Genomic DNA, 114439 nt, shown 5'->3' with positions numbered 1-114439 from the left:
GTTGTTACTCTCCGTTTCTGTCCCGTTTAGCTTCTTGTAGGGCTTTCACCCAGTTAACTTACCAAAAAAAAAACGCTACCATATTGGATATTTACACATAACACGTCAGCAGTCAGCAATTTGTTTTTGTCATTAAGAAATCTAAAACATAAATAGTTTGTAATTAATTGAAAAAAAGTCATTTTTAGTCCCCGACCTCTAATTACTTTTTCATTTTTCGTCTTAAACTTCTTCTTTTTTCAATCTTACCCTTAATGTTACATAAAATATTCACTTTAGTCTTGCCATCAATTTTTTTTTGTATGTACCCCGGTATTCAGAAGTCCAACGGATTCTAACTAATCAGTTCGATCCACATCAACCTACTAAGATGTAAAGCTCTCACAATAAATGATTTTCTCAATTCACAATACTCGAACTCGAGATCTTACTTAAAAGGAATAAGCGCCAAACCGTTTGATCGAACCCCTATTGATAGTCCTTCCATCAATTATCCCGTCAGAAACTTTATGTTTCATCCAAAATATTTTTAAAACATAGTTTTATTAAAAATAAATTTCATAAATAAAAAGAGTTAAAATTAAGAGAAAAAAAAGGATAATCAAGATATCTCAGTCGGCCGGAATCTCTCTCGATTTCGAGGGAAGAGGACTCTGCCGGTGGCCACCCTCTCCCTCCAAGGTTGCATGTAGCCTATGGAGAACCTCGGAGTGGGTGCCATGGCCACCAACAGGGCCCTCTCTCGTCATAATAGAGAGATGCCAATTCAATTGTGACCGTCGAAATTGAGAGATCTCAGTTCGGCTTGGATCTCTCAATCTGGAGGAGGTGGCTCACCGACAACTACCCTTCCCCCTTCGAGGTTGCTTGTTGCCTACGAAACCACCAAACAACCTTGGAGGCAGAGGGGTGCCTACCTGTGAGGTCCCTTCCCTCAGAATCGAGAGATGCTAGTTAGTTTGTGGCCATCGAAATCAAGAGATCCTAATTCAGCTTGGATCTCTCGATTTCGAAAAAGGGTTCCTCACTGACAGTTATCCCTCTCCCTCTAAGGTTGTTTGTGGCCTATGGAACCGCCGATAACCTTGGAGAAGGAGGGGTCGTCGTAGGCCTATTGCCACCCTTCCCTATTCAAGGTCGCTTATGAATCCAAAAGCCATAGATGACCTGAGAGGGGAGGGTTGACTATTGGCAGGGTCCTCCTTTCCCCAAAATCGAGAGATCCCAATCGATTGGGATCCCTCGGTTCCTATTCTATTTTTTTTAATTTAAATTTTCTTTTATTTTTGGAATTTATTTTTAATAAGATAATATATTGTAAAAATAATTTAGGCGAAAAACTAAATTTTTTGACGAAATAATTGATGGTCAGATTGAAGTGAACATTTTATGTAATGTTAAGATAAGATTGAAAAAAGTTTAGGGGAAAAAAATTCAGGATGAAAGTGAAAAAATAGCTAAAGATTGAGGATAAAATATGATTTTTTTCCTAATTAATTAATTCGAGATGAGAGTGGAAGTTGTTTGCGTGGTTTTTATGATAACTAGCTGATACATGCCCGTTGAGTAATAATATTTATTCATTATTTGTATAACTGAATATAAATAACCAACACATATGCCACTAATAAAGATAGTACAAAAAAACATTTGTACAATTGTGAGTGAAATTAAACAAAGTGCATTTTATGACAACAAATAAATACTACTCTAATCGCATAAAAATTGCGAATAAAACCATATACATATATATGTATCGAGAGAGAGAATTCAACTTGTAATATGTATTGAGAATCATTTATGATTTAATAGAGTAAGAAAATTGAAACTAATAGAAAGAATGCACAAAATGAATTTTCAAGTCATCCATTTATAAGATTTTCATGCATTGAACTTGAAAGATATATAATATTTTAAGGAGTTTTTGTAAATTATCAATTTTTTTTTTATTTTTCAAGAATAATCATAATTATATATAAATACGTACAAATACTATGCACAAATATAAAATGTTCATTGAATATAGTACAAATAAAACAAAATAAAAATTCATTCAACTAAAAATGAAATGTCCATTAATGTGGAATTTGGAGTTTTACGATTTGGCTTACATGATGTAACTACGTCTTGCGCCTTGACTTTTATATATTATAATTGATTGATATTAAGTACGCGACATAGGCGGCATTGAATTATAAGTATTTTCTCGGTTGAATCTTGCCATGGCCAATTGAGTGTAGGTGTTAGAGGTTGAGACTGATTCGGATATGGCTAAGAGGCCAATTGAGTGTAGGTGTAGGTGTTAGGTGTTAGAGTTTTGTGCTCTAGGGTTATGGCCTCTTGTTGGTGTTTTTTACGTTCTCTCAAGTTTCTAACGACTTTCGTTATCTACATCTACATTAATATATAAAGCCAGGTTCAGGATTTCCCTCTCACTTTTCATTTCCGATATTAACCATCCATTATATTATTCGAGTAATAACAACCATTAAAGTTGGGACAAAATTATAAAATTACAAGAAGTAACTAACCACTACTCATATATCTCTTTTTTTCTCTCATCTCCTCTTATTTTCTCTATTAACTTCCTTCCTTTCTTCTCACTTGGCTAGATTATGCCTAGAGTGAACTGAATGTGGGCTTGGGTGAGTAACTCCTCCTAATTTTTTAAATATTTTTAATAGAGATAAAAAAATAAAATATCAAAACTAACAAAAAAAAACAAAAAGAAATTCCTTTAACCCAAAATTTTAACACCTCCATTAATGACCATTAGAAATATACCTAAATGTCAACTATTAAGTTACACATATAATACAAGAGTGTACTTTTGATAGTTTCTTCTTCTTTCTATAGTTTACTTTGTCGTATTTCGTATATTCTAATTATTCTTTCAAGATACTTATATTTCATCTCTTTGTTTTTTAGTAAAGCTGCACGTAGCACGGGCGCGTCGTTCTCTAGTTAAAAGATAATCTTGAGGTTTCTCTATCCCGACTTTGTATTGCTTGATATTGTTCAAGTTTCTCTCTTATTCCTACTAGATTCTTTTGCCCGTGCGTTGCAATGGACTTTTGCGAAAAATATATTTTTATTTACATAATTCAAACTTAATTGTTTTAGTTAAATTTCAAAAATTTCATGAAAAGAAATATTTTTTATAGTATATAATAGTAAGATTATCAAAACATCTTTAGGAATTTTATGTTAGAGAAGCAAAAGAAAAATAGTGGTTTAACGTTTTCAAAATTATCATTTTTTTAATCCGATAAAATATGTAACTATAACTTTTTTTCATTGCACTTGCTTTCCTATTATCTTTTCTTATCATGAGTAATCTCTTCAAATCTTAATCTCTTTGATGTACTCTACAATATTCTTTTAATTGAGATTTCTATTGAGTTATTAAAAAAAAGGTTTTGAGGATAATTTTATTTTTTATATAAATCAAATTTCACTATATGTTGTGCTATTCTGAGTCAAACCTCATACATTAAATTTCATGAATTTGAATAATGTTAGCTAAAATGAATTAATTATTTTCATTTGGGATTTACTTAATTGAATTTTTATAAGATTTGCAATAGTTTTAAAACATTATACAATAAAATTTGAATTCATATAATTGTGAATTTTCTTTATTTTTCTAAGATTACGAATATTTATTTACTATTAAAATAACAATAATGATTCAAATTAATGTATTCTTCATTTTCATATTTACTACTATTATTTTATAATAATATGTCTTATCAATAAATTTTTATTTAACATATTAATCTATGAATTACAAAATATTTACTATTATACCCCATTCATTATGCAACATTGGTAGTAAGAAAAATTTACATTGAATTGGCATTGGTATTAATGGTAAAAAAACATTATGAGACCTTTTAATGCAAACAATCAATAGACTTTATCTTTTATAGTCGATTTATTAGTGTTGGGAGGTGGAAATTAATTTTTTTATTATTATATTTAACAATCTAAATTATTGACCGTAAGGTATTTCTCTCCATATATATATATATATATATATATGAAATATTTCTTCACTGAGACATATTAACCGTAAGGCGTAAAAACACTATAATTCATTAATTGTAGTCAAGTTTATAAATCTATATATATAAAGTTAGCTGAAATTTGTATAATTTCAACTAAAATAACTTAATTATTTTCATGAGGGATCAAAGTATATATTTATTTTAATAAAATCTCATAATTATATATGTTTTGAAGATAATTTTTAAAATATATTTTTCTATTTTCGGATATATATGTATTAATTGTATATATATTTACAATTACGTCACTCTTTATTTACATTTCTTTCATGTAAATATATAATTAATATAGTATTTATTTTTTTATAGTATCTTTTAATACTGCTATTAACATATTTACCTTTCTAATTCAATTTAATGTGTGGTGCAACTTTATATATATATATATATATATATATATATATATATTTTTTTTTTTCTGAATACAACTTTATACATATATATATATATATATATATATACACAGATAGATGAGATTAATTAAGTTACAATTAATTAGTTATTAATTAATTACTTAATTAGAAGCTTCATTTCAAGCTTGGACGAGCTACCGAAGCGCAGTCCTCAGCTCTCGAGCTGCTGCAATGGCGGAAATCTCAGAATCTTCCAACTCCTCCAAAATCTCCAGCCCCAAGGCCGAACAGGAAGAAGATGATTTCGATTCAAATACCATGCGAAGAACCAAGCCTGGACTGAAGCGCCTCGCTCTTGCCTTCTCCGTCCTCTTCTCCTTCTTGCTAGGTCTCTCTCGACCATCCTCCCAAGTCTCTGAGCTTATTTGACGCTTTCATGTATGGCTTGTGCTTCAACGTTTTCGATTATCATGTAGGCAGTCCCCTCTTTCTGCTGTTTTGAGTACATGTTCGAGTAATTCAATCTGAGCGGTATGCGGCTTGCAGGTTTTCCTTTACTGTGGAAATCGATCGAAATATATCGCGCGCCACTTTCGTTCAAAGATGTCGATTTGCTTTTCGAACGGATCAAGTCGAATCCTTTGCAGTTCCCCTGCAACTTCCGAGCAATCTTCGTCGGATTCGATTCCAAGACCTCCGAGGAGCTCAGCCGATTAGGGTACTCAATTTCTAACCGCATGACTGGGTTGGCCTCCAAAACACCGCAATGTGGCACCTGCAGCGGCAATTTCTCGGTCTCGGTGATGATTGATTCCAATTCCGGTTGTGTCGAGAGCAGGCATACTCCAAATGCATGTTCGCATCAGTGTGGTGAAATTAGGAGTGTTGATTTCGGCGCCAATGATGACACCGTGGATGATAAGTTGGAGTCTGCGCTGGGAGATTGTTCTGGGAAGTCGTACACTGTTGTGGTAGTGAATGGAGACACCGGGTATAAAGCTGTAATTGGAAAGTATAGGCATGCATGGATTGTTGGTCGGTTTTCAGAGGAGGAAGCTGTTCTGAAAATCTCCGAAATATTTGTTGAAGTGTTCATGAAGGGTGGTAATGAGGAAGGCGCGATTCATGGGGAGTTTATGCCTGTTGGAGCTGATGGAAGGATTGTTCTTTCATATAATTTGCTCAATGCTAATCCTCAGGATTGGATCTATGACTGGTATGGAGCTTAAAACTCGCATTTCCAATTCGTAATTTTACATCCGGGCATTTACTTTTTGGTTGAATTGCATTAGTATAGAATCCCTCATCTGAGATTATAAGATATCGATACTCTCATCAAATCAATCATGTCACTTGATTGTGTTCACCATGTTTCCCAGCGAAGAGGGCTGAGAGGAGAACCTTTTAATTGTCTGCCGAAAGCTTTACTGCAGCATATGCTCAAACATTATTTTGTCATTGCTCATATGTTCTTTTTTTCCTTCTCATTAAGATATTGTTAAAACACTGATTTGATGGATCCCTGTTCACCTCTTTGAACTTTCAGTAGTATCATATTGTTGAATTCTTCATTGTGTCGGTTGTTACTATACTTTGCCTGCAGGGATTTTGATAGGATAGATGAAGATATGTTGTCCCCTGTAGTTGAGGCTTTGCGGAATGTAGCTAATATATCAGTGGAAAGCCAGGTATGAGAACTCTTGTTTGTGCTTGTTGCCTTTGTATCAGGATATGATTCCTATTCTCATTAACTGTACCTTGGCTTATATTTTCCTTCATTCCATCAACTGTTGCACATCTAGGTTCTATATCATACACCAAAGTCCTCATATTCTCATTGGGATGACGAAAGGGGAGCCCATATCTTCAGCGTTGGTGATCTCCCATTCTTTGTAAGCTCCTTCGCTTTCAAAATCCTTCATGCAATTGAATGTTGATATTCTTGCATGGTAGTTTGCCGAATATATAAGGTGGCATCCGCATACTTCAATGATGTTAATCTCATTATCCAAGTTTTACAGGTGAATTCTAATGAGTGGCATTTGGATACTTCAATTGCAGCTGGTGGGAGGTCGAAGATCTTGCATTTTGTAGTGTAAATTCTCCAACTTACAATCTTTTGCGTGTTTAAGTTAATTACGAGATGACAGGAACATATCAATTATGTAATTGGGCATTGCTTCATGGCTTTGCTCTTGCATGTCATTAACATAAGATCCTTAAAATACTCTCTCAGGTAGATAATGGCAAGTAGTTTTTTGATTTGTTGCAGTTATATACCATCAGCAAAGGAGTGCCCACTTCTCTTGCAGCTTCCGGATGGGGAGATCTCCAAGACTAATGGATTTATATCCCCTGTTAGTTTTCATGCCTTCAACTTGTTATCCTTTCCCCTTTTTCTGTCCGTGTAATTGCTTGACGATCTAAACTCTGTTCATCCTGCAGATGTGGGGAGGTGTTATTGTCTGGAATCCTCCCAAATGTTTGAGGGAGCCGGAAAGTGGTCATCCTGCCAAGCACAAAATTTCTTCTCATGTAAGTTGGCTATTTGAAAGGTATTTATCTGTGGATAATTAAATCAGAAGGGTGGAGGAAAATGTGTTTATGAGTACCTCAGAGTAGACTTTAGTTTACGTAGTTTTTCAATTTCATCGCCACCAAACTGTAGGTAAATAACATCGAATGATGGGGAAACTCCCCTCCCCCGCCGAGATACACCTTGCAATGAGTAGCGAGTCGTCTCTCAGGAGTCACTTGATTGTGTTTTACAACCCCTGAGTGCTATTTGTATGTATTTCAATACAGGACCTTCAGATGATAAATGAGGTTTTTATGGGTCAGCTACGCCAACTTTTTGGTTTGACATCTGATAGTCTTTTCCTTGGAAGATTAGGCAAAGCAATCCAGTTGACCAGTGATAAAGGCTTCACAGAATGGTAAGCACGCGATTACACTCAATCTAGTGAAGAATCGAAGGCAAAGACAACATTAGATTTTTGGATTTCTTTTAAGTGACTTGTTATTCATTTCCTTCACCTCCAGGGAGTTGGATGTCTTATCACGGCAGCATGCGTGTTTTAATCTTCATTCATGCGCGACAACGCTTGGCTCTCTTTCCAGATTGGTATGTCCTCACATAATAAAGTCATTATATCCTTAGATTTAGAACTGAAAACACTGAATCATGGAGTTAGTATATCGTGAGCCATTCAAGAGATGTTAACATTGTCATTGCAGGTTCAATCTCTACCACGAATGATCATTATGGATGAGATTGGGAAACAGGTTAGTTATGGTACAAATTTTGCCCGATGTTCTTTGCATATAGAATTCACGGTCTGAAGAGGATCTCTTTTCATGTAATTTCCATTGGATTTGCTCGACAAAGAATTAAACTCGTTGATTATTCTTTTGTACAAATCTTTATGGGCAGGTGGACTTTTCTTTGGAGGCTGCAAAGCAGGCAGAAAATGATGCATCTCTTGGGATTTTTGACTCTTCAGCTGGTATGTTACTCACCATCCAAAACACCAAAGACAATACCAAATGGGGCTTAATGACATTGTTTATTTTTGGGTCTCACAATATTCTTTGCTCTTACCACATACAGATTCCTCTAGGCAAGCGAGATCTTTAGCTGAGGATGCCTTTTTCCATCCTTCAATCATGTCTGTCAGCTACTACTCGTTTGAGCATTGCTTCGCTGTCTACTCGGTTTGTTACTCTACTCTCTGAAGTTCATGTTTTGAAACAGTGTGTCAGGGAAACAGTTTTAAATCCTTAAAAATTATCATTAGTAAGATGCACAAAAACCAATCAAGAGTGAACAATTTATGGCAAAATAAATCGAAAAAGTTTTGAAATCTTAAAATGCTAAACTAAATGCAACTTGTTTAATATGGAAAGTTTATGGTTGATCTTGATCTCATTTCCTGCTGTTTCTCTTTTTGTGCTTGCAGCCTTTCTTTCTGCCAGTTTCCTTGCACGTCATACTCGCGGCATTAAAAGAATGGAAAAGATATAAACAAGAAAAGACCAAGTATCTAACGTGGAAGGCCAAAGTAGACACAGCAGCATCTTAAATCGGTTTCTTCATGCTGTCCGAGAGTGAGATTTTGCATGCTTCATCATTAGAGGACTGTTTTAACATTACGAATGAAGCTCAGCACGCTGATAATTGAAGAGCGTATATTGAACCATGATGAGAAAATCTGAAGCTCCACTATCCAGATTCGTCATCTTTCAGCAACCATCGGCCCTAGCAGTGCAAGTTCTACGACTTTAGGGGTTGAGGAAGAAGATTTTGCCAAGGAATTGCAGTACTTGTCGTTAGTTTATACATCACATGTGGATCCCAGAAAGAAATTTCAGGCAGTTGATCATCGGCAAGCTGTTTTCAGCTTCCAATTTTATTTTATAGGCATGTCTGAAACTTAATTGACTTGATTCTTAGGTTGTTGCTTACCTCTGTATCTATAAAGGATAAGGAGGGTAGTTCGTCTCCCTTTCCATTTCCAATTTTACCCATATAGCAGTATTTATTATTTATCATTAGATAGAGGACAACATTATAAATTTCACCGAGTATTCATCAACTGCCCATTTTTTCTCCTTATCCATTTTCTCTCTCTCCAAAAAGCAACGGCACAATCTCTCCATTTTTTTGGCTTAAAAAGAAAATTCTCATTTTTTTGCGGATCTATTAATTTTTTCATTAGCTTCCCCATTTTAAATTTAACTAGTCGTGAAGCCCATGCATTACACGGGATAGAACTTGAACTTGTGCTCTCTCCATATAGGTTCGTATTGAATACTATACAACTATCATTAAAAGTTTAGGAGAGGGAAAGTGTCATATTATAGAGAAAAATATGATAGACATCGAGACTATTAGAAAATGTCATGTTAAAGAGAGAAAGTTGAATAGAGAGTATAATTACCATTTAAAGCTTATGAGAGAGCGGAACTACCATTTATTGTTTAGGAGAGAAAGTTAAATGAGCGCAACTACCATTTACTGCTTGGGAGAAAAGTTAGTATCATGTAGGAGAGAGAAAGTGGAACTACCATTTAGGGATTATGAGAGAAAGTATTATGTTAGGGAGAGAATGTAGAATAATCAGCGGAACTACCATTTACGATTAAGGAAAATAAAAGTGTCATGTTAGAGAGAAAGTGAAATAGAGAACGCAACTATCATTTAAGGTTTACGAGAAAGAAAATGTCGTGTAAGATTATAGAGCAAAACTACCATTCAATGTTTAAGAGAGAGAAACTATCATCTTAGAGAGAGAAAATGGAATAAAGAGTGCAATTATCATCTAGTGTTTAAGAGAGAAAGTGTCATGTTAGAGAGAGAAAGTAAAATAGAGAGCGCAACTATCATTTAGGGTTTAAGAGATAGAAAGTATAATATAAGAGAGAGAGAACGAAACTACTATTTCGTGTTTATGAGAGAAAGTGTCATGTTAGAGAAAAAGTGAAATAGAAAGCGTCAACTACCACTTAGAGTTTATGAGAGAGACAAGTAAGACAGAGAGCAGAACTACCATTTAGAGTTTAGGATAGAGAAAGTATCATGTTAGCGATAATGTAAAATAGACAGTGAAACTGCCATTTCGGGTTAATGAGAGATAGAGTGACATGTCAAAGAGAAAAAGTGGAATAGATAACACAACTACCATTTGGGGTTTAGAAAAAAGAAAATGTCATGTTAGAGATAGAGCGAAACTACCATTCAACATTTAGAAGAGAGAGTGTCATAATAGAGAGAGAAAGCGAAATAAAGAGCGGAATTACTATTTAAATTTTAGAAAAGAAAAGGTGTCTATGATAAAAAGAAAATGAAATAGTGAGTGCTACTATCATTTAAGGTTTATGAGATGGAAAGTATCATGTAAGAGATAGAACGGAACTATCATTTATGCTTTATGAGGGAGAAAATGTCATGTTAGAGAGAGAAAGTTGAATAAAGAGCATAACTATCATTTAGGGTTTAAGGGGAGAATCATGTAAGAGAGAGAATAAAACTATCATTTAAGGTTTAGGAAGGAGAAAACGTTGTGTTAGAGAGAATATAAAATAGATAGCGGAACTAACATAATAATTTCTCTCTTCTAAACCCTAAATGGTAGTCGCGCGCTGTCTATTCCACTATCTTTAACATGACATTTACCCTGTTATAAACCGTTAATGGTGGTTTCGCTCTCTATTATACTTTTTTTCTCTCTAACATGATATTTTCTCTCTCCTAAATCCTAAAAGCTAAGTGTTAGTTGTGCTCTCAATTTAACTTTTTCTTCCTAACATGATACTTTCTTTCTCTTAAACCTAATAGTAATTCGCTATCTCTCTTACTTAACACTCTTGAAAGCTAAGTAATAATTGTGCTTTCTATTCATTTTTCTTTCTCTAAATGATATTTTTTCTCTCTTAAACCCTAAATAGTAATTTCATTCTCTATTCCACTTTCTCTTTCTAACATAACATGTTTTCTCTTTTGAACCCTGAATGGTTCTTCCATTCTCTTGCATGACACACTCTCTCTCCTAAATCCTAAATGACAGTTGCACCATCTATTCCACTTTCTCTCTCATGAACCCAAAGTGCTAGTTCTGTTATATATTTAACTCTCTCTCTAACATAACACGTTTTCTCTCTCCTGAACTCAAAATGGTAGTTACTTTTTCTATTATATTTTTTTCCTCTAGCATGACACTTTCTCTATATATGAAACGACATCTAAAATTTTTATATATATTGCTATGATATATTATATGCTGTAATATAGAGAATGTGCCTTTCATGTGCATCTTTTTTTAAGATGCTTACAATATCCACTACATATTTACTATACTAGTCATGATGCCAATGCATTATACGTGTTAAAATGTGATGTCCTTTTTCTTTTTATCAATTGTGTTATATATCATATTTATGCTTATTTCAAACAATAAAGTAAAAAATATTAGTTATTCATATCGATTTGATTAGATATTAATTTGATCCTAAATAAAAGATTCAAGATTATCAAATACGATGTAGATGGTAAAATCTTTTAAAAATTTTCAAAAATATTTTGTTATATCAATCGTTATTAAATTTTTGTCTTAAACAAAAAGTTCAAGATTATCAAATATTATATAGATAATAACATATTATAAATTTTAAAAATACTATGTTATGTTGATATCTTATAAAAAAATTTCTTTTATTTTTAAAATTCAAATATCCACTATTTATTAAATTAAATATTGTATAATCAACAATATCTTATTTGAAAATATTCTGTTTTACTCTAATGGTCAAAAAATCTTTAAATTTTTAAAAATATTTTTACTAAAAAATTATCATAAAAAATTTAAAACTCAAAAAATGGAGAAAATGATATATTATCATGCCATATCTTTTAAAAAAATTTAAAAAAATTATTGAAAGATTAATACAAAAAAATAAGAAAACTCAAAATATTGAGAAAATTCCGTTCAGCAATCCGAGTGTTCTGAGACAATCTGGTCGAACTCACTACAACTTCGCTTTATATTATATATAGATATAGATATAGATTTTTAAAATCGAGTTGTGGCACGAGTTCTCCATTTTTATAGCTTAAAAAAATTATCCTTGTAAAATGTATTCATTTCTTTCCCATTTTATATATTTATTTTTTTAATGTTGATACAGTTATGGATTTTGTAATTTAAGTTCGGAGGAATAGGTACGAAATTTCATTCAGGGAGATTTTTTCTCCTAGGATCTACCGGACGACGAGTTTTCTATGAATTGATTTTGAATTATAAGCACGGTACGCGTGGGTAGTCATGTCTTAATATCATTAATTAATTAATAAGATACACCATCGATATATTGTGATCGATTTGACTATCGAAAGAGAGTTATCCGTCAGGCCTGGCCCATATATCAGGCCCAGTCCAGTAAGGGCCCAGTTCGTCTGTTGACTGTACCGTACAGTCTTGTTCCTCTGTCCCGCTGTTAAAACCAACTCCCTCCCTCCATTGGCATCTCTGCGTCTCAAGTCAGTTAGTTAAAGCTTCTCCATTGCCAGCTCTTTCCCTCCTCTATCATCCCATTCGAGTTTTCCAGCTCCGCCGAAGCGCGAAAAAATGGGCTGCATCAAGTCTTCTCAGGCCAAACAAGACGGTGAGTCGACTCGCCGTTGCATCCCCTCCCCTCTCTAATATCCGCGGCTCAGCTTTTTCTGCTTCTCCTGTTCGTATGAACTGATCAGCCGCAGCCTTCAAGATTTCAACTGCAACTGAACGGCCTCATCCTTCTCCGTTTTGTGTTTGATCGCTGATTTGTCGTAACCAGTCTCGTTTGATTAGAATGAATTTATACTTGTGTTATGATCAGTGACATTCAGATACATCTATACTTGAAGATGCTCTCGGGTATCTTGCAGCTCGAATAGTATTATATCTTTCATGATTGATGCTTTTATGGTCATGCCATCGATAGCTACCAACCCCTCGAGGTCCTCTGTGTCAAGATTCGTCGTCTCTCTCACGGCTCGATACTGTTAATGTGGTTTCTTGTGGTTCAAGATTATTCAGTTGTCGTTCAGTTGTTTCGTTGTGAATGCGTGAATGGAACTCTCTGGTTAAAGCTTTTTTCCCGCAGCGTTTCCTGACTCATTCCTGACATGACGATGATCTCAAATCACTCTTCTGACAGGAGGAGGAAGGAGGATCCGCAAACCGAAACCCTGGAATCATACCGAGCCAATAACGAGGACTCAGCTTGACCAGATGCGTGAAGAATTTTGGGATACTGCTCCTTACTATGGTGGCAGCAGAGGTATTCCTTCAGTGCCTTCGAAAGTTTTCTGCCATGTTCATTTACCGGTGCAAATCGAAACTTGAATTTAGTGTCTTTTGCTGGAAACATTAAGAAAAAAATGTTCTGAAACTCCGTGATGAGTTCCCGATGGTAAAACTCCGGAAGTGCAATATTCCACCTCCGACGAGTCCTTAGGAACCCTGCAGAGGAAATTTCATTCAAAGAACCTGCAGATTGCATGGTATCATATCGTTTTGATAATGCTGGTCATCATTTTTCCGGGATGATAGAGATCTGGGATGCGCTCCGAGCCGCTGCAGAAGCTGATGATCTCCGCCATGCACGAGCGATTATTGACGGTGCTGGAATCATAGTTGAAAGTGCTGATCTGACAACCTGCTACGATGAAAGAGGTGATCCACTTCTAACTCATTAGGAATATCTCCTTCCATATTTCATCTACTTGATTTTCAATCTTCCCTGTGCCATTCATTCATGGCTTACACATAAGTTCTTGCAGGTGCAAAATACGAACTACCAAACTATGTTCTGAGCGAGCCCGCGAACTTGATCAGAGAGAGTTAGAACCGAGAGGAATGGACCCATCAGCAAGATTGACCGTAAATCGCGTACAGAGTAATTCCCCAACGCAGCTGATTGTTCATGAAGTCGCACAATCAACTTTTGATTTCATATACTGGTAGCCTATGATTCGCCCTTTGCTTCTCATCCAACCTCGACGACGGAGAGAAAGCATCGGCCTGAATTTTACTAGATCCAGACTTGGGTTTCAGGGTGACCTGATGATTCATTGATTGATACAAATTCTGAGCAAGTCTCTCTTTTTTCTCTCTAGCTCATTTCAGCGCCTTATGCATCTGTACGATCTTGCCGTTACTTCGGTTGAATCTTTATGATCTTGCTGTTACTTTCGCTTGAATCGGGAGATAACCTTTGCAGCTCATGGAACTGTTCAATGAGTATGTCTCACAGATCCGATGAGTTCCAGGAATTCAGGGACAGTTCAATGTCAGCTCGAATTTGTGAGGTACAGTTCAATGAGTACGTCTCACAGATCGAATTTATGATGCTAACAACCTTCGTCAATGATCGTCTTGTTTCAAGCTAGACACGACAATGTTACTGACATGTGCAAGTCGATCTTCCCGTCACTGCTAATTCAAACTCAAGTGCATTGAGCACTGATCGTTTGCATCCAAAATTTTATCCGATACAGGAAACAGTAGCTGGCCATACGATAAGACTTTTTCAGTGACCTGCTGGCTCAACAGGCCATCTAATATCAGCGGACCTGAATAAATATGCAGAGCAAATCCGGCTGCCTGCCGGCTCAGATTCAGCTTGACCCAGTCAGAAAGTATCACTCAGCGATTTCTTGGTAAAGATCGATGCGGCAAATTGTCAAATTCCTCATGAAAATAAGAAAATCTCAGGGACTCCAAACACCATATGGTGCTTTGTCCCTCAGATCCCACTTAAGCGTTACAGACGAACAATCGACGGTATGTTATGAGAAATTGAACCACTCAATCTCAAGTCGAAGTCTGCTCCCTACATCCATATATCAGGCAACTATAGACTATATAGCAAGAGCAAAACAGAGGGCATTAGAATCAGAGAAGTATCAGAGAACTGCTAAAATAGAGGTTTGTTACGCTATACTAACAAGAAACGTAATGTAAAGAACAATAAGACTGCAAGGAAAAATAACCAACGATCCAATGATCCTATGGCAAGAACTCGCCATATGCGACGTCGTGAACATTAGGTAACATAATGGCATTTTCATGTCTACGTTATAGCATCAAACAGAACCAGAGGCCCGGCAGGAAACTGCTAATGGCTCACTCTTGAGATATTCTATGGTCGAAAAACATAAATGCAACACTACGACTAATCTTATATTAAATTAAAATCCTCTAAAGCAAATACTTAATTTGTCGAGTCGGCTACTGAGAGCAATGGTTGTCAGATTACAGCACCTACAAAAGAATTCCCAAGCAAGGCCAAAGAAAGCAGGAAGAAAGACAAACCGAAAGGATTGCATATGGGCTAACCCAGTTAAAAAGAAAGAGCCTGCTAGTATGAGAGCTATATCGACATAGACATCATGTAAACAAGAAACTACTTCCTTACTCCTTGCCCTCCCAAAATGTCAATCTCTGGACTCTAATGCGAGGAGTATCTTCTTCCTTGGACCCTGGTTGGTAATATCCATGACAGAGGTTAGGAAAAATTCAAGGGCTGCTAAGCATCTTACAAAAATAACAGAACATGCCAATAAACTGGCTAAAAACCATGCATAATTCAAGGATCTATGGAAATTCTTTTTCTTTATTTATTCCCCCTTCTGAGCGGCTTTGTTTGGTTTTTAAATGAAAAATTTCCCATGGACTCAAGCTAATGCTCAGCTAGAGTTCTTTAAACTCATGCAAACCCAAAACTGAAATTTTCATGGCAAATAAGAAGTTGGTAGTGGTTTTAGGTCAATTTGAAAAACTGTAGCGATGACACTTCATCTAATACAAAAGTAGAATCACACGGGAGGAAACCATTAAACATCAGGACGAAGGTGATAACATATACACTGACCATCTATAGTCAGGGTTAGCAGATATTAGTATATAACTACTGCATGAAGGTCGAAAAGATCTGCAGCAAATGTGGCCGTTTCTAGAACTTTTCTTTTTGCAGAGATTAATTTTGCTTTCGTTCTGCAGCCCTAGGAAAAGTGAGAGTATTGAATCACTCAATTCACATGCAACATAAAAACTATCCGTAGACAAATTTGTTAAGAGATTAACCTATTTGAAGGTGTATTTTAGGTAGGCAACACTACATCTCATCCAAATATGACAAGAGATGATCAGTGTCACTGGATAGCCAAGTAATTCAAGAAATGTTCTCAATTACTAGATCTCCGTGAAAAATCTACATAGCATAGACTATTCCAAACTGGAATAATTGTTACCTAAATAGGCAACTAAAAATCATTTTACCGAATACTTACTTACTACATACTGTTAAAACCAAAAATGAGCCTTTGATTTAAGCAATGTAGATATACTTGCTATATGCAAATAAATGGGCCGAAAATGTTTTTCCAGCTCAAGTTTTATGCTGCGTACCATTGGTATTCCCATAGCTTTGAGATCCTCATCGGTCATGTGGGCAAGTGCAGTCATATCCACCTTCAGAGGCATTGTGGGTAAAAATATAAGTTAATTAGATAAACAAGGAAGACAATCAGCAACATGTAAACACAGAAGGAAGGCATACTTCCTCAGCTTGGAAGGTAATAGTATACTTCTCAAGACCCAAGGACTCAAGAAAGCTCTCCATATTGTCCTGTCAATCAAGGAAGGAATATGTTATGATACAGAACACAATATAACATAGCTGGACAGCTTTACTAAACAAGGGACCATAATGCAATTATTTTCTTGATTCTAATCAAAATTGGGATAGCTGAATACGACCATTAACTGAATATCTTTTTCGTCATCGTATTGAGAGTAATTGAGTTACCTCAATTATTGAGTCCATTTATTGAGAGTTTTGCACTTCTGATCTCATAACTTAGAAAAAAAGTAAAACTCTAATTCCGTAATTTCAAATGCAACATTAACCTTCCACTTCATCGAAAGCTTTACCGCATCTCACACATGATATTATCTTACACTATTATTAAACTTCCCTTTTGCTGAATATCTAGTCAAATGCACCTACCAATTTTCAGAAGTGTGTACAGAGTGCTTCATGCTTTTCAACTAATATAATACATGAAGGAAATGTACATGGTCTGACTCTTGTTCATTTTTCTATTTGTGATCATGAGGACCTATAGCAGTACTTGCAGCAAAACAAACAGCAATGGTTTTCAAAGAGAAACGGAATATATTGCCTTCTGCTGATTTTTCTTCTTGTGAGCTGGGTTGGCGGATTTGGTCTCTGTAGAAGCTTCAACCACAGCGCTTTTCCTCGTAGTTCTAGGTGCCTCTGAAGCTGATTTTGGTTTAGATGCACCACTGTTTGCAGGTGGTGAACTTACAATACCAGATAGTTTTTCACGTAAATCCCGCACATTGGAGGCAGGTGCTCCACTTTGAGTCGCAGATTGGAGTCCTTTCTTTTGGAGTTTCAATCTCAAATCACGAGCACCAACTTTGTGATCTTCACTGGCCAAAAAAACATAATCAGAAGGCACAGAAAATGGTATATAACAAGGGATATAAAAATCTGCAGCTGCAAGCGACATAATTCTAAAAAGATTCATACTTGAAAGTTGAGGTTCATCATTCTCAAAAAGATCATGTTCCCATTTATCATCTTCCCTCTGCCTGCAGGAAAAAACCACTGAGCTTAAGGATGGCTGAACTAGGTAATAAGGAGGAATGCAGAAGTCCATACAGTAGAACTTAAAAAGGCAGGTCAAATCAACAAGATACTAGTCGAGGGGTCATCAGATAATTTCAGATGTGAGGCCCTAAAAGTTCATTATCTACTGACATCCTAAGCATATCAGAAAGAAATCATTAACAATTTCCATTTCCCGGGATTCAAAATCTGTCCCTCGTTGCTGCTCATAATGCTGTCGAGCAGACAGCATCGCGGAAAGTCATATGCCACTCATCGCCATATATCTAAATAAACATCAACAAGAAAGAGATTTAAAAGGAAAAATAATACATGCTAAATAACTCCAACTAGCGATGGCAGTCTAATTCCGAAAATTTAGGATAGAAGTGCATTCAAGTGTTTCATTTATCTAAGAGATTCCTAAATTGAATGGAGACTATGAGCATTCTGCAATTACCAGAACCAGAGATATACAACGTATGGAATGGAACCAATAAAAGAAAAAGTTGCACGAACTTCAACTGAGCAAAAGCAGAAGCAATGCCATCCAATTCACAAACAGCAATGAAGGGAAGAACACAAGCTAAACTGCAAAAAGTTCATGCTGAAGAACCCATCATCCTCAAGCTAAAGAAATCAACAAAACCACCCAAAGGAACAACTTTTCCATCAATAATCAAACTATACAGCTACGGCCTCAACAATTTCAGTATTCACATCGGTTGAAGAAACTGATACAGAAAAGCCAGACAAAGAAGAGACGAAGGGGGGAAGAACCTCTTCCCGGTGACGGGGCGACGCCGCGAAGGGGCGTCGAGGGAGCTGCCGTTGAGCCGCTCCTTTACCGACCTCTTGGCCTCAGCCTCGACCCGATCAGCGTACATTCTGGATTCTGCGCTGGGGGCAGAAATTCCACTCAACCCCTTAAAGCCCTAACCCTAGACCGCCTCCGGCCAAAAGGGTTCTGAGCTGCAAGTCCGGTTCTAGGGCAAATTGGATTTCGTCCCTCCCGAGAGCTTCTCACAGAGGAAGAAGGCAAAGGGAAGCGAGACACTGATCTCTACGTGCTCGCAGTCGCAGGGACAGAGAGAGAGAGGGAGATAGAGGGAAGAGCCTTTTTTATTTATTAATTTCTTTTTCTTTTTTTTATCCGGAAAAACTACAAAGAACAAATATTTGAGGAAGGCATGGAGGGGAGTTTGGGCTTCGATTTGAATTAAGGATGAGGATTAATATTTAAAAAAAAACATGTATTATCTTTTTTTTCTCCTAAATATGATCAAACTTAAGAGTTGTCGTAAATTTAAGCATATCAAAATAATTTTGTTTATAGCAAATACTAATTCTGTTAACTTTTCCATCCATAATTTTTTGGGTAAATCAATACAAATATATATATATTGATATTAGAAAAAAAATTAATTAAAAGAAGAATATAATGAGAAATAGAAACGATGAGGTAGGAGTCCAGTTACTGCTATCATGTAACGTTCCACCAACTCCTAAAAACATATCAGGGCCACGTGTCGATCACTTTTCGACCACGTCGGTTTTGCTTGACGGTGTCAATGGTGAGATAACGGTTTGTACTATCATATTACACTTTTGAAACATTTTGTATCATCAAGTAGCAAAAAAAACTTTTTGGACCAACTTGATATATTAGTGAAACTTTTTGTACCACCAGTGCAATTACCCATTTTCCTTTCCACTCTGTCACATTTACTTAGCTGTGAAATAAGTTTTGCTTAAGGACAAAATTGAATTATAAAATTATGGTAGAAAATTTGATCAAATTTTCATCTATAGAAAACTTTAAAAATGGAGTGTAAATTCCAAATGAGTGACAAATAAAGGAAATACAATGGCCATGTCATAATGCTTCGCGCACAACTTTGTTTACTTTTCTTCCATGATCCGTGCATACACTACTCACCCACTAATAACTAAATTGTAAGATACACAGTTAATGAAGATAGTTCTAAAGGCCCGACCGGGCTCGATCCGTTTAAGCCGAGTAGGTTCTTGGATGATGCGTGGATGAGCCGAACCTTTTACGGGCTGTATCGGGTTTTACTTTCACTGGGATTCATTTGGTCCAAGTATGCGACAGGTCATACATTGTCGCGTTTAGTATGCAAAAGGTATCGATGAGAAAGAAGTAAGTGTGAAAAGCGAATTCAAGCAGAAGAACTTGGTATGTTTTCATTAATTCGATGTATATGTATACAGCCAAGTCCAATCAATAAATGGAAAGTATAAAATATGGCTAAACTAGTGACACCTAAATATGGAAAACTAGGATATGTATACAAATTATAGTGAGGAATAAATCATTCCATAATACTCCCCCTCAAGTTGGAGAATGAGGATTTCGAATCCCCAACTTGCTGAGAAGAAAATGGAACTGATCACGCCCAAGTGCCTTAGTAAAGATGTCTGCTAGTTGAAAGCGTGTAGACACATGGGATGTGGCGACAGCTCCAGAGCGCAAATGTTGCCGAACAAAGTGGCAATCTATTTCAATGTGCTTGGTGCGCTCGTGAAAAACTGGATTAGAGGCGATGTGGAGAGCTGCTTGATTATCACAAAAAAGATGCATTGGACCGGCATGATAAACACCAAGAGAGCTGAGGAGAGAACGAAGCCATAAAAGTTCACTGACAGTTGCAGCCATGGCTCGGTATTCTGCCTCGGCAGAAGACTTGGAGACTGTTGTTTGCTTCTTGGTCTTCCAAGAGATGGGACTCCCGCCTAAAGTGACGAAATATCCAGTCAATGACCGCCGAGTCATGGGACAACTAGCCCAATCTGCATCACAGTAAGCCGTTAAAGATAGAGATGTTGGACAGAGAAAAATCCCTTGTCCAGGAGATTGTTTGAGATATCGAAGCACTCGTAGAGCAGCATCCCAATGTCCTTGACGAGGATCATGCAAGAACTGAGATAGAATGTGTATAGGGTAGCTGAGCTCCGGCCTAGTGATGGTGAGATACAAGAGACGACCAATCAGACGGCGATATTGGCCCGGATCTGAAATGGGGTCACCACTGTCTTGAGATAATTGGTGTTGTTGCTCCATGGGGAAATAAGCAGGCCGTGAACCTAGCATACCGGCTTCAGTAAGAATATCCAGAGTGTACTTTCGCTGATTGAGAAATAAGCCAGAGCCACTCCGAATGATCTCTATCCCCAAGAAATAGGACAAAGGACCAAGATCCTTAATGTGAAAACATTGGCAAAGATAAGTCTTAAAATTAGAACACGAGGCAGAATCATTGGCCACGAGAATCATATCATCAACATAAACCAGAACCGCAAGAAATGTGTCACCATGGGAGAAGGTGAACAGAGAGTGATCAGCGCCGGATTGTTGAAAACCATATTGAGAAAGAGCAGTGGCGAACTTAGAATACCAATTTCGAGATGCCTGACGAAGGCTATATAGGGACTTTTGCAGACGGCATACCTGATTAGATTCGGTGGAGCGAAAACCAGGAGGAAGAGACATGTAAACCTCCTCATCCAAGTCCCCATGAAGGAAGGCGTTATTAACATCAAGTTGGTGCATCTCCCATTTTTTAGCAACAGCAACAGTTAATAAGCAGCGAACTGTTACCAATTTGGCCACCGGTGCAAATGTCTCATGAAAATCGACTCCTTCAACCTGAGTGAAGCCCTTGGCCACGAGTCGAGCCTTGTAACGTTCCACAGTGCCATCAGCTCGTCTTTTAATCTTAAAGACCCATTTGCAGCCAATAGGTTTCTTTCCGGGAGGTAATGATTGCAGAGTCCATGTGCCGGTATCCTCGAGGGCACGAATTTCATCGGCCATGGCTAGGCGCCATTGTGGAATCTTTGCAGCCTCTGAATAAGTCCTTGGCTCTAAGTCAGAGTCAAGTGCAGCAAGGAACGATAATTGGGTGGCATCAATATCAGAATAATGAAGATAATGCTCGAGGGGATGAGACGTACCTGGAGAGTTTGATGGAGCGGGTGATATGATTGGGGGGTAGAAGAAGAGTCTAAGCAACGGGCAGTGTGGGAGACAAAATCACTGAGCCAGCTTGGCTTTCGGATATTCCGCGGAGCCTTGGAACAAGCTATGGTGTCTGCCATACAGTCTGTGTCAGAGGAAGGTCCCGGGTCGGCAGAAGAGGCAGGGCCTGACATGCGAGCAGGCGATGTGGGTTCAAGGGATTGGTGTTGGTCCAAAAGAAGACCAGTATCGACGTTAGTCCCAACCGACCTGGAAGAAGGTGGGCTGGATAAGGGATGAGCCGTACTATTCTCAGAGGTTGTGGACTCCCCCTGAGCTCCCCCTGGGCCTGAAGTGTCCAAAAACCGAATTCCTGAATTTTCCGAACCGGATTGTGTCGGACTGCTGAAAGGAAAAACTTCCTCATCGAATTTAACATCCCGAGAAACAAAAAATTCTCGATTCTCCAAATCAAAAACTTTCCAACCCTTCTTGCCAAATGGGTACCCAACAAAAACGCATCGTCTTGAACGTGATCCGAACTTATCTTTGACACGTGAATTATAGTGTGCATAGCAAAGACATCCAAAAATACGAATGTGTCTATAATCCGGCTTCTGTCGAAAAAGGAGTTCAAATGGGTATCTTACCTGACAAGATATTTGAAGGTGTAAGATTAATGAGGTGTGCTGCGGCGGAAACACATTCTCCCCAAAAATCTATTGGAAGAGAGGCTTGAAACATCAGGGCCCGGGCTACATTGAGAATGTGCCGATGTTTGCGCTCAACCCGTCCATTTTGTTGAGGGGTATCAATGCACGAGGTTTGATGAATGATGCCGTTGTCAGAGAAATAATCTTGGACAAGCCGACTCATGAATTCTGACCCATTATCACTTCTCACGGTTTTCACTGTTCGATGAAATTGATTCCTGACCAACTTGCAGAAACTAATCAGGAATCCTTGCGCTTCCGACTTATTTCGTAAAAGATAAACCCATACAGCCCGGCTATAGTCATCCACAATTGACAGAAAATATTGAGCACCAGAAATAGATGATATTTTATAAGGTCCCCAAATGTCACAATGAACCAACTGAAAAGGAAATGAGGCTTTATTCGAACTAATGGGAAAATTGGAACGCGTCTGTTTTGCACGGCAACATACGTCACAGAGCGAATTATTGACTGAACGATGCATAGTAATAGAATTGTTCTCAAACCGAAGACTGGAAGAAGGGTGTCCCAACCGCTTATGCCAAATATCTTCATCATCTGCTCTCATTGCCCGTAGTTTCTGAAGAGATGAGGATACTCGTCGTAAAATCCACACCCCCCGTGAAGTTCACCCACTCCAATCATACTCCCCGAGATGCGGTCCTGGATCAAGCATAAATCAGAAATGTAGTGTACACTACAATTATGTTCCCAAGATAATTGAGCCACAGACAATAAGTTACAATTGAAATCCGGCACATAAAGAACATTTTGAAGTATCAAATTGGCTCCAAAAGAAACTTTGCCTATAAAAGTAGCTTTTGTTGTTCCATTTGGAACATGAATAAGTGGACCATTATTGACGGGAGTAATATCAAAAAGATTATCCAGGCTGCCAGTCATATGTCGTGAAGCTCCCGAATCAATAATCCAGTCAAGATTTGAGGTAATAGGTTCAAAAGTCTCACCACTTAGACGATTAACCTCACCATCATCGCGAGGAATCATTGACATAAGTTGTTGTAGTTGGGCCTCAGAAAGATGGGCCAATTTACTAAGGTCCGCAGGTGTTTCGGCATGGGCCTGTGCCGCAGTATAGTTTCCTGCGCCTATAAAGGAATGTTGGGCTGGCTGATGATAGAAACCCTGTTGGGCCGACGGACCGGGTCTCCATTGCCCACGATTCAGTTGGGCTTGGCGCTGATGAGATGGGCCACCCGAATAGGAGTTACCCGGGTCTCCTAAAAACGAAAACCCGACTCCTCCTCCTCCTCCTTGTTTGTTCTGCAGAGCCGAGGGAGAAGATGCCGAGTTCCTCACGCCCAGCCGAGCGCCACCAGCGCCGGATCCCTTCGGATTTCTCTGGTCGGAACCCGGATGCCCATTCAGCCGATAGCAAGTGGCCCGAACATGGCCATTCCGGCCGCAGTAGTCGCAGAACGGGCGGCTTCGAGGTTTGTTTTCTCCTCTGGTGAAATTGCTAAAATTAGGGTTAGGGTTTGATCCTCCCCCGAAATCGTGACTAATTTTTGCTGCAAAACCGAGCGATTCAGAAATTGTTTCTCTGCCGTGTGTGATTAATCGTTGTGCCTCGTCGTTTGCTGCAATCGAATGTGCCCTATTCGCATTTGGCAGTGGCTCCATGCTCAAAATTTGAGAGCGGATGGTCTGGAACTCGGGATTGAGTCCTATTAGGAACTGATGCAATTTCTCCTTTTCCTTGTAAGCCATTAGTCGAGCTCCAGCATCACATGAACATACGGGTAAATCGAGATACATATCTAATTCATCCCAGAGACTCTTTAACTTTGAATAATACTCTGAAACTGATCTTTTCTCTTGTCTGAGCAAACAAATATCAGTCTTAAGCTGATGAATTTTTGCTTCATTACCTTGGGAAAATCGTTCTTTAAGATCGTCCCAGAGAGTTTTTGCATTTCTCGCTCCTGCCACTGAGTTCTGTAACCCTTCGTCCAGGTGATTGAAAATCCATGAGAGGAGCATCGAATTACAAGTCACCCACTGCTCACGGTGAGGTTCTCCTTCTGCTGGTTGTAATACTTTTCCTTCGATAAAACTGAGCTTGTTCTTGGCCTGAAGCGCTGTTTGCATTGCTAGAGACCAAGTGTTGTAATTCCTGCCATTTAATTTGCAGGAAATGAGTTGTGTGCCGGGACCATCAGAGGGGGTGAAGAGATAAACAGGTGGTATGTTTCCACTCGTTTCACTGTTATTTGCTGATTTCGTCATGGTGACGATAAACAGGAAGACAAGAGATGACGCTCAGTGAGCCACACTGGCAAGAGAAGCTCGGCTATTCTGGCCGGCAAAGATAACGAGACGGCTGGCCTCAGGACCACCGCTCTGATACCATGTGAAATACCCACTTGGGCCTACACGGACTTGAGCCCATCTGCAACCCAAAAGCTTAAGCTGATAGGTTACTGGACCCAAGCCTCATATAAGCTTGTGGTTTCTTTCTCAATTTTTCGATGTGGGACAACATATCTCAACACCCGCCCTCACGTGGCAACGTGTGGTCCAACACGTGCCACGTGCCTTAAACACCCGCCCTTAACAACTGACCCGAGCCGAGCATCCTCTTCCGTGCTCGGGTAAGGGGGGACAAATACCAAATTAACCTCGAGCTCCACACTCGGGCCTAACTAGAGGTGCACCTTTAGCTACCTCGGAACTGGACCGGACCACTCTTGGGCCTGATTAACATGAGGCGCACTCTTGGCTACCTCGAAATCGAATCTGGCGTGGTGTGAGCCCACATGAGCGCGCGGAAGCATAACCCGCTCTGATACCATGTAAAAAGCGAATTCAAGCAGAAGAACTTGGTATGTTTTCATTAATTCGATGTATATGTATACAGCCAAGTCCAATCAAAAAATGGAAAGTATAAAATATGGCTAAACTAGTGACACCTAAATATGGAAAACTAGGATATGTATACAAATTATAGTGAGGAATAAATCATTCCATAATAGTAAGTTTATCTAATCTTTGAACCGACGATCAGTTCGAAGTCTTCATTTTCGAAGATGACATCGATAACGAACAGAAATAGTCTCTATAAGATAAGATTTACAGGTTCACATACTTTTTCCGGTCATAGAAGTCCAAAGTAAGGATTTGTAAGTGCCGACTTCAGTTGTGACCCAGCTGAATGCAGCACTCCCATGTCCACCTTGTCCCGGGGAAGGAATAGGAACTCGAGCCCTTCGGTTTTCCTGAACCCGCAGAGCTCGAGAAACTCGACTCCTCCTTCCAGTGCCCCCACTCTCTCCTGTCATGACAAGTTCGTATGGATCACCTGACGACTCATGACATGGACACGATTATGTTAGGTAGTCGGAGAAAAACCGGACCTGGAACACGGGATTACTGAGTCGGATCCTCCTGAACTTTTCTACCTCAGGATTCCTCGCGACGTTTCCTATGTAGGTCAGTAGAGTCTGGAATGCCCTCCTTACTCTGGCATCATCGCCCTGAAACCGGAAACGTTCAATTGTGCTTTGGCCGATCAGAAGAATGACTAAGCATACAAATAGAACAAACCAGTCTTGATTCAAACCTGCACTTTGGTAACATGTGAAATTACATCGAACAAGAATCCCGAGCAAGTTCCTCATTCATCTACTATATGCCAATGAAGAACAATGGACATATTACCTTGTGATTACGCCTTATAGACCTTAAACACTCTCTCATCTGCTCTGCCTTTGCAGCCGAATAAACGTGTGCATTCTGCAACAGCAAGAAAGCAAATGAACATAAACCCAAGCTTCTTCCATCGCAACTAGAGAAAAAAAAATACATTTTTTTCTGCTTTCATCTCAATACCATTTTAGTCTCTCCGAGAGGCAGCGTATGTTTTGAAGACATGAGGCTGTCCGATGACACTTCGAGCTTCTGCCTCCTTTCTAACTGTTGCAGAAAGCAAGAATGTGAAACCCGAATCTCCATGATAACTTAGAAAAGAAACTGTAAGAGATAAATGAATGGACTCGATCAAGAAGCACCTTATCGTTCCTCAGTTTCTGAAGGACTCTTTCTCTCGCCCTCTTTTCCTCCTCTTTCTCTGCTTTCCGTGACGCCAAGAAGCTGATAGCAGATGAGGCGAAAGAAATTATATCTACTAAGGAAATGAGAAAGGGTAAAAGAAAGAGTAACGACATTCAGATCGGAGAAAAACCGTCTTCTTTCAATTTCTTCGGCAATCCTTTCTGCTTCTAAGAGTTCTTTCCCTGCCCGTATCCTCTCCTGCAGTGAACATGTTCTCGCTTATATTTAGCATGTAAATCGATGTTAAATTATCTTTTCTACTTACCCGAAGAATTAAGCTAATAGTAATGATCAAAACTAAGCACCTTCTCTCTTTCTCGTGGCGAGTTCTTCTCTTCGGGTCTATTATTCCGCGCGCAGTCCCTGAAACCTCAATTGTTATGAAAGGTCTCGAGAACAGCAAGGAAGGAAGTAACAGTGGAAGGGACACTAACCTTAATTGCCGTGCTTTTTTTTTCATCTCCTCCGTGACAAAACACGGCTCTGGTGACCTGACATCGAGATCGATCGATACCTAAGCAAACAAGCAGACAGATGCGTAACTACAAAAGTTTGTACATTAGCATACAAATAGCACTAAAATGAGGAACTATTCTTTATGTTGCATGATTTACATGCTCCACGAAGAATTTCAGACTCGGAAATATGCAAGTTTTGAAGAGATCTTATGCCATGAAAAAGTACGATAAAGACGGCATTTTGAGTCGCACCCTTGGCATTTCATCAACATCCGGGTCATTTCCGTGATCGATGATCCAATCTATAGCAGCCTCAATGCTAGCATTACCTAAAGAAGTAAGAACAAGGATTTTACTGACTGCTATCAGAATGATAGTCCTTCAAGTTTCCTAGTATGGCCGAAATGCAATGGAAGATATCAGTCATCACCTGAACCTTGAAGTGCTCTAGTTGCTCGCGCTGAAGGAAACCCCATGGCTTCAAGTTCTCTAAGCAATTTCTCATTTACTTCTGGGACAGCCATTTTCTACCTGAAGATATCAAAGATACACATAGTGCAAGTAAATCAATATCAATCGCAAAACCGGGAAGATTCTTATGTGAACCAGAGGTAGAAGATGTTTTCTAACCGAGCTAATCAAACTTATATTGGTTGTGTTTGATGCAATCATGAACTTTTCATAATTAAAAACAACAAAGTGCAGCCTCTTGCAATACCAGAAATCAGATGACATGTAAGAATAACACACGGAACAAATTATCGCAGATATAGAAACACAGAATTACGGTTGCTTCAGATCAGGAATTCGTTGCAAATATTTGAAGATTTGATATCCGCCGGACAGGAGAAGGCGTATAAATGGTGATGATGCTGTGCAGGCTAAGAGAAGCCCTGCAGAAGAAGCATTTCCTCAGAAAGGGTTGAGACATTTCCAGATACTTAACAGATTCTACTATTGGGGAAGGGACAGATGCTTTGCCTCTCATTTATACCTTGTGGTCTCCCACAAGCAAAGAATCTGAACTTTTCCCTCTGGTGGATCAATCATGCCGTAACTGCCTCCCGTACCCGAAGTCTGAGCGATCGGAATGTTCAAGTAATCGAGGATTCTGTTGCTTCCCTTGTAAGGGTCGAGTTACTAACATATATTTCGAAATTCTACAATGACACCTGCTGTAGAGAACTCCAAGTTGGGTAAGTTCCGCATTTGGGCAAATTCGTCATGGGATAGCCTGCTGGTTTGGGCAGTCCATTGCCAAGCTCGACCCACAAGTACTGAATTCGTGGAGATGTCGGACATTTCCAAATCAAATGCTAATTCGACAGTGATCATTTTGTGATGATGAATTAATTGATGCAGATTGCTTTGCAGTGAACTGAAATAAAATCTCAAAGGCAAGGGCCAGGCACATAAAATATGATACTCGCTGCATCTTATCCCTGCACGCCTTTGTTCGTTACCAGAATGTCGATATGATATGCTGCATTTCATCTCAGCGGATTAAACTGCCCTTTCTTTAGTTTGATCTGATCCAATACGCATCTCTATTCGTTTATAGGATTGCTTATTGGCTGCGATTCAAGATTCAACTAGTCTCTCCGAGTGGCAATGGGCTTACCATGCGACTGAAACCGTGAATGGTAATCAGATTTCCGAACATGCACTTACTGAGACTCGCATGTATCTATCGACTTGTTGAAAGGGAATGAGAGGGCACAGCAGCTCTGTAAGTTAACATCTGCATGCCGCGATCAGCAATCAGTGGAACTACCTCCATTGCATTCTTGCTCAATGGGCATGGACTCCCGTGAGAGCAGACAAAATACTTGGTAAAACTTTCATCTTGAACATGTTTGCGTATTATTTATCGGAATTCCTCTCAAATTGAGATTCTAATTATGTAGCTCTCAAATGAGGTTCTTCTAGTAAGTCTATGGAGGACCTCAATTTCTGACATAAAAGAAGAGGATTATTATATATCAAACAAATTGAACAAAAAAATTCTATTGCCCAGCTCTGAAATATTTTTCCATTGATTTCTCTACCCTTACTAATGGCAGGGTAGGCTAGATAATGGGACACTCTCTCATGACAAAATCAAGGTAGCTCATCTTGAACCTCTATACTAAAAAACAGTTGATACCAACACTGCCCAACCATTTTGTAATTCTCTAGGAAAAGAATCAGCATTCCTCTCATAAATCGCGTAAAGTAACTAACCATTACACAGACATCCTCCCCCAGCTGGAGTTATATGAAAAAGAAAGGCATGGACTCAAGCAGGCAACTCGAGCTTCTTGTTGTTCTTCCAACTGCCAAAGGATTGCAAGTTTGAAAAAGGTCCGAGCAAATGATCTTAAGTATGTAGAATTTATGGGAATATCTAAAAAGTAAGGCCATTTACCTGTGGAAATAATAATAGAAGAAGTCTGCGTATAGCAATGTTTGAATGAGCCCAGAAATCCAAGCTGTAATTGCCATGGAACAAGAACAACTTAGCAAAGAATAAAGAAAAACATGTAATTATATGAAACAAGGAAACTGATAGAGGAAAAGCAAGTAAAGCATTCTTTGGATAAACAGATTCATTACGCTCGCAAAAGTGGGGAACGATGTGCCTTATGGATACTGAATGTTACTATAATGGCTTATGCAGTGCAATATCTCCAGGCAGATAGCTAAAGGTCATTCTGACAAAGCCGAGAGAGAGAGAGAGAGAGAGAGAGAGAGAGAGAGAGAGAGAGAGAGAGAGAGAGAGACATACGTATCCAATGAACATAGTGAGGCTCAGTGAAGTAGCGATAAATCCAGTTCAAGATGTAGAATGCCCGGTAAGCACTGCATCAAAATAAGAATGAGTTCTCAGCACATGAAATAACAGAAAAGCAACCTATGAACAGGATATATATACATACATATATATGATATTAGCGCCAAATCCAGGCATAAAGCAATTCATAGAAGACATTTTTAGCATAAGATAATACTTCTTGATCGAGTATTTTATGCTTTCACTTGACCATAGATACTATATATTCAGCCTAAAACAGAAATGGACCAGGTAACTCCTAAAACCCACAATAACAGAACACTACTAATTAAGAGCTCATATGAGGCTGCATAAACAAACCAAATCATAAGAGAGCTGAGTCTAGAGTGAGTTCATCAATACGGGCATGTGCAGAGATTTGTTAAGTAAAGAATTTTAGACCAGTAACAAAGATGCAAGCAATAGCACGTTCTAAATCTCAGTGACTAGTAATAACAGAATCATACCCCAGCAGAAATACATATTGTCCTGTAAGGTTGTCAATGTTTCTAGTTCTCTGCAACAATACAAGCTGAGGAAGTATTGCCACTGCTTCTAAATATAAGGAGAATGTCCACATGACCTGTGCATAGAACCCAGAGAGTACAGAAGGATAAAGCCATCTTTAGCACAGGGAGATAATATAGTTATAAATGAAAGTACTTATTGAACAAATTAGTTATTCCTACCTCCTTAAAACTGAATTTCTCATTGATAAGGAGAGCCAACAGAAGGCAAGGCAACACGAGGAAATAGTGACGGAATGTATCCTGGTCCCTGTCATAGGACCTACGGACAATCTTGTGGTGCCTCATGTACCACACAATGGAAAAGGAGCTCCCCAAGAATATAATCTTCATGATGGAGTTATAGAAAGAGATATAATCCGTGAAAAGATCCAAGTAGCGCGTAGCGAAAATAATTACATACAGTTCTTGTGTCTTTAAGGAAACACCTGCATCAAATCAGAACATCAAAAAGCGAGATATTTGTAAGATGTAATAATTGTCGGAAGCAAAGGCATGCTTATTCTAAGAATGATATTCAAAGAAGAAATATGATATTCTCCAACAAGCAACCTCAGACTCTTCATTGATATCCAGTATCTTTCCCATTTCTTCTCATAAATAATAGACATAGCATTGAATTATAATACTTGTCCTGTGGTCTTGCTCCTGAGCAATCGAATGTTGGATAATGTTACTACGTGTCAATTGACGTAGACAAAATTCTATGGAAGGAAAAATCTTAAGCTGATATTCCCACTGAGCTACTCAATGGAAGCTGATATTCACAAAGAACTCATCAATACCGAATCCCTTGGCAGCTGATGTTTCAATGGAAGATTTCATGTCCCAAAAGCTCCTTTGAGCACCACCAGTTTCAATCTCTTTACTCATTAATGTGAACCTGAAATCAAACAGGGTAAAATGTTGTCTCCAATCTCATTCCTTCATTTGACTAACGGCTTATCTACTCTACTCTCTAGCACATTCAATTCACTACGAAACGCACTTATCGAACAATCATTTCTTCACCTTACCATCACAGGCAGACCGTGGCAATTTTTCCTGAAGCTAAAAAAGGATGATGCAAATAAGCACAATCCACCAACTTGTGTACTGTAAATGCCCAAATTTCCGAATTAACACACGAAAATGGACAGTGCATCACGTCAATGTCGGGAGGAAGTGACGTACCAGCGCAGGACTTGATGGTGTGGATCTTGAGGAGCAGAACGAGGACGCTGAACACGTGCGTCATGTCCCCCGCGAACCTGAAGATATTCATCTTCGCCTCCTCAAAACTTCAGACCCCAAAATCTCAGACGCAATCCGCAGGGTAGAGAGAATGCAAGCTTCCCAGATCTGTGGCACTTCCTTCAGACGTTTCTGGTCATTAATGCCGAAACTCTGCTCCGACGGATTCGGCTGACGCTCGTGCCGAAGCCCAGATCGGCGGATCGGAGCTACGCAAAGCTCAGAACGGAATCGGAAACTGCAGAAATCCCTCTCTCTTTCTCTCTCTGGCTCGGAGATCCAATGAGCAGAGTAAGCTGTCGGGCGGGTGTTATTTACCAATTTGCCATGTCTGGTCCTCTTCTTAGAATTGCAAGAACGGTGATTCATGTTGTAGTTTTAATATAATTTTAATTATTTCTTTAAAATCTTTACGAATGTATAATTATTATTCAAACATATATAAATTACGACAAAACTCACTTTTTGGTCCCTGAACTTTACAGCACTATACAAATTAGTCCTTCAAAGAATTCCGTTAGATAAATCAAGATTTGCAAATGAAACGTTAGAACACGTTAGTCCCTCCATTACCTTTCACAACTCGTTCATGATAAAAAATGCTGACATGACCCGTTAAGTGGTGACTTGGAACGTTAAGTTCAACATTGGCAATTTTCTCTCCAAAAATGACGTCGTTTTCTTCTTAATTTCTTCCCAAAAAAAATTAAAAAAAAGTAAATGTGCTCATTCTCTCGGGGTAGATCTGCTCCCACTAATAGAGAGAGGGAGGAGGATCAGAGCCCCCATTTCCGGCGACCTCCCTCCCTTAGATCTGGCCCCCTTTCCGGCGACCCTCTCTCCCCCCTCAACCGTCTCTCTCCTATGTTTCCCCGTCCTGCATTGTCGAAGTTCTGCAATGTCTGCTCTGCTGCAAAGAAGAATTAGGGATCCTCATTGGTTTCCATCCTTTGTTCTTAGCAAGACTTGCTCTGGGGTCGAGTTCTTTGGGCTTGATCATCACATGACACAATTTCTCGCTTGATACCCAGCACTATCAAAGGTTCTTCATTTCGCTGCTTGCGGGGAGACACTTCGATCATATATGTCGTCTAGGTCTAATCTGATCATTGGAGCTCCGAAGAAGCTTTGCCTCTCTATCTCTCTCAAACACAAGATCTTCTCCTTCTCCATCTCCATCTTCATCTTCATATTCATCTTCTGGTGCATGCAGTGCTGGCCTCTGCTCAAGGCCGAGGAGCAAAGCATCTCCTCCCATCCTCCATGCAATTAAGATCGCATCGGTAAGTGGGTCTTCCAAGACAATTCTGGTTTTTTTATTCTTGATGATTAGTTCTTTTTTTTTTCCCCTTTCTCCTGCTTGCTTCCATGGCTGTGGTTTGAGACGAGATGAGGGTTTTAGATGGGTTTTAGGGTTTGCTTGAAAACCGAGGATCCTCATTAGTTTCTATCCTTTGTTCTTGGCAGGACTTGCTCCGAGGTCGAGTTCTTTGGGCCTGATCATCACAAGACACAATTTCTCGCTTCAATCTTGGGTCTTAGGTCTATCTTGATACCCAGCACTGTCAAAGGTTCTTCATTTCGCTGCTTGCTCGACCAACACACACACACATATATATACATATATAGACGTATATATTAGTATATTCTTGTCCTCCCCATTCCGATCCAGAGCAACGGAAATGCCTGGGCTTGAGACTGATAAGGTTCCTATAAGGTCGTCGAGGTCGAGCCTTAGTTCTGGGGAGGGATTCGCGAAAAAGAAATTGAACAGAGAATAGAATCTCAAAATAATGAGGAGAGTTCGTGTGATATACAGTGACCCTAATACAACCAAGTCTTTGAGAAATGAAGATGACGCGTATTACGACTCGAGGATAGTACGTATAGGTCGTAAACGCGTTGTTAGGGAAATTGTAGTTCTCGTTCCTAATCAGGTAGGGCGAGGGAGACCAGTAGCAAGAGGCCTAAGCGCATTAGCATAAACGAGAAGTTTTATGACGGGAAGAGAAATCGGCCTTCTTCTTCTAATTCTATGTACAAGGGAGTTCGGAGGAGGCCATGGTGGGAGTACGCAGACGAGATTCGAGACCCAATTTATGGCATCAGGGTGTGGCTCGGGACATATGGCACAGCAGAAGAGGTTGATCTTGCATATCAGAAGAAGAAGCTCAAGTTTGATCGTGCAGTCATATCTAGCAAAAACAAGATTTTGCTTATCCATTCAAACTCCGAGGAGACAACTACCTCATTCTACGTCCCATCACCGTCTTCAGTGCTCGACGCCCAGATCTCTGCTTCCTTCTACAGCAGGCCCAAGCCACTAACTACACGAGATGAGAAAATGGTAGGGAGCCACATCGAGGAAGCTTTTGAAGAACAGGAGCTGTTATTCGACCCAATTACCATATCGTCGCCAAAGATGAGTCAAGATTTGGATCTGGATCTCTCAGGGGAAAATAACTTTCAAGAAACGGATTTTATTGACTCCAAGAAATTGTTTTTTTTCTCCAAAAAAAAGAGCCAAAATAACATAGTTTTGAGTCCAACGTGGGACTTAACGTGCCAAATCAGCATATAACAAGTTACATCAGCGTTTTTTGTCAGGGACTAGATGGAAACTTGGACAGAAGGATGAACATGTCTAAACGTTGTACACACCGTGTTCAATTAGTATAAGATATATCTTTTAGGGACGTCTTTTCAAAAAGTGTATCTTTCAGGGATCAAATTGTGAGTTTTGTCTATAAATTACTAATAATATCAAATAATAAAATTTTAAAAAAAATGGTGAGGGATAGAAGATAGAGAGGAAACGTGGGGAAGAAATGAAAGAGAGAGGACAGGGACGAGGGAGAACGAAAGTCTAGAGAGAAGTAGAGAAGTTGTTGCTTACTAATTATGTGAATTCATAAAATAACCCTCTAACTTTTCTGAATTTAGTTGTCATCAATTAATCATAATTTTTTTATAGGGGCATGTTAGGGAAAAAAGAAAGTTAAGCAAAATACTTTCCTCGTCCCATTTGTAATAATAATATAGATTATAACCTTTGGGATAAATAAATAAGGGGAAATGACATTTTTGCTCAACATTTGACTTTTTGCCATTTCAATCCTAAATCTTTATTTTTTGCCATTCTCGTCCTCAATCTTTCTATTTTTGTCAATTTAGTCCCGCTGTCCATTTTTTTGTTAAAAACACACTCTTCGTCCAAAAATAAAATTTTCAACTATTTTCATTTCTAAAATAAAAAAAATAAAAAATAAAAACTAAAAACTAAAAACTAAGAAAAACACTTGGATAGAGAAAGGGCAATTCCGGCGATAACGATGACTTCCCCTTTGACAATTGCCCCTCCATGGGAGGTCACCAGAGATGTTGGAAACCTCCAACGATGACCTCTGGGGGTGTAGTTGTCAGCATCACCAAATTTGTCCTCCCCTCTCTCTATTGTAGGGGGGCAAATCCCATGGTGGGGGCTCCCTCGCCGGACACTGCCCCCACATGGGACATTGTCGGGAGCCTTCATTGCCAGAATTGCCCTAAGTTTTTTTTTTCTTTTTTAACTTTCATATTTTTTAAAAAAAATTTAATATTCCAAAAAATATATTATTTTGAATAAAAACGTGTCTTTTAATGAGAAAAATAGACGGCAGCACTAAAATGGCAAAAAAGAGAAGGGTTGAGGATGAAAATGCCAAAATATAAAGGTTTATGACTAAAATGGCAATAACGCTAAAAGTTGAGGATTGAAAGTGTCTTTTTTCCAAAAATAAAGGGTTAAAGACATGGGTAGGCATGTGCTTTTCTCATTTTCTCATATATACGTTATTTATATAATCAACAAACAAGCATAGCCTATTCGTCAAATTCCATTAAAAGTCTCTGGTAAATGCTTGTATGGAACGCTTGCCAGCCCACCCTTGTCCACGTGGACATCAGTTGGCGCTATGTGGGCTCCAGCAACGCCAACAACCCATTTCAGTTCAATAAAATGCTAACACGTGTAATCTAGACTCCACTCGCTATCTTACATGTGTAACCCATTTCTCTCCTCCTCTTTAACTCATAGCCGCTCCTCTGACACAGGCTGTTGTCCGACGACCTCGACTCCCTCCAACCTCACAGTAGATGCCTTCTACCCCGGTAGATGAGAGTGGGGTTCGGATTACACGTGTCTGCGTTTTTGGATGGAGAAGTGTTTTTGGTGTTGCTGGAGCCCACATAGCGCCAACTGATGTCCATGTGTACAATGATTGGCCAGCAAACGTTCTATACAAGTATTTAGTAAAGATTTTTGACAGAATTGATGAATATTCTAGAGTTGGGACGATATTCATAACCTATGCATGTTTGTCGAATTATATAGGTAGCGTTTGGTAACGGAATAGAATATGATTCTATGTAACTTCAAGGTTGAAGAGAAAAAGTAACATGGAGCATTTATTATTAAAAAATTAGATATAATAATAATTAAAAAAAGTATGTGAATGAATTTATTATTAAATTGAAAAATGATTATACGTAACTCCAAGGTTGAAGACAAAAGTAACATAAGGTTGAAGACAAAGGATAATTTATTATTAAAAGGTTATAATAATGATTAAAAAAATTTCGTGAGAGAATTTATTATTAAATTGAGAAAGAAAATAAAAATTTAATGATCGTGTTGTTGAATTAAGAAAAAAATGAAGTGAAGTTAAATGGAGTATGATTTATTCCATAAACGTGCTAGATGTGAGAAAATGAGAAAATCACATAATATACATATATGTACATATAAGTTTTAATTTTTTTGGTTTAACTTAATTAATTAATAATTGAGATGGTATTTGTTTTTGTCCACCAGGTATCTGGAATTGCAGCAACCCCACTAATTCAATACGAACGAGGTCATCCTTAAAACTTAAAAGGTAATTTTCTCCATTCATAATTCTCAAATTTGAAACCCTTTCTTTTTTTTGATAAATAGCTCGAGACCTTACTTAAAACTAAATCATGAATTGGAATGGAAGTTCAATGATAGTCAAGTTCGACTAGCTGAATACGGCTGGATAGGCCGAAACAATTGCAACAACATATATGACAGCGTGATTTGTATAACTTGCAAAATTTATATGATAGAACACCATATATGAATCTAATTGCATTTTAGTGAATGGCATACATACTATGGTTTGTAAATCGCAAAATTGAGCATACGATAGAAACTTGTTACCATCGCATATCGTCTCGGCCAGTTCTAGCGAAAAAGAAAAACAAAGAAAAATGAGGGAGAGAAACATCCCGTTACAAATAGTGTTTTCCCGCTTCAAGGACCTCCGAGACACAATTGTGTCGTAAGCTATCTAACCGGAGCACGCACGTCTAACATGCGATGTGGCGGTTCGAGAAATCCGATAGGATTGGCAAGAAAAACATGTCTAGTGAATTAAAAGACGGTGAGGATCTCTTGAATGAAGTCGTTGCAGAGAGGGCAGTTGCCCCGGCTGACGTACATCTCCTTGGTGCATAGCTTGCAGTAGGCGTGGCCGCAGGGGACCAACGGTTGCCCCTTGTGCTTCACCATGCAGACGCAGCAGCTGCACTCGTAGCTGCCGTCCTCTGCCTCATCATCGTCCTCGTCGTACTCATCATAGTCCTCGTCCTCGTCGTCCCCGACCATGTATTTCGACCCCTCCCACCCCATCTGCTTGTCAGTCTCCTCGAGAAGGTCCATCAACGACATCCTCACCGGCTGCTCCTCGTCCTTGTCCGACCCCTCGCTTCCGCTCCCACTCCCGTTGTCCCTATCCTCCTCCTCGGCTGCCGCAGCTGCTGCGGCCGCCGCCTCCGCCGCCTCCTGGGCTGCCGCGGCCTCCCTGGCTGACATCTGCCTCTCCTCTGCCATTGCGAGCCGCGCCAGGCGCTCCTCCGCCTCCATGCTCAGCTCATCCTTAGGAGCGAGTGAGCTCTCGCAATGGTTCAGGAACCGGGCTGACTCTGATCGGGATGATCCAAGCCGGGTCGAGTTGTGGCGGGAGAACTGTGGGCGTAGAGTTGCAGGACCTGGGGGGTCGTCGGAGTCACCCAACTCTCCTGACCCGATCCTGGTTGAGCCCCTGCGAACCATCACCGGCCGGGAGTTCTGACTCGGGAAGTCACGGAATTGCACACGGCGAACACCTTCTTCACCGTCCATGGCGTTTCCGTCCGAGCTATAAGGGTGCAACCGAGCCGATGAGTTGTGCCGTGAGTTCTGGTTGCGGAAGTTCCTGATGGGGCCGTCGGAGGACGGAGTGGGGATAGAGGGGGTCCAGGCGTTGCCGGCACGGCCGCGGCTCTTTAGGCGGTCTTTGAAGTTCCTCCAAGCCTTCCGGTCTTGGTGGTCTACAAGGCTCTTGTAGGAGGACGAGTCGGGCTCCTCGTCACGGATGATGTCGAGAAGGGTCCGGGTAATCTGAGACGGCGACGGGTAGAGTTGCGGCGGGGGCTTGGGCTTGGGAGTCTCTGTGCCGAGGACGGCGTCAAGGGTCAGGCCTGCGAGGTCACGGCGGCCGCTGCCGGCGGCAGGGTGTTCCTTAGATCTGAAGGAGAAGGAGCTGAGGAGGCTTGGTGGCCCGTCGGTTGCTGACATTGGCCGTTCCACAGACGGTCAATGTCAAAATAACTAAAAATATAAAATAAACAAATAAATACACGAATAAAAGTAAAATTGTGAAACAAAAAACAAATAAGTAAGAAAAAATTCCACCTCTTCTAATAACATGTAAAATTATGCTCTATATTTTCAAAAGGTACTGATTAGTCGGGAAAAAAAAACTTTCTGGGCTTATTTTATCGGATTAAGTTACATCTTTTTTTTTTCTGTAACCGAAAAAAATGTTATGTCCTTTTCACAAATTCAGATATATTTATTGTACTCGAGATTTTTACAAAGCGATAGTTTTTCCCATTTAATAAATATTATGAATTGTTATTTGTCCGGTGAATTCTAAAGTTTTATTTAAATATCACAAACACTCACAACGGAAAACTATTGATCCCAAGTTAGACCGTTAAACTCTTTTGCCATTTTCCTTATGCAAAATTTTCAGATGAAAGTCATGATTTTTGTTAAAGAAATCAAAACTCAGAGATTGAAAGAAGAATCACACAAGCAATTGAAAAGACAAAGAACATGGAACCCATGGAAAAAATACCGAGCACCATTTCTATCTTATGTTGGCCATGACGAACATTGCCAATGCTGATATAAATAATGTTACCTTGATTGCGGGAGCTGAGATTATCGAAGGACCCAAATCTGATATTCAGCTGAAGAAGATAAAGTGCGGATTTGTTAGCGATTGATAAGCGAAAGATATCCGAAGGACACCAACACAAAGAATTGCAATCTTACATGGGTCATAAGTTGAGAAAGCAAGGGGATGTTCCACCCTCTCCTTTGAAACTCTCTTCTTCTGGTTTTTTTCTTTTTTCCCCCTTGGCTCTCTCCCTCTATCTCTTTGAATTCTTTGTGCTTTTGTTTGAGAAAGGAAAAAAAGAGGAGAAATTCTTTTTTTAATGGGTAATTTTTTTTTAAAAAAAAAAGCGAAATTTTGAAAGGGAGAAATTTAGAGTAGAGCGAGTCTTATGGGCCTCCTTCAATCTTCAATTCATTAATTTGCGGTAGGATTTATTTTCTATTTCTTTTTAATCCTTCCACGCTTCGAAAATGCAATATGACTACAAAAAAAAAAAAAAAAAAAATATATATATATATATATATATATATATACAGTCGGAATTTTCTGCAGCTGGTGCAATTGCCTCTATGTTATGGACAACAGACAACTACATATTATTGGTAACGACTTCATGTGAATAACAAAAGATTATTATTCGTAACACAGACAAGACTGCACTAATTGCGCCTTTAATTGTAGGGTTTCATATCTCGTTTTGCACTATGAATTTCAACATTGTGCCAGCTATTACACCCAAAATCTTATACCATTGCCAAAATATACCAAGATATTACAGCTTTTAACCCAACTCTACACAGTCTGTAATACGAGATAAAAAGATAACAAGAAGTGCCAATCCAACAACTGAGGCATCTAGCAAAGAATCGACTTTGTGTGCTTATGTGTAACCTTTTATAATTGTTCAAGTATCATGAAATTTATCCCTTTAAATTGGTGGATGCATGGTGCGAAAAGTGTTCGATTGGTTGCAGAAGTATTGGCATTCATACTACTAAAATTCAATAATATCATTCAACGTAGATGTGTTTACTAGTCATGCCAAATTGCGAAGGTTAGGAGGATTGTCAGCAAAACTTAGCAACATTTAATTTAAAATTATATTAATTGATTGATGTGAAAATTGTACTACTCATATGTTTTTATATTAAGCAATGGAAAGGAGGGGAGGAAGTGAGAGGGAAGGGAAATGGAAGAAAACAATTTTTCACTATTTGAATAGAAATAATAATAGAGAAAAGCAAAGGGAAGGAAAAATTATTTTATTAAAAAGAATATATTGCAGTAACACATATTTTAACCCGATAAACAAGATGATTCAGGTTCAAGGACCTTTCCCTATGGGGTAGGAAAATCTCTCATCAACTAGTGCCTTTCCGATGTAATTCTTTAGGAGTAATTAATCAAATTGGTTAGGACTAAAATAATAACATTCACTTTATATGATCTCCCATAGATATCTACATCCATATAGATACATTGACTTGACATTTCGTATATCCGCCTCGATTCCGATCTATTTGAATATAGCCATAACTCATTTAACCATATCATATTATTACGCATACATAATAGCTCCCTCATTTGTGTTGGAAGAAGCTATATGTTACGCCATATTTTATTAAATAGATATATGTGTTATCTATATCTAAGTCTGAAAAATAAAAAAGATGAGATTTGTTGTGAGATTATCGGTGTCCATTTATTAGCTATTTAAAATTTTAATTTATTGTACTACATTCAAGCATCTCTCTTGTAAAAAAAATATTTTAGTTCATTGACTATTCATTATGGATTAAGTAATAACTAAATGAATTATGAAGGTAGTTTTTTTTTGGTATACCTTAGTATACGAAAGCCCATTGGCCTCGATTAATACAATTTGAACCCGGTCGACCCACTAAAGAGTAAAACTCTCATAGCCTTGATTTTCTCTATCCACAAGACTTGAAAATAAAACATTACTTAAGGGAAACAAACGCTAAACCGCTTGAACTAACTCACGTTGGTTGAAGATAATTTTTTTAGATTCTTGATTAAAACTGAGCATTTTCCCTATAAATTCTTCCAACATGGGAGAATCGAAAATTTGATAAAGAAGATGAAGGAGTTTTGGTATAGTAACACTAGACGCTCATCTAGAATCAAGAGGTTCTTGATCAATTCTACTAATGGAACTTATATGATCCTTTATTTCGTTTTATTTTTATTTTTATATTAGACTCATAAGTCTCCCTGATGACCAAAAAAATTTAATAAGGTAAGAAAAATGAAAGGGATTTTGTTTCCGTCTTATTTCCTTTTTCCTTAAAATTGACCAATTCAAACAAGGGAATAGGGACTAGGGATGTGCATAAATACAAGGTATTCTCGAAATCGATTGGAATCTACCCATTAGAATATGGTCCGGGTAGCTTGTATTGAAAATAGGGTATGGTCTAGGTATTAAAATATGGAATCGGTAAAAATCGGTTCCGGTTCTTAAATATAGGGTACCTAGAATCGAAACCGAAACCGATACCCCAGACTCGGATAATAATTTCCTCATTCTATATATATAGTTATATTATGATATTCCTATATTTTAAAAAATATAACTATTAATTTAAAATAAAAATCTAAATCTATGTCGACATTCTATTTTTACATGATTACTGATTATGAATGAGACATTTTATGTTTTATTTGGAGAAATAAAAAAATTTACAGGTTTCAACATGGTACCCAGAACATGTGGCATAATCCAGGTTCCGAATAGATTCCAGTTCCATAATTCAACAAGGTAGGGTCCGAATACCATGAAAACAACAGGGTACCTCGACCCGCACACCCCTAATAGAGACCTCTCTTCTCTTCTCCCTTGCCTTTCCCTCTTCTTTTTTTTTCCATTCTGAATTCCCTTTCTCTTCTTTTATACAAACCAAAACCAAATGGAGTGTAAATCTTTGATTAATCGGACAACTCCTATTTTCCCCGTACAACATTAAAAATAAAAAATATCGCTAACTAAACTATACAATCTAACCTTATATTTGTCAAAAAAAACTTATATATTAACTAACTGTTTGCCCACGCTTTGCACAGTTTGATTAAAAAAATTATCTTACAGGATCAGCATTGAAATTTAATTTATTCTTTTGCACTTTTCATATAAATGCATGGAGAAATCTGAAGATATGCCCTTCAGAATATATATTTAGTTAAATAAAGTTAAAAGTTAAGTATTATATAACATTATCTAGATTTTACTACTCGATATATCTTTATTATAATGTTGGTACATGATATAGATTGGAGGGATACGTGTGTGTATATATATAAATATATATATATATATATATATTTAAGACTTATCTAGAATGCAATTGCATAATTATAAAATAAAAAAAGACAATTAAATCATGATTTATCCAGATTTTACTGCTCGATTTATTTTTATTAAAATTCTTAATAAATTAATATGTTATATAGAAATTGAATAATACTCCTTATTATTGAACGTAAAGAAAATATATCTATAGGAAACCTCAGAGAAGAATTCTAATCACTTATGATTATTTTATGAGCAATTGCTATTTTATTAATAAATGAATATATATAACTTTAATGATCATTATTAGTCTCATAAAAATTAAATTAAGTTAATCTCTCATTGAAATGATTCGTCATTTATCTAAAATTATTCAAATATATAAAAAATTAATATATGAAATGAGTGAGAAAAAGACAATGGCAAATACTTAATATAAAATTTTTATAGGCTCTATGATTATTAATTTTTCTTTCAAAACTTATGAATTTTATATTTTTTGGATTTTATGATTATATTTTTATAAATTGAATTGATAATTGAGATCATGTATATAATATATTTTACATGAACAATTTGTTCATGAGCTCTTAAATTAATTTTATCTTGTATGGTTATGAGATTTATCGTATTCAAATTTTTATAGAATAAAAAAAATTATATATTAATCTAAATTATCAATCAATTTAATAATTTTTTAATATCTATTATTTCATAATTTTTTTTCTTTATAGATCCCGAGCGATGCATGGGTTCAATAGCCTAATGTTTGAATATATATATATATATATATATATATGAATGTTCCAGGATGTAACTGATTATAGCAATTAATTTGATTATAAACCAATTTATTGCAAATTAATTTAAAAACCGTTACTATTATTATCCTTAAATGAATATAAATTAAATGCTTTAAAGATTAGACATCGTGCTATATACTAAATTGTTATAAATTTTTAACAGGCCAAATTTTACGTATTATATCCACCGAAAAAAAGTTTACGCATTATAGATTTTAATTTTGTTTATAGTAGATTCATTTTCTTTTATAAAAACCACTACAATATAAAGTCAAAAGATTCAAGTAAAAATTCATCTTTTAATTTTCTTAGATTTAATAGATTACATGTATATTATTCTTTATTTTTTATAAAATTATTTTTCTATGTAAAGTATATTATGATTGTATCCGTCGAATTGATCATATTAATTATAGAGTGACCGTTAATAACATCCAAAAATTACATAGTATAGACTTTAATTTGGTTAATACCATATTCTTTTCAAAAAAATTCATGATAAAAATAAAGAAAATTAATGCAAGTAAGTTTCTTTTCTAACTATGTTATTTTTAAGCTAAATTTTACATACCTTAAATTTCAATTTTGCTTGTAGCATATTCGTTTTGAAAGATTTACTATAAAATTAATGGAGATTCTACAGCGGTTGGCTAGTAAAAATTATATGAACAATGCTGCGACGATTAGGCACTGTTGCTTAATTAGGAATAAAAATTATATTCATTCTTATCCAAGTAAATCAATAACAGTCGGTCCGGACCAAATGTGCCGAGAATTGCAGCACCAACATAGTATTGGCACCTCTCTTTCACATAGAATGGATATGTAATATAAATTTTTATAAAAAGGTACAAGTACTCTGGAGATCAACACGCCGAAAGGAGATTTATTTCTCGAGATAAAATGTAAAGATACTAATGGGAGCAATCTGGACTAGTAATATGATTTATCGATCAGGGGCACTTGGGCTTCCCTTCCTGGGTCTTCCAGTTGTTGTAGCACGGGCACTCCTCCTTGTGGCCATACGTTCCCGACGGGACGCAGAGGCACTTCTGGCAGCACTTGTTGCAGAAGAACAAGCATGGCTTCCTGTGCGATGTCGCAGAGCATCTAAAAGCACACGCCCCCGGACATTCTAAAACCAGAAAAAAAAAGGTCAAGAAAATAATGGAATTCTTCTAAATCTATCATAAATTGTAACTAATGAGAGGGAAAATTCGGGAGGTATATACGTACGTGCGGCTGTAAGAGATCCTTCTCCACCGGCCTAAAGCGAATGAAATTCAACAGTGGTTAACCAAAGCAAGTTAGATATTCGTATATATATACACACACATATATAGTGAGAACAAAGGAAAGAGAATAAATCAATTTTAATTAATCCGTTCAAGTATGATCTGGTGAACGAACTGATAGGATGGCGTTTATTTGTTCCATGAATGCATGTGAATCGAATATATGGTGTGGTGTGCGGGGCGTGAAAAATATGATATAAATCGATGAGTTGGTCGGACGGTAACTGTAATCTTACGTTTGAAAGTTGAATGAAGCACATTGAAGCAATGAAGAGGAAGAAGAAGAAGAAAGAGGACTGAAATGAAAGGCTAGCCATTGTTTTTCCTCCCCTCTCTTTGACTCTCTACTTCTCCTCTTTTTTTTTTTTTTTCTTTTCCTTTTGGTGTGTTTGTGTATAAATCCGAATGGCTTTCTTTCTTATCTATAATGGTGAGGTGTGTATTAAATTCGTATTTATTTATCAATCCCATGTATGGCATCTTGGGCTAAAATATGTCTTATTTCCTTTTAGGATTTTCTTGTCATCCTTTCCCTGTACCAATCATTTGCTAAGCATCTTAAATAAATTTTTGGAATACTCGCCAAAGTAGTTTCAAATTTTCTGTGTGTACGGAAATGGCGAGGTGTATTAAATTGCTATTTATTTATCAATCCCATGTATGGCATCTTGGGCTAAGATATGTCTTATTGCCTTTTAGGATTTCCCGGTTATCCTTTCCATGTACCAATCATTTGTTAAGCATCTTAAGTAATTTTTTTGTAATACTTGCCGAAGTAGTTTCAAATTTTCCGTGTACAGCTCAGTCCGAGAAAAAAACAGATGGATAGAGGCTTTGTTTGGCAAATAAATAATTTTTAAAATTTCACTCCACTTTAACTTTACTTATTTTCAATTCAATAACATAATTATTTCTTTTTCCCTTTTTTTCAATTTTTTTTATCTTAATTACCATTCAATTCAATTTTTAATACTAAATTTTATAAATTATTCATTACTTTTTCCACAATTCAACAACATAATCATTACTTTATCTCAACTATTTATTATTTTTTCTCACTTTTTCCAATAATTTAACAACACATCATTACAACCCCAAATAAATATAACTATTTATAGTTGGAACTCAAACAAAGCTAATTCTAACAATTAAAAAGTTCTATCATCTCTTCATGATGTTCGATTCGAATTCTGCCGAGCAGTCATGGATAATAATTCATTATGATGCAACAAAGATGTTGTGATCGTTTGATCTCAAACTGTAGTGTTATTGTTATATACTAGTGAAATGCCCAGCGTTGTCACGGGTCAAAACTTTGAAAAAAATGAATATATATTTAATTAGTAAAATTTTTACAAAATATACAATAAAATTTGAAAAAGAATATTACATGCATCATTTTAGTATATCTAGTAATTCTTTCTAGTATGAAAATTTTTCTAATTTTTCTAAACAAAAGTCGAGGTAAAAGTATTTTTTGAAAATAATCTGACTATAACAATCAAATCATTTTGGCATAATTCATCAACCGAAATATGTGGTAACTAGTTCAGGTCTGATTTGAAAACACTAAAAATACGTGACATTTCGACTTAACAATCGAATCATTTGACGTAACGCGTCAATTGAATTACATGGATCTTATTGCAGTCGGATTTGAAAATGCTACAAAACATAACGAGTCGACTGTACGATCAAATCTTTTGGCATGGCGCGTGCTCATATGAAATGGTACGTGATGTGAATATGATTTGAAAAATGCCAAAAAAGGGCAAAAGTTTTTTTAAAAAAATAAAATTACAAAAAAACAAAAAAAATGGATTACAATGGGATCATTTGACATATCACGTCAATCAGATTAAAATATATTGTAACTATATTTAATATATTTGCATCAAATATGGAAAATAATTGAATATATATATATTCACTCTAGCCTACCCAACAATGTATATTTGATTCTATCAAAATATCATGCACTTCTTTTTATGTCTAGATAATATGTAGGATTTGAAAAATAAATGTCAAGTTTATATAGGGTCACAAATGTAAATGTCTAAATAAAATTTAGATTTAAAGTATCATTTATAGGAAAAATAAGTAAAATACTTGCATTAAATGCATTCAATAGTAGGACAATTAGAAACTATTTATTAATTACGTTTTGCCATTGTCATCAAAGAACTATCATATATTTATTTATAATAATGGATTTATAGAAGTTAATTTTTATTTACAACCAAAATATCATACACTTTTTTCTATGTTTAGATAATATTTAGGATTACAAATTAATGTAATTATATTTAATATATTTACTCAAAATTGTGAAAATAATTGAATATATATATTCACTCCAACCTACATATAATCACTCCAAATTAAAGGTAAATATTTTCTGATATAGGATTAGAAATGTCAATACCTAAATAAAATTTACCTCAATATCTAATTTAGATTAAACTTAGTTTATAAAAATTAAAATTAGAAAAGAAATTTTACTCCAATTAAATTACTTTGTTTTTATGGGTGATGCTACCTCGGTTTGTAGTGAAAACAACCACCATGGTTGTTTTTTCCTGATCGCCTCTTGCGTAAGATCTTAGTCGTACATATGTCTTAGATTTTGAAATTTTAAGATTGACCCCTCATCGTTTGAATATCGATATTTTTACCACGTATCTTTTCGTCAACGCTCGGTGTCACCCGTGAATGAGCCAGATCACTTTGATATTAAACCGAATCGAAATGTACCATTCAACTAAATGAAAATTAATTTAATTACTTAAAAAAGGAAATAATAAAGTAACACTAAACAGACACTATCTTAGGGGGTCAAGAAATGAATAATCGACCATCTCAGCTATTACAGCATCACTTATGGGGTCATCTCCATGTCCAGCGTATGTTCTTGCATCCTTTGGCAAAAGGGCAAAAACGTTTACTGGAAAGAACGAATTTTCATAACATGGAACAAAATAAGTTTAACTCGGATTCGATGTCCTGATTGGTGCTCTCTGCCTTCGTTCATCACTCAAGAAACAGTGTAATTGAGCAATTTTGCAAGCAATTGGAAAAGAAAAAGTGTAATTGGAAAAGTCGAGTTTTCATTTCTTGAGTGATGGAGTTTTTAGTCGTTTTTCACTGCAAAACCGCTAAAAAATCCACCTTTTTTTTTCCCCCTAAATTTACAGGCAATTAACGAGAAACGGTGTAATTGAGCAAGAGGGAGAAGAACGACACCCCGCCAGAGGTTGTAGACGCGGAGGTCTGATCCGACGGCGACGGTGACTGATTGCTGAGAAGGGTGGAGTCGGTGGACGGCAATCAGGGCAGGTGCCACCTCGATTGCTCAGTAAGAAACTTACCGAACTGTGAGGCCGGGAGGGAAGGGAGAGGTAGGGGTGGAGTCGAGCTCAGAGCATGAGGCAGAGTGAGGGAAGGCCGGGCAGTCTACGGGCGGTGCCCAGTGTAGACGAGATCGAATTTTTCATAGGCGATTTTAGGGAATTCTTCGAGATTGTATGTTTGCTTCAATTGGTTCTTGTTCAATTGGAGAAGAAGAACAAAATATAACATTTGTTTAGTGTTTCCTTATTATTTCTATTTTTATTTGAAGTAACTAAATTGTTTTTTATGTGGTTGAACTGGTGCATTGCGGTTCGGTTTAATGTTGAAGCGGATTTGGCTAGTTCGCGGGTGAGACCGAGTATCAACGTAAAGATGCATGGCCGAAAATATCGATAGTCAAACTATGAATGGTGAATTTCAAACTTAAAAAATCTAAGATGGGTGTATGACCATAATCTTACTTAAAAGGATGTAACAACAAGAAAAAAAAAATGTGATGATTATTTTTGCTAGCCAACCACCGTAGAATCTCCATTAAATATATACATTCCATGCTATCGGTGGCAACTGAGAAATAGTTTAACATGACCAACTATACAAAATAGTTGTAATTTTTTGTGGGATTGATTCTATTCTAGTTATATACATTCATGTCTACAAAACATTTTCTGAAAACCTAGGGTTCTGTTCATTAGTGTGGTGGAATAGGATTAATGAAACATTTGAACCCTTAGAATAGCATATTGTAAATACGTCAAACTTTTGAATTATATTCCATTATATTTACAAGATCTAGATAAAAAACCACCATGTTTCTTTTAATCTAATTGCTATCATTCTATCCAACTGATCAATCTTTTTTTTTTCTTTTATTCATTTACCAATCATGTTGTAAGGGATTTGAATTCTCTGAAGAAAATCCAATCAAAAGAGGCCCAATTTTTTTAAGGCTGTGAAATAAAAAATCTGCATTTCATGATGAAACCATTATTAAGCCATTTTTTTTCTTGATATAATCATCACATTTCACTCTATCAAAAAAAAAAATTTGTTGACTATCAAACTCATCCCTTTCTATTGACAGATTATTCGGTGATTCTATCTCGTCACGTGACGCGAAAAAATACCAATTAAATTGTAATAACTAAATAATAAGTACTAATCACTCAATTAATTGTGATAAATTTTCTTAATTAAAGTAATTTTATTAGTTTTTTTCTCACCATATCATTATGAAATAAGATCATTTACAATTTCCTCCATTCTTATTTGTTCCTACCATATGTGATGTAAGGGATTTGGATTATTTTCAGAAAAAATCCAATCGAAATATGGCTTCTCTTTTTAGGACAATTAATTATTGGGCTGACAGCCTCAAATACAATCATTTCAAATCCCTAATTTTCTTAGCCGTTAAAGGGGGTGCCATTGGCGTTCGACTCTTTGGTAATCAGATGGGCTAGCTGTCATACTACATCTAAGAAATCGTTATTTAATTACCCTACTGTAATACGAGTCCCATTCGTGCGTTGCTCGATTTGCTCTTCGTCATATCATATAATTAATTGAGAACTAAGTAATTCCATCAATCATTTATTAAAAATAAAAGCAATTAGTTTTAAAAAATTTAGAATTCATATAGTCAAAGATGAAATTGGTTAATAAATTATTGTAGGATTAAAAAGAATAAGAATATCATGACATATTTAAATACAACAATCTGACAATGAATTGAAAACAGAGATAGATAGGGTAGCGAAGCAAAGCTTTATTTATATTTGTTTTATATTTATATAACAAAACTTTAAATGATTGTTTGAATTGCGGGTTATGGAGAGGTGGGTTATGGAGGATTATGGATACGATGATCGAAGAATTTCTCAACTGAAGTGGTCGATGAGATTATATAGTAAATTCAAAATTAATTGGAAGTGTGAGTAAAAATTACTGAAAAATATTCAATGAATATTTGCATATGGACCTCTGTGATTAGCCTCATTTCGGAAGACTTGGGCGTGTTTTAGGCCAAACCAGCCTTGTTTTCGGCTGTCTAGACCTAGATTGCCTGCAATCTGGGCTCCTCCGGTCTAGAATGGCCAAGATCCACCTGCATCGATCAGCCTTACCTCGACAAGGTATCGTCATTCACTGCCCATCTGATGAGGTGCGTCAAAATCCGAGGTTCCTCTTTGTCTTATTTTCTCTTGAACCTGTGGCGACCCCATTAGTGCCGAGGTACACTCAAAGCCCCTGTGAAAATTCCTCGAAAATTTGAGCAGATTCCGAAGGCCAAAGAAGGATTTATGGATCAATCGGAGGACCCTTTCCAATCTTCATTGCGGATCCTTATGGCCGACAACAGGTTTAGGTCGATACTCTAGAGGGCTTAACTACATCTTTGAGTATATTTGTTTGGTGTTTTTATCATCATGAATTGTCATTATGATCAATTTAGAGGTTCCATTTGTTATCCTTATCTTATAATTTTCTTGAGCATTTTTTCCTCGTACCTTTCGGAATGAATAATGAATGAAATTCTCACTACTACCAAGAGGGAAAAAAAAAAAAGAAAGAAGAAGAAGATATGGGCCTCTATAAATTATACAATCTTAGTTGCTTTCCCTCACAGAAAGCATCTTTTCCAAAATAAGAAAATGAAAGTCATCAAATGCAGTGATAAAGTACTTAGAAAGGCGGGTTACCCAATTAGTGGCATTAAACTTTTAACCTAAAATTTTCATAAATGTAATTGATAAAGATATGTCAACACAATAATAGATCAATATAAGTAAGAGAATCTTGGGAGCTTCTAAACACAAATCAGAAAAAGAAAGAGAGAAATAGGCCAAAAAAATTGGATTTCAATCCAAGGTTGCTGCGGCTTTTAAGAACATCGACGACCTTGAAAGGGAGAGTGGTGGCATCAATCACTCCCTTAAACAAGTGGAGGGGGACTTACAGCCAGTCATCTGCTCCTCCTTTGAGGTCTCCAGTTACCACGGAAGGAATCGAGGAATCCCAGCCTAAACTGGGATCCCTCAAATCTGAAGGAGGGAGGCCTCACCAGTTGTCAACCCTCCCCCTCCGACGTTGTTGGTGAGCCTAGAGGCAGCCGATAACCTTAGAGGGAAGAGGATGGCCGCCGGCGAGACTCCAGTCGGCCCCCTCCTCCTCTCCCTTCCATTTGTCAATCAAGTTCCACTTTTTTTTTCTAGCTTTTGAATTTTTGTCAATAATATTATTTTTATAACAAGCTAAAACCAGAGTTATTGGATAACCCTAAGGGGATTCGAACCTGAGACATAGTTGATATTTATGCTCCTTCTTACCACTAAATCAATCCCCTTGAGGTTGATGGTAAAGTGATTTCTTAACAGAAAGGTAAACGATAGGATTGAAGAGAACAAAATGTGTAACGTTAAGGTTAAAAGTTCAAATCAGACATTCCATGGCAGGATTTGGACCCATATGGTTATCCCCTATGCGAGTTGATAACTTGGTGAAAGTCGAGTTAAATAACCACATTTTGGGCTATATTTGTATGCTAGGACTTTGAGTTAGTCTTGTCTTAGGCTAATTTTTAGTAGTTTTAGTGTTAGTTTGGATTTAATAGGATTGAGTGCTTTTTTATCGTCTCTCATTAGTTCTTTAGAATTTTATGCCAATATTTGCTATTGATGTCAAATTTTGTATTTGAGGTATGAGTATGGAGCTATGAGGAATTTGAGAATTAAGTTCGAGTTTCGAAATGAAAGGAGAGTGCATGGAGTCATCTCAGATAAGATTGTTGTGACAAAGTTCTAAAATTGTCGTAGTAATTTTGTTCAACGAAATCAAATGAAATTGTCTTGGTAATATTGATGTTTTGCCGCGAAAACTGGGGCTACTCCGCGAATTTTCGACTTTCTCGATTTGTTGGGGAAATCTTGGGTTAGATGACATCATATCGGATATAATTGTATTAGGGTACCTTGAGGGCTAAATTTAGGGAACAATATATTTTTAAGATATATTTTGCATTATTTTAGGAAACTATTTTAAAAATCTTTTGGGAATTTCTTAGCAAGATTTTTTAGGGATATTTAAGAAGCCTTTTCACTGAACTTGAAAGGTGAGTCGACACCAAGGAAGAGCTAGGGATACGTGGAGAGCGTTGGGAGACAAAGGAGAAAATAGAGATGACTCGAGCCCGAGACGGTCATGTTTTCTTTCAATTCTTCTTTATTCTTGCGTTCTATTATATTTTCTTCGAATTCTTGGTGGTTGAACTCCATTACTATAAGCTAAATCTATTTTACCTAGGGTTTTAATAGAACCTAGGATTTACTCTTAATTCATTATCTTGCTTCTTTGCTTATTGATTGATTGATCGTGTTTATTCTTTTCCGTTCTTAATGCTCTATGATTGATTGGCCACCAATTAGATTGTTCTAGCAATTTAGATGAACTTGGGAGATGGATTCTAAGTTTAGGTTAAGGACAGAATAGCCTAAGATTAATTCAAGTTGGAAAACAAGATTAATTTGCGAGAGGATTAGGAATAATCTATCACCTTAGATAGCTACTTAAGATTCGATCTTAATGGGTCCTCACTAGTTGATTGCCTAATAATAGAGTAGTCGATTTGATACATGGGGATACGTTCTTGTAGCTCTCGAAAGACGTGTAAGAAGATTAAGGCCCTGTTAGGATTCATGAACAAAAAAATTTAACTTTAACTCAACACACTACACAATAAAAACACACGTTTTCCAAGTCAAATTTATAATCACATCTCATTTGTCCTTTTCTACAATCAAAATAAAAGTTATTTTAACTCTAAATTCAAACGCACCCTAAAAACCCTTTGTTAACAAGAGAATGGATCATTCAATAGTAAGTGAAGTAGGTGATCTAATTAGGAATAGTCTTATGGAAAGTTGTATGCTCTAGGTATCTTATCACTATTGATTTATCGTTTTTATTAATTTTATACTTAATTTAGTTTTAGCTAAAATCTCTTAAAAATCGATTATCTGAATAAAAGCCGACCGTTATAATCTTAGTACTTAGTAAAAGTCTAAATCAATTCTCGTGGGAACGAAACTCTACTCACTCTTTATTACTTGTTCGATAGGTGTATTTGCGTGAATCGATTATATTTATTGCAATAGGGATTGCTATGCAAGTCGCCTCTCGATCCCTTTTTATCCATAAGAAAGGTGGAGGAAAAAGAGAAAAAAAAAATGAACGTAAACGAAAAGTAACAGAGGCTGGGGACCAAGATGGCTTTCTCCCTCATATTTTTCCATTTTTGGCGCCAACAAATTCTAGGCAATGAACGGAATAGGTAACTTAATTTACCACTTTTTACGGAAAATTCAATAATTTAATAAAATAAAAATAACCGAGAGAGAAAGGAGAAAAAAAGGAATCTCCGCGGCTTCTGGAGACTTCCATAGCTCCACTGGTTGGTTGGCTTTGGCTCTCTCTCCCCTCTTCTCCTTCGCCTTCATTAACGGCCGTCGAACGCTTGCCGTATCCCACCATCACACGAAACTCCATTCTTCCTTCTCTCGCCTCTCTCTCTCTCTCTCTCTACAATCAGGTGAGTTCCCCTCTCTTTCTCTCTCTGCTGCTTTCGAGTTTCATCATCCATTGACGGGGTCTCTCCAGGGTCCTGATTGTGTGTGGGATTTGATACCATTCAGTTTCGGGGGCGCTTCAGTCCAGGTCTCCATTGACCTGTCCGACCACTCCTCGGCGATCGGTCCAGAATGACTCATATCCTTGGATATGTTTCCTTCTTCTCGTTACACAACCAAAGGATTGCTTTCTTGCCTAATCTTTTGCTTTCTGTTTTGTTGCAAAAAAAATCAACGATCTTTCAATTCGATGAAGCTTCTCTGTTGGAGTTTTTCTTCGTAATTTTTGCGTAAAGCAACCGGAGAGATGGACGGGGATGTGGGGATTGTTGTTGAATTTGATGAGTTTTTGTTGTTGTTTTGCCTTAACTGAAGCGAACGCGGGAACCAAAGAGAGCGGGACCGGGAAAGGGCTCAGGCTCGGACCGGCCACAAGGCCAAGAACCCGAAAGGTGACGGCTTGACTCCCGAGCAACGCAGGGAAAGGTAAATCGAATCCATAGCTTCGAGTTGATTCTTTGCTTTCTAGGAAGAACAAAGTTCAATTATTTCTTGTTTTAGGATTGGGTTATGCCACTTATGATCCTCTGTCATATGCTATAGACTCTAATTAGTGAGTAGTGCATCACTGATATCTTGTTTCGGTAATTCCCGACGTGATTGCCCTTTCTGGATTCTGTTTCGTGATTTGATTCCGCATGAGGTGAATTGAGGTGATTTAATTTTAGACCGATCTGGTTAATAGCATAGTGTGAATCGATAATTTTCCAGCTTGTCTACGAGTTGGAAAGGTCCCAGACAAGTAGGCTAAGAATAGATCGCTCTACAACTGGTAGATCACTTGTATCAGGAGAGACTGGCTAGTTTAGGTAATCCACATACTGATAAATACATCGGTAGAGCTCTTTTATGAAACCCCACAAGCTGTAAAGCCATTGTCAAGCTTTAAGCCTGTGGTAGCATTTTATCCATCTGTGTAGATAGATTCTTGATGTCGACTGCAATATGAGCTGGAGCCACACTAGACTGTGATTAGATTACAGCTCCAATATTACTGAATATTCAGTTAGACGCAGCAACGAACATGGGGCTATAAGCCCGGTTCATTACAGTGTTGAATTCTAGTAGCGATGGATCTGATGGTTGGGTACTAAAGATTATCCTTTGATGGCTTTCTTGATTTACCCCAAGTCACCTGGATAATAATCTTCGATCTGGAGCGCTGACTCAGAGATTAGATGGCACGCTTGATCCGAGTCAAAGTTTTGGAATTATGTTTATTACTTGGCTGAGGTAAACTTGATGGATCTGCACTTCTTCAATTCCTGAAATTGGATCTTGGTGATTCGTCTCAATGGACAGGGACGCGAAGGCTCTGCAAGAGAAGGCGGCCAGAAAAGCAGCACAGGCTGCAGCGGGAGGGAACAATGCCGGTGGTGGAGGTAAAAAGAAATGACATCAGGGGTCAGCATTGCATCCGCTAGAACGGTTGGGAATACTCATCAGGTGTTGGTTTCTGGTTACGTGGTCATCATCTTCATGTCGTCGAGAGTTTGGAGTCTTTGGACTGATGTATATTTCAATTGATCGATCTGAGGGCATTAATGTTGGCTTTCGTGGACCGTTTTGTGATCATCTGATTTGGAGTAAAGTTAGTTCCTTCTTTGTGTGGTGTTTCTCTGATCTGTCAATGCCGTTCCTTTCCTTTCTACATCTTGTTTTGAAGCATTATGCTGTGACCCGTAACTGAGATCGACACTTAAAAAACTTACTTTCGGAGACATTGTCTGGTCCAGCAACCTTAATCAATTTAACTGTTGTTTCGGTACAAGGATCAATGACAATCATCTAACCGTTGCTTTGGTACTAGGAAGAATGACAGCAGTGCCGACCAGTTGAGTTGATGACCTTCCTAATGCAATTCTTATGGCCTTAGTATCGCAGAATTACGATGATGCTGACCGGTAGAGTTGATGAGCTTCCTAATGTAATTAGCATGGCTTGTTTGGATGAAGAGATTCGGAGAATGAAACTGGTATGTGCAAATTATTTAGTCGGAGGGCCTTTGATTACTCGAAGGCTTTCAAATCCATCAGTTACGAATTGAATCGTTATACCGCAATGGCGAACCATAATAACTCGGCAACTCCTGGTCGAAATGAACGTGCCTGTAAGATTGCTAGAGAAGTACTAGTTAAAAAATGTGATTAAAGTTGAGTTAAGTTCAATTCTATTATAATGATATATATGTATTTAATTAGATTGTAATGATTATGTTGTTAAATTATGAAAAAAAAGTGTGAAAAAATAATGAATAATTGAGAAAATTTAGTATTAAAAATTGAATTGAATGGTTAAAAAATTGAAGAAAAATGAAAAAGTAATGATTGTGTCGTTGAATTAAAAATAAGTGAAGTTAAGTGGAATATAGCGTGGTAGGGTTAAGAAATAACTCTAAATCCGAACATGAGTCGGTGGGACAGTACGACCACGTTTCGGTCTGTTAAGTCATATCCTATTCCTTTGTCTTCTCTCCACCGCGAGCGACCACTGCCATCGCCATTGGCAATCCATGGCGTCCCTCTCTAGTCCCGGCTGCTCCGCCTCCTACCCTCTTGCGTACAGTCACCCACGTCCCGGGAGATACGTACGGACGAAACCCATCTACCCATTTAAATATGAGCTCACGACCAATAGCGGCGCCGACGTCTCTCTCGCGGCGTCTTCATCTACAGCAGGCAGAGACGGAGGGCGGAAGCTGAGGAGAACTGAATTGGCAGAGGAGACAAGAGGCGGAATCGTAGACTTGGAGAAGCTCAAGGAGAGGGAGGAGAAGGAGAGGAAGGAGGAGATTAACAGGAAGATAGCGTCCCAGAAGGCATTGTCGATAATCCTAAGAAGAGAGGCCACGAAGGCTGTCATTGAGAAGAAGAAGGGACCCAACAACTCGAAGAAGCTGCTACCGAGGACGGTCCTTGAAGCCCTCCATGACAGGATCACTGCTCTCCGCTGGGAGTCTGCTCTCACGGTCAGTCCCTCAAAAAGCATCAGCCTTTGGCTTCAATGATAATCTCATCCAATTCAATTCTAATCTGCGGTGTTTTCCATTGGGATTGTTTAGAATTTGGGTTCATTTGGGCGATGGGAAATGCGCCAAAGGGCTTGCGATTTCCGCTGCAATTTCGAAGTGCTCTTATGCTCATTGCCTTTCTTCCCTTTTGAGAGAGATTTTTACTTGAATTAAGCTCTGCCGTGATTAATTGGAATTCCATTCAATTTAGGAACTTTAATGTGTAAAGTAGTTTTATGTTTCTTCATTTGAAATCTGCTTCGTTGCAATTGATCAAGATCTTGAAGTACAACAATGATAATGGTTCAATTCTTGGTTTTATCAGCTGGGTTTTTGCCGATGAAGATGTTTATATTTCTGTACCTTTTCATGGAACAAATGCATTCATAATGGTTTCATTGTTATCTTGGGGATTGTGATATCAATGAGTAGGTGTTTGAGCTTTTACGGGAGCAGCTCTGGTACAGGCCCAATCCGGCAACATACGTGGAGCTAGTAGTCATGCTTGGGAAATGTAAGCAACCTGAGAAGGCCCACGAGCTCTTCCAGGCCATGATCGAGGAAGGCTGTGAACCGAACAGTGAGTCCTATACTGCCCTGCTCTCGGCTTACAGTCGCAGCGGTCTCTTTGACAGGGCCTTCTCCCTTCTCGAGCAGATGAAGAGCACCAGAGGTTGTGAACCCGATGTTCACACTTACTCGATCCTCATAAAATCGTGTGTGCAGGTCTTCGATTTCAACAGGGTGCAGGGCTTGCTCTTCGATATGGAAGCTCAGGGAGTCAAACCCAACACAGTCACTTATAATATCCTCATTGATGCCTATGGGAAAGCGAAAATGTGAGCAATTCCTTTTCAACCTCAAAGGCTCTATCGAGTCACTTAAAAGTTTATAGCGCAAGTATGTCTAGAACTTGTTATTGTCTGTGAATTCCTCTACTTCTGCTGTCTGGGGCAGAGTCTCTTGTCCACTTTATGTTCTCCAATGAGAATATCATTTCACTTTCAATGATTAGGAAAAATACAGATAGATCACAAAGAATATAGCAGGAGGACTTATTCTATCATTTGTCCTTAAAGGTTTGCTGAGATGGAATCTACGATAGCTGAAATGCTACGGGAACCCAATTGTGAGCCTGATGTCTGGACCATGAACTCCACACTGAGGGCCTTCGGAAGCAGCGGGCAAATATCAACAATGGAGACGTGTTACGAGAAGTTTCAGGGCGCAGGTAATACAAACAGAAATAATAGCTAGGATAATTATTGAGGGAAAATAATTTTATGGATGGCAAGAAGAATTTGGATAAAGGAAAAATGTTTTATTAAATTTGTCCAGTCTGTTTAACAACACATTATTAGCTCCTCTATAAGCACTATAGAGTCGTGGCATTGGGTAGATAAACCCAATTCTCGTGCACTCTGAATCATATGTATGTACTGATCATTGCTTGGTTCTTCGTCGACAGGGATACAACCGAACATCAGGACCTTCAACATCCTCCTAGACTCCTATGCGAAGGCCGGTAACTATGATAAGATGAGCTCTGTGATGCAATACATGCAGAAGTACCACTACTCCTGGACGATTGTCACATACAACATCTTGATAGATGCATTTGGTAGGGCAGGGGATTTTAAGCAGATGGAGCATCTGTTTAGGCTTATGCAGTCGGAGAGGATAAAGCCTAACTGTGTAACCTTCTGTTCTCTTGTGAGAGCCTATGGGCAAGCTATGAAGCCTGAGAAAGTGAAGAGCGTTTTAAGGCTGATTGAGAACTCGGATGTAATGCTGGACACTGTCTTCTTCAACTGCCTGGTGGATGCTTTTGGGAGGATGGGGTGCTTCGCAGAGATGAAGGATGTGCTCAGCATGATGAAGGAGAGAGGATGTAAGCCTGATAAGATTACATACCGGACAATGGTGAAGGCCTATTCCGTTAGTGGGCTGAGTAGCCATTTGAAGGAGCTCCAGGACGAATTACGAGAAGGAAACATATGACCTGGAGACGAGAAATTAACAGGTACAGCAAAACTGTAATTATCTCGTCAGCGTTTGTTTTTGAAATTTCACGTCATAGGTTGATTTGAATACCCAATCATTGCCCCTCTCTTCATGGTTAGTGTTCTTTATTGTTGCATAAGGTAGGGAAGTAATTTTTCTACTTTTCACCTTCAAACTTAATGTTTCTACTTTCTAAGAATCCTCTTTGTCCTACGGAACATGTTTTCCATTTTCAGTTAGTCCACCTTATAAGTGGAGGCATGACACCGGATCGGTAACACTATGCAGGATTTGATCAGGACCGATGAAGTTCGGAAGAGGACCTATAGCTATGCAAAGTCGAGATGTTCCTACTCCTGATGGTTCAGAATGCTGAAAGAGATTTGAGACTCATGGGAGTTAGCAAATTACAGTGTTTAACGATCGAAGGTTCTGAGACAAAGTACAAATCTGCTGCTAACATGAGAAATCTCTGTCTACGGAATCTCAGCTTGCAATGATGGAAGAGGAAAGACTACGGTCGGGTCTCGTAAAGAAGTGTCACAATTCTTCCTAGCTTAATTTTTGCACAACTAAACTGAAAATGGCTTGTGGTTCAGGATTGCATTGGGCAGCTGGTGAATCGGGTCAGTTCAGGTGTATTCGCACAACGTAACACAGGATGGGCGGCATCGAAGCTGGAGCTGCTGATATGGGAACTGTATGTATTGAATTACAGTTACATAATGATCTGTCACCGTTTTTGTAGCTTGAATCTCTCAGTTTTATTAGGCGCCAGATGAATCACATGAAGCATTAGACTTTAACAAGTTGAGAAATACACACGAGCAGCTGAAATTGAATTTTTACGAATCACATGAACCTCGTACTGTAAACGAGTCTTCGTCGTCTTCAGATGAACATCGAACTTACCACCTGAGAGTCTAAGACCTTGTTAGCAATGGCTATACCATATCTACAGGATAACTACATCTACAACATCAGACTAAACATCAACAATGGCTGGTCGAGCTGATTGATCTGTAACCTATACCTACTGTGGACCATTTACCCTTTCCCTTTCACGATTCCTGATCAATCTTGGCTGCGCCCTTCTGGGGCCTGTCCAATGCCTTGGCAATGGCCTCCACAATCTTCCTCTGCGAATCGAGGATCATCTCCATCCTCTTGCTCTCCATCTCAAGCCTACTTCGCTCAGCATCCCTTATCATCTCCATCTTCGCATTCTCCATCCCGACATAGGTCTCCGCAAACGCCCGTATCTCCCCAGCCATCTCCGCGACAGCAACCCTCCTCATCCGCTCCTTCTCTGCTTGCGCCTCCTTCTGCTCGCCCTGCTCTTCAACGTCCTCCCTCATCTTCTTTGGTACCGGCGCCAGGTGCCTCGGCATAAAACCCGGGACGGAACTGCTGGAGAAACTCTGGTCACTCGGGAACCGGTTAACCACAGTGGGCCGGCGGAGAATGTAGTTGATGCTCTGGGACCGACCGTAATTACCGTCTTCCTCATCGTCATTGTTGTTATCATCGTAACGACCATAATCATCCTCCTCTTCCTCCTCGTCCTCGTCGTACTCATTGTGATGACCTCGGAAACCATGACTATTGCTGTGGAAGTTTTGACTTTTGGCCCGATGGGTTAACTGTGAGCTGGGGCGAGCAGGCGCCTTGGGGCCGCGCTCGAGGCGGTCCATGAGGTCGTAAAAGGGCCACCCAGTGGGGCCGCCACCACCGCGCTGCCGCTCGGCGCGGAACCGCTTGCGGAGCTTCTCCATTTTGTGGCGGCACTGGGTGGGGGTCTTGGGCGGGAGTTTCCCGGTGCCGCCAAAGCGGGCGGCCACGGCGGTGGCTATCTCTTCCCACTGGGGGGCCTTGAGGGCGGCCCGCTTGTGGGCGTACCACTTGTCCTGGTAGATTTGAATCAGGTATACGGTCTCCTGGTGGCTCCAGGCCGTGGGGGGAGGCCTGGCCAGGGGGCTCGCGGCGGCGGCGGCCGTGTTGGCAGCAGCGGCGGAGTCGGGGGCGGGGGATTTGGTCGGGGAGGGGGAGGAGGGAGGGGTGGCCATGGATGGAAGAGGTTGTGGAGGGTTTCAGGAGGGTCGGATCGGCCGTGATTTGGGGATTTAGGGTTAGGGTTTAGACGGAGAGGTTGAGGGCTGGTGGTGGATTTTATATAAAATGAAGCGGCGGTGAGCGGTGGTGGGTGGGGTGGATTTGGATCTCTATATCGCCCCCAACTCGGCCTCCGTGGACGCAGACTCGACCCGGAACCAGATCCGGATCCGATCCGACCGTTCTAACTTATGTTTTTCCGTTACAAGAAAGACTCATGAGCCTCATTAACTCATTAATGAGACGGTCATACAGGAAGTTCCACCGATAAGAATTAAACTGAACCTTTTTGTTTGGATCGGGACGAGTATTACTGCATTAAAACCTTCTTTCTCGCGCCCCTCTTAACTTCTGTTATTGCCTCTTTTCTTCATGAATTGTTGAGTATACATGGTTTGGTTCTATTCAGATCAATCTCAATTTGTTCTCGTAACTTAGGATGTCACTCGCAGTTCAATCTGTGTGGGTGTGGAGTCGCTCGAACAGCCGTGGTTCACCCCGAAACACGAGTACAAGGGCAACTTCTTGGATAAGATAGTCTTTTGCGGCTTTACAAGGATTAAAGTTATGGGCTTGTGCCATCGAAACCAAAGAAAACTCTAGACCTCAGGCGAAGGACATGAAAACATGGATCGATAAACCCTTCTAGTTTCAGCATGCCCGGATTGTTGTTATCGAATACGTGCATGAATTCCTCTGCTCACAAGAACTGATGGTGACCAAATCTTTCTAATCCTATAAAAAAAAAGACCAAATCCTTCTGAGAAACCAACAGCATACCGGAATACTTTTGCCGATCCATTGTTGAAAACACATACACCGTTTTCCAAATAAGATCGATGCATCTATAAGTCAAATTCACAGTTATACAAAATTTCCACTCATCACCATTTTCATCGCAAATGGTACGCAGAAACACATGCCTAAGCTATGGAAAAATCTTAATTTCCGAACTTCAAATTTTACACACGATTTACACTGTACAACAGATGCTTGAGCCAACATGAACACGAGATTTTCTATCCCAGACCCATTCTACTCGGCCGATGCCAGAACATCTAACCATTGATTGCTGCAAGTACTGGCCCGGTTGTTCCTAGGCCAATGATGTGATTGCTGGAATGGGTCAAAGTAGATGGGAACTGGGCAAACTATTCTTCAACCAAAACACAAAAGCTATGTGCAGAGAACGTGCAAGAAATCACGCATAAACGACACCCCAAAAGATTATAAAAATACAGAGGTGGAAACCGAAGAAGCCCGCAATGTTTCCTCAAGCACTCTCTTGGGCATTCCCAGACCCGCTTTGACTGCGGCTTCTCTTCAAGTTTGCCTGAAGTAATAAAATGACAAGGGCACAGAATCATTAGCGATAACTTGGAGAGTATTCTCTACTAAACAATTTTCGACCAGCAAAAGACATTGTAATATCAGGCCGAGAGTTCAGGGTTCTAGGTTGGCACACATCTGGGCAGTGTCTTTCTGAGACATGATTAATCACACACCGTCGACTACAAAAGAAGTGTCTTAAAACCCAGTCTGGAATGAATCTGCCATAAGACTCATCTTCCGGAACCCACTTTGTGACTCCATCTCTCACAAGTTCTATTTTTGCACATGATGCATGAGCAAACATCATACCAATGAATACACGAACCAAAACTTGTCCTTGAATGTCAGGTGCAAAATCAACTTGACCTTCTCAACAATATGACCCAAACATTTCCGTCAAACATGATTTTGATTATAAGTTTATCAACATATGCACAAGCAATACTTTCTCATTAGTAAGTTGTAAGTTTAAAGCTCACCTTAGAAATTGAAGGCGGCAATGAACTGTGCCTTAGAGGCTTCCCCAGCTTCTGAATCTCCTGAAGCTGATCCCTGATTTCCTCTAGTAACTTAAGCTCGATCCTCCCCTTATCTCTGTTCTCGGCAGATAGCTTAAGCTTTTCCTTCTCCTCTTGTACTTTCCGCAGCATTTCTCTCAGCCACTCCACTTCACTGTCAAGCCGAAGCCTTTCAGAACTCACAGTGGACAACAAACTCCTCCCTGAGTCATGGATTGAGCCAAGTCCCTCAAGACCATTGATCGTATCCAAACTACTTCTTTGGCCAATCAGCTCAACATCTAAAGAAATGTCCGTTACTGGGCCATCTTTGTCCGTTCTCCTTACAGGTTGTTCAGTCTCATCATCAACTACATGAACATCATAAACTACTTGAGGTACTTCGTTATCTCTTTCTTGTCCATACTTATTCGATCCCTCGCAATCACAGGATAAACATTTCTGTGTCTCACCATTTTTCTCAAGAACCTCAAGCTCAGTTGATGTATCAGATTCTAAGCTCTTGCTTTGAAACACGTCTTCTTGCGATCTGTAGCTCGAAGAATTATCAATTCTCACCACTGCTTTCTCGCCATTCATTCCGCCATTTTCAACCTGTGGCACTGCCAATCGAATATCTTCATCTCGTGGACATCCTTCCGAGTTGTTATCACTGGAAGACATCATCTGCTTCAAGGTTTCAACTTCATTCTCCAGAACAAAGTTCTCCATCTCCCTCCTCACTAGAATCTCCTTGAGAATATTCATCTCTTCTTCATCGTATGCTAGTTTCTCGTCGACCATCCTCTGATTCTGCCTAACTTCCATCTCTATCGAAGCCTTCTCGTTTTGTAGGCGCGAGATCATGGCCATGGCTTCCTCAGCAGCTGTTCCTGCGGCAGATCTTTCTTGATCAAGTTCCAAGACCAGTGCATTGTAAGCTGCCTTTACTTCTTCAAGAGCTTTTTCCAACATTCTCACTTTATTTGATTCATCGGTGACAGTTTCTGCCGTTTCTTCAATAAAACTTTCAGCACAAGATGTGTTCGTATATGCACTTTTTCCCCCATTGATAGATTCACTCAGCTCAAAGCTATGCCAACTTTTCTCACCCATATCGGTGCCGAATGGGACCTTTTCATCTCCTACAATTGTGATAAAAAAAAAGTACTCAATTTTAAAAAATTCCCAATAATCTTGACATTCTGAAAACACCAGAGCTCTTTCAAATCCTATTTTAGTTCTGTTCTAGTCACAATAGCAACAACGTATTGTGTGAATTCATAAACTTCCAAAGATACAGTAGGTAAAGAGTTAAGTCAATTCAATTTAACCAGCATAATAAGGCACACATAACTCACCCTGAAAAGTCCCTTCTATTCCAATCAAAGGACTCAAACTTTCACCAATTTCACTTCTCATCCCCTCATTGAAGCCACAGACAGAGGACCTCTCAGTGACACTTGATGAGCCCAAATTTCTCAATGAGGATGAATACTTTCCATTCCCAAGAGTCACTCTTCTTCTTCTCCTTGCATACCTTTGCTGCTTCTGACTAAGAACTCCTTTTCCTTTAACATCCCCAGTTCCTCTATCTCTCAAACTCCGCAAAACCAACCCCGAATCCAATCCCAAGCTCGCCTCACTGCTCGAATCAAGAAACCAATTTTCAGATCCCTTGGTCTTGTCCACCGGTAAATTGAAACCGCATCCTTGCTCCTCGTACCAAATTGAGCTAAAGGGCAACCTGCTCCTGACTAAAACCTGAACGGCGAGGATGTTTCTCATGGGGATTTCAACAAGCAGCTTGTGCCAGCAGAGCCGGCTGTCCACAAACCCCGGCACTCCCCTGCAAGGACACGGGACATAGAGCCCGAAGAGGTTCAAAAACTTGGACCAGAAGAACCACAGGGCCGATGCACAGAGCAGGAAGTAAGCCAGGCCAAGATCAAGAAAGGCCAGTATCAGACCCATCAAAGTCCAATAACGGGGTGATGCTTGAGGACCCATCACCGATCACACATGACGATGGCAATCAAAGAAAGTTGCACAGGAACTGAAACCAAACTCGTTCGCCCATCAAGGAACCGCTTTTCCTACGAAACCTGAGGAAGCTTCGATCTTTATCGACTTCTTCTTCGAATCTCACTCATCACATGCTTTCTTTCTTACTGTGGAAGAAAAAGGAAGGAGGGCGGGTGCTTTGGGAGCGAAGAAAGCCCGTAGGCCGTTCCCGTGGGCTGGTCAGGTGGGAGCATTGCCAGCTCTGAGCGCATGGCGGACGGTCGATGACGTGGGAAGAGAGAGGGTGATCTCACGTGCACCCGCCGTACAGGATAGTTTCTCGCCGGTCGGCGTTGACATGCGGGTCCGACAGATCTTTAATACTCGTCTCAAGGAAAGTGGCACAACGAGGATGGGCCCTACGGAATTGAGAGACTAATTATTGTTTGCAGAAAATTGCACATGAGAATTATTTATCGTCCAAAGTGCTTGAACTGAAGCAACCCACGGATCTAATTATTCACTCCTTTTCTAAATCATGAGATCGATACTACCAATTTAGATTGATTCAAGTGTCCCGTACTAACTTATTTTCTTTTAGTAAAATTTTCGATCCCATATGTTCAGAGCCTACTGAACTCAACCCACAAGACCCATATTAGTTCTCTGTCTCACTCGTATTTTCCTGTTATGAAATTTCCTTTGTCAAATCGGACCCCCTCTTGAGTGTAAATTCATCAAATCAGACTCTCAAGTATGTGTCATCTCCTCTCTAGTCTTCTGCACGAGGCCGACCTTTACGCGTGAGTTATAAGATTTCAAATTAGCGTCCTTATGATTATTATCAAGTATGTGTTATCAGATTTCTCGGACTCGGACATACTATCTATCCTTGCTGCCCAAATGCAATTCAGGTTGGGAAGTTGGAACCAACATCAACAAGATCAAAGAGAACAATTTTAAGGCAAGACCCTTAAGAAAATTGAATCGGACAAATAAAAAAATCATAATAGTTTGCTAATTAAATTGCCTTAGCTACAGTTCTCTGAGAGTATTGATTCAACGGTCCTAAGGTGTTCATGAACGGTCCAGTTCATGGACCAAACCTTAGAATTTCCGAAATAGTGTAGCAGGCAGGATCGTCGGGTGGATATCTCATTAATGTCGTCGTGATTCGGTGATTCCTTGTTCTTTTGTTTTCTTAAATTTCCAGTACGATGGTCGAACTCAAATGTTGGTTGAGGTGGATGAAGGAAATTATGAATCGGATGAAATGCACGCCAAAATGGACAGAAATGTAGGCTTTTTATTTTGACACGACATACCAACCAAAAGAAATTAAATTATTTTCAGTAATTCCTCTTTTTTTTTTTCCATTCCCAGAGAAGAAACAACTCCTCTTATTTGATCTTCTTTCTTTAGTAATAAGGTAAAAAAAGACCTGGGAAAGAAAACTATTTCCATAGTATTAAATTGCGGCTCTAATGTGATTGGTCCAAGCGATTCGATACATGTTCTTCTTAATACGGTCTCTTATTCGAGTATTGTGAATGGAAAAAATTCACGTTAGGAGAGTCTTATACTTTAATAGACCGACCATGTTCGAACTGAATTAGTCGGGTTCATTATACTTTCGGATACAAAGGTCCACATCAACAAAAAAGTTGTGGCATGTGATACGAGTATGTGCACCGAAATATATACGAAGTACTATATTCGTTTTCGAAGAAACTCGAAATATAAGATCACAAAATGAAATACCTCAGATAAATTCGTTAGACCGGTTGCATCAGGGTCTCCATTCGAGATGGGTAAATAAAGGAGAGATTTGATGAAATCCTGCTTTTATTTGCATATCGAGGGATCAATTAATGTCATTGATAAATCTTATCGGATTGAAGATAAGGATAATTAATTAAGATTCCACTAAAAGAAATGTGAGGAATATGCAATTTTAGCCGATCATTGCATTAACATTAAGTCAATAATAAATGCGTAATTTTTTTGGTTTAGAGTTAACTTTCTCTCATTAGCAGGTGGACCTTAATGCCGAGATATATTCCGTTCACAAGATATTCGATTTATTATGGTCCTCCCTAGTTATTTTCGTTAATTACGAAAGGTTGGAGTGGGAAATGCATTAATAATCGGATGGAAATTGATGGCAATTGGTAGGTGAATTGGCGTCTTTCAGACCTAAGCTAAAAAGTATCATTCTACTTAAGAAGTTTAATTTCTCTGATTAAGAGTCGAAGACCATCAAGTGTCGATATGTCCGAGTGGTTAAGGAGACAGACTTGAAATCTGTTGGGCTTCGCCCGCGCAGGTTCGAACCCTGCTGTCGACGCTCCCCCCTTTTTTTTTTTTTTCATTGATAATTTCGATTGGGGCTAAAATAAATCAAAATTTAATTTCATATTGCAAGATGATTAATTTCAGCCAAGAGGGAAACAAAATTTATGGTAATTTCTTTTTGAGAAAATATTCTGCAATATGTTGACGTAGATGATATGAAATCTTCTGATAAAAAATATAGAATTTTAATTTCAGATTCAATGTCATGTATGGTCTACTTAGACGAAAAGAAAATGAATGGAAAGTTGGGCTCTAAAATAAGATGGTAGAGTTAGGCCTCGACGAGGGCAAGGCTAAGTCTCACTTACAAGTGAACCTCATAAGGATGTCAATGGCCTATTCCGGCTACATGGCCATATACAAGTCGGAGTTCGTCGTTCCACATATATAACATGATATGTGTAAACCGTTAAGGATGTAGGAGAAAATTTATATTTTATATTCATGACTTGATTAAAATTGTCCTCTTAATTTTTCACTTTGATCATTTTTCTCTTCTTCTTTTTTTTCCATTATTATCATTATAAAAGTTGAAGATTATTTCATCTCATTTTCAGTATTCCCTAAATATCCATATTATAAATGCCCGATGTTTCGAATAAGAAGAGTCATTTGACAAAAATGATTGAAAATTCACCGCGATAGCTACCATCATTTCTTTTATTATTCTCCCTCTCACAAATTCAACATTGTGCATGACCTCTTTTCACACACACACACACACACACACATATATATATAATAGTATAGTATTTTCATAATATATTACAGGCCTATTAACTTTTTATTATGAAATATTCAGTGAAATTTAATTACGTGCAGGAGAATATGAATAAAGGGACACAATCAAAATGGAGCCAAAAAATCTTTTGAGCAGGACAATTATTGTTTTACCTCTGGGGCGCCAAGGGCAACAATATATTAGGTACATCAATCTATCCATTAAATAGTTGTATTGCCATAATAAATAGGATTAAAAAGATAATTTTATATATAATATAAGGTCATAAAGGTAAATCCTGTTAATAAATAGGATTAGAAAACATAATTTTATATATAGTATAAGGTCATGAAGATAAATGTCTAAATAAACAATTGCAAATGTATATACAATTGAGATTAAATTAGTAATGCATATGAATCATTAAATACTTAATAATTTTATTATACAGGCCCATTCTTGTTTTAAAAAATATAATCTCAAAATTTATTTAGAAAAAATACAATTTATTAAAATAACATGTCTATAAAATACTTTCCTACATAATCAGTAACTAAAAGAAAAATTTATTGATATATAATAAGTATGTTTAAATATTGAAAATTTTTCAAATAGTAAAAGGTAAATCTATTTGAAAATTTTTAAAAGTAAGAATTTGCAAGAAGAATTTATGATAATAGATGATTTACGCTTCTTTTTTTACAAAATTCATGGAAGTCATCTATTACAATTTTTTAGAATTTGTTATTTAAGAAAATGTAATATTTTCTCTAAGTAATATCATTTTCGTCATCCATATATATTTGGTATTATGACTCATTTTCAATTATGCACTAATATTTGAATTGTTTCAATTTAAGAATGTATATAACTTAATGAACATTTCAATTGTGATGTCAAAAGTTTTAAAAAATCATCTAAAAATAACATTTCCAATCAATAAGCCGTGCATCGCAAGGGCAAAAAAACTACTATATATATAAAGTTGACAACACCCTAATAAATAGGAGCAAACCAATAAGTCTATTGCTTAATTAATATGTTAGTATACTATATAGAAATTGACAGATAATAGTTAATATTATAATTAATAACAATATATGAATATAAAGAAAATATTCAAAGAAGAGAAAAATTCAAATTTTTTATCACTTATTGTTATTTCATTAACTAATAAATAAATATACTCATAATTAAGAAAATAAAGAATCATTTATAATTATATAAACTTAAAATCAATTGTTAAATTCTAAGAATTATAGCTAATCTTATAAAGGCTCAATTAAGTAAAATTTTTATTTACATTTTATCTTAAAATATTCAAATTTATAAAAATTAATATATGAAATATCAGTTATAATAAAGAACAAACGAATAATAAAGTTTAAAAATTTTGATAGACTCTAAAAGAATTATCCTTTCATCAAATAAATTTTACCATTTGATCTAAAAGTATTCGGATTTCAAATGAATTTTCTTAGAAATTAAATTGATAATTGTAATGATGTATATATTACATGAGTTCCTTTGATATATATTTGATATATATTATTCTATCACAAATATGAATTAACCAATTTAAATTTTATACAATATAAAAAAAATAAACTTCTACATGTTGATATAAACTATGAATTTATATGATTATTGTTTTCATATTTAAATTTTTATAATAAAATTTTCATTACAGAATTTGTGCAACACACGAGTCCGATAAACTAGTATATTGTAATAGTATACAAAAAAAATTACTGATGAATTAAGCTAATTTATGCAACATTACCTAGATAATTCAACAATTGGAAAAGGTGAAACTCCATGAATGTGAATGAAAGATGTCATGAGATTATTATCACTATTAGAATTCGCGATTCTTGTTTTTCTCCCTCATCCATCCCTAGCTAATAGGCCTCTATAAATATTCTTCATATAAAAAATAATAATTGCCCCTCAAAGTTTTTACGTTAGGAACTAATTTAGAACAGTAATCGGTGTATGATATGATTCTATTTCTTTTATCTATCGATCAATATATTATTATATTTACAAAATATGTACACACAAATTACTTGTTTATCCAAGTTCAAGACTCTTATGCTGAATTCTCCACCGTCTTCATTATGAAAAGCAGCAACACAATATCTGCAAAAATAAGATAATGAACGGAAAATATTATGTTTACCGCAAACAACGTTGAAAATGTTACATTCTTTAAGTTTTCTAGCTCGCTGTAAGGGTGAAGTAAAATAATCAAAATTATGAGGTTAAATGAAGGAATTTGATCGGGGACAAACAAAAATAGTATCAAGTTTTTCCTTAATTTTGAGAGTAAAAAGTTATGTCTGAAGATATATACGGAATAATTTGACAATTTTCAAAAAACGGCAAAGGCATATATAATATTATATGACACCTGTTATAATTTTGTAAATAAACATGATTCTCGTGGTATGAGTAAGACATATTTTATTGCCAATAAATAAGATTTTTTTATGGATGCATAACGTTCGGGTGACAAGAATGTATACAACATCGAAGTCCAATAAAATAATTAATTAAAGAAAGATGGAGTTGAGAAATCCAATTCGAAGGACACATCTTCTTACAAAATAAAGAAAGGTCTCATAATCGCAATTCTAATTTGCAGATCTACGAATTAATTCTATCTTTACAGGACCTCAAAATCGAGGAGGATCATATGGATTTCGATTATAAGAGGCCAAACATTTATTTAGGCCCCGTTTGATTTTAGAATCATGATTTTAATTTTAACTCAACACACTACACAACAAAAATACACGTTTTCCAAGTCAAATTTATAATCTCATCTCATTTGTCATTTTCCACAATCAAGATCAAAATCAAACTTATTTTAACTCTAAAATCAAACGCACCCTTAAGCATTTTGTTATGTACTACTATACGATATATCACAACTAGCATTACTTCCTTGCTCGCCTTTTAGCAAATTTAATTCAAGAGTATTGGATAAAAAAATATTATCAAGCATATAAATGTATATATACTTTGTGAATACACCGTGAAAAAATATCAATCAAATTATTATGAAAGAAGAAGTGGATGTTATTTACGCGAGTAGCGTGTTATAACTATTACTTATTGTAGATTTTCGTTGAAGACGACTTGAAGTGTTTCTTCGATCATGCATTCAAATTCAATTTCGATTCTCACTGGTTGACCTTTCCACATTTCATGGATGTGATACCATGCATCTTTCTCGATTCTCTGCTCCTCGCAATGTGACCGAAATTACCAAAAAAAAAAAAAAAAGCGCCAAATTTGATCATAAGAAAATTTGGAATTAAAGAATTCCCCAAAAATATGATATGATATGATAGGGGTAAAACGGGTAGTTGGTAGTTGAGGAAAGAACCATTTCATCTCTCTGCTATCTCTCACCGCTCCTCACCAACCCCCGTCCCGACCACTCTCTGACCTCACCAACCCTCTCTCTCTCTTTCTCTCTCTCTCACTTCGGTTGAAATTCCAACCCACCGGGCTGTCTTTCTCTCCTCTGTGGGCGGAGAAGTCAGCTTCTTCATCTTCCCTCCCCCTCCCCCCCTTTGTCTGTCTGATCATAATCTTTGTTGGGTATTCCTCTTCTCCCCCCTTCTTCTTCTTCTTCTTCTTCATCTTCATCTTTGGTTTCCTGTTCGGGTTCGATCAGTCAAATGGGTGGAGAGACGAAGGCCTTCACTCTAGCTCAGGTCTCTGAGCACAACACCTCCAAGGACTGCTGGCTCGTCATCGAGGGCAAGGTGGGTTGCCTCCAAAATCTCACCTTTGCTTCGGTTTTGATTCAGTACCAGAATTGCGAAATCTGGCTTTCCTGTCTTGTCCATGGAGGTTTGGTCCTCTGTTGTTCTGTTAATCCGATGCACTATGAGAGTTCGGATCTGATACTGTGAGGTCTCTTCTTTTTGGTTGGAAGCTTAAGCTAATCAAGTTGGGTTGTTGTTAATATTTGATATCGTTGTAATAGTGGTCGGGTCGATGTTCCTTTTCGAGTGCCTGCGTTGATCCCTGCCCTTTATTTCATGTATTAAATGCGAGGTTGTTATGCTTTCTAAATGTTTACGGTGATGGTTGCTTGATGGCCCAAGCCATTGTCTAGCCACTTGATCTCTTATGCTGATTTTGATAATATTCAATCGAACGAGGCTGTTAAAAATAGTTGAGAATCATGTTCGAATTATGAAACAAATTCTGTTCTTGTTCTAACTGTGAATTTGAGGATTGGTTTCCCATAGGATGATACATCAGCCATAGATTTCACTTTGGCTGTCATGTTTACTATGTCTTACATGTATATCATGTATTCTTGTTGCCTAGAAATTAGATCTCATTATAATTGGAACTTGGGACAGGTGTATGATGTCACCAAATTCTTGGAGGATCATCCCGGTGGTGACGAAGTTTTGCTGTCCTCCACAGGTACTTCCTTGAAGTAGAATCGACATTCTCATGTCAAAGTTCTCTCTTAGCTCTATTTATACTGTGAAAAAATTTATTCTGGGGTAATATGTTTCCAAATAAAAAATCAATATGTTTGCTTATGTACCCGGGAATAATTTGAAAAACATAGTCTCTAGCGACTTTGACGAAATACAAGGAAAAGTGACATGACAAATTTCACAAAGCCAAGCACATTGCTACTGCCACTGCCCACCACCACGCTGAGCTCACCAAGGCCAGGCTGAGATTGGACTTCCGTCAGCTGGAGTTGTCGGTCACTACCTTATGGTGATCGCCACCTTCAGCATGGTAGAGTGGGTAGCTGAACAATGAAATATGGAATCGAGAAATAAAGTTAACCTCTAGTAATTGTGTTGGGCAATACCCTTTATTAATCCACAAATAAAAACAGATTTCCCTTTTATCCGGAACCAGTTTCTGTTGGCCAGATTGACCAAGCTTTTTCATGAACCAAATACCTGGATAATTTAGAAGAACTTTTTCCAAAAACTCCTCACTATTGAACCTTAGAAGTCGAATCTTGCAATTTTTCGACGATTAGTTACCAGTTCTGAATTGTGCGTTTCATCTTTTTAGGGAAGGATGCAACTGATGATTTCGAGGATGTGGGCCACAGCAGCACAGCTAAGGCGATGATGGACGAATTCTATGTGGGAGATATCGACACAGCGACTATCCCCACGAAGAATAAGTACACTCCTCCCAAGCAGCCTCACTACAACCAGGACAAGACTCCTGACTTCATCATCAAGCTCCTCCAGTTCCTCGTCCCCCTCCTGATCCTCGGCATAGCTGTCGGGATTCGCTTCTACACCAAATCACAGTGATAAAAGAACCATCGATCTAAAATTGTCGTCAAGAAAGAATAATGCTCCTTCCCTCATATCTTCTTCCAGTGTGAGAATTATGCCATTGGGTCAGTTGGATAGTACATGCTTAGACGGGTTAATCGTGTTGAGGATGATATGTGCTTCTTTTCCCACGTCCTCCATGAAGGGCTCTATTTATGAAAGACCCGAGACTGGTGTTTTGATGTTCCATTGGTAAAACAGATTTCTTTATGTATCTGCTGTTTTCAGTTGGTCATGCTTGTCAATTGACTTAACTTCCATTACGGCTATTGAGCTCGGTTTCTATTACTTTGATATTAGTCTGGAGTTATGTTTACATCCAGTTTTGATATAATATTGGTTCTGTTGCTCTCCAAGTTGTTGCACCCAAACTTATACGATTTTCCTGAATGTTTTCTGGGTCGGGTTTTGAATTATCACTGCTCGCCGGATTGATTCCAGTTGCCTCAGGTCACAGTGACTACTCTGTTCAATTCTGAGCAGCAGGAGCATCTTCTTCATACTTCCTGGTTGAGCAATCGATTAGTTACTGAAAGCCGGAATAACTGGTGCAAGCAACCTCACATGATGCAATTCTGTTCAATTTCCGACAATCTTGAAACGGTTCAAGAAGAGTTTCTGCACGGAGGAAGTTGCTAATTGCAGAAAGACCGAATCAAGCCTGAATAGAAGCTGAAGATCTTGATGTCTTTGTGCAGTGTATATATCTGTGGCTCATTTTCAGCACCGACGTTTCTTTGTGATTGCTTTCGTGGAAAAATTACAATTATGAGATAAAATCACGGTTCTGTGCACGGTGACATATTGCACGACAAATTGAAACAGATAGACAATCTGTATTTGGTCGAAAAACCACCACCTTTGTACAATCAACATCCTGCTGGAGATGGCTCAAGCTCAAGAACCACTGCTCTATACAGATGGGACTTCAAATTGATTGGAATACGAACCCGGTTACTTAGAAAAGAAGAAATCTAAAAGAATAGTTATTAGGACTAGTCCGTGCTCGCACATGTCCTCTCAATCACCTTAGAATTCGTCCGGTTAGAGTTCTTCGACGGGGAGCTCGACCCTCGTGAGGAGCTGTGCCCGAAGAAGCTCAGCTTCCCGATTTTCTTCGAGAAAGAGCTCATGAACTTCCTGGAGTTCGACTTGGCCATGTCCCTCTTCATGCAGACATGCTCCTTCTCGAGATCATTCAGTCTCATTCTCAGGCGGGCCAGCTCGAGCTTGAGCTCTCGATTCTCACGCCTGAGGGACGCATAGTTGTCCCGAGGGGACATCGCTGCACTGAGGGCTCCGCTACTTATACGCCATGACTGATGTATCATTGGTTTCGGGTCTTCATCGGGGAAAGAGCAGCACAGGGTATTCCTTAGCCTCACCTGCTCGAAGTAGAGGACCTGGACGATCGACTGAAGGGGTAGGCGCTCGTTCTGGGCAGCGTGGGCCCCTGCCTCCTGGGAAAGCTTCTGAAAATCAATGAGCTTGCACAGCTTCTTCCTGTCTGATTCCGATAAGCCCGGATGAGCCTGCATAATGTGTCTCTACATAAGATAAATCACACATAATGGATGTTCTTTCTCCTTATCTTCTTATGGATTATTTGATCTCGACTATCCCGGTTTTCTGTCTAGTTGCACTGCTCTTTTCTTTTCTTTTTTTCTTTTTTGACCACAGTCAAGTTGCACTGCTGAAAATATATATTTTCATCGAAAGCATGGAGCTTTGTCCATCTCTCAAAAACTTCCGGGCATGAAAACAGAAAGCCAGACTCACCATTGTCCAAATCCGAATGGAATAGCTAGATCATAAAGCTTAAGAGGATCCAAACACGTACTTTTAGGTAAACATCGACAGCCCTGTACAAGCCATCATGTATTGTCCGAGCATGAGCTGGTAAGGACTCCGCGATGGCCATGAACTTGCCAAGCTTTAGGTTGGCATCAGGGGCGATCTCCGCCAGGTAATTATCCACGAGCTTTGCCACCTTAAACAGTGCAGTCTGCGAAGGAGATTGAGGAGGACTGTCTGATTCGAATACGGAGGCGTCATCCATCTCATCCTCACTGTCTTCCTGCTGGGAAAAGCTCACAAGAATTCTGTGGACCGTGTCCACGTCGAACAATGTGTCACAAGCATGCCGGAAGGATGGGATGAGGAGGTCATCGAGTGTGGCGATGTCCAATTGGGATCCGATCCTCCTCTCAAGGTCGAGCCGACAAGCAATACTACAGTCCAGCATCACTGCGCTCCTCAGGAGCCCGAACAGAAAGTTGATGGGGACCGCCTGTTTCTCAACAGGCAAGAGGCTAACGATAGTCTCAACCACGAGCTTCTCATGAGAGGTCAAGTTTGAACCCGAATCTAGCTTCTGTGGGTTATTGTTACTAGACGGATTCCCCAGGGTGGACCTCTTAGTCAGCTCCTTCTGGGCGTAGTTCATTAGGGAGGCCCCAATGCTCTCAGGGCGAACACCGCGGCACCTCATGGCGGTTAGAACCCTCTGGTACAGATCTACTCGGAGATTCGATAGGTCCTCAATCCACCAGTCAGTGGTATCACACTTATTAACCTGCCGGCTCATCTGGAGCCTGCCGGAGCTGCTGTACTCAAGGCGCGAGAAGCTCGATGCAATTTGCTCTGCACAGGCTTTCGACGCTATCGCCTCTATGCACCGACTCACTATCTTGAGCTCATCCGCGAGAGGGAGAAGGGTCTCACATTGCTGTAGGACCTCAACAGATATCTCGAGGCTCTTACAGACTATGCTGTCAAGGTACTCCTCTGCTCGTGACCCGAGGTTGTCCTTGGAGTACTCCTCGTTCATCTCAAGGTACTCGGAGACACAAAGAAGGTGGGCTACATTCGAGGACGTGATCTCGAAGTTGATCCCATAGCAGAATTTTGCAGCCAGCTCAAATGACTCTGCACCTCCAGGGAGATTCAGGAGCTCTATGATCGATATATCGGAGTCCCTGTGCTCTGCAACTAACTTCCTGATTTTTCCGCACCGAGAGACGAGAGGGAACTGTATATTCAGAATAAGTTATGTGATCAGAAGTGAGGGTGACAGAAATGATTTATGCAATCCGGAGAACTTGTGATCAGATTCTACTGATAGATAAAATAGAACGAACGAACCTTGTGAAGAGCAAACGTTCCACCATTGACAGCTATTGTTATGTCGCTCGGAACATCCCGGAAAATCCTACAAAAGATGAACGGTGAGAGTTTGATCTCAACGTGACACTGAAAACCTCAAAGCCCTCCTAACTGAAGTTCGGGAACGGTAAGTAATGTTAGTCATTGTCACTGATTCCGACGATTCAAAATCAAATTCATCCATTGAACTAGTTAACTATGCCAATTGTTCATCTTTTACGCATTTTCTAGCTCTGGCTATTGTAAATTCGATAACAGTGTAACTGCCTCTGCTGGGACTAAAGCATTCAACCACACTCCAAATCGAGTTACTAAAAGAGGAGCTTGGAATATCAACCGAAAAACGAAAACTCTCAACACGACATCACCCAGACCAAGCCCACACTAAGACATGAATTGTACAGAACTTATATGCCCCTTTTATCAAGTTAATCTCCATAGAACTTTTACTTCTACGAACACTTCTAGGAATTCGGAAACCAATCCAATGCACAAGAACAAAGCAACAGAACGAGCAAATGCAAGAACGAGAATCACATTCACTCGTACCCATCTCCCGAAATGAAACAACAGTAATCAGAAATGAATCGAATCCGAGAGGAGAGGGTCATGAGAAGTAAGTGAGTGAGTGAGTGAGTGAGTGAGTGAGTGAGTACCACTCGCTGTACCGCTGCCTCGAGCACTTGGTCAAGGACATCTGCTGCCGGTCCATGTCGACAACAAGAGTGCCAGACCCCAACAGAGCAAGAACCCAGAGGACCGAGCTCAGCTGGCGAAGGAACAGCGGAGCAGCACGGGGTCGACGTCGAGCGAGCGAGTCACAGGGAGGAGCGGGGATCCAGTTGGAGCTGCAGTTCTCGAGAAGAAGCCCCTTTGGGGGAATTCGACCAACAGTTGGTGTTCAAACCGTAGATTGCAAGCGTCCAAAGATATGGGCCTGTCTTGTGGGACACCCCCTGCCTCCATCTTCTGCTGTGGGTCAAGATCAAGAAAATCTTGCTGTTCTGTTCTGTTCTGTTCTTTTCCTTTGTATATAAATCCTTCCTTCCTTTGAAGGATCTGCAAAAGACATTCCCGATATTTAAGCGGGTAAAGGAGCAAGAAAAGGGGGGGGGGGGGGGGATAGGCGGTGATTTGTTCATTTTTTTAATCCCTTGATCTCTCAGAAACAAAAGTCAAAAAAAAAAAAAGGCGGGAGAAAAAATAAATAAAGAAAATAAAAAGTAGTTATTATGGTTTGACAACTTTATGGGTGTGTGCTCTTTTTGTCCCTCTCTTACAAGGAAAGTGTATTAAAGATTTGCCAACCCAATAAGTTCCTTTCGTAAATTTGAGCTCGCGAGGTAGAACTATCGAAAGATTTCTCTCCGGTCGAATGCATGAAAGTTCATCAATAGTGGATCGTCGTAGATTCAAAAATGTCTTGCTATGATTTGCTATCTACGAAAATGGATCTTAAATCTAAAATTTTATGAGCCTTGCCATGGACATACAATGAACTGATTTTGTGCAATAATTCAAAAGAAAATCCATTCTAACCTTATACTATCTATTAATTTGGATAAGGTCATATTCAATAGCTGAATTCCTTTCAAGAGATTCAGTGTGGTGACACTCGTTATCTGCATCAAACTAGATATTTTATGGATTCGAGCTTGTGATATCAAAATGGATCCAATTTTCAAAGACATGTCTAGGGGATATATTGATGCACGCCTAGGAATAAGGATGGGTTCCTCCTATTTATGCCCTTTCTTTTGAAATTGGTTGGCGTGAAAACGATAGGGGTTGATTAGAATTAAAGGAAAGTATATGTATATATGTATACTTATAACTCGACCGAAATGCAAAAGACAATGATATCTTTGTTTTTTGACTAACTAGACATGCGTGTTCCTCAAAAGATAAAATTTGAGTTGCGAATTTTTCAAAATCAAATTGATTTAACTCTTTGTCTTATCATTTAAAGGATCACATCGATATATACAAAATTATATCTATGTGCGTGTGTATAATTTGCATGGAAAGAAAAAATGTTACGCACTGCGATATTATGTTTTTCTTCGCTAATACGTGATGTATCAAAATCTCTAAGATATAATTAAGATGAAATTCATTGAAAGCATTATGGTAGATGATCCACATCAAGTATGCATCAAGATCATACACAAATTGACCATAATTTTCATTTGCTTCACTCAGCACTATATTTTTCACTCAAATAAACACTAGGGAAAATAATTAAAATTTTCACATGGAATTGATTAATTTTTTAATATTCAAGTAAAATAAACTTTAAGTGGGCGAGTTCCCTTTTGGTAGGTGCCTCGTATTCTTCACAAACATGTATGCAAACGACAATATAATGTCAACTATCAGAAAGGCAGAAAGAAAAAAAAGAAATAAAGATATAAAGACAACAAGATCATATATTAAAGTTAGTGTGTCTTTTTAAAGTCCTATTTGCTCATCTTGTATTGTCCAAAACTTTATTTGATTATAAGGAAATTTATGAGTCTAATATAAAAAAAATATAATAGAAAATACATGTAGTCTTATAACGAGAATCAAATAAAAAATTTATAGGCTATCAGCGAAAGTGTATAACTACATGACATACTTCATTTTTCTTTCTTATTGAAAATTTTTAATTTTGGTGAAAAATTCAACTGAAAAGACAAGAAATTGATGTGTTGCCTTTTACGAGTTGAACGTATAAATACATAGATGCATCGCAATCCTTGGTATAGTGATGGGAGACCCTCTTGATGCCAAAAGCATGCTCGAGGAGCATAATTATTAAAGCCAATGTCACATGTGCAATCATTATATATACATACATCCATAGATATATATGTGTATATACATTCACCATTTGACTGTTTCACTCAAAAATTGTAAGGGCCTGTTTGGTTTCAAAATGACATTTTAGAATCACAATTTTAACTTTAATTCTACCCACTACAAAACAAAATAACTCATACAAAGTCAAAAAGTGGGCCTCATTTATACCACTTTTTTCCACAACAAAATAACATAACACATACAAATTCAAAGGTGGGCCCCATTTATACCACTCAAAATCAAAATCAAAATCTGATTTTAAAATCCTACTATGAAACCAAACGCAACCTAAAAGCCAATCAGTTTCTTGAAAAAGGGGGAAAAAGCTAACTTTTATATCATTTAATGGAGAAAGAAACAGATTGAAAGGTAGAAGCATGGGGAATCACTTTTTTTATTTTTTTCGATTACACATGGGGAATTACTTTTGCTTTGAGATATGTACGTAATTCTTGCATGAGGATCTATATATAGTGGTAACAAAGTCTGAAGTGGCCTATTTGGTCGGTCTACGTCTAACCTTAATTTTTGAATATAACTATATGTGATTAATATATTTACTCGACAAATTAAAGAAAAATATTGGGACTGATTAAGAAATATATATTGAAATGACAATTATTATTTTAAATTTATTAGAGTTCTTTATTTCTTCTTCTTTTTTTCTTTTTTCTCTTTAAAATCTTTCTTTTCAGTAATAAATCATCTCGTGTCTTTTCCATTATGGCCCTGTTTGGTTCGATGTAATCTGGGAGTATTCCCGCGTTTGGCGGGGATCTCGAGCCCGGAAATTGGAGAAGCCTTTATTATTTTTCCTTTCTTTATCTTATTATATATATATATATATATATATATATTTATTATACATATTTATATTAATATATTTATATGAATATAAGTATTTAAATAAATATTATGTATCATATATATTTGTATTGTATTTATATATTATATAAAAAATATTTATCCAAATATTTATATAAAATATAAATATAAACATATAACAAATATTTATATAAATATTTTTAAATTTTAAAAAATAATAATAAAAAGAAAATTAACCATTTTATATGTTAGATAATTTTTACTTGGACCGGTTGAGAAGCGATTTTATCGACTTGAGTTTGGGAGATCCTAATCGATCATTAACTATATAAAAAAGGAGAAAAGAAAATGCGGTTCTCTCTGAAAGTTTCTTTCTTTTATGAATCATGTCTAGTCATCCTCCAAACTGCATTTTATCCATAAATGAAAAGGCATTAATTTCACCAGACTATGTACTAGTAAGATAATTAACTTAAATCTTCCACGCAACATATCGATTCCAATAACTTAAGTACCAACAACAATGGACATGTGTTTACCTCTACTTGTATCATGAGTTTAATGATCAAACTGCACGAGACATTATGAGATATGAATCATTGTTCTATCAGTTTTCTTCCGAGGATTTCAAATCGTCCTCTAAATTATGGTATGATGCATAAGATGTAGGTAAAATCATTTTTAATTTGGTATAAATTCAAAAATAGCTTAACATTTTTACCAATATAAAACTAATTAAATAAAGAAATTAAAAGGGTTAAACATAGAGTAGGATAAAGTCGCTTCAATGGAAAACTTAGATTACATGATTACCCATAACCTATAGTGGGGGCATTGTAATATTATTATCATGGACCACCAAACCCCATTATTACATTCATACTATAAAGATATCATTTGACATGATATCTCTCCCACTATATCATCATCATCACTAGCTGTTCCCCTTTCATGAAGATAAGAACAAAAACACTTTTGTTTTCAAAGTCAAAGGTCTTCCCATGGACACGAGAACCAAATTTGACCATGCATGCGCATGAAGCTAGGCCAGGACCACAAATCTCTAGCTTGGATCCAACCATATTATATACATTTTGGCCAAAAACCATACTATATGAATGTTAATATATTTAAATGTATATGATATATATAATCGATCAACATGAACATATTTGGCTTGTATCTACATATGTGTGTAAAGATATCGTCTAGACGAATTGAGTATCATCGGATATATATGTGACTGCAGCAATTTGAAATGGATCTTTCTTTAGGGTATTTTTGATATCGGGATGCCTTAAGGAAGCACGGCGATTGTTAAGTTCGTGAAAATTCATCGGATTCTTTAGATGATATAGAAACTTATATTTTTGATGCAATTGTGATGTCATAATTTTTTCAACCCATGGTCGGTGAAATTCACCTTGGCTAAATTCTGATTATACACGGCTCCACTTGAGAATCATTACTTTGATTCCAAAATTATCGCACACGATTGTGACTAGCGATATTGATGGGCACCAATAAAATGAGAATCATTACTTTGATTCCAAAATTATCGCACACGATTGTGACTAGCGATATTGATGGGCACCAATAAAATGAGATTATGAATCACGAGATTTGAGGACTTTGATTATAATTTTGTCATTGATTATTACTTCAAGTCGATTCCTATGTCCTGATTTTTGACTAAAAGTGGTGACACATCAAATGATCTCTTTAATTCGGTACAAACTAACATGACAAATTATGACCGTCTTCTTCTAAATTAGACGAACCTAGTCTCGGGTTAATTCATTGTATGATAGCTAAGTCGATTCAAATAATTGATTACACTGTATACTAAGTTGATGTTCTTGGTCACTTCCAATTTCGACCCTTTATCAGTTAAAATAGAAAAAATGCCCGAGGACTCCCATTTATTTGATTTCCCTTATAGCCTGATGAATTTAGTTTGTAATCCGAAAAAAAAAAAAACTGGAAAAGGAAATAATAAGTGGAAAAAAAACATGTTTAAAATAATCACGCAGGAGAATAGAAAAATTTACCAGAATAATTTTATTCGCTGTATTTATAGGTTGCGATACCCAGGGATAGAACGAGAGGTTGTCTCCCCCTCTAAAATTACAATGTCTTAAATGAATTCACATATTGTTACTCAAATTGCAATGAAAAGCCACGCTCCCAATTCGAGAAAAACATCTCCCTATTAGCCCCTTCAAGGACCCCGTCCACCTTTAGGGTCTTGTATCCGTCCCGGGCGATACCTTTGTGACAGCTCGAGTCGACTGAACCCAAAGTGGCACTCCTTGAAGCATCATAGTCATTCTTTATCAAAATCATGAAACCTTATGTTTCACAATTTTATTTATTTTTTAAAAAAGAAGAAAAAAAGTTAAGAGAATTTACTTTAATGTGTTCGAGATGGGCAGTGGGCATGTTAATTCGAATTGGAGCTGTCTTTTTGCTAAGTAATTCGAATAGGAGCTGTCATTAGGCAAATAACCCCTCCTTAAACTGGTTTTGTCACGGCACGAACTCAATCATACATGTCGTTTTCTACGGACCTCACTCAGACAAAAAGACAAAGACATCTCCACGTGAGACAATTAAATGACAGGTGAACTTAATTGATGCTCTTTCAGTCCCAAAATTTCTTGGATCTCCTTATCTCCTTTATGTCCTGTTGCAAAAACATGACAATAGAATTGCAGCGAACAGGTACATCATCTTATAAAGATGAAAATAATTAAATAGAAATTTGCCATCTAGATCACTATTCAGATGTATTATTTCTTTTTAGTTAATTTTATATCCACATGATGGATAATATCTATTATTTGACCAAAAAAAATTGATTGTTGTTTGATGGCTTTCCTATGTAGTTTGCCTCAATAAAAATTAATTTGATGTGCTGGTCTATAATTCATAAGGTAGAAGATAAATTATTTGTTTTTTTTTCAAGTAAATTACTTGACGTCAAGTAGTTTTACTTTTTTTTATATAATTTACTTGAACTATAAGTGAATTATTTGAAATTATTCAAGTAAATATATGCATGTAACATAAAGGCATTTTAAATATATGTTATAGAATTTTCATAATATGAATTCGATAGACCTTAGCTATATAGTTTTGCCTCATAAGAAAAGGTGTCTCTAATGGCAGAGTTGGCGGGGATGAAGCCCCATGCTCAGATCTCCCCCTTTCATATCCCTTTGTTTTTTTAGATTATATTATTTCTACGTCCTATTAGACCAATAAGCCTCTTTAAGAAAAAAAATTTGCAATATTAAACTTTATATATTTACATTATCATATATATCGACTTTATAATTTATCAATGACCATTTAATGAACAAGATTAATTTACATACAACTTATCATGTATCATGTGCAACACGCGTATAATTCTATTAGTCATCTTATAAAGATGAAAACAAATAAATATAAATTTATGTAAAAAAAATTAAAGATTAATTCTCATATGTTACTAACTTGTCATGTCACCATGAAAAAGAATCACTGAGATTTTTTCTCCTCTCTCTCTTTGGTAAAACATAGAATTCATTGGACACTAGGACGCCATCCGTGCGTTGCCGCGGGTTGAAAAATATTTTGTGTCGATCTTTTGATTTACTATATTAAATTATATAATAATTGATATATAGTAACTTATTCAAAAATAATTAATTGATATAGAGTATAATCGAAATTAATGATAAGATATAAAATTTATGAAGCATTAATTATTAATATATGATTCAGATTTTCTGAAAAATTATTCTAATAATATTTTATAAAAGCTGAACTTTCAATATATCTAATTAGAAAAACATGATCACTATTAACAGATGTTAAGTTACCATGTAATTTTATGCGACCAACTTTACTTTGTAGTGCACGATTGAAATTTATTAAAAATATCTCTTAGTCACGATCAAGTCAATACCCAATCAAGGATTAGTCTCATCATTAATAAGCTAGCGTAATCTTGCATTTCACAAAAAAAAAAAGAACATATATATTGTCACAAATAAAAAAAGGCTAATTAAATAGGTGATAAATTAAAATACCTTTCCATACATAAGAAAAATTACATATGTCGGTTAAGGTGGTTTGGAACTTATTTTTTTTAAATAAGTTCTCGAATTTGAACCTTGTAAATGGAAAAACCTTCATGAATTTAAGAGTTTTACCTCTTAATGAGCCAACTTAACTTGAACTTGAATCAATCGGAAGCCACTAGATTTCGAATATTAGATCATGCAAACTAAAATACTTCCATACATATATATATATATATATATATAATCTATTTTATTTTAAAATATTAAATTAATAATGTGAAAAGAAAAAAAAGAAGAAGGGGTGGGTCCCAACTGATGAAAAACCCACCCCCCACTACTAAAAATTAAGGAATTACTGAGGGGCCTATCCCTCAATAAATAGGCTTACTGATAGATTATTGAGGGATTCGAATCCTAGGTAAATCGGGCCTTGGATACTCAAAAAATTTACCGAGGGATTTTTCTCACTGTATATTGAGGAATTACCAATTGATAAATCCCTTGGTATTTCCCCAAAAAAAAATTACTGATGGATTTATAAGAAATTATGCACCCTACCCCTCATCCACCTCCTTTCCGCTCCCACCACTCTCATATTTTTCTTGCATTTTTGAAATCTTGAACCCATACCTCCCACCCCCCATCCGCCCGCCTCTCATGCTCTCTTTCATCATTGAGTTATGCACATTGTTTTTTTCATTTCTTTACGCTTAATTATATTTGTATTACTTGTCTTTATATTTTCATTAACTTGTAATATTAACAAATTTGCATTGATAATATATACATTTAATAATAAATTCAACATTATTTATATATACAATGCACGTGATATTTAATTGAAAATAATTTCATAGTTTATTTGACCGATCTAAATAGATTTTAATGTAACATAATGGAGAATTTTATAGACTCTCCCTTACGATTTCGAACATGCTTTCTCTACTATCTATTTTGAAGTTTTATTTCTAATACTATTTATTTCATTCATTCTTTTTTTTTCTTTAAATTTTTATGTACAATTAAAATGGTAATTAATTATAAAATGCATCTATTTATGACTCACTCCGAGCGTAAACATTATATTTATATACTAATATCTATACATATTTTTTTTAAAAACTCAAAATTTTAAATATTCAAATTAATTAATTTCATATTTACTATAAATATTTAACACTTTCAATCCTAAATTAAACCAATTTTATATTAACTTACAATATAATATTCTATTCAAGAAATATAATTCGTAGGTGATATATATCTCTACAATTATTATTGTAAAACAAATATTAATCTTCTCATTTGGTACTTTATTTTTTTGAACTTTTTATTAGAAAATTTTAAACTTTTTATTACTGAGAGATTTTTCCCTCGGTAAATTATTTAAAAAATAATAATTTTTCCTTTAATTTTACCGAGGGATTTTTCCTTCTGTAAATTATTTTAAAAAAATAAATTTTTTAATTTTACCGAGGGTTTTTTTCCTTGATAATTTTATAAAAAAATATTTTTTTTATAAATTTTGTATTTTACCGAGGAAAAAGTCGCTCTGTAATCCCTCTATAAATTTGCTGAGGGAATTTTACCAAGGGACGCAATCCCTCTATAATTTTTAGTAGTGCTCACTCGCCCTAGGAATTGAGAAAGGGACCTGTAATCACATTTTGTATAATAGTTCTAGAAACATCGCTTGTTCCATTTCCTAACAGCCTAACATTTTCCTTCTTATTTGGTGCTAAACATTTAGCCTAATATTAAGCATGTATATCTCTCAATGAGAAATCATCAGGCCTATATATGTTTAGCTGATGGGCAAATTTCACATCGTTTATGTATATCGCAAACATAAACGATCATGACCATTAACCGAAAAATATAACCCTCTTTTCTAGATGGGCTTTTCATCAAGATATCGAAAATTGGTCGTGTCGGCTCTAACTTGTAAGATTAGTTATGCTCGAAGTTGCATATCTCACGATCCAATTGAAAACTTATAATACGACGATTCTCTCGGAATAAATGATCATTAGAAAAGTGGATTAAAAGCAAATCAGAAGCAGGGTTTTTATAGGATATAATTGCTACATATATATAGTTTGAATCAACTCGATCTCCTTTGACATTTCAATGGTGGGTGAAGAAGTCTCATCATAATTAGACAAATTGCACGCCTAGTAATAATTGATGGAAGAGATAGGTGAACACATCAAGACCTATATATATATATATATATATATATATGCATATATGCGCAGAAGGTTCTCATGTCTTCATTTGGGGCTCGCATCTTTCACTATAGGGCATGTGATTTTGATCGAAGACTGAATGGAGCCCACTGAATTTTAATCATATCAGTTATTGAGTTTCTTCCTCAGCAATGTTGATATATGTCAATTGAAACACCTAATTTCCACGAACACGGAAAATTGGAAACAACATATCTGCCAGAGTTAGGCCATTATCATGCCAAAGTTCGAAAAGTTCTAATTTAACTAGACATAAAAGTTGGACAGACGATGTTGAATTCATGATAGTATAACTTCGCATTTTCTATTACTGCTTACCTAGGCGTTTCACAATTGATTGATTGATCCTACTTTGAGCAGGGCAATGAGGATTAGTTGGACGAATACCGCAAATCCCTCGTCCTTAAACGAAGAAAAAAAAACAGATCTTTGATAATCCTTATTTTAGTGGAAATCCTTTGCTGATTTCTTCTAAAGCAAGCAAATAGATGAATTTTCGTACCATCGCAACTAAGCCAGTTGGTCACCATGAAAGTTGAAGGCACCAGCTGAAGTATTCTAAAAGATTGAAGAGTTATAAGTATCCTTAGATTACAGATTTTACAGAAGCTATAATCATAAAATGATTTATCTGCAATTATAGTTTGAAAGGTGAAATGGTTATATATTGGTCAATATGCATTGTATTGTTTCAAGGCAGGTGAAAATATAATATATGACTCTTTATGACAATATATGATTTTCTCCACTTGTATTATGATTGTCAAAGAAGATTGAAACTAAGGAAAGATGTAACCAATGGCGCACATCCTCGTCTAGTTGCATGTTCGATACTTCGCAGAACTACTTGTACCTTTTATTGATATTTAAGATTTACTATGCTTACAAACCTCCATTGTAAACGAAAAAAAAAAAAGAGATTGAAACTCATCCTTTGCCTGTAGATATTTTCCTCTTAATCACATTGATCGAGAGGATTTTACCACGTAAATTGATGTGCTGTTCTACTCTCGTTTCCTCTACTTTGCCCTTCTCGTGCTTGATTTCTTTGCTTCCGCAGCCATCAGAGAGTTCTGGTTTTGGGATCACAAGTTCCGAGTGTCTTGGGTCCTACTGCAACATACTATGAGCATTTTGAATCCCACAAAGACTATTAGGGATTCATCTTGCCATTAGATTGAATCATTAGTATTTGAGACTCATTTAATCCTTTTCTTAGAGCTTGAGATCATTGGAGTCATAAATAGAGCCACAAGTCAGCATTAGGTCACACACACAACCCGCTTCAACACAACATGTACTTGTGTCTTTTATCCTTTTCTTATGCTCTTGTACTCTTACTTCATTATCGTGAAGTTCTTTTAATTTCAATCAAGGCATTTGAGCCCTATAGGGGTTCGAAGCTCATGCAATCGTTCCGTCCATCAAATTTTAAGGGGTTGTCGAATTGCTTCTCGTTCTGAGACCGTACGCTCTGTGGCATGCTCTTCCAAGTACCGATAAGGCAGTTAAGAAATCAATTCAACAATGTTGGAATGCATTTACCCAAAATGCATTCACTAAATTTAAACATTTTATTCAGAAAATGCTTGAAGGATGCACCTATTATACAAAATAGCACGTGGCCGAGAAAAGTGGCCGGAATTTTTTCGATGGTTAAATTGCTTATTTTTCAAGTGGATGAGGGGGCACTCTTTTTTTTTTGGGGTGCAAACTGCAATTATCTCCCAAAAAAAAAAAGTTAATAGAAAAGGTAACAGATTCATTTCAAAAGGCCCAGATTCGTTTTTATTGGGCCTGGGCCCAAATGTTTTATGGGCTCTACTTTTTACTAAGCCCAAACTGCGAACAGAATGTGTCTCGGCGACAGAGAAGACGGGGAGTCGGAGCTCGAGTCAGAGAGACAAACTCCGAGGCGGCCATGGACTGGTCCTCGTGGTTCCGGCGGGCTCTGCTGAAGGACCCGCAAGCCCCACAGATCTCAGACTCATCTAAGAAGAAGCAGAAGAAGATCGAAGGAGATTTGGAGCTGTATGGCGTCACGCAACAGCTGATCGACCGCATCAAGACGTTTACTGTCGACACCTTCAAGGATTTCCACCTCCGAGGTGCGTGCCAGCTGCCGGAGCTCGTTTTCGTGCTGTCGTATGGAATTGCGGGAGTGGTTATTTCGTTGATTACGATCCGCATTGAGCTGATTGTGTTGTTGCAGAGGTGGATGATGGGTCAGGAGTTGCAGACAGTGAGACGGCGACCACTTCGGGGAATGTTCGGAAGGATCTGTCGGAGTGGCAGGAGCGCCATGCTTCCCTCGTGCTTTCGACTGTGAAGGTACTAGACCTGTTGGAGTTTACAGTTTAGGATATATAAATGTCAGTTTGGATTATTTGGTTGGCTTTTGTCATTGTTTGATTCGAGCATAGGAGAGATTGAAACGGTACTTTAATCTGATATTGAAAGTAGGATTTGAGCTTCGGGCTTCTGTCGCGAATAGTTGATTTGTGGGGGTTGCAAAAGAATTTCCATGAAAGGTGTCAACTTTGCTTTACCGGGCTACTTTAGCTCAGAAGGCATTTCCGACTTTGTTTTGAGATTTGTTTATAATCTGTATGCTCGGTGTTGCTCTTGGCAAGGTGCTTAGGACATATACATGGTCCTAAAAAGTGGAAATTTTTTGGGGGTGAAACCATTTCCTTTTCACCAATGTCTCTATGACATCTAAATCAATAAGTGATGGGAATTTGCTTGTTGAGTTCGTATATCTGCTCTTCAGGAAATGTCCCAGCTGAGGTATATGCTGTGCCCCCGCTATATGAAGGAGCGAGAGTTCTGGAGGACATACTTTGTGCTCGTTAAGAGTGATGTGGCCGAGTAAGTCATTCAGACTGCTTTCATATGTTGATGAATAGAAATCTTGTAGGATGTTACCAAATACTAAATATACGTGCTTGCTTATTGATGGATGTTCCTGTTTGTAATCAAAGAGAAGTATTTAAAGCCAGATTATAAGAATACTCTCAGCAGCTCTAATCATCTTGGCTTTAGAGCAGTTACAAAGCTGCAAGTCCTGTATTCCATAACCGTCTATAACATTGGTTTGTACTTGGTAGTACAAGGAATACAGGAGATTTGCATGAAAAACGTCACTAATTAAACATGTAACTTCAGTAGATTCTGTGCAGTTGGCTTCTCAACTTTCTCTTTATTCCGGTCACTCACCAGACATAGGCAACCCACATGATTCGAAGGAAAAGATTCATGCAAAATGTGAATTTTTTGCACGTTAGGTATGAGTTGCGCTCCGTGAGGCTGGAAAAACTTAAAAAAATGGAAACGGAGGATGAGAAGTCTTCAAAAGGCAGTGGTTGGGAAGTTGAAATGTCTGAAGCAAAGTAGAGATTTAGAGGAAGCAGGTACTATCAAAAAACATTACCTTAGATTTATTTCCTAACTGTACTTGCTTTTCATCAGTTACAAGTTCTTTTTTTTTGCTGTTTCACGTGCATCAACTATGTACTTGGTTTTGCCTTCTCGACAGATGATTTATGTGGAAAAGATCCAGCAAGGGTTGAAAGCAGCTGGGAGAAAGTAGTCCTTGATGGAATAGGGATTCGTTTCTCATGTAAACCAAGCAGTTTGCTGGCCATGTCTTTTCTCAAATTGCTTCGTCTCTGTATCTTAACCATTAATAGATGAAGATGGAATATTTTCAGTAATTAAGTCACTACCCAATTTATCTCTTGTTTGATGTCTGATGTCAACAAGGAGAATTCCAATCTGCAATGTGCTGAGAGATGGAGGCAGTCTTGTTAGATTTTTGAAAGTTACCGGAGCTGCTTATCGAGATATACAGACCTGTGCTGCCACAGGCCCACCGATAGTTGGATTTGAACAATGTCATTTAACTTCGCTGTTTCTATCATTTATTTTCTTCCGCAGTTTATCACGCTCATGGGGAGTTATTTCCTGGACCCCTGAAAGTCATTCCTCGAAAGAAAGAGATCAAATGAAATATTATCTGCAAATAGTTTTTCGAAGTTGGAGGTTTGTTCCCACTGAAGGTCTCGGTATATTATAGATGCAGACAGCATTACCCAACTTCTGAAACTGAAACTGACATGGTTATTAACAGTGGACAGATAAGGTTAAGGATGGCCTCAGACTGTTTGGAGTGAAAAAAAGAAAAAAAGAAAAAAAAAAAAACTGCAAGTGTTACGTTGATCAGCGAGATGTACAATAGTCTCTCCATGTAACAAGGTTATGCTGAGCAGCCTAGAGCATATCATCGCAATTGGGACTTCCTTCACATACAGACAACTGCAGGGAACTATAGATGTCGAAGACAGCTGAGTTGTGAATCCTTAGTCTTGTTCTTTTCGATATTATGCGTACACAGAACAAATGAGAAAGAATGGAGCATGAAGACATTAACATGACGAAGCCGGTCCACAAGTTATTACAGCAGAGGTACAACATTTAATTCTTTGCTTTGTGTCTTTGTTCTTTGTCAATTACATTGTTCCATCCCTGCATTTGCCTGGATTAAATAGCCGGAGGCTGACCCCGCCTTTCAATGTGATCGGACCCCACCGATTTTTGTCCCTGCTTTGCTGAAAATTATGGAGCTGTGAGGGGGCCCCTCGAGTTTTATGATGCATCAGAAACACATGGGGTAGGATGAATTCAACTTGATGGCAAGGGGAGTATCCGTATCGAGAAGCGTTGGGGTGTTGTTGCAGAATATTATTACTTCAGGGCACTCAGGTTCTTTCTTTGTCTGACAGTTTCAGGCTTTGCCTCGAGCGGATGTCTGAAAAATGCCCCGTGAAAGAGAAGCATGGAAGCCTTGGATTCAACTCTCTAACTGGGCCATTCATCCATTGAAGGCGAGAGAACTCAGACCCTTTACTTCTCATGCACTGCCATGCTTGTTTATGCTGGTGAGCGAGTGAACTCTGCCATTACTCACATGGAGGGGAAGTTGTACCTGTACGGCTCTGCAGATGGTTGAATTTCTTGTGCACATAAGATCTGTGTGGCATCATCACTCTGTTCCCTGTCCCGCGTCAGTTATTTACTCAGTGAGTAAATGAGCATGTGTTTCTTCTGCATAGACTGGAGGTTGGGAATGGTCGGTCTCGGTTCAGCATCTCTCTCTCTCTGTCTTTCCCATGCACTCGATACGTTCATGCATGAAGGGAAGAAGGGGAAAAAAGAGAACTCCGTCTAGACTCGGGATCAATGCCCATTTTGAATCCGCGATCATGCTTGGTACGACGGAGTAGAAATGCAACGAAGCGAACAACCTCGCAAAACAGTTCGAGTTGTCATGGCAATTAGTGATTATACTTTATTCTGGTCAATCCAGCTTCCGAGTTCATCGGTTTTATTCAGATCAGTCTAGCTTTATTCCGCTCACTTTTATTCCGATGACATCACAATCTGACGATATTTATACTCTCCCTCGCTTTATTCTGATCAAATTAGCTTATGAGGTTTTCAGTTTCATCGGTGATGACACTTCGCTCGTGTTTCTGTCCTCGATAAATTCCTCGACCCGGCTCTTCCTGTTTCGGATTTGCATTGCAATTTACTGAGGGGCAAAAGGAAGGGAACAATTAAAACTAGTGAGGCAATGCTTCTTAATTAGTTAGAAAACATACATTAGTTTATTCATCAGGTCAGTTTGCAAGTTCTGATCGGATCTGTCCTGTTTTGCTACAGACCTAACAGGGCTACTCCTACAGATTGTCGAATTCTGCGGCTCGAAATGGAAATGCTCTTTACACTGATTCACTACCCTACCAATGGATATATACATCCCTGCCCCACCATTCTTCAGATCCAAGAAAGCCGATCGTGCCTTATGCCGATGGAGCCCCACTGCAGGGGCCCCTCATGGACGTATGCGCACCCACTCGTAGCGTCCCGGGAGAGGCATGTCAGTCAAAACATCAAAGTTGTACCTGCAATCATGGCGGTGGGTTACAGGTTGATCTTTAAAACCTGCAACTGCCATAGCTAAATCCAAATTGTGGAACTCTAGAGAAAGATACAACCAAGGGCATACTTTTCGATGAATAGCCTCCGCTGCTCTTGCTCCGCAAAGGCAAAGAACTCCTCCATCTCATCTGCTGTCGGGATGCCTGGAACAACATCATTGCCGCCTTGAACAAGACCTAGCATCGTGGATGAGCTTGCTTGCCTGAACAACGACCGACCCGGTAAGATATAAATCAAATTTAACACAATAAGCTGCTGTGCCTCCATATTTAGAAAGTAATTAAAATTTATAGTTTTTCGATTTTTTTAATAAAAAAAAAGGAAAAGGTTATCACACATGGATTTTTTTCTCGATCTATGTAAAGGTGTGGCCCATGAATACGATGGATCACTGCTCTTTGGTAAGCTTAATGATAAAATGAGCAGAACGAGTTACTGCCCCCCTTGTCAGAAAGTAAAAAAGAAGCAAAAATATGTTTAAACAGTACTACATGCACATACACATATACATATATATATATATATACACACACATTTACATTCACAATATACATATGAAAGGCCTCGTGAAAGCTACATATCATTGCATCAATGCTTCGCAACTATGATTTTTTTTTTGTGGGTGGCTTTTTTTTCTTTTTTCATACACGAAAGTCGAAAAGTTATAAATTTAAGAGAAGGGGCTGGCCATGAAGCATATGCCGAAACCGGAAAGAACCAGTGAGATAAAACAATGAATCGTAAATAGAGTTCAGCTTCGAAGACATAGATAATACAAATGATATTGCTCATAATAATCGACAGATGGACGACATTTGTCTGGCAGGCAAGCCCAAGTAGTTATCAAAACAGATGGAAAACGTTTGTGCTCTCCGAACATTTGTTCAGCTACCTAACCTTCTAAGCTCAAGCAAGGCAAGAACACCTGAGCGGACAGGAATCAGTTGTAGACATCTCGTGACATCATCCAAGAAATGTCCCCCAAAAAAAAAAAGCAAGAAATATTTGCAGAGGAAATACTAGACATCTAGTAGAAGTCCAGAATATATATATATATATATATATGGTCATGCATGATTGTATATACACACATTATATGGTTATTTGAGTACCTTTTCTAATGATATTTTACGAGTGTCAATATTTGCTAAAGTTCACTCTTTTAGTTTTTTTTTTCCCTTTTTTCTTTTCTATTTATTTATTTTTACATTTTCTGGACAGGATTTATTCCGAAATTATAAAAAAAAAAGTACCTTTCGTTCTGTTCATCGGATTCCGAATTGTTCTCTCTTCTGTCTGAATCCTCGGAGCTGCCCCTTGCGATTCTGCCGAAATGCCCTTCGCATCTGCTCTGCATCTCTTCGCAGCTCATCGACACCGAGGCTGCCGAGCCCGAGTCGACGGCGAGTCTCGAGCTCACCAGCGAGCTCCCGTCTCGGGCATCATCGGGACTCGAGCGGCGGAAGTTGGAGCTCGCTCTGGAGCCCTGTCTAGGGCGGGGCAGCTGATTTCGGGGCCTAATTGGGGGTTGCGGGGGCTTGTGGAGCCTGCGGCTTCGGAGCTCGAGGTAGCAGGAGGAGGAGGATGATGAGTTGGGGTCCGGGGCGGTGCCTAGGAGACGGCGAAGGGCTAGGCTCTTGGCTCGGGTGCGGACGCCTCCCATCAAGGCCGATGAGGAGCGCGGGGAGACCACCTCCACGAGCGAGACTTCCGCCGTTATTTTGGACTTTTTCATGCATTTGCCCATTTTTAGGGTTTGGGTTCTCCTTCAAGCTCAATTGCTTGCGCAGAGAGAGAGAGAGAGAGAGAGTTGCAGAGTAGAGTGAATGGGAGAGCGAGAGAGAAGGGGAGAAGGCGGTTGGTTGGTTAGGTTAGTTTAAAGTTCGGGTTTTTATATCAAAGGGGGGAATATGTTGGATAATTTCTTTCTGGACATATTGAAAAATATATTATTATACCAATTGATAAAAAAAAAATTCTCAAAACGAAAGAGTAATAGTTCACTGAAAATTTGAGATACATAATAATATTATAGGAATTTAGTTTATGATATTGAGATATATTAATATTATTGGAATTTAGTGTATGATTTGGTACCCGATTTGAGTCCAATTTATTATTGGATTAATTAGCTTAAAAAAACACGACCTTTGTACTCTGTTTTTTTTAATATAACACGACTTTTAAAAATTAATTCAGAAATGCACTACCCTTATATTTTTTCTAAATATAACACTATTTTTGGAGAGTAGTATATAAATGCACGATAATTATATTTTTTCTAAATATAGCATGACCTTTAAAAACCACAAAAGGCATGACCTTCAGACATTATTTTCTTTTTTAACGTGCTACAAGCGCAGGTAAACTTGAATGTCATGTCTTTCTGTGTTATTTTAAAGGTCATGCTATATTTAAGAAAAAGTATAAATGTAGTATCTTTTTGTGTTATTTTCCAAATGTCGTGCTATATTTAGAAAAAAAATGCAAATGTCGTACCTTTCTGTATTATTTTTTAAAGATCATGCTATATTAAAATAAAAGTGTAAATATCGTATTTTTTAAGTAATTAATCTATTTATTATTTATTATACATTTAGATTTAGTTCCCTTATTGTCGTTGTCATTTAGTTTATAATATAGGCTACTAGTTTATGTCATTTTCTGAGACAGTCAAGAGTAATAAATCGCTCGCTGGTTCAGACCCCTTGGTCACCATGTTTCTCATCTCTACTCTTTTTCTATCGTAGTTTAACTTCTTGACAAAAATGATGATAATAATTCATGGAGTTTGGGATGAGGAGGTTTCGTGGTCGATGCCCATGAATGTACTATATTCGACCAAAAATTGGAGGAAGTAGCCGATGCTAGAGGGTGGCCAATATGGCGATCTACATTTGAGATCATAAAAGGGAGCCGAATGATGATCATCCTCTTCCAGGTTCAAGGCAGCCCTCTTCCGCTGATGGCAGTGGACATTGTTGCCGTTATGAGCAGCCAGTGTTGCCAACATCGGAGATCGGACACGACAGTGATTCTCATTTCGAGATATAAACTTATTTTCAAGAAGTTAATTTTCACCATGCACATTTAATCAGGAATATCACCCGTACACGTTTAGTAGCAGAATTGTGCATGCAGTTTGTACTTTTTCATTGTGGACTATGTTACGAAGCCTTTTGAAAAGGTCTAAATTAGATGGTAATAGGATCGAACAGAGGCTCCCACTTATGGGCAAATTTCATAAATAAATTAGTCAATTAATTTATGGGCAAATGTCATCAATAAATTAGTCAATTAATTTATGAACCAACCACAGGGGAGATGGAAGGACCTTTTTGACCTTTGATTCCGAGACTCTTCTCGAGCTCCTAAAAGGAATCTCCTGAAGCCTCCCGCCCCTCCAGAAAGACTCTCTTATATCTAATTTGATGAAATAAATACTTTTTTATTTATTATTATCAATCGATCCAATAAAAAGATTCCTCCTGTCTGATGCAATTAAGGGTCGTACAAATTGCACAATCCTTTTCCTTTAACCTGTCACGCCAATTTCTTGAAAAATTTCATCACAAACTGCGGGGTACGATATCTTATGGTCTTAAGCCGTTAGATCGATCGAGGGTTTGCTGGCCCAACCGAACATGGAGGCGACGGCGATAGGACTCGGGTATCAATACCATATGGACGGTGACTCGAGTCTGATGAATGTATCGGTGAAGAAACACATTTGAGACCGGACAGAGCACGGTACGGAGCCACAGCTGCAAATGACTGCAAAAAGTGCAAACCCATCTACTTCTCTCGCTTCTTATCTTCCAGTCCTCTTTATAGTTCCTAGTACTAAGACAAGGCAAATCGAATGTAAAATGATCAAATAACATTGAGATTTCCAGTCTTGATCATATAGAGCAACCGCACCGGAGAATTCAAATAAAATCTCACCACTCTTATTACCAACTAGAATTTACAACACGTAAACAATGCATAGTATGCATTGCTCTATGTAAGAAGGCAATCGCATGCTGGATCCCCGTCACAAGACGGATAATTCTGCAAGTTTTCATGTTATACTACATGCCAAGGACATAGCATTGCATTTGCATCTATACAAAGTGTGGCCAGAGTCCGACGAATGAAATTTCTATTTAGCCCCTTGCTCTCTCCAATCAAAGAGATTGGAAAAAAAAAAAAAACTGCCATGTAACTCCCACTGCAAAAGAACCAAAGATCGAAACAAATTCACATTATGTCATAACGCACCCACAAAGCTTCAGAGACTTATTTACATACTGCTATCAAGTTTGAAGATGCCCGATCCTAAAGCGAAGAAATTGATCAACTTACCTTCACTTGGCACAACGTGAACCAAAAAAAAGTCATGTAAAAGCCTTCTGGATGCATCAGCCTCCATCCTGGAAGACAGGTCCACAGTTTCAAATTGCTTCTGTCTCACTTGAGTCTTCATCCGCATCGGCTTCAAATTGAAATGGCAGGGACAGCTCGAGCTCGGAACCTTCTGGAACCTCAGTGGGTGGAATTGGTCCAGGAGATGATGCATTTGGAGCAGTTTCATTTCGAGCATCTGGACTAAAAGACAGAATGCTAGTCCTCAGCCTCCACATGAAATTATGCTCAGGGTTTGGCCTCATCAACTGAAATATGTGCTCGGGCTTGTGTTGTTGGTTGAACCGGCCAGGGAGCTTGGACCGGGAGTTGTAGCAGTCCCCACAGAGATCAAACCCAATCTTCTCTATGCAGTCCAGACATCTGTATCGGTCCCCGATGATTGGGACCATCTGATTGCACAATCTCAATAATATTGTTTTATTATTTCCATGTGTATAACCATTAGAGGCATTTGCATAAGAAAAAGGTTTGAGCAAATCATTGTCATCAATAACTGATCCCTTAAGCATAAACTGATCTATGATACTCCAAAACATGCTCGGCCCGTGTTAGTCATAGAAATACTCATTTCTTTGCCTCATCTTAAAAAGCAGGAGTACTTATAAAAATAATAATAAAATAAAAGGAGTGTTTCTGCATTTGAACAGTAAGCAATCTCGTGCGGGTTCATTTATATGGTTCCATATGCCATCTTTCACCAAAAGAAAGGGAGACAGAGTAGGAAACTTACTCCACAGTAATCACAACCCACTCCAATGTGAACCTTCCCAGACCACAATGATTTCCGATCTTCATCTTTGTGAGTTCCATGCACATCTGAAAGAATAAGACTGTTATTAAAAAGGAAAAAAAGGAAGGGTGCAAAAACCCGTTCAGTGCCATCTCAATCAATATCATGAACAATACTACTATATATATGAGCATGAACACCTTCCAGTTGCAACTGGAAAAACATTGTTCCATTACCATGTATGCCAACACCCTGAATTTTTGGATTTTTCTAGTGAAATCAATTACCATCACTTACCCAAGAATAATTAAAATGACACCATAAAGATGGATAAATGAAGCTACACTGCAAATCATCCTCCAATTCATGTTGAGATAAGGTCTAAGGCCTGCACTGACAAACTTACAGGCTTTTGAGCTTTCACTGTGCAAGGTTTTCTCTCTGAGTTGAGCCGCACATCTCTTCATAGCATATTCTTCAGGGAATTGTTCTTCCAAAAAGTGATTAAGCTCCAAGCAAACATTAGGGAGTTCCCCTGGATGTAGACTTTGGCATACTTGACACTTCAGTTTCTCATCAGCCGGAACAATGAGACAAGACTCGCAATATACTGGAAAAGAGTCCCACAATCAAAATGTGGGCTTATCTCAATATATGTCTTTCGTATACAAAGGAAACGGCTGAGAGACACCGTAGTTTCTCTGAAAAGGAAGCAAAATTACCATGACCACAGTTAAGAACAATGGGACGAAAGAGCAGTTGCTTGCATGACACACAGAGCACATCAGATCTTGAAATCTGCTTGGAATTTTCATTCAACTTAACTTGTGGTGCATTCTCTTCTTGAATAGCCACATCTCTAGAAGAAACAGCTTGCAGGGAAGATCCACATTGAGTACTTGTTGTGCAGGATTGAGAAGAACCATCAACTTTTGCCTCTTCAGTACCATGGCACACAAGAGCATCAAACTGCGGCGAGAAAGTGCGAGTACTCTTTTCTTCCTCTGAAACCAGGAGAAAACAACCAAAAAATTATTAACAAAGCTGACCTTCAGTAGAAATCGAAAAGGCCCTACTGGGAAGATATCATGGATGAAGTGGATTAATAAAGTGGATAAAATTCACTTTCCCATTCTTTATCACCTGGTCCTTCAGCATCAAGTGCCTCTAGTTCATGTCAGTAATAATATAATAACTGCTTATTAAAACACATTGCGAGTACCAGGAAAGTTAAATTACTATTTGACTTGAAAGAAGCATGGACGGACTTAATGCCACAGACTACTCGAATCCAATCAGCTAGAATTTTAAATTACTACAATAGATATAAACTTGATGAAACCTCACCTAATATCTGAATCTCCCTCATCTTATAAGCATCAGGATACATCTTAATCAGCAAACAGTGAAGCATCTTACAGATGCTTGGAAAGTGAATATATGGGTGCCGGCAAATTGGACAATGCGATTCGTGTGCCCAGCTCATTGATTTATGTACGCACCAAAAACAGGAAATGTGACCACAAGCTGCAGCGAAAGAAAATTATACATTTACTGTAAGTTCATATGAGTTCATCAGAATTGTGATGTAGTTCTGAATATCGGAATAGAAATGGCTTACATAGCACAACAGGCTTGTAGAGAAGCTCCCTATAGCAAACAACCAGAAAAAAACGTCATCAGCAGGCTTTACCCCGAACACAAAAGCATATAGGAAAGGGAAAATAAGCATAAGCAGCCGCTAGATATGCAATAACGAACATTACGGGCAAAGAACATGAATCTGACAGATATTGATACGGGTTGGCCCCGAGCAAAAGGGACAGGAATGATGAACACACACCACCGAAAGAATACGAAGTCACCCAGAGCTAGAAAGACATCAAACACAACGCAGTAGAACGGACAAAAACTCCTAATTTAGTACACAGGAGAGAGCAAAATCAGCATAAGAAAACAGTTTTCAAGTGGTAACTTTTCCCTGCCGGCAGCTCATAACAAATCTCGTCCTTCCCGATAGACCTCAACAGTAGGGCGAAGAGAGCCGACAGCATCAGGAGACGCTCAAAAAAGGACATGATTTCGATGAGCTCCAAGAATGTAAACAGCAAATTTCCATCAACGCCGACACACGAATGAAAGATTAGCCACTAGCTGTTAGTGCGGCTGAATCGAACGGAGCTTTACATGGCTTAATTGATTAACTAAACATTTCATTCCATTCAACTCAGATGAATCAAAGGGAAGAAGAGGAATAACGTACAGGCAAACGCAGCAGAGGAAGGAATCGGCAATATCCTCCGACTCGGCGTCCTGCACCTCCACCTCCATCTCCACCGGCTTTTCAGTCTCCTCCATTGAGCCGATTTTCCACCGCCTCCAGCACCGACCGAGCGAGGGTTTCTTGATATACAGAGAGAGAAAGAGAGAGAGAGAGAGAGAGAGGAGAAGCTGATTCGTGGTTTCAGGCTTTGAGCTGGAGACGATGGATGGATGAAGCCCAAAGGAAGGCAGGCGTAGATATATGAATATGAGAGAGAGAGGGGAGAGACGACCGGCTCACGCAATCGATAGGTAAGGGCTGATTTGGTTTCAAATTTATATTAATCTTCCTCGTATCCACTTAATATCTTTTTCCTCGGTATAACAATACAATCTATACATTTTTATCATTTTCTCTAATTAAATAATAAATTTTCAAACATATTTTTTTAATCATTTTTATAATCAAATTTTAATAATAAATTCTTCATCACATATATATATATATATATATATATATAATATATATAATAATAAATCTATTATTACTTATCTATATCACACTATATATACATATATATATATATTAACATATTTATCAACACTCATAATCATTACACAAAATCAAATTTAGTTAGATCATCGTCCAACTCGAAAACCAAATGCAAGCTAAAAGATTTTGCACATCGTATCCCGATATTTTCTTTTAAGTAAACTGTTAAAATGATTGCGGGTCACCAGTTTGGTCCTTAGAAAACATTTCCTAGTGCAATTGTCCTTGAATTTCAAATTTGTTTATTAAAATAGTTACCAATATGGACTAACCAAGTCGAAAAAAGTCACTAAAAAATAAGTATAATAAAAGGATTAACGACACCAAAAATCATGAACTTTAACTTCCTTTTTTAAATTTTAGTACGAACTTTATTTTTTAGCAGAAAAACATGAATTTTGATTTTCTTGTCAAGTTAAGCATCTGCGTCATTTTTCATTAATTTTGCTGATGTGGTGAAAAATGGTGACTGCGTGGCAAATTTAAAGAAAAATAAAAAAGAGAGAAATGCTTTGATCGAAGAAAGGGTGAGGGCTTCGGCTAGCTACCGTAACTCTATTGGGATATTCGGTGACCTCGTGGGGCGTCAACTACTCCAATCGGGGGTGGTGATCGGGATCGAAGCCCTACCCACTGAAATTGGGAAAATCTTTAAAGGTGGTGGTCGGGATCGAGACTCTACGTGCCGAAGTAGGGAGAACCCTCAATTTGAGGATTCTCTCGATTTCACCCATCTACCACTCCCCTAATTAAGTTTGTCGGTGCCTTCTAGAGTAACTAGCGACTACAATTGGGAGGCGGCAACTCACCTTTTTCTCTAATCAATGCTTTTCTCACCTTTTTCCTTTTATTTTTTTTAAATTTATACGTAAGTGGCATGACACCATTTACTGCGTAAATACCGTTTTCCGCAAAGTAAGCAAAATGAATGAAAAATGATACAAATGTCTAACATGACAAAAAAAATCAAAATTATCTTTTTCTGCCAAAAAATAAAGTTCATGTCAAAATTAAAAAATGGGTCAAGTTCATATATTTTTATGTCATTAACCCATAAAAAAAGAATGTAATATTCAACTTTTTAAATTTTTTGTAATTTTCATTAATTATTTAAACTCCCAACAAAAGAGGAAGAGGGGAGATCGATGACCTTGTTCGTCGGAGAGGTTGTTGGCGCAGAGTCCCTTCTTGAGCTCCAGCCTTTCCCCAACCCTCATTTTCTCTCTCTAATGAAAATTTGATGTGATTACTAATATGGATTAATAGCATAAAAAAAATAACAAAAAATAAGTATAATCAAGATTCAAAACGACATAATTTTTTACTTCTAAATTTTTTTAATTTTTTTAATTATTTGAATTTCAATAAAGGAGGGAAGGGGGAGATTAACAGCCTCATCTGTTGAGGAAGTCGTCGGAGGGTAGTCCCCCGTTCGAGACCTCATTGGGCATAGATATTGCCAGCATCGAAGCCTATATCTAAGCTCCCCCTCTCTTTGCATTTGTATTTTTCTTTTTTATTTTCATAAGTGGTAAAATCATATTATTTTTTATTTCATTATTATTTTGATGAATTAAGTAATGACGTCACTTCACATCGGCAGCAACGTCAGATTTTCGTTATTTTAATTTAACTTAGATGAAAGATGAGCGAACTCATTTCGGATGAATAGCTTAGATGAACTTTAAAAAGTTAATCCTCCTAATAAGAACCCCTCAACTACCAAATTCTTCTAAAACCGCAAGCCAAACCGGTCTTTGAATAGCAAAAGGACCGCCATGTGACAATGCGACTAACTGACCTTAAAGAGGAGAGGCCGTGGGGCCTTTTATCTTTCATGACAACTTATTGCACTCTCTCACCTAACACTATAGTTGAATTTGAGACTTTTGTCGAAGAAAGAAAATTCCCTCGGCCACCGAAACTTTGTAGCTCGGTGGTTAGAATTTAGGACAGTTGCCTTGACGTACTGGCTAGAGTCTCCCCGGTGTAACTACAGTTCTCTTAACCTATAAAAAAAAAAAAAGAAAAATACTCTTATCTTAAGGGAAGAGTTCTATATGTAATTAGGAATATTTATAGGGGTGTATATGAATCGGCAGAGTTTATGTAAATTGTCCCATGATCACTGAACACCTCCGTATTTTTATTTATTTACCAAAAAAAAAAAAGGTCATAGTCCTCGACGTTTGAATGAAAATGATAGATTTATAACCCATAAGAAAACAAAACCAAGAAAGGGCCTTAACTAGATTCGCCTGCCATTGACAATATTTATTTATTTATTTATTTTCACCAAAAAAAAAAAGAAAAAAGAAAACTGCTTGGCCGCCCAAAAAACGGGAGAAAAAGAAAAAGAAAAAGAAAAAGAAAAAGAAAAAGAAAAAAAGGTCGAAGGGGAAGTAATTTCTAGAATGTGGTAGACCGCCGCCATAAATTCCGATTCTCCTCTCTAAATCGGGAGAGGATCGAATCTGAGTCCGCGCCTTATTTCTGTTGAAGGGTCGGAGCATCTCCGTCTTCCTCCTCCGCTCAGGTCGGTTCTCTCTCCCTCTCTCTCGGTTTCGGAGGTTTCGAGATTTCTCTGCTTTATTGGCGGAGGAAAATTCAACCTCCGTATGGATCCTCGGTTCGGATTTTGTTCTGCTCTGTTCTTTTCTATTTTGGCTCTGTATTGTTCTCGTTCTGTTGGGTTTTCTCTCTCCCGTCCACCGCCGGATTGTTGTCCGAATCTGTTTTTTCGCGTTAGCAGCTTCTGATTTGGCGCTAACAACGAGACATTGGGAACATTTCTTGATGAGATTTGTTTGTCATTGGTATTAATTAATCAATTCCTCTAGGAATTTCCATAGCTGTTTTGTTATACATTGGGAAATGACGGTAAGATGAAGCTGTTCATGGGAGTTTTCGAACTTTTTGGATTTTTCCATGCGGAGCGTGCTTTGGAAACGGATTTGATTTTAATTTTCTTGTCTGAATTGGGTTTGCAGTCAATCATGGCTTCAGTTGTATAGATTGTTAGCTAATCTATGACTTGTCGTGAATGTTGGTAGACTCAGTTAGCCCCTCTTTGTGACCGAAGTATTGATTTGTCTCTTCATCAGTGATTGTTAGGTTGATTTGGTCACTAAATTCGCTGACACTACTTCAAATTACTCGATAGTAGCCCAGACCGATGGCAGAGGTATGATGATCTTTTGGTTCAAGTTCATGATCCTCTTTGTACTCTGGAATACCTACGAGTTGTGTTCTAATCAAACTATTGTGGTGTCAGGAGGGTCACCGAGTTTCATTGAACATTTACGACTTGAGCCAAGGCCTTGCTCGGCAACTCTCCACAGCTTTCTTGGGGAAAGCAATTGAAGGCATTTGGTGAGTAGTCTAAGAAGAAGAGCTTACTCTTGATTTGTGTCTTATGTGCATTTCATTTGTGACCGAGTATCGGTGCTTGTACTCCTTGAGTCGGCAAGCTGGTGCATGTTCGCATTCACGTAGTGTGTGCTGGACTTACTACATGTTTCACTGCTTGTTATCTCTAGGCTTTAGTGCCTCATTTTTCTTGATTGGAGATTTTTCAAGAATTCCTTATGGTTGAGCTGTTACAGAACAGTAGCTAATTATGTTCTTGGAATAGATTCGCTTTGTTTAAGCTTTTCTTGGTGTGTTACGAGTTCATCTGTGTCGTTGAAATGGAATCTTTGTCCCTTTCTTTCCCCTGAATTCTAATCTGATCCTCTCTTTTGTCCTCCCTGAAATTTAGGCACACAGGGGTCGTGGTTTATGGGAACGAGTACTACTTTGGGGGAGGAATCCAACACGCCCCCGTTGGGACGACTCCTTATGGGACACCGCTCCGCATTGTAGATCTCGGTGTCACTCATATCCCACAGGATGTCTTTGAGACGTACTTGGAGGAAATCAGCCCTCGGTACACGGCTGAGACCTACAGCCTTCTCACGCACAACTGCAACAACTTCAGCAATGAGGTGGCGCAGTTCCTGGTTGGGGCATCCATTCCTGACTACATCCTACAGCTCCCTATTGAAGTTATGAGCAGCCCAATGGGTGCTTTGATTTGTAAGTATAATTTTCTTCCTCTAATGATGTTTTTGCTCATTTCTGTTGTGTCAATGATTTACAACACAGCTGACATGGATGCATAAAGATATGCAGTATTATTTTTCACTTTATTTTTCTGGTAGAGGAAGTAGGCATATTATTTTCATTTTATGGCTGTGCTTGTGGGTGGTCTATGATCTGGAACATGAAAGAAACAGGAATTGATGGGTTAGAGATTGGACGAAACATTCATGCTCAATCATGAGCATGGGGAAACTCATTGAAAAAGCTTTTCATGGTATTGGAAACGGAAAAGATTGGGTATTGGATCGCTAGGCTTGTGTTGCTTGTATTCTCATTAATTAGGTGGAATTGGAGAAGGGAAAATCAGCCTTGTGGATATAGCTGATTTATATTGCCAGACACTCTACGAAGACGTTTTCGGCGTTGCCTGATGTACCCATCTGTCTGCTTGCAACAGTGCCTATGATTCAGAACCTGGAGACAACACTCAGAGCAGGGGCAGTTCCTCAGGTACCGCAATTCAAGCCTCCTTCCATGACCTCGCCTTCCTTGAATCCCTCAGCTGGTCCGGCTAGTTCGGAAAAGAAGGCAGCAGTGCCCCAGCCGCCTGAGGCCGACAAAGAGAGAGAAGATAAGAAACCCGAGTCCAAGGAGGCAAAGGCATCATCAAATGGATCGGCCAGCTCTGCAGCTCAGGATGGAAGTGCAGTCCCAGGAGATCCTCTCGGAAGCGCTCGGAACAAGGTGCAGGAGGAGATCACGGCTGAGTTTGTGGCTCTCATGGCCAGTGGGACTCTGAGAGCTAGTGAGGCCGCAGCCTTAGCAACAAAGAAAGTGATGCAGAGATATGGGCACATGAACGTTGCCCAGAGTTGAAACTCTTTGTTTCATTTTTTCGTTGCCTGATATATAAAGTGAGCTATCATTGTATTGTCTCCTCCACAAATTGTGGGGTTGAGAAGTGTACTAAAATTGGATTCCTCTCCTTCTGTCATCTATGAGACCATTTGCTCTTTCATTAATCTTGGGATCACTTATAGTTACTGTTTAAACCATCAGCCAGATGGGAATGAACGAATCGATGGCCAATCTCATTTATAGCCCATTTGTGGCTCTGACGACTGGCTTGAAGATGTTTCTTTCCGATGTTCATTCTCTTCTCGAGATGTTAGAACTCAATTGGAAAGTCATTCACGTTTCAATGTTTGGAGTGTTGTTTGTGATTGTAGACGGAAAACGGGAAAGCTCCAACAAAAGAGGCCGGAAAAAACTCAATATTTGAACGGAGCAATTTTTCAATTACTTTACAACAAATTGCACCACCTCGCCCAGCAAAGCTGCAGCAACATTTCCAGTTATATTTCATTTTTCTAATTTATCGTAATACATCATTTACTTCGACGAATTTCATCGGGTGAGCCCAAAGAGGCTTCAACTTAAAGAATCAAGGATAAGAGAACCATCTTCAGATGGGAAAGGGAAGCTCAGCTCTTCATCAAAAGCCCGAGTCGAAACTTGGGTTTTGATGCACTTCCTAAATAGCTCCAGACAATTAAGTGATGCTAGGAAATTGCACCTCTGCTGTGCCCATCCGGAGCAGCATGGTCCTCTGTTGAGGCCAGGTTCTCGTCTTCTAATTCAATGCTGAGCTCTTTTGTTCTGCTAAATGCATCGGAAGGTATGTTGATGCCAGCAAAGCCAATCATCACAGCAACAGCGCCGAGATAATCCAATAGGTGGGGGGCATTGCCTATCAGTGTATCTACAAGAGCAGCCAGAGGGACCTGAATTGTGAGACCTGCAGTTGCTACGGTCGTGGTTGTAAGCAGGACAGCCTTAGCCCACAAGTAATCGCTCAACACATTATCCAATAAACCTGAGTAGACAGAGAAGCACAACATTAGTGATCCTGCTCGAACAGAGTAGAGGAACCAAGTTGTATGTCTAAAATATGCACCTTTCCCGACAATTAGACCGAGTTGCTTCCATGTCAGGTTAGTAAAGGGCTCCAGTTTGGAAAAGTTGAGCACAAGGGCCACGGGAAGGAAGATCAATAGATTAAAAAGCCCAAGGAATCCAAGGAACTGCGCCATACTAGCTTGCCCGCTTTTTTCGTCATCATCAGGCAACTTCTTGCGGATTAGCGTGATGTAAACAGCATACAACGCAGCTGAGACAAGTGCCAAGGCATCCCCAAGAAGAGGATTGGAGGCAACAGCTCCCAAACTCGTGTCACTAGATGCCGAGCTCGAGTCACCCAAGCTGACAATTATTGTGCCTCCCATGCAGAGGAGGACGCTGATTAGCTTCACCCACGTGAACTTCTCCCCCAAGACTGCTAGAGAGACGAGGAAGGTGAAGAGGCTTGATGCGCTGCTTAGTATGGTATTCGACTGCACCAGACAAGTATTAGAATAAATATGATTAAACGAATGAGTCAAAACATAGGCATAATCTACAAGTAAATGCAGATTCGAACTGAAATATGCTCACCGTGACTGTAGTGTACTTGAGAGAGAGATTAAAAGTGAGCTGAGCTAAGAACCAAAACGGGCATATCAGTAGGCTGACTCTCATCACTCTAGTGCGTGTCCACCGCCCTTTTTCATCGACCTGATTATCAACAAGCTCACTCACCATTACCGGATCAGATAAAGCCTCTCCAAACTCAGAACCCGAACCAGAGGCTTTCACATGGTGACTGATCTCCCCTTCCTCCAAACCCGAAGACGGACTCGGATCACCGCCTTTCAATCTCGGGTCACTCTCCTTGAGCAAAACAGTCTGCTCCGACTCCCTAACTTCCTGTAAAGCAAAAGTCTTGCTGGTTCTCCAAAACAACAGACTCCCATACCTATCCTCTATAAAACGCCCGATTTCAACCACAGGAATGTACACGATAAACAACGAGTTGCATATGTACGTGATCAGAAAGGGCGAAACCCCGGCATCGACTACGGATTGGACCACAAAGCTAGCTGCAATCCATATTGAAGCGACTGCAACTATGTATATCAAACCAACAACCCATTTCCAGACTTTACTCCTCATTCCTCCAAGCAATTGCAACTGTAAACTTCACAATTGTCTCCAATCAAACGCTCATCATCTACGGAACCGACCCACAATGAGATAAATTCCTCGATGCTTCATAATTAACGGAAAGATGCTACCTGAAAAGGGGAAAAACGATTCAGTCAAACATATCGACGAGATCGCTCAAACGTCCAAGATCCCGAAGAAAAGCGACCGGGAAACAATGGGAGAGGGAGAGGGACCCAATCATGGCAATGTCGGGAGATTGAGCAGGAAACCGAACGACTACCTGGAGAAGTTACGACGGGCAGTTCCTCGGATGGAATCGCGAAAGGAGAAAGAAACCCTCATCCAGAGACGCGCTTCCGTACCAAATTGGTTTCTGTTCTCTGCAGGAGGATGAAGACGATGGGGGTAAGGAACAAAGACCGCACGTGCCCCATTTGGTTGATGTAGGCCCCACTCCCCGACGATGTCATATCATAGTAAGGCCAAAACTATTATCTACCGAACAAATATACGTGACTATTATTCATCCACTTGAATACGTAATACCTAATAAAAACATCTAAAAGATGAAAATTTTATCCTATGATGGACTTACAGATTCCGATTTATAATAGTGTGTTTAGTTTTGGTATTAAGTAGAGTTGAGTTTTGATTTTAATTGAGTTGTAATGATTATTTTGTTGAATTATGATAAAAAGTGTGAAAAAATAATGAATAATTAAGAGAAAGTGATGATTGTGTTATTGAATTGAAGCTAAGTGAAGTTAAGTGAAGTATAGTTAAAATTAAAGTTAAAATTTATTTATGAAACCAAGCAAACTAAACATTTTGATTGGTTGTTACTTCTCCCCATAAGCATTTGCGAAGTAGTTTGCTTATCTCGGAAGTGTTTTATATATTTGTACCTGGTTGGTCGTGCATCGGGAATAGCTGTTCGATGATGAGTTTCATATATATACATGGAGATACGGAAAACTAAAACAGTTGTTTCGATGTTTTCGAATCATATGACTTATGAGTTTCGTAAAAGGAAACTGAAATGGATTAGCGTTAATTAGTCATAAGCTCCAAGTCAAGAAAGAGCTATTACAAGTCGATTGCCGGACGGAGATCGTGTTAAGTAATACCGAACTTGAAGGCAGTACTCTTTGTGCGCGAATGTCCTGAATTTCTTTGCCAGCATTCAATACCATATCAACTCATCATATAACAGCTGCTGTCAAATTATTCAGCAATTTCTTGCATTTGAACAGGGTTAGGTGTGTTGGACGTGTGGAACGTATCTCAAAGAGGGATCATCCACAAATCCGAGACGATTGCTGGAACACAGTCGTTATGAGTAACAATACGAATAATGTAAGTAAAGGAATCAATCTCACAGCATAAATCTTCCCGATCCCGTCGAGTTTCAGATATGCAGAAAAGAATATGAAACGTCTGAGTGCTAACATCATGGTATATGTTTCTCTTAACAGCCTTCGTATGATGAGGAACTTAGCTCCTATTATCACAAGTTATTGTATCTTGAGTTTGCGCCCCACTCCATGGCCTCTGCCACCTCCCTCTCACGGTCATCACCGCTCTCGTTGCGATCATGGCTATCCGTTCCTGCATTCTGACTAGACAGTGGAGGGTCTGCAGAAACAGTCGGGTTGGCTGTCCCAGGTCCCAGCCAGAGGAAGCTGAGAGCGGTCACGACATCACTCATTAATGGCCGGGCCGAGGGCTCCTCATTCAGGCACATTGCGGCCACTGCAACGGCTTGATTTAAGCCTCTCCTCGGGTAATCGTTGTTGAGGAGTGGATCTGCAAGCTCTGTATATCTATGTGGATCCTTGACTATTGGTAGAGCCTACAACAGGGGAAAAACAAAGCGAGTATGAGATTCTGTTAAGCAGAAGATGAATCGTTTTCGATGATTCAGACACAAAGTAGAAAGCAGTGGACCACCAGAACATTATAACATGACTTCGGTTCAATGCACTAGATCAATCAACTCGTACGTGGACCTTGGAAAAAGCATAAGTTTCAACATGAATTCTTAACTGTGATTGGTTATATTCATTATATGATAATGATTTCGTACCATTTAATAATTTGCTACTAAGAAGGCTATAATTGTGTGCTAATTCTTCTATTGTACGAACTAGTGCATCGGTCCAAATCAAGTAAGCACTAGAATGAGAGGTTTTTCATGTCTCTGCCAACCAAACGAAAAACAAAATGAATACGAGAAACTTACCCATGTGACAAGGTTTTGCTCTTCTGTAGGCCTTGTGGTGTCAATTGCTCTCCTCCCAGTGATCAACTCCAGCACAACAACCCCGAAGCTGTACACGTCGGACTTGACAGTAAGCTGCCCGGTCCGCTGGTACTCCGGAGCGCAGTACCCGTAGGTCCCCATGACCCTAGAGGAAACATGGGTCTTGTCCCCTATCGGCCCGAGCTTGGCGAGCCCAAAGTCTGATAACTTCGCGTTGAAGTTCGAATCCAGCAAGATGTTGGACGACTTGAGGTCTCTGTAAATGACTGGCGGGTTAGCCTTGTCGTGGAGATACTCGAGGCCCTTGGCAGCTCCCAGGGCTATCTTCATCCTCGTAAACCAGTCCAACGGCTTCTGATGCGGCGCAAGATCTACCATGAAAACAAAAAGCAAAGACTTAGGAAAACGTGAGGATCGATGCTGCAAATTGACAAGTTGGAATCCGGTAGGATCCGTGCCAAACACATCGAAAATGTAACGGGCATGCGAAATAACTACTTTATCCTCTAAATGAGTCGAATCGAATCAATGCTGAGTATGTGTTCCTGCCATGTTGGTCAAGACTTCTTAACAGTAAATTCGCCTCAACAGCAGAGGTCCCAGCTATTATATTGAGTTAGCAATGCCAGCTTAGCTTCTCACAATTGAATCACTCGAATTGTTTTATTTGCATTGCAGAAGTGAAGTTTAAGGTGAAAAAAATGAAGTTATACCGAGAAGGTGGTCTTCCAAGGATCCGAGGGGCATGTACTCATACACCAGAAGTCTCTGATCTCCATCAGCGCAATATCCGATTAAGTTCACAAGATTTTCGTGGTGTAACAGGCTCAACATCAGTACTTCAACAAGAAACTCTCTGTTTCCTTGCAAACCGTTCCGGTCGAGTTGCTTTATTGCTGCATCCTGAATAAAATGTTACCAAGTAGAATACCTATTACTCTCAAGTATAATCGCATAAACGTCAGTTAGTAAAATTAGTCATGTGGATATTGTAGTTTCTTGGTGTTACCTGCCCCTGCTTTTCGAGCCGTCCTTTGTAAACCCTACCAAACCCACCTTCTCCGATGAGGCATTCTTGCCTGAAGTTCTTCGTAGCCGTTGCGAGCTCCCTGAATGTGAAGGTTTGGGAAGCAATGTTGTTGTTGCCATTCTCTTTTGGGCCATTGTTTTCTCTGCTGCAATTGTTATTGTTGTTGTTATTATATGTTGTTGGAGTTGCTTCACTTGCTGTCCTTGCTTTATAGTAAATTTCTGCAATATAACAAAAAAAGAAAAAAAAAACTGAGGGATCAGAAATACAACTCAAACTTCAAATAAAATTTCCAATGAGACTATCTATGTTCCATACAATAATTATTATTGTTCGCAACATAAGTTCATTTTCTATAAGGCCAGCCAACGATTGACAAGGAGAATGGCACCGACTTTCTCTGAGTGCAGGCCAACCATAATCCTCAATCATATCAATGTTTTCGTTCCTCTTACTTAAGTAGCTACCAAGAAAAAAAGAGGGGAAAAAAGAAAAACGTAAAAATTAAGACCGGAGGGCTGGCTAGAAAGAAACTACTAAAAAAGTACAGGGACCAATGTCAATAGAATTAGTAGTTGAAGCTTGAATTGCATGTTGAGGATAAGTTCGGGCTGAAAATTGAGACTCGTGGAAGTAAAGGGGGTGAATTGGATGTTCAAGTGCGAGGGCACAATTGGGCCTTTTTCGTAATTAAATAAATAAAAAAGACCATTTAATTGGTCCAACCACAAAGTGCCTGAGACAAATTTTGCATCCAGTGTCAGCTTAGCGGACCATCGAGTGCTTCTATCGGATTTTGAACTCTTATGTTGCAGGTGCATTCTTCCCGCATGGAGTAGCAGTTTGCCGATTTCGCAATATCTCGTGGTTAAAATTTTTGTTGTTTTGGGAGGGTTCTCTCGAAGATATAATAAAAGTTGGAGGAGTAAGGATGAGAATACATACCAGGCCGTGCCGGAGGTTGCGTTGCAGGCTGGCGGTGCGGCGGAGGAGCCGATGGCAGCTGCTCTTTTCTTGTGCTGCTGCTCCGCCGCCGCGCTTTCTTCTCGTGGGACGAAAAACAAGAAAAGCAACTCATTTCTAAATAAAATAAAAATCAATAAATTCCCCCACCCAGAAGATTTGTTTCCCCCAACTTTGAAATCAAAAAAGGTAAAATTAATTTATACTGAAATCACTTTGCTAGAAACTCATCTGCCTGATCAATTTGCTTATGTACAATTATTTACAAGAAATGTAAGAAGAGTCACGAGGAAACCAGCATTCCGGGTATTAAAATTGCTCTCGCGGTTCTTTTTAATTCAACATGCGGATTAAATCGAACTCTGAAGGAGAAGACAGAGGAAGAACGACGAACGAAAAAAATGATGGGTTCTTCAATGCAGAACCTTTCCTTGGACAATCTGATGTAAAAATGGTGAGATTTCGTGCCAAATTCCAAGAGGAAAATGGCAAAGAAATTGGAAGGAAAAGGGGATGATTGGGGGTTGAAGAAGCAGAGGAAGGACGAGGTTTCAGGCTGGGCCATTAAAGCCGTAATAAGAACATCCACTGAAGTTGTTACCGCGAAAATGACATGACAGGAAGGGAAAGGAAAACGGCTTTTTTTAACAGAAATTTGAAAAAAAAAAAAAGACCTCCCAAAAATAGTAATTCCATAATGAAATTTAGGAAAAACCGAAAAACCAGAAACATAAATGAGTCAGTTATCCATTAGAATCACCGGAAAGGATGGCCGATAGGAAAAGGGTTGTGTGTAATGGATAATTATGGATTTTATCTTGGCTAAAGAACTTCGAGTTACTTTCCATTTGGATTCAAAGACAATTGATTTTAACTTTAATTTTAACTTTAACTCAATACACTATACAATAAAAATACATATTTTCCAATTCAAAAATTTTAACTTTAACTTTAACTCAACACACTACACAACAAAAATACACGTTTCCCAAGTCAAATTTATAATCACATCTCATTTGTCCTTTTCCACAATCAAAATCAAAATCAAAATCAAAGTAACTTTAACTCTGAATCCAAACGGCCCCTTACAACTTGGACTTGCAATTTAATTATTACCAGCTATCACCAAATTATAACAAGACTAGAGTTAATATTTTTTTTTCTTAGCATTTCAAAAAATATAAATACTTTTTTAAAAATAAATATATCTAACATATTGTCAAGATACTTCAATTTTGAAATTATATTAGATATTGCCATATTGGGATCGCACTTTAAATTTTTTTCCGTAAATTTTTGATCCTCAAATTTGTTATTTCTTTATTTCGTCCTCCTTCTTGTTTCTCAATCACGTCCTTAATTAATCTTATGTGAACTGTCCAATTAATTTCATTCCACTACTATTATTTTCGTTAGCAATATGTGAAATGCGTTCGATATCATTAGAGTATATATCACTTTAACATATAAAAAATCATTTTCAAGAATGATTAAATAAACGAAACAATAGAATCGTTTATGCTTTAAGAAGAATATATCAGATGGTTTGTTTTACATCTTACTTGACATCTTAATTACTTGTCACAACCATCTAATACTTTTCCCGCTTCCAGACTTTGCACAATCGTCCGTCACGAGCATCAAGCTTGATAGTTGAACAATGTGGCTACCATTGTCAGTCACGAGCATCGTGTGGTCAAAGTTTGTTCGAAGGCCAGAGCCCAGAAAAGATGAAGAGCAGGACTTACGATACAATGGCTATGTTGTTCCTGTTAATTAAGCAAGATTTGATCCGGCATGGTTATCTTGATGCGACCTTCTGCGGTAATTTCACTGCAACATACATACGATTGATCCAAGAGCATGAGTTACTACAATAGTTTGCGTTAAACACTTATCCGAAAAGAAGAAAATTGATGATATGAGATGCTTCCGCTCCCAACAGCCATAGACAAAAATAGATACCTTCGACCAATAAAACATTCGGGGACATAAGACTGGAAGTGAAGTTTAGAATGCATTTCGAAGAAAATATACCTTCTTTGATGTTCCTTCTCCACGCATTACACACTGCAGCCGCTCTATCCAGTCTACCTAACTAACGAAAGTTTGTGAATAGAAACTAATATCTCCTCGTCCGCTTACGGCGCCTTCCGTCCCAGTCTTCTTCCGAGCCTGATGATGCTGCCTCCTGCTGCTTCTCCGAGTACTTCTCAGGTTTTCAGTGATGCCACCAAGACCAATGGAGGTGAAGAAGCTGATGGAGAATCTCATGTTTTCGGGGCTGTCCTTTGGGAAGATAGACTCGAATGAGCTCTGCATAGTTATATCCCGACAACTGAATAGTTATCTTCTGTTCACCATGTTGTGTCTTCGAGCTCGGATTATGCAACCCTCATATGGGGGAAGCCGCCTGTGGAAAATGTTCACAAAATTATTGAAGATGAGGCAAACGCCGAGGGATCAAGTTGAACAGACGACAATTGAGGTAATCTGAGAGCTTGTTTTATAACCTAAATTAAGACTGACTGGAGAGTGTCACGTCGTAATATGTCAAATAATTATCGATATGGTTATTTGGTACTTATAACAAACTATTAAATAATGAAAAACTTGGTTTTAATACAATAAAGTATTATTTTGTAAGAAAATTATTATTTTGAATATAATTGTTAAATACTGGACTACCTTGTAAAATAGTAAGGGTCTATTATCTTATTAAAGAGTCTAGGCTTTATATGGGACTCCATTTCAACTCCAAATAATTATATTTATTTAGTATTGTAATGATTGTATTGTTGAATTATGAAAACAATTAGGAAAACGTAATGAATAATTGAGAGAAAGTAATGATTGTGTTGTTGAATTGTGAAAAAAATAATGAATAGTTGAGAGAATTTAGTATTAAAAATTGAATTGAATGGTATTTAAAATTTAAAAAAATTGAAGAAAAAGGAAAAAGAGTAATAATTATGTTGTTGAATTGAAGATAAATGGAGTAGAGTTAAAAAAATTATTTGCCAAACAAGGCCTTATTCTTTATTTTTTAACTTTTAAATAGTAACGCTCTTTTCTGGTTTAGTGTTCGAATGATTCTATAAAATTTTTGTCTGCCCAATATTGTATAGGGGACGAGGAGAGTGGCAGCCCGATCGAGGAAGTGAGGTTGACGGTGCCCACAACCGATGACCCGAACTAGCCCGCCCTGTCCTTCAAGACATGGGTCCTCGAGATCGTCTTTTGCAGCCTCCTGGCATTTGTGAACCACATCTTTGGCTACCACCAGAACTCGCTCTACCTCTCAGTCGCGGTCAATAGTGCAGTTCTCCCCCTGGCCACGAAAATCTTTGCAGTCCCATTTCCAGGCTGGTCCTTCACACTGAGTCCGGGCCTGTTCACCCTCAAGGATCATGTCCTAATCACCATCTTTGCTAACTTAGTGCTTTCTACCACGAGGAGTTGAATCTCATTCCAACCTTCCTTCT

The 114439-nt window shown here is 38.3% G+C and overlaps 20 protein-coding genes and 1 non-coding gene across 31 annotated transcripts; 8 read left to right on the top strand and 13 right to left on the bottom strand.

Moving 5' to 3' along the window:
• Positions 1–4594: 4594 nt before the first annotated feature.
• LOC116189112 (GPI transamidase component PIG-S) lies at positions 4595–8556 on the top strand. The gene is made up of 13 exons (XM_031518644.1): positions 4595–4811; positions 4970–5639; positions 6027–6111; positions 6226–6315; positions 6445–6518; positions 6696–6780; positions 6869–6958; positions 7229–7359; positions 7466–7547; positions 7661–7708; positions 7857–7929; positions 8034–8137; positions 8383–8556. Exons 1-13 carry the CDS (start codon positions 4655–4657, stop codon positions 8503–8505), a joined length of 1812 nt encoding a protein of 603 aa, XP_031374504.1. The 5' UTR covers positions 4595–4654; the 3' UTR covers positions 8506–8556.
• A 3908-nt stretch (positions 8557–12464) lies between these two features.
• Positions 12465–14050, top strand: LOC116189228 (ubiquitin domain-containing protein 1-like). The gene is made up of 4 exons (XM_031518795.1): positions 12465–12583; positions 13118–13240; positions 13513–13635; positions 13743–14050. Exons 1-4 carry the CDS (start codon positions 12547–12549, stop codon positions 13805–13807), a joined length of 348 nt encoding a protein of 115 aa, XP_031374655.1. The 5' UTR covers positions 12465–12546; the 3' UTR covers positions 13808–14050.
• A 1061-nt stretch (positions 14051–15111) lies between these two features.
• Positions 15112–18753, bottom strand: LOC116189227 (ankyrin repeat and SAM domain-containing protein 6). Its single transcript, XM_031518794.1, has 6 exons — positions 18380–18753; positions 17522–17583; positions 17148–17416; positions 16523–16591; positions 16372–16434; positions 15112–15443 (listed from the first exon to the last, which is right to left on the bottom strand). Exons 1-6 carry the CDS (start codon positions 18484–18486, stop codon positions 15399–15401), a joined length of 615 nt encoding a protein of 204 aa, XP_031374654.1. The 5' UTR covers positions 18487–18753; the 3' UTR covers positions 15112–15398.
• A 4108-nt stretch (positions 18754–22861) lies between these two features.
• LOC116188867 lies at positions 22862–24547 on the bottom strand. The gene has a single exon (XM_031518326.1). The coding sequence runs from the start codon at positions 24545–24547 to the stop codon at positions 22862–22864; it is 1686 nt and encodes a 561-aa protein (XP_031374186.1).
• Positions 24548–25125: 578 nt separating this feature from the next.
• On the bottom strand, positions 25126–28674 carry LOC116189252 (UBX domain-containing protein 1-like). Of its 4 annotated transcripts, none has more exons than XM_031518831.1 (12): positions 27824–28674; positions 27548–27722; positions 27260–27360; positions 27082–27158; positions 26806–26885; positions 26677–26734; positions 26502–26569; positions 26329–26410; positions 26150–26233; positions 25979–26053; positions 25675–25794; positions 25126–25592 (listed from the first exon to the last, which is right to left on the bottom strand). In XM_031518831.1, the coding sequence occupies exons 3-12, from the start codon at positions 27351–27353 to the stop codon at positions 25416–25418; spliced, it is 915 nt and encodes a 304-aa protein (XP_031374691.1). In that variant the 5' UTR covers positions 27354–27360; positions 27548–27722; positions 27824–28674; the 3' UTR covers positions 25126–25415. The 4 variants fall into 4 exon arrangements, with proteins under 4 accessions (XP_031374691.1, XP_031374689.1, XP_031374690.1 ...); XM_031518829.1 differs by having other exon boundaries at positions 27617–27722; XM_031518830.1 differs by lacking the exon at positions 27824–28674 and having other exon boundaries at positions 27617–27768.
• Positions 28675–28820: 146 nt separating this feature from the next.
• LOC116189253 (ER lumen protein-retaining receptor-like) lies at positions 28821–31759 on the bottom strand. Of its 4 annotated transcripts, XM_031518836.1 has the most exons (8): positions 31342–31759; positions 31185–31263; positions 30954–31051; positions 30331–30596; positions 30109–30224; positions 29597–29670; positions 29237–29300; positions 28821–29144 (listed from the first exon to the last, which is right to left on the bottom strand). In XM_031518836.1, the coding sequence occupies exons 3-8, from the start codon at positions 31039–31041 to the stop codon at positions 29108–29110; spliced, it is 645 nt and encodes a 214-aa protein (XP_031374696.1). In that variant the 5' UTR covers positions 31042–31051; positions 31185–31263; positions 31342–31759; the 3' UTR covers positions 28821–29107. The 4 variants fall into 4 exon arrangements, with proteins under 4 accessions (XP_031374696.1, XP_031374695.1, XP_031374697.1 ...); XM_031518835.1 differs by lacking the exon at positions 31185–31263; XM_031518837.1 differs by lacking the exons at positions 31185–31263; positions 31342–31759 and adding an exon at positions 30721–30816.
• Positions 31760–32876: 1117 nt separating this feature from the next.
• Positions 32877–34098, top strand: LOC116189316 (ethylene-responsive transcription factor ERF096-like). The gene has a single exon (XM_031518933.1). It carries the CDS (start codon positions 33437–33439, stop codon positions 33980–33982), a length of 546 nt encoding a protein of 181 aa, XP_031374793.1. The 5' UTR covers positions 32877–33436; the 3' UTR covers positions 33983–34098.
• Positions 34099–36535: 2437 nt separating this feature from the next.
• On the bottom strand, positions 36536–38901 carry LOC116187526 (LON peptidase N-terminal domain and RING finger protein 3-like). The gene is made up of 3 exons (XM_031516269.1): positions 38786–38901; positions 38652–38700; positions 36536–38053 (listed from the first exon to the last, which is right to left on the bottom strand). The coding sequence occupies exon 3, from the start codon at positions 38018–38020 to the stop codon at positions 36836–36838; it is 1185 nt and encodes a 394-aa protein (XP_031372129.1). The 5' UTR covers positions 38021–38053; positions 38652–38700; positions 38786–38901; the 3' UTR covers positions 36536–36835.
• Positions 38902–43495: 4594 nt separating this feature from the next.
• On the bottom strand, positions 43496–44385 carry LOC116189270 (gibberellin-regulated protein 12-like). Its single transcript, XM_031518862.1, has 3 exons — positions 44275–44385; positions 43980–44010; positions 43496–43878 (listed from the first exon to the last, which is right to left on the bottom strand). The coding sequence occupies exons 1-3, from the start codon at positions 44353–44355 to the stop codon at positions 43697–43699; spliced, it is 294 nt and encodes a 97-aa protein (XP_031374722.1). The 5' UTR covers positions 44356–44385; the 3' UTR covers positions 43496–43696.
• Positions 44386–55500: 11115 nt separating this feature from the next.
• On the top strand, positions 55501–58905 carry LOC116187596 (pentatricopeptide repeat-containing protein At5g48730, chloroplastic). Of its 3 annotated transcripts, XR_004152096.1 has the most exons (6): positions 55503–56041; positions 56516–56922; positions 57163–57314; positions 57552–58106; positions 58376–58606; positions 58687–58905. XR_004152096.1 is itself a non-coding variant. In XM_031516402.1 (5 exons), exons 1-4 carry the CDS (start codon positions 55586–55588, stop codon positions 58082–58084), a joined length of 1548 nt encoding a protein of 515 aa, XP_031372262.1. In that variant the 5' UTR covers positions 55501–55585; the 3' UTR covers positions 58085–58106; positions 58324–58905. The 3 variants fall into 3 exon arrangements, 2 of the variants coding, with proteins under 2 accessions (XP_031372262.1, XP_031372261.1); XM_031516402.1 differs by having other exon boundaries at positions 55501–56041; positions 58324–58905; XM_031516401.1 differs by having other exon boundaries at positions 58376–58905.
• A 243-nt stretch (positions 58906–59148) lies between these two features.
• LOC116188866 (trihelix transcription factor ASIL1) lies at positions 59149–60153 on the bottom strand. Its single transcript, XM_031518325.1, has one exon. It carries the CDS (start codon positions 60151–60153, stop codon positions 59149–59151), a length of 1005 nt encoding a protein of 334 aa, XP_031374185.1.
• Positions 60154–61105: 952 nt separating this feature from the next.
• LOC116188249 lies at positions 61106–64396 on the bottom strand. The gene is made up of 3 exons (XM_031517474.1): positions 63390–64396; positions 62011–63173; positions 61106–61532 (listed from the first exon to the last, which is right to left on the bottom strand). The coding sequence occupies exons 1-3, from the start codon at positions 64036–64038 to the stop codon at positions 61473–61475; spliced, it is 1872 nt and encodes a 623-aa protein (XP_031373334.1). The 5' UTR covers positions 64039–64396; the 3' UTR covers positions 61106–61472.
• Positions 64397–66297: 1901 nt separating this feature from the next.
• TRNAS-UGA lies at positions 66298–66379 on the top strand. The gene has a single exon. It is a non-coding gene; the product is annotated as a tRNA-Ser (tRNA).
• A 4158-nt stretch (positions 66380–70537) lies between these two features.
• Positions 70538–72772, top strand: LOC116187741 (cytochrome b5). The gene is made up of 3 exons (XM_031516663.1): positions 70538–70887; positions 71497–71563; positions 72182–72772. Exons 1-3 carry the CDS (start codon positions 70801–70803, stop codon positions 72430–72432), a joined length of 405 nt encoding a protein of 134 aa, XP_031372523.1. The 5' UTR covers positions 70538–70800; the 3' UTR covers positions 72433–72772.
• A 488-nt stretch (positions 72773–73260) lies between these two features.
• Positions 73261–76683, bottom strand: LOC116187740 (BTB/POZ domain-containing protein At5g48800). The gene is made up of 4 exons (XM_031516662.1): positions 76278–76683; positions 75601–75667; positions 74297–75487; positions 73261–73988 (listed from the first exon to the last, which is right to left on the bottom strand). The coding sequence occupies exons 1-4, from the start codon at positions 76331–76333 to the stop codon at positions 73452–73454; spliced, it is 1851 nt and encodes a 616-aa protein (XP_031372522.1). The 5' UTR covers positions 76334–76683; the 3' UTR covers positions 73261–73451.
• Positions 76684–87476: 10793 nt separating this feature from the next.
• LOC116189258 lies at positions 87477–89360 on the top strand. The gene is made up of 5 exons (XM_031518842.1): positions 87477–87720; positions 87825–87943; positions 88386–88483; positions 88900–89025; positions 89151–89360. The coding sequence occupies exons 1-4, from the start codon at positions 87534–87536 to the stop codon at positions 89006–89008; spliced, it is 513 nt and encodes a 170-aa protein (XP_031374702.1). The 5' UTR covers positions 87477–87533; the 3' UTR covers positions 89009–89025; positions 89151–89360.
• A 1864-nt stretch (positions 89361–91224) lies between these two features.
• Positions 91225–93493, bottom strand: LOC116189257 (cyclin-dependent kinase inhibitor 3-like). Its single transcript, XM_031518841.1, has 3 exons — positions 92869–93493; positions 91683–91817; positions 91225–91578 (listed from the first exon to the last, which is right to left on the bottom strand). Exons 1-3 carry the CDS (start codon positions 93360–93362, stop codon positions 91509–91511), a joined length of 699 nt encoding a protein of 232 aa, XP_031374701.1. The 5' UTR covers positions 93363–93493; the 3' UTR covers positions 91225–91508.
• Positions 93494–95522: 2029 nt separating this feature from the next.
• Positions 95523–99325, bottom strand: LOC116188323 (E3 ubiquitin-protein ligase PRT1). Of its 2 annotated transcripts, XR_004152238.1 has the most exons (8): positions 99019–99325; positions 98377–98405; positions 98103–98282; positions 97478–97759; positions 97162–97365; positions 96756–96841; positions 95963–96414; positions 95523–95828 (listed from the first exon to the last, which is right to left on the bottom strand). XR_004152238.1 is itself a non-coding variant. In XM_031517603.1 (7 exons), exons 1-7 carry the CDS (start codon positions 99111–99113, stop codon positions 96052–96054), a joined length of 1239 nt encoding a protein of 412 aa, XP_031373463.1. In that variant the 5' UTR covers positions 99114–99325; the 3' UTR covers positions 95834–96051. The 2 variants fall into 2 exon arrangements, 1 of the variants encoding a protein (XP_031373463.1); XM_031517603.1 differs by lacking the exon at positions 95523–95828 and having other exon boundaries at positions 95834–96414.
• A 2624-nt stretch (positions 99326–101949) lies between these two features.
• LOC116188054 (desumoylating isopeptidase 1) lies at positions 101950–104675 on the top strand. Of its 2 annotated transcripts, none has more exons than XM_031517167.1 (5): positions 101950–102106; positions 102675–102754; positions 102845–102942; positions 103331–103647; positions 104111–104675. In XM_031517167.1, the coding sequence occupies exons 2-5, from the start codon at positions 102746–102748 to the stop codon at positions 104527–104529; spliced, it is 843 nt and encodes a 280-aa protein (XP_031373027.1). In that variant the 5' UTR covers positions 101950–102106; positions 102675–102745; the 3' UTR covers positions 104530–104675. The 2 variants fall into 2 exon arrangements, with proteins under 2 accessions (XP_031373027.1, XP_031373028.1); XM_031517168.1 differs by lacking the exon at positions 101950–102106 and adding an exon at positions 102177–102199.
• Positions 104676–104915: 240 nt separating this feature from the next.
• Positions 104916–107136, bottom strand: LOC116188053 (thiamine-repressible mitochondrial transport protein THI74). The gene is made up of 4 exons (XM_031517166.1): positions 106979–107136; positions 106147–106826; positions 105611–106046; positions 104916–105529 (listed from the first exon to the last, which is right to left on the bottom strand). The coding sequence occupies exons 2-4, from the start codon at positions 106702–106704 to the stop codon at positions 105216–105218; spliced, it is 1308 nt and encodes a 435-aa protein (XP_031373026.1). The 5' UTR covers positions 106705–106826; positions 106979–107136; the 3' UTR covers positions 104916–105215.
• An 895-nt stretch (positions 107137–108031) lies between these two features.
• Positions 108032–111493, bottom strand: LOC116187379 (probable serine/threonine-protein kinase PBL25). The gene is made up of 5 exons (XM_031516043.1): positions 110937–111493; positions 109971–110212; positions 109675–109864; positions 108941–109332; positions 108032–108550 (listed from the first exon to the last, which is right to left on the bottom strand). Exons 1-5 carry the CDS (start codon positions 111067–111069, stop codon positions 108206–108208), a joined length of 1302 nt encoding a protein of 433 aa, XP_031371903.1. The 5' UTR covers positions 111070–111493; the 3' UTR covers positions 108032–108205.
• Between the last annotated feature and the right edge of the window lie 2946 nt (positions 111494–114439).

This window comes from Punica granatum, chromosome 8 (assembly GCF_007655135.1).
Source record: "Punica granatum isolate Tunisia-2019 chromosome 8, ASM765513v2, whole genome shotgun sequence".
Lineage (NCBI taxonomy): Eukaryota > Viridiplantae > Streptophyta > Magnoliopsida > Myrtales > Lythraceae > Punica > Punica granatum.
This window is presented reverse-complemented; position numbering and strand designations above follow the sequence as displayed.

Bases quoted from the DNA above. Each gene is read 5' to 3' on its own strand.
- LOC116189253 (XM_031518834.1), bottom strand. From the start codon at position 31,432: ATGAATATCTTCAGGTTCGCGGGGGACATGACGCACGTGTTCAGCGTC. The intron at 30,597-31,341 runs GTACGTCACTTC...GATTTGATGCAG, and splicing joins CACCATCAAGTCCTGCGCTG to GTGTTTCCTTAAAGACACAA. The intron at 30,225-30,330 runs GTAGGAATAACT...TTCTATGCACAG, and splicing joins AGAAATTCAGTTTTAAGGAG to GTCATGTGGACATTCTCCTT.
- LOC116189270 (XM_031518862.1), bottom strand. From the start codon at position 44,355: ATGGCTAGCCTTTCATTTCAGTCCTCTTTCTTCTTCTTCTTCCTCTTC. The intron at 44,011-44,274 runs GTAAGATTACAG...CATTCGCTTTAG, and splicing joins GCTTCATTCAACTTTCAAAC to GCCGGTGGAGAAGGATCTCT. The intron at 43,879-43,979 runs GTACGTATATAC...TTCTGGTTTTAG, and splicing joins AGGATCTCTTACAGCCGCAC to AATGTCCGGGGGCGTGTGCT.
- LOC116189257 (XM_031518841.1), bottom strand. From the start codon at position 93,362: ATGGGCAAATGCATGAAAAAGTCCAAAATAACGGCGGAAGTCTCGCTC. The intron at 91,818-92,868 runs GTACTTTTTTTT...GTCGTTGTTCAG, and splicing joins TCCGATGAACAGAACGAAAG to GCAAGCAAGCTCATCCACGA. The intron at 91,579-91,682 runs GTATGCCCTTGG...CCATGATTGCAG, and splicing joins CGGAGGCTATTCATCGAAAA to GTACAACTTTGATGTTTTGA.
- LOC116189227 (XM_031518794.1), bottom strand. From the start codon at position 18,486: ATGTACGCTGATCGGGTCGAGGCTGAGGCCAAGAGGTCGGTAAAGGAG. The intron at 16,435-16,522 runs GTATGCCTTCCT...ATGCCTCTGAAG, and splicing joins TTACCTTCCAAGCTGAGGAA to GTGGATATGACTGCACTTGC. The intron at 15,444-16,371 runs GTACGCAGCATA...ATTACCAACCAG, and splicing joins AAGCTATGGGAATACCAATG to GGTCCAAGGAAGAAGATACT.
- LOC116189316 (XM_031518933.1), top strand. From the start codon at position 33,437: ATGTACAAGGGAGTTCGGAGGAGGCCATGGTGGGAGTACGCAGACGAG.
- LOC116188323 (XM_031517603.1), bottom strand. From the start codon at position 99,113: ATGGAGGAGACTGAAAAGCCGGTGGAGATGGAGGTGGAGGTGCAGGAC. The intron at 98,406-99,018 runs GTACGTTATTCC...TGTTTGCTATAG, and splicing joins TTCCTCTGCTGCGTTTGCCT to GGAGCTTCTCTACAAGCCTG. The intron at 97,366-97,477 runs GTAATTTTGCTT...ACTCTTTTCCAG, and splicing joins TGTTCTTAACTGTGGTCATG to TATATTGCGAGTCTTGTCTC.
- LOC116188053 (XM_031517166.1), bottom strand. From the start codon at position 106,704: ATGAGGAGTAAAGTCTGGAAATGGGTTGTTGGTTTGATATACATAGTT. The intron at 106,047-106,146 runs GTGAGCATATTT...TGTCTGGTGCAG, and splicing joins TCAAGTACACTACAGTCACG to TCGAATACCATACTAAGCAG. The intron at 105,530-105,610 runs GTGCATATTTTA...CTGTCTACTCAG, and splicing joins CGGTCTAATTGTCGGGAAAG to GTTTATTGGATAATGTGTTG.
- LOC116187526 (XM_031516269.1), bottom strand. From the start codon at position 38,020: ATGTCAGCAACCGACGGGCCACCAAGCCTCCTCAGCTCCTTCTCCTTC.
- LOC116187741 (XM_031516663.1), top strand. From the start codon at position 70,801: ATGGGTGGAGAGACGAAGGCCTTCACTCTAGCTCAGGTCTCTGAGCAC. The intron at 70,888-71,496 runs GTGGGTTGCCTC...AACTTGGGACAG, and splicing joins GGCTCGTCATCGAGGGCAAG to GTGTATGATGTCACCAAATT. The intron at 71,564-72,181 runs GTACTTCCTTGA...TCATCTTTTTAG, and splicing joins AGTTTTGCTGTCCTCCACAG to GGAAGGATGCAACTGATGAT.
- LOC116187379 (XM_031516043.1), bottom strand. From the start codon at position 111,069: ATGAGTTGCTTTTCTTGTTTTTCGTCCCACGAGAAGAAAGCGCGGCGG. The intron at 109,865-109,970 runs GTAACACCAAGA...CATTTTATTCAG, and splicing joins GGCTCGAAAAGCAGGGGCAG to GATGCAGCAATAAAGCAACT. The intron at 108,551-108,940 runs GTAAGTTTCTCG...CCCCTGTTGTAG, and splicing joins AGCAAAACCTTGTCACATGG to GCTCTACCAATAGTCAAGGA.
- LOC116188249 (XM_031517474.1), bottom strand. From the start codon at position 64,038: ATGGGTCCTCAAGCATCACCCCGTTATTGGACTTTGATGGGTCTGATA. The intron at 63,174-63,389 runs GTGAGTTATGTG...TCACAATTGTAG, and splicing joins AATAGAAGGGACTTTTCAGG to GAGATGAAAAGGTCCCATTC. The intron at 61,533-62,010 runs GTGAGCTTTAAA...TTATTACTTCAG, and splicing joins TGCCGCCTTCAATTTCTAAG to GCAAACTTGAAGAGAAGCCG.
- LOC116189252 (XM_031518831.1), bottom strand. From the start codon at position 27,353: ATGGCTGTCCCAGAAGTAAATGAGAAATTGCTTAGAGAACTTGAAGCC. The intron at 27,159-27,259 runs GTGATGACTGAT...TTACTTCTTTAG, and splicing joins TAGAGCACTTCAAGGTTCAG to GTAATGCTAGCATTGAGGCT. The intron at 26,735-26,805 runs GTTAGTGTCCCT...TTGAGGTTTCAG, and splicing joins AAAAAAGCACGGCAATTAAG to GGACTGCGCGCGGAATAATA.
- LOC116187596 (XM_031516402.1), top strand. From the start codon at position 55,586: ATGGCGTCCCTCTCTAGTCCCGGCTGCTCCGCCTCCTACCCTCTTGCG. The intron at 56,042-56,515 runs GTCAGTCCCTCA...ATCAATGAGTAG, and splicing joins GCTGGGAGTCTGCTCTCACG to GTGTTTGAGCTTTTACGGGA. The intron at 56,923-57,162 runs GTGAGCAATTCC...TTGTCCTTAAAG, and splicing joins GCCTATGGGAAAGCGAAAAT to GTTTGCTGAGATGGAATCTA.
- LOC116189228 (XM_031518795.1), top strand. From the start codon at position 12,547: ATGGGCTGCATCAAGTCTTCTCAGGCCAAACAAGACG. The intron at 12,584-13,117 runs GTGAGTCGACTC...CTCTTCTGACAG, and splicing joins TTCTCAGGCCAAACAAGACG to GAGGAGGAAGGAGGATCCGC. The intron at 13,636-13,742 runs GTGATCCACTTC...AAGTTCTTGCAG, and splicing joins AACCTGCTACGATGAAAGAG to GTGCAAAATACGAACTACCA.
- LOC116187740 (XM_031516662.1), bottom strand. From the start codon at position 76,333: ATGGACCGGCAGCAGATGTCCTTGACCAAGTGCTCGAGGCAGCGGTAC. The intron at 75,668-76,277 runs GTACTCACTCAC...CATCTTTTGTAG, and splicing joins AGGCAGCGGTACAGCGAGTG to GATTTTCCGGGATGTTCCGA. The intron at 73,989-74,296 runs GTACGTGTTTGG...CACATTATGCAG, and splicing joins CTGTCGATGTTTACCTAAAA to GCTCATCCGGGCTTATCGGA.
- LOC116189258 (XM_031518842.1), top strand. From the start codon at position 87,534: ATGGACTGGTCCTCGTGGTTCCGGCGGGCTCTGCTGAAGGACCCGCAA. The intron at 87,721-87,824 runs GTGCGTGCCAGC...GTGTTGTTGCAG, and splicing joins CAAGGATTTCCACCTCCGAG to AGGTGGATGATGGGTCAGGA. The intron at 88,484-88,899 runs GTAAGTCATTCA...TTTGCACGTTAG, and splicing joins GTTAAGAGTGATGTGGCCGA to GTATGAGTTGCGCTCCGTGA.
- LOC116189112 (XM_031518644.1), top strand. From the start codon at position 4,655: ATGGCGGAAATCTCAGAATCTTCCAACTCCTCCAAAATCTCCAGCCCC. The intron at 5,640-6,026 runs GTATGGAGCTTA...CTTTGCCTGCAG, and splicing joins CAGGATTGGATCTATGACTG to GGATTTTGATAGGATAGATG. The intron at 6,316-6,444 runs GTAAGCTCCTTC...CAAGTTTTACAG, and splicing joins TTGGTGATCTCCCATTCTTT to GTGAATTCTAATGAGTGGCA.
- LOC116188866 (XM_031518325.1), bottom strand. From the start codon at position 60,153: ATGGCCACCCCTCCCTCCTCCCCCTCCCCGACCAAATCCCCCGCCCCC.
- LOC116188867 (XM_031518326.1), bottom strand. From the start codon at position 24,547: ATGACGAAATCAGCAAATAACAGTGAAACGAGTGGAAACATACCACCT.
- LOC116188054 (XM_031517167.1), top strand. The intron at 102,943-103,330 runs GTGAGTAGTCTA...CCTGAAATTTAG, and splicing joins AAAGCAATTGAAGGCATTTG to GCACACAGGGGTCGTGGTTT. The intron at 103,648-104,110 runs GTAAGTATAATT...TGCTTGCAACAG, and splicing joins CCCAATGGGTGCTTTGATTT to TGCCTATGATTCAGAACCTG.